Source organism: Furipterus horrens, unplaced genomic scaffold (genome assembly GCF_987537825.1).
Source record: "Furipterus horrens unplaced genomic scaffold, mFurHor1.1.pri manual_scaffold_5, whole genome shotgun sequence".
NCBI classification, from domain to species: Eukaryota; Metazoa; Chordata; class Mammalia; order Chiroptera; family Furipteridae; genus Furipterus; species Furipterus horrens.
This window is the reverse complement of record NW_028327175.1, coordinates 50,316,407-50,445,357: the sequence shown is the minus strand read 5'-3', so window position 1 is coordinate 50,445,357 and position 128,951 is coordinate 50,316,407. Positions and strand designations below refer to the sequence as shown.

Here is a 128,951-nt window from a genome sequence, read left to right as displayed (position 1 = left end):
TGACAGGCACTGTAATAACTGTTTGACATTTCAATTCCACAGTTAGGGACCTTTTCGGGGTGTTCTTTTGAAAGGCGGGGTGGGGAAAGGAAGGGAGGAGCTCAAATGACTGTACCTGTTGTGCTTCCACAGTCATCGGTCTGGTCACCCAGTGCCCCAGTTAAAAGGCAGAGAACTTGCTCATGTTGTTGGTACAAATTTCCCCTCTACCTTGTCTGCCTTGCCTCTTTAGAATATCTCTGCTGGGGCACTTCTTAATTATATATTTTATATTTGTTCTCCTTGAACTTCTCCCTTTAGCCTCCTTTGGTTCTTACAATGCTTGTTATCATTCAAATATAAGTCATATTTTGTTTGTAGGTGTCATATGTATGTTTTAATCCCAATATTTTAAACTGATGGGCTTCAGGTAACATAAGGAAAACAGTTTCATATGCAGAACTCAGTCTATAAAATTTAAGTTGCAAACTATTTATAAAGACCTTGGGAAGGTAATTCATCTCTTAAATTCCCTAGTGAAACAAGTTGTAAACCTGTTAAACTCATCCCCCAACACTAAATAGTTCAGCAGGACAGGGGTTTTGCTGTCAATACTGAGTGAGTTTGTGGTCAATTCTGGTTCCACAGAAGTTGAGTCCTCTCCAGGTTGATCAGGTAATTAGATCAGCCACAGGAGTAACTCATTGGATGGGTAATATGCCTCATTTTAAGTACAATCATACAGTATTTGTCTTTTTGTGTTTGGTTTATTTCACTTAGTATAGTGTTTTCAAGGTTTATCCGTATTGTGGTATATATAAGAATTTCATTCCTTTCAATGTTGAATAACATCCCATTGAATGAATGAATATACCACATTTGGTTTATCCATTCATCTGTCAACTGACACATGGGTCATTTTTAGCTTTTGGTTATTGTGAATAATTCTGCAATGAACATTGATGTGCAAGTGTTTGTTTGAGTCCCTGTTTTCATTTCCACCTAGCAGTGGGATTGCAGGATAATGTGGTAATTCAATGCTAACTTTCTGAGGAACTGAAAGGATTGGGCTTGAATTGAATTAATGGAAAAGATTCAGAGAGCAAGGTGCCGTCTCACTGGGAAATCACAGTCATGAGGTTCGTGTCTTATTAATAATACACCTGTAAGTAAGTGATCCATTGGCCTCTAAGCCTCACCTCTTACTCTTGTAACTAAAACATTTATTGAGCACCTGTTTCGTCCCAGAACCTATTTTGGAATAGAAACAAGAGAGAAGCTCACAATTTACTGCGGGCCACAGTTACTTTACAGTGCCAAGTGCTGTGATAAGAACAGCACTCATGAGGGCACCTGGGCAAGTGGAGAAAAGTCATTCCCAGAAGAGATGGTAGCTGACTGAGTCTTGATGGAGAAGTAGGAGCTAGCTAGTAGAAAAGGAAATGAAAGAGAATTGTTGAGCATAATGGAGAAGTAGGCAAAGGGTAGAACAGGAAGGACTGTGAGTCGTGTGAAAATTTTGGGGTTTATTCTGAAGGTAATTAAGAGATACTTAAGGATTTTTTTTGTAAAGAAATTATGTAACAAAAAATATGTTTTGTAAGTCTAGGTAGTTATGTAAATCCCAGTAATCCCTGTTGAGAAGCTGCACGGTGGCAGTGGCAATGGGAATAGAAGGTGGAATGGATTCAGAGGGTATTTAGGAGTTGGAATTTACAGGACTGATCGGTTAATGCAGGATGACTTCTAGAACTCTTGAGTTGAAGAGCCAGGTGAACAATCCCATTTACTGAGTGAATTTGAGAGGGGGAGGGACTTAGTTTTGGAGGAGGTGAAACAAAGCAAGATGAACAATGAGTTCTGCTTTGAGTTTAAGATGTCTGTAGAATACTCAAGTGGAGATACAAGTCTAAATGGAGCTTAGGAGAGAAATATGAGCTATCTGTTTGGGGTTTGTCAGCATAGGTAATGGTAATTGTGGGCATGAGAAATGGAGAGAATACAAGATGAAAATGTCCCTGTGGGCCAAGTGCAGGACAGGACAGGGCTTGTGAAAGAAACAGAGGAATGGCCAAGGGGTACATGCGGACAACCAAAGTGTTGGACTCATGGAAGCCTAGAGTAGAGTTTCAGAAAGCCAGATTTCACACAAAAATAAATAACTCATGCCTTGAGGCAATGATGTTCAAACTGTTCTGTTGAGATCCTTCATTAATGTTTGATTTTTAAATATATTTTAACTTAAAAAATTAACACCAACAAACTCAAATACACCATTTACAACATTTCAAAACATTGAAATCCAACAAACATCAATACTAGGTTAAGTGTGTTTGTGCGATGCCAGAGTAAGGCCATCTCTGGTAAATTGAAGAGCATTTTGGTATTTCAAGGTGAGCTATTAAAGTACTGCTGTTGCTTCGTGTGAGTCGGGGCTTTCTCAATACTGTGCAGCTGAAGCAAAATACAGAGATGGGATCTACATGATAGAACTGTTTTATAAACCCAGTTTCAAATGTTTGTTTACGAAAATGAGTTAATTTTTCTTACCAACATGTTGATTAATTGTTAACATTTTTTCTGTTAATATATTGGACTTACATGTAGTTGTCATTTCTAAAAAGTTGTTGGGGGGGGGGGGAGGCTACAGACAAAAATAAGTTGACGCTTTCCTGGTAGAACTTGGCTTATATTTCTGTGGCTCACCTGCCTCCTCTCCAAGTCAAGTTCCAGAGGCTAAAGTATATTACATGTGTCTTTCTAAATGTGTTGCTTTGGTTACTGAATTCACCACTAGGACCAGGAGATTTTGTGTTTGCATTGCCATAGAAAGTTGAGAGAGTTAACATTTCTGTTATCTTAGTCTTCTTTTTGTATTGATTCATAAACAGGTAACTGTATACAAATTATCTCTGGTAGAAATGAGCTCAAACAACAACAAAATACTCCTTGTATTTGGTTTCAGACTGCTGTATGGTATTTGATTTTTATTTCTAGTTTAAGTTAAAATTAGCTTGAATTCCTCGAGTAGACATGACTTGCACTACTTGGGCAAAATAGAGCATGTTAGACATTCCAGGAAGAAAAGGAGCTACTGTTTTCAAATTTGGCTCCAAATAATCCATAAAATTTACAGATCACTTGTGAATTGTCAAATAAACTAACTTTCAAACCACTTTTGTTCATATTTTTCTATTCAGTGATTAGTCCGGTGTCCTTTAGCAGAGCCTTTATTTAGAGTGCATTCTGTGCATTAAAACCCTGTGTTATATACAACAGTGTAAAACCTAGAACTTCACAGTCTGTGGTACATGGCCATCTCACAGCAGTTCACAACCGTGTCGTGACTTAACTGTATTTGTTATCCCCATTTCACCGATTTTAGAGAGTCTGACAGAAAGATTAAGTGGTTGGCCAAATAAGAGGCAGAACCAGGACTAGAACACAGGTCCTCTCCTGCCAATCTTGTGCCATTCCCATACCATCATGCCCCAGCTAGGAACTGCAGGCCTTTTATGAGAAAGCAGGTACAGGTCCAAAAGTTTACAAATGCACAATATTTAACAACCTATCAATGAGAAAAATCGTTTTCCATTTTATAATAATATTATGTCTTTGAATATTTACCTACCTACTTCTCTTTTAGGAAAAAAAAAAAAGTATGCAAGTGGTTCTTATGTGATTGCTTTTTGCAAATGTTTTCAACAGTACAGATAAAGCCAAAGTCACCCTTGACCTCTCAGCTTCATCCCTAGAAATTGCTACTATAATCTAGTTAATGTTTGTCCTTTCAGCATTTTTATATGCATTTATATACAATACATACTTGTTGATAGCTATATCTAGTTGTTTGGGAGGCAAGGAGTACATAAATTTTATATGGCATGTCTTGTTCTACAATTGCTATTTCTTAATTTTTTTGGACTGTAGTCCAAGTTGGTACATATAGACTTACCTCACCCTTTTAACTCTTAAAGAGTATAGCATTTTATGGATATGTCATGGGTTAAGCATTTGCATATTTTTAATATTTTTTATACCACCACCTTCTTCCTGACTTTGAGGCCACTTTGTTAAATATTAGAGGTATTCAGGATTGATTAGTACCCAGTTAACAAATGTCCCACACTACCCCATATATCCCAAGTCAGGATAAACTCTGGATGAATAAGTTTTCCTGAAAATTTCTAAAAATGTTTTAACTGATCTCTATGAAAATATTTCTAAATTATACTACAAGCAACACCTAGTACATGCTTTGGACAAAATAGTTGCTCAGTAAATGTGTTGAACAACTGAATATGCTTGCTGCCTTAGGAAAGAGGGATGCCCACTGCAAATTTGACCTTGCTTAGTGACTTGGTCCACCAGCTGCTGCACAGTGTCGCCATCAGGATGACATCAGGACAAACCCAAAGTGCCTTCAAGGTAGGAAAGAGGGGGATAGGGTTGAAAAGGAAAGGAGAACTGAGATTCTTGAATTATGGTATATCGAAGCAATGTCTCCCTCGTATGCCAGAAGCCTTACTCACCTTATTGTTGGCTTGGCTTCTAGGGGCATCCCCTGCCAGCTGGCTATTCATTCAAACATTTTGTGAGCACCTACAGTGTCACTAGGGACTAGGAAGGCAAAGATCTCAGACACAGTCCCTACTCCTAAGAAACTTGTAGTCTAGTGAAAAAATATGTATGTTAAACTTGTGCAATAAGACAGTGTTATTATAAAAGGAGTCATAGCTTCTGATGAATACACAGAGGAAGGAGTTAGTGGTCATTGAGAAGCTGACATCTGAGCTAAGATGAAGAAGATGAGCAGATGTCTACTTTGAAGAATCGGGTGATGGCCAGAAAGCCTGGAAAAAAGGATCCATCAGAAGAATAAACAGCCATACGTACATCAAATTTAGTCTGACTCCCTGATGGACGCATCAGTGGCTTAGCTTGGGCACCAGAGCAGATGAGGTGGACAGATCCCAGGCTGAGGCCTTGCTTTGTGCCCTTGGCAGTTCTGATTTCCTAAAGGCAGTTGAAAGTCACCGAAACCTTGAAGGAGGAAAGTAACATTATTGGATTTACATTTTAGAAAAAGCAAATCACTGGCCACAGTATCAAGGATCACTTCAATTAAATTTGCCCTGAGTAACCTGACCTGACAGTTGGATGAGACTCTCCTTTGAGTGATGTTTATAACAGAACTGGATGTGGCTTCGGTCCTCAGCCCCTGCCTGCTAAGTATTAGCTTGGGTCTCAACAAAGAGAAAAGGTTCAAACTCTCCTTTTGGCTAATGATTTGTTCCTTATACCAAGATACCTCAAACCTATAATTCTAGTTTTGATCATTTCGTTCTGTTTAAAAGAGCCATGGCTATAAGAGGGGAGAAAGCAAACGTTAACTGCATGTCATGTGGGGGACACTCCATGTTGCATCATTTGGCCCTTACAACAGCTAAGGGAGGTGAGGAATGGCTCTACATCACAGATAAGCACCCAGTGCCATTGTAAAAGTGAAGGGTAGAACCCAGTGTGAGCTCAGAAAGCTCCTATTTTTCTCTAAGAGGCATATTTTCCAAAGCTAACCTCAGCGATGACGAAGAGACAAAGATAATGAAGAGTGGAGCTGACGGCTGTAACAAGATGGGAGCGAGGTGGCGACTGTGGGCTGGAGCTTCCAGGGCGGGGCCCTTGAGAGGATTCCTGAATTGCTGACCAGGATTCATTCAGTCCTGTCTGTTGCCTGGATTATTATCTGCCCCCAGGACTGTGCTATAACTTTTGGGATGAAAAAACAGAGCTAGAAGTCTGTGCAGCGCTCACACCTCCTGTCTAATCCCTTGGTTCCTGTGATGACTACTTCATACAAAATGGGGTGTCTACGTGCAAAAAGTTCTGAACTATCTTCTAAACACAATGTCCCGCTTGTGGCCGGTTAGGCTAACTCACGTGGACTCAGAGGAACTTCAGGGACACATTTTGGAAGCTAAAAATGCTGACAGTAACGCTGGTAGCAGTTAGTACTCCTACTCCGGATACTCCATTCCCGCCTCCACATCTCTCTGGAAAGCTTCTGGGGTTGTTGGAGTCGAGCCCAAACGAAGACGGGGTCAGCAGTGATAAAGGCGATGACCCAGCCCCACCCCCCACCCGGAGAACCTGCTTAGCCTTCGTGGAACACATCCTCCAATTAGGAACTCCCTTCCACTTTGGCGTTCTTGGCGCTTGCCAGATTTCAAAATGAAGATTTTGGTCCCACCTTGTCTGAATACCGGGACAGTTTGTTGGTGCCAACTGGGACCTGGCAGTGTCTCCTCAGAGCCAGAAGATTATCGGTTCCTTAAGAGGGCAGCATGAAAAGCAGGTTCCAGCATTGAAACCACAGAAAGGCTTTTGAGATTCTTCTGAATCTTCAGGCTATAAAAGCAACTGCACTGGTGATGGGGGTTTTTGTTTTCTCTGTCGAGCCTGGGCTTCCTTTGAGAAAACTGAAAAATTTGTAAAAGTAATAAACAACACTTTCAGTAGCTACCATTTCTTTGTCTTTATTATTTGGTGAAAGAGTTTTTGAATTTTATTCCAATTCTTTTCACTCTGTGTCAAGAAAGTCATACAGAGAAACACTTGACCAAAATATTCTTTTCATATTACAAATTTTCTTCAAGGTTTTTTTTTTGTGTGTGTGTGTGTGTTTTTAGAAATGAAAGGATTTTTCTTCATTATTGGGTTATGGGTAAGTGCCTTCAAATGACACATTTTTTTTCCCCTTCAATATACATTTTCTGATCTACTTGATTGCAACATTTAACATGCCATCCCAGCTAAAGTAGGATGTGCTGTTATTGCTAAAGATGATTTTACAAATATCCCTCCAAGAATCATGCATTGTATTGACAATAAAGAACAAGCATTCATATAATTTTTTAATTAGAATTTTGTTAGGCTTATGTTTTGGATTAAGGAAGAGATGTGGTCAATGAGTTTATTCCATTTTGATTGCAAACAAGAATGAAAAGGGAAATATTTACACACAGGATTCCTCTTGAGTGAATTCAAGCCAAGTTCATTACTAGGTGTTGTGCATTTGTCACGGGGGAAAGTGTGCCCATAGAGGTGTTGCCCTGCGCTCTGAGTGAGCAGTGTTGGCCTCTGGAGAAGTGGTGGTCTCTGTACCTGTTTGGTAAGTCCTAGGGGCTTCTGGGTCTTTGTCAGAAGCTCATGCTAAAACTATCTTTTTCTCACCAGATTCTAGGTAGAGAAGATATGTCATCCAGTGTAAGTGATGGTTAGATCCTTTCTAACCATGACAGTCCACAGGTACAGCACGAGCTAGCCCCTGAGCTGTGCACCTCTTCTTGATGTCCTTCCACGAAGAACTCCACACTCCTGTGTGCCACACAGAACTCTTCAAACGTGTGGTGACATTGCCAACATCTTTTTTCAAGATTTTACTTATATTTTAGATTGAGGGTAAGGGAAGAGGAAAGAGAGAGAGAAACAGAGCTGTGTGAGAGAAACAGTGATCAGTTGCCTCTCACACACCCCCAACCGGTGACCTGGCCTGCAACCCAGGCATGTGCCCTGACCAGGAATCGAACTGGCAACCTTTTGGCTCACTGCCCAATACTTAATCCACTGAGCCACACCAGCCAGGGCCTGCTGACATCTTTTAAACGTGCCCTGCGACTCTTCTGTGGCAGGGCCTTTCATCTCCCCAGGCCCTAATATCCTCCTCTGCAAATAAGAGAAATGGCCTATAACTTGTTCCAATCTCTTCTTCCATCTCTAGAATGTTAATACATTAAGAGGACAGGCTGAAGAACTGTGCCTCTAAAGAAACTAATTTTTCTCATCTGAGGGCAAGGCTCTTCCTGGCAATCATTTATTGTTGCCTTGACATTTTGTGAACTCACTTTAAACATACGCCTACCATATGATCCAGACCTTCTACTCCTTTACTTGAAAAATAAAAACAGGTCCTCACAGTAGCCCCAAACTGCAAAAAACCCAAATGCCCATTAACAGATAAGTGGACAAAATGTAGTACCATCCGTACAATGGACTACTACTCAGCAATGAGAAGGAACAAACTGCCGATACATGCAACATGAATGGATTTCATTATGCTGAATGAAAGAAGCCAGACACACGTACATGCTGTATGATGCCATTTATGTAAAATTCTAGAGAATGCAAACTAATCCATTATAGTGACTGCAAGCAGATTGGCAGTTGCCTGTGGACTGCAAAAGGGTACAAGGGAGCTTTGGTGGTGACAAAATATCTATCTGGACTGTGATGGCACTTTCGCAGATGTGGGCAACTGTCAACATTCATCAGATTGTACACTTTATATGGCTACAACTTATATGTAAATTATTTCTCAGAGCTACCAGGGAAACATTTTTTGTAAGCTCTAGACTGTAAAATTCGAAGCTTGAAGAAAATACATAATGGGCAGCAGATAAATTGTGTGAGGCCATGATATCAAAAAAAGGGTTAGTGAACCAAAGAGAACAATCTTTTTAAATTTATTTTTATTTTTTTTTAATATCAAAGAGAATAATCTTAAACATTCTAGAAAGCCCTTTAGCTTCTGGGCAGCATATGTGAGTTAGTAGGAAAATAATTTATCTTCTGGTTTTGGCTAAACCTCCAAACAAAGAGCAGCCTTGGGGACTCAGTAGGGAACCAGGCTGGCTCTCTCCCTCCAGTGCTCTGTGGGGTCCTGGTTCAGCAGCAAAGGCAAGTGCATGGTGGCAGGCAGCTTCCTGCCTTTTGGGCATGTCGGGCTCCTTAAAAGAGATTTCTTCCTTCACTCTGCCAGAGGTGGCATGTGTCCACTCAGGGGGGTAGATTCTGTCCTTTTTGAATGTTCTGTTCAGAAACTAGAAAGCCATAGGACACATTTGTCCTTTATGAGCCACCTGGAGTGGCCTGTTTTAGTAGACACCACTTACAGAACCACAGGATGTGGAATTGGAAGGGACCTTATATTCTCCTGTCCAGCTTCTCAGAGGAAGAAACTGAGGTCCAGGGAAGGTAAGCGACTGGCTGAAGCTCACACAGCCAAAGCAGAGCTCAGAACCGCATCCCCCAGGAGGCTCTCCACTTCACTACACTCCTCACAATTTCTGGGAAAATGCAGCTTAAGATCTCTAGCTGCCTAAAGCTACATCCTAAATCCAAGCTCTTAGCCTGCTGCGCTTAAAAAAAAAAAAAAAAAAAAAAAAAAAAAGCAAAGCTGTAAAATGGTTGGATTCTAGCTGAGAGAAAGGCAACAAATTCTCAGTTCTGACTTACTGTGAGGAAATGCAAGGCCCAACCTCAGCAGGGGAATGAATGAGAGCCATTTATGATTATTGGAGAACTTGGCAGCAATGACAACAGCCTGCTCCATAGTGAAAATACTCCTGTTAAATTTCCATTCTTATTTGCATTTGCAAAAATGGAATAAAATTATTTCTTTTCGGGTAGGAATGTTCTGTATGACTAGGGAATGCTTATTGGTTGTTACTGATCCTTTCACTAATCATATGTAGTCCCTTAATGATTAATGAAATAGCAGATATTTTATACAGAGAGAACATTCATAACAGCAAATTCTTGACTGAAGTTGAATCAGACTCTCCCAGTGAAGCAACCACTGCCAGGGAGTAAATTAGGTCTTTCTGGAAGCTTCACTAACACTCAGACCAACATGGCTCCTAAATTTCCAAACGCGGCCTTGGGACACCCAGGTCTCTGCAGCGGGCCGACCCTCCTTCTCACACATCTGGGCCTGGAGAGCCTGGGTAGGAGCGGCCTCCCTGGGGTTTGTGATGTGCTCTCCTGCTGGTACCCGGACTGCACCGTGATGCTGGGGCTGGTGCCGATTCGGGGAGACAAAGGTGACAGCTGTGTCATTTAGTGGTTTTGGCTCTTTGGATCACCTGCTGTGCTGGTAACGTGCTTTGCTCTTCATGCAGATTCCCCGGAATATCGGTGCAGTTTGGCAGAATAATTAGGATGGTAACTTAAGGAAGATGACTTCTGGTTGTTAGAATCACCGAAGCTGAAACAGTTTCTCTACTTCGGTGATGGGACTCCTAGATTACCAAGGATGGCCCTTCCTGGAGGCGTGGACGGCGGCGAGGCCCCACCCTTCCCAATGGGATCGTTTCTGGGCCACTTGGACTCGTACTGATGGCCATGAAGTATTGCGGCTGCAGCAGAAACCTTTTTCTCAGACGCGGCGGGCACGGACGGTACACTGGTGTCCACGACTGAGCCCTGTGAATGCAGAGACCTGCTTTTCTTTGCAACCTATTTCCGTGACCTGGAATTGCAGACACCTGTGTATCCACAGGGGCACACCGTTGGTGTGTAGTAAATCCTATTAAATGTTTAAGTTACTTGTTGAGCGAGTGGATAATAGAAGTACTGACCTTAAATGTGGACTGATTGAATCAGTGTGCTAGTGACACAAAAAAGCAGTGAAAACACCACGGGAAATTTTTTTTCTAGAAAAAAGTGTAACGGTCACATTAATGGGCAGAATAGATCTATGGTCATTTTCATGTGTATTATTTACCCATGGAGAATTGATGTGGGTACTTGAAAAAATAATCATATACTCCTCACCCTCTCTAACTCTTTGAATTTAAATCATCCCCAACATTGAGGTCAAAGATATTTGGGATGAATGAATTGGATGATTAATTTTCTTCTCCATTTTCTTTTTATTCATTAATTATAAATGTAGTTTTTGTTTACCTAAGAAACAATAATACAATACTTTTACTTTGTATCTATTTTGTATCAGTACATCAGTAGACAAGCAGCTCTAGTGTCTCTTACCTTTAAAAACTATTCACCCTTAATCCTCAGAGCTATCAATTGATTTCTCTTCTTTTCACTGAAAATGTTTTGAAGGAATGGTGTACTCATGAACTCCCTCCACTTCCTGATTTTCCATTTGCTCTGCAGACTTCATTTTGGCTTCTACCCCTCACTGCTCCGCCAAAAGTGCCCTCTCCAAGGTACCCGGTACCTCCCCATGGCCCATTCCAGGGAGCATTTGTTGTTGTTGTTATTTTTTTCTGACTGAAATGTTCCTCTGAGGTCCTTCTGAGAATCACTCTATTGCGCATGAAAGAAAACCCAACTCAATTCATGGCAAAGAAAACAGTAAGTTCTTTGTATTGTTTACTAATTTTCTTCCCTCTCCTGGCATTAATCAGATATTGGATTAGCCAAATCAATCTTCTTTTCTATTGTTCACCTCCCTAGTGTTTTATTCAGCTTTAAGAGTTAAATTTGTACTGTTAGCCATGTTAGTTTTCACGTCTAAGTGTGATTCCTTGTTTTCAGAATATTCCTTTTTGTTGCAACATGTTCTTGTTCCCAAAATGAAACATTTCACCTTATTTTTCCTGACAAAAGTAATTTTTTTCTTCTAGTCTCTGAACTGTCTTGTTTTCTAAGTTTCTTTTAGTCTCATTAGTCCATTGGGGTGGAGACTTCTTGAAAATGTCTGTGATTCTAAGCAGCCTGTTCACGTTCCACAGTGCGACCATGGGAGCTCTGGGGGCAGAAGTGAGGAAGGCTGGTTGACTGGTGTCTTTGTGGGTGGGTCGATTGGGTGGGAGACCAGTTTTGTCATTTGATACATCTTCATCCCTCCCCACACACAAGTATCAACTCATGATGGTCTTTTCTCTGCGGCCATTTAGTTTCTCCAGAGGGATCTTCTAGATTCATCTGGGGACGTATAGATGCCTACTCGAGGTTCCTTGTGGTTCTAAAAGATTGCAACTTAAATCATCAGGTGTTCAGCAGTAACTCTGCCCTCCTCTTGTAGCTGCTATTTGAGTCCAGATCTTCACTGGCTCGTTTTATCCAGAGAATGGACCTCTAGTATATTGCAATGGGAAAGGAGGGCCTGGGAGATGTGGGGTTGGGGGTGGGGGCTATTGCTTCTGTCTGAGACTTTATACTTCTCTCCTTTTCACCCTTACACCTCATGCCCACCTTTCAAAGAACAGAGTGCCTCCAAAAGCTGTCCCCTCAGGCTTGGCTTGCTTCTCAGTATCTCACTGCAGACTCTCAGGTCAGCCCTCCCTCCACTCAGGCTATTGCCCTCCCATGCATCTTACTTCTTGTCCATCATTTTCTCCTCTTTCGTTTTTTATTTCTTTACTGCCATGCTAGGATTTAGGGAGGAGTATCAATGTTTTAAGACACCATATTTAACTGAAAGTTTATTGACATTTATATGTTGGATAATTTTTTGATTCTTTAGCATTGCGTTTCCACATAAAGTGAGTCAGCAATAGAAATCCTTCATGTTTCAGTTGTACCCAGTTCTTCCTACAAAGAGCAGGCGTGAAGGTAAGGTTTATTGTTAACTTAAAATGTTGCTTATTGCAGAATACTCATTTTGTGAATTGTGAATGAAATTGTGTTCTATTAAAAAAGGAAATATAGATGATTATGGCTACCTTTCCAGACTGTGCAGAAGCATCTGTTCTAGTCTCAGATGTTCTTGCTTCTAAATTACTCAAATCTGTGTGTGTGTGTGTGTGTGTGTGTGTGTGAAGAATTTTGATATTCTATCATCAGGAGAATAATAGTTAACATTTATTTATGCATTTAATCCATACAACAATCATAAGAAGTAGAAATCATTGTTTCCATATTACAGATGAACAAACTGAAGCACATAGAAATTTGTCCAAATCCACAGCTAGTAGGTGTCTCAAGAGCCATTGCTCTTAACCACTATGCCATGATATGTTGCAACATCTTTTTATTTCATGAAATTTTAAAAGATTTTCCCACCTAGTTCCCCACAAGAAACTCCCAATAGTAAAACACCTGAAGAGGTGTAGCACACACACACGCACACACAGAGCCAACGAACAGGAGCAGAGAACGTTGTAGAGCAGAAGTCTGAGATGAGCTGGTTTTTCCATTTTTCTCTTTTTGTAGAACAAGCATGAAAAGTATTTTGTGGAGAAAAAGTTTTTGGCAACTTGTATTTTAGAAGCAATTTATAGAATTATAATAAAACAATTCTGCATTAGGATTTAAGAAAACCCTTCTTATTGTGAAATTACTTATTCAGAAAAATACAGAAACATAAATGTAAAGCTTACTGAGTTACTGTCAAGTGAACCTCAACCTAACCACTATCCTGGCCAAGATGAAGGAGCCTGACAGCCCACAACAGCTCTCTGTTGCTCCTTTCCAGTCACAAAGCTCCCCTGCCCCCCAAAGGCGACCAAACCATTATGATGGTTTTTATGGTCATCCTCTCTTAGCTTTTAAAAGGCTTACTGCTTAAATAACATCCTAAACACTACAGTTTAGTTTTGCCTTTTTTAAAAACTTTACATGACTGGAATCGCGTATTACTCTTTTTGACTTCTTTTGCTCACCTTGGTCAGTGAGACTGATTCAAATTGTATAGCTATATTCATATTTATTGTTCCATAGCACTCCACTGTATAACTACACCACATTTTAGGAATATATTGTACCACAATTGTCTGTTCATCAGTGGATGGACATGGAGGTTATTTTCATTGTTGACTGTTATGGAGAATGCTGCTTATATTCCTGCAGATGTCTCCTTATTCGAGTAAATGTGTATTTCAGCTAGGTCACAGTGTGAGCATACATCCAATTTTTGTAGCTAATACCTTGCAGTTTTCCAAAATAGTTATACCATGTATACTACCACTAGTAGTGTATAAAAATGTTTTCTTCTAAGTCCTTGACAATTCTCAAAACTGTCAATGTTTTCAATTTTAACTATTCTTGAGAGTGTAATGGTATCTCATTTTGGTTTAATTATGTTCTCCTTGTCACTAATGAGGTAACTTTTTTTTTCTTTTATGAATTGCCTATTCATGATTTGGGATTTTAAGTGCAATGGAAAGCAACTGGAGGGTTTTGTGCAGGGGAGAGAGATATGATTTCACCGCTTTTACTGCAGGTGGAGAGTAAGTCGGAAGGAGATAAGAGAGGCAGCGAAAAGATCAGTTAAGTGGTTAGTGCATTAGTCTAGTTAAGGAGAAGAATGGTCTGGGCCACAGAGTAGAAAGAGGCAGAAAAAGCAGTGGATATATGCCAGATGCAACTGGAATCGGGCTTGACAGGACTTGCCGAAGATTGGATGTGGCGGGCAAGGGCGAGAAAGGCAGCAAGGATACCTCCCGGGCTCTAAATTGCAGAACTGGATGAATTGTGAAAGAATAGTAAAGCTGGGAAGGGTTGGATTGCGGGAACCATTTAAACATGTTCTATTTGAGATTGGTACGAGGCATCCGAATGAATAGATCACCAGGCAGCTGAATACATAACAGAGCTAGTGTTCTCAGAAGAGGTATAGGCCAGAAAAAAATTTAAAACAGAACTGGGAATTGTCATGACAGAGATGTCATTTAGACATGGGAGTGAGACTAGTTAGGATGAGAAGAGTTCTTAAGACAATCTGAAGTGGAAGCTGAGCACTAGTTGGACCTTACAGGGCTAAGAGTGAAGGTGAAGATGCTATGGGGGATAATGGAGAGGTTTTAAGCAACGATTTCTGTCACTTAGTTGTCACCATGGACAACTTAATATCTAACCCCTTTTCTTGTACCTCAAATGGTTAATAGTATTTGTAGAATTGTGAAGGTTAAGTCAAATTCTGTAATTCTTCCTTTCTTATTTCTCTTCTTTCAGTTCTCTAAGAACTTTGACACACAGGAAGGGCCACACACATTGCCCATCTGCTTTCCAAATCAGAACTCAATGTCCTGGACTCTGCTGAATGTACTGCAGAGCCTGGCCACTGGAAATAGTGACAGGGAAGAAGTTGAGATTAGATGCTCGGTGGCCTGGGTATAGTCAGTGGCAGCAACAGTGAAGAGCAAATGGTGAAGGCAGCTGAGAGAAGTAGGAGGCTGCTGACTGGAGGGTGGGCCTGCAAGAACCTGGGAGAATTAATAGGTCATCAGCTGATTATAGAGTTTAGGCAGTTGACAAATAGGTTTAGAGAAGGATGAGTGTACACAACTGGTGAGCAAGATTATTAGTGGAGAGCTGGAGAGAATGCTAACAGCGAAGAACAGTTTCTGGTGTGCAACTAAGTTGTGGGGCCCCTATGGAAAGGGTATCCCTTGGTAGAGGGACAGAGTGCTTGGGAAACATGGTTAAAAGTAGTTATCAGTGTCAGAATGTGATGGAATGTAGAAATTTTGCACCAAAAAGTTTTAAGACTCTCCTAGAGGGCTTCTTGTGGCAAAGAACTCATAAGGTTTTCAACTAGCCTGCAGAATTCAGCAGGGTCAGGGTCAGGGTCAACAACAGTCGTAAAGGAGTAAGGAGTTCTTATTCAGGCCTAGATTTTCAAGAGGTTTTCATGTGTCTTAGCCAAGATGGCTCATCCTACACAAGTCAGCCCAGTAAGCCCACCCCAAGCCAAGAGCACCATGATTTCCACAAGAGTGAATTAGGTACTTGCTAGCAGTCTTCTGATGTACTGTTGAGAGTGGTATTAATGTATCTAAATTTAATTCAAGAGGCAGGTGATATTCTATCCACTTGGCTAAAGCTCCTCTCTTAAGTCCATTTTCTAAACTCTCATGAAAAACCAACTAGTAATCAAAACCCTCCGGTTAGTTGCAGATATGTATGTGGAGGGAATACTTGGAGGTAAGGCCCTTCCTTGAAGAAATTTCTTATTTTCTAATACAGAATCCTAGAGCTGGAAACAAGTCCCAAAGTTCATCCTGTTCAGCCTATCATTTTAGAAATGAGGAGCTGGGGAAAAGGAGGGCATGGCAGCATCTGGGACATGTGCCTCTTGTGTGTGGCAGCTTCCTCAAGTCAGCATTGGGTAAGAGTGTCTGCTGGGATCCAGTTAAGCTAGTCCTATGTTTAAGCATAAAGCCATTACTCTCCCCCTATTAGGTGATCACAGAAGGACTGCCATAATGAAAGGCATTTAAGAACCTTCCAATTCTGGAAGTCAGTATTTCCAAACTTTGTGGGTAGTTTATACAGATGACATGAATAAGGCTGTTACTTGCACAAATAAAGCTGCCACTAAAGTATTTTATTATAGATAATGGTTAGGAAGAGCCAGAAGTACCAGGGTGAATAGTCTGAATCCTGTCCAACATAACAAGTGTACAACTTACTATGCTCCTTCTATTTGAAATTGAAGTGACAGTATCTACCACCAATGTTAAACAAACAAAAGGAGGTTAACTCAATAAATATCTTTTATTAAAGAAAAAATGGAATATTGTTAAGCACCAAAACTGTATGTTGTTACATTGCTTGTACAAGAGGAGAAAGATGATTGCAATACTTGGTGTACAAGTACTTAACTCTGAAGTCTTGAGTGTAAAAAACATGAATTACAAAGCAATACAATAATTACAATGCAGAAAAGTTGCACTAAAGAGCAAAAGACAACAGTCAAAACAATTATTGGAGATTTCAGAGTATTGCTATAAATGCTTGCTTAGTTTTTTCTTTGAACTTTTAATACTTTAGAATGTTAATTGAGCATATTTAAATATTGTCAATTTGCAAGAGTTGGCATTTACAATACACTCTGCACACTGCCCATGTAATGTAATAGTGTTAAAGCCATCCTTAAAAGCCAAGCACAATGTGCTAGTGTTTTGCTTCTACCATTGTAATATTGCACAAAGCTAGAGTTGGTCTGCCATTAAAATTTTCATTTGACCAGACAGGCTAAAAAACATATCAGTTTCATTAGCCCTAATGGGCTTTACTCATGCAAAAATGATGTGTGGCCTTCATTTTTTCATAAACTATATATTACATTTTCAACATTGGCAATACATACGGTATTAATGAGAAATTCAATGAGACAGTGGGGATTCTGTCCAAGTTGAAGTCACTGTATGGGTTGTATTGTCTACTCCTTTTGGTTCATAAATAAAGGGAAAATGCCATCTTGTGATTACATGGATACTTCTTAAAACCAGTATTAGTATAGAGAAAAGCTAGAGTAACCTGTTACACTCTGATAGTTAACCATAAAACATGCAAGTTAAAAAAAAAAAAAAGCCCAAAACTTCCCTTGTTAAAACTGAACTCTATAACCAACACCTATATCTTTTGTACATGTCTAAATATCACTTTCCATGGTCGTTCCTTAACTCTCCCAAAAGAGCCACTCTTCGTTATACCAGACTTAAAAAAAGAAGTACAAGAACTTTCCTCTAACCCTCAAAACAAGTGATTGCTTTGAGATTCGGTGTGAAATAACATTGATATTTCAGTATGTCAATCTCAGAGGTATTTTCTGTACATGCACCTTACATTGTCATAATAAATGTATGAAGAAGGGGAGAAACATTTATAAATTTGGAATTCAATTAAATTCCTCAAATAACAAGCTGTACATTTACTGTGGCCAAAAGAGAAAATTTCGGAATGAATGTATCTTTGAAATAACTCAATGAGCAAACATTTAACACACATATACACACATACACACACACACAGACAGAATCCAGACTCCCTCTCACCTTTAAAAAACCTGTTTACATACATGATAGTTTAGGCAGCAATATAAACTCATTTTTTAGGAAAAACTTTTAAATTAGACTATATTTATAGGATAAAAAATACCATTGCTTCATTTTACAAAGCAATTAAGCAGAGATTTTTTAATGTGCTTTAACTAAAGAGCACTTTGCAGCAGAGTTCAGATATAACTACTGAATTGTTCAGCAGTACTAAATAAATGCAACGTGCTCCAACAGTAAGGTGCTTCTACTTTCCTACCTCTCTTCCATCTGAAATAAATCTTGCCAGTCAATCCTCTAACCCGAAGCACAGTTCTTCTATGCTAAGCAATAAATGGGGAATAGTTACTTTAAAATGCACATTTACATTAATTAAATTCAGTGCAAGGATTAGGCAAAACTTGTTAAGGTTTCTGCTTTTGCTATCAAATGGTTGCATGTTAAGAATGAGTCTGCCACAGTTTTCAAATGTTTTACAGTTATTCAAAAAGACTTTTTACAAATAACCTGGCAAAGTACATGAAATTTCAACTCCCTGATAAGGCCTTTAAGGACCCATGAGTACTTTACAGGTTGGTATCTGATATTAAGTACATAATAATGAAATTATAAAGATTTAAAAAACTCTATTTTAGTGAACGAAAACTTTTCTTAGGCTAAAAGCATTGACTTAAATATATATACACACTCAGTAAGTGTAATTAAAAACTGGAGTCTTAGGGAATGTATAAAATTAAATTGTATTCACTGTATACTGGTCCCATTCCACACATAGATGATGCTCCCCATTCATTTTTGTTCCATTGATGCAAGAGTTTTAATTCTTAGTGTCTGCTGTGGCCAAAGTATGCTTTACGAAAGTGGCCAAGCTATATGTTACCAAATATTGCCACCAAATTTAGCTTTGTAGAAACAAGAACTTTTTCCCTTTCATTATACATGAAAGTGCTGAAAGTTTTCTATGGTTTCATGTAAGAAAAGCGCCACATTCCTATGGTGGAAATAGTATACCTGACCAATGGTCACAGGTGTGTCTAAGAGTCCATTTGAAAATGGGTTTGAAAAATGCATTTTACAGAAATGTTTCAATTCCACAATGAAAAGTTAAGGAATGATTGTTTCTATGCTGCTCACAAACTCAATAAGACTATAAAATATACATCAAGTAAGCAAGACAACGGCTCATCTTTCAAAAATCCTCTATTTAGGCAGGCATTTCCTCATACTGCTACACTACAGTACGGTTAGGATTTTAAACCATTAGGAATGCCTTTTCTATACATGCCTCATCAATTATATATATATATATTAATTTTAATTGCTTTAGTAGGAGAAATATTTAAAATTGACATTCAAGTGGGGAATAACATTAACCTCAAAACATCTCCCAATCATCATCTACTTGTTTTCCTATTTTTAAATATAGTGCAATTGAGGCTAGATTGGTAAATTAACTTCTAAATGGATTTAGTCTAAGCCAAGCAGCTGCTTGTGGATTCTTAATATGGAAATGATACATTATCATAACTGTCAAATATTTAAAACCATATGAATAGTATAGGCAAGTTTGGAATTGGTAACTTGGTCATCTCGAAGGACCATAATAACTAAATATATACAAATGTAATACTAAGGCTAAAGATGCTCATCTGGTCAGGGGCAAGAAGTAATGCATTAAACTCTGCCGACGTAATTCTTGTTGGGCTCTGAAATGGCTTTAAAATTAGAATGAAAATTCAACTGGTCATCCCATCTTGATGGACAAGCCAACCATAGTTATTTTAAATTTTAATATTATTTGTGAGAACTCTAAAATGTGGATGACCTGCAGTAACATGCAATTTTGTGGAAGTAGGAATCTGAATCTTGAAGGGAAGTGAGTGTGTTGGAGAAGGTTATTTACCAGAGAACGAGCACAGCTGGCTGTTTTAACCTACTCACCTTCAAGTGTGAAATAACCTTCACGAAGTGCTACCATGGGGTGTGCCAAGAGCTGTGGATGCACCCCTACAAGGACTCTAGGAGTCTATACACCTTACGTTATTTGCTGGAGACTTACTTTAACATGTGTAGGAAGATAGATCATAAGACATCTTTATAAGTGAGCCTGCCTGCCTTTTAAAGGAATCCCAGCTATAACACTAAATGAGTAGCAATTCCCTTTAGACACGTGGGAGTTCTAGTGCTTTTGCTGTTAATTTAATACTACCTAATCCAGTGTTTTTCTAAATGTCAATGAATGAAAAACAAAACAAGTTGTGAACAAGCATCCAAAGGCATAAAATTGATACATGATTTTTTTTAAGGTTTGCAAATTTACTAAAAATTTTTTCAACTCTATTTAAACAATCAAACCAACATTCTTTGGGTTAAAAAACATGCTTCAATGCTTTATGGATGATGGTAGACAGAAAAAAAATCTACCTCCACTCCTCATTGTGGGATGAAGATTAGTTTATATATAAGATCTGTATTTCTAAACTTCCCAGACAAGATGTGAGAACAGTGTTAGAATAAACCAATGTATTGTGAAAACGCCGTGCAAAAGCTCTTACTTAGTATTATCAATTAAAGTATTACCAACATTTAAGCAGAAAAATTTTGTTTTATATAATCTGTTGCCAGAAAATATTTTCCATAATTGTGTTCAAGAAAATAACTGTAAAGTGACAAAAACATGAGCATTTCTTTTTTCTCTGAAATAGACCAATTCATTGGAGGGCATTTACACTGGGACTGCTTTCTGAGTCTACGCCAGAGAACTGCCTCATAAGAAATAGAAGTTCTTTTTGGTATTTCAGTCCTTAACCCCCTTCACATAAAGGCAAAGATCTGTCTTATGAAGAAGTACACTCTACAGAGTACTGTAAATGGAGTCCAACATATATCTACTTTCATTCAAGCCCACAGCAGTCCAGCTGAGAATTCATAATGGCTCCGCTCATATAATTGCATCCTTCAGGACTCCATTACAGCAAAATCGGCACTTAGAGCTGCATACATGTTTAAAAATGTAGTGACAAAGGTTCTCTCCCAAATTCCACTCTAAGCATGTGAAGATAGTTAAAATGCCAGCTAAGGAGGCTTTTCCGCCTGTCTACTTTCTTCTGCATATTTGTACAGCACATATTTTTTTCACTGTGGAGTATAAAAATAAAAACTTAAATGGTGTGTGATAAAAAGACTTAAGTTCTGCATCCCTACTATAGAATCCTGATTTCTGATTCTCAATAGGAAAGTCATGATGAGTTACAGTATCAAACAATAGTTCAAACAAAAAGACTAAAAATAATTTGAAATATTTATTGCTTCTCATAAACAAAGCTGCACATAAAATTCAAACTATTATAAATTCACAATAATGAAGAGCTATTTAAAAGCACGGAAACTTTTACTTCAAAAACTTACAAAGTGTAAGTGTGTGTGGTCGTCTAAAAATATGCCATGTTAAATGTATCATGTTGTGGTAAACACATTAATAGATGTATCTCCATAGTTATATATCTTTTCAGATGTTGTTGAACATCTTTATGAAATTCCTTTGGAGATGAGTAATGTGGAAATTTTCTATCAGATATTTCTATCTGATATTTTTTTCAATTCCTGTCCTAGAGCTATAAAGATAAACTTCTTTTTCAGAGTGTCACACTATTTATATAAGCTGATATGGAAGAAGCTCTGTCATTTTCAAGCGGATGACTGACTATTCAGGGCAGTCCCAACACAGCTCACAGTAGACCTCTGTCAACCCAGTGTTCTTCCGACTCATAATGACCACTAGCTTTGCTGGCCACTACCAATATGTAAGAGGGCGGAAATGAGGGGAAGGTGGTTAAGGAAAAAAAAAAGAAATCAAGGATGTCCTTGAAAGGTCTTTTCTTCACTGCAGTCAGGAACACTGCACATCTAAAACTCCACCTCTACTGGAATGACGGGAAAAGTGAGAACTTGCCAATTGTGCTTCCTTTTTTTTCATACCACTGAGCCAGTACATTCGGGATCTAATGAAATCCAATTGTGGAACCAGTGCTTAAAATTTATTTTCCAAAAGAATATGAATCAATCTTCAGCTGCAGATATTTCTTCTTTCTGTTGAGTCATCTGTTTACAAACAAAAATAATAAAGTGTATTATAAAAGGATAACCTATTAAAGTTAATAGTGTGTATATATGCTTTCTCATACCTTTTGCAATATCCAGAATGAACACTGATTTTTTTTAAATAGCTGGTGTATGAGACACATTGAAAAAAATAAAAGGACATACTTGTATTCAAAATGCAATAAAAATGAAAAAATTTCCATACGGATACTGATCTCTGTTAAAAGGTTGTATGTTAGATTCATTTTCATTTTTATTCCATTTACCCTAACATTTTATGTCAAAGCAGAATACAAAAAAGAAAAATACAATATAAAAATAATTGCCTCATAAACTGCCAGTATATTAACTATTAAATGACATCTTTAAAATTCAGTAGGGAGCAATTTTGTTATATTGACATCTAGAGGACAGGATTAATATTGGTCTTCAAATGGATGTTTCATTACTGGAACTTTTTAAAAATTCAAAATAGTTTGGGATCTATGAGTTTACCTATGCAGAGAAACACTTATATAAAAGACCCACTTATCAGATGAAAGCTGACATGCACATGAATAAAGTATTAGGTTGGCCAAAAAGTCCGCTTAGTTTTTTTCTGTAAAATAAGACATATTTTTCATTTTCACCAATAACTTTATCGATTTGGGTATTTTGAGTATGTTGGCAATCTCCTGCATGGTATACTACTAATTATTCTCAATTAATGTCTCGATATGATAGCTATCAATTTCAACTTGTCTATCCAACCGATGGGGCATCGTCCAGCAAGAAATCTCCAGCACAAAACTTCACAAACCACTTTTGACACGTTTAATCATTCACAGCACCTTCTCCATGCATGGCGCAAATCTTATTTTGCGTTTCAGTTGTGTTTTTACCTTTCTTGAAATAATAAAGCATAATATGCTGAAAATGTTGCGTAGTTTCTTACATCTTCAATATTAAAGTGGCTACATAAAAATTCACGAATTTTGATGGTTTTTAAATAAATGCATACTGATATGACAGCTCTCATGATACAATCTAACAGAACTGTTTCAAATTAAGTTGAAGACAACTAAGCATTTACTAAAGCCATATTATGGGAAAAAACCAACGCAACTTTTTGGCCAACCCAATAACTAAGCTATTTTATAGTTCTGTATTATCTAATGTAGCTGCATGTGGCTACTGAGCACTTAAAAGGTGGTCAATGTGACTAGGACACTGAATTTTTAATTTCATTTAAATTAAAACCTGAAATAGTATAAATTATTTGTCCACTAAATAAAATTTTGTTTTGATAGTAATTTCACTTTAACCACTGAATACTTGGCATCCAAATTGAGATGTGCTACACTGTAATTTATATATTAAAAAATACACAGTAGATTTTGAAGACTCAGTACCAAAAAATGTAATTACATCATAAATTTTTATATTGAAAACATGTTGAAAGATATGATTTTGGATATATCACATAAAATAAAGTATCAGTAAAATTGATGTAACCTATTTTTCTTTACATTTTTAAAATACGACTGTTAGAACTTTTAAAGTCATATCTGTGGCTCACATTGTATTTCTATTGGACAGTGTCACTATAGTTACTTCAAAAGTTTAAGAAGGACCCCACAGGAAAGAAATGAGAAACTCAATAAAAAGTCTATATATTTGTGTATTTCCTTATGTTTAGAAATGCCCTTCAAGGACACTGTTACCTAAAGTTACCTCTGAAAAGAGTAGAACAGGGGATCTTCATGTTTTACTTCATGAAGTTTTGAGAAATTAACTCTCTAAAGAAGTATGTAATTACACTAATGGTTTAAAATCTCTAAGAATGATGCCAATTAAAAATAGGAAATACAGACTATAGCTTTTTAGCTCTCTGTAGAGAAGTATCTTAAAGTTCAGAACCCTTAAAAATGACTTTCCAGGACCACACAAAAGGCAACAAAATACAGCTCCTTTGTCAAAGCCTGTTCAGTGCATGGGGAGGGGAGCAGTCTACTGACTTGACTGTCTGGAAGTACTTCTTTGTTTCTCTTACCATTATACTACATACACCAGCCATAAAAAAGAACACCAGTCAAACCGAGAAAAGTCTTAGGCAATTGTCAAAGTAGGATTCATCATGAACATATTCTTAACTTCTGATATAAGGCTAAATTAGCAGCCAACAGCTATAAATAACAGCCCCACTTGAATATAGGAAATACTGCTGCCATCTATCTATTTTGGCAGGATCTGGTGGGATGGAAGAAGACATACAGGAATCAGCCGGTCAGAGCCACTGCTGGTAGGCCATATACCCTGTCTGGGCCACTGCAGGAACTGTAGTAAAAGGACTAAACAAATATATTTATGTGAAGGCCCAGCTGTGTCATTAACCAATCAGCACTAAGATGGTCATGTCAGGCACAGGCTAGCAGCTCACTGAGAAGCTACAAGCAGGAGACAAAGCAATAGGTAGCAAGCACTGTAACATGGTAGACAATCTACAAATACCCAGTGTGGAAAAGATTCCCAGTCAGAAACAACTGGGTCTCTAGAGAGAAACACACCAAGTAGACACACTGAGACATTTATATCCCTCTACAAAGCATAGTGTACATATGTACAAGCACAAATGGTTTCAAATTATCTGGGGACCCAAAAACAGTCAGTCATACAGAGGGACTTGTTAATTATGACTTCTATAAATAGACCCTTGGGAAAAAGGATACCAACAGCCCCAAGACCCATGGTAGGACCATGGTACTCTGGAATGTTGGCTCAAGCACATTAACGGTAATACACAACCACTTATCAAGGGGAATATGATTTTTCTCACCCATTTTCTTAAACTACTGATCTGTGTAGATGCTGCTAGGGAGAGGTAAGACTGGGAGTGTAAAAGAGGAACATTTTCTTGATGGACCCATGCCCAAAACAAACAGGTAAAATTGCTTTTAGTAATAGTTGATGTCCAAAATAGTATGTTTGACCACGTAATCAATATAAAAATTAATGATAGTTTTTTGTTTGTGTTAACTCTTCAAAATCCAAATGTATTCCTGCATATACATCAGATCTACATGGTCAGAATCCTGAGGAGAGAAGGCCAGGAATCTATACTTTTAATAAGCTTTCCAGGTAATCCCAAGCACATTTAAGAATAACTGAGCTAATGAGTAAGTTTATCACTCCTTTCTTTACTCTCTCTAGGACTATGAGTCTTCCAACTGTTGGTGAATGTTGTGAAGCTATATACTATTTAATTTATATAATTACCTTCTTAAAATGTATTGGGGTATAACTCCATATTACCTTAGGAGAATGCCAAATGTGTAACCAATACCCAACAGGGGTGCTCAATAAGATATGTATATATGTAATTTTTATATTTATTATGTTAACTGAAATTTTAACTAAACAAAGCAGTAACTATAATAAGCCTTAAAATGGTAAACCTCAGTTTTAAAGGCTTAGAAAGCTAAATAATCAGATACAACAATTATTTTTCTAGAGTGATCTTTGAAAATTCCTTTGTGGGCTGCTAATAAGACATCAAAATTCAACATGCATAACAGTTTGTAGTCAAAAATACTTTAGTCAGAAAAAGCGTTTTCTGTTTTTTTAAAGCTAGAATAAGAATGTCCTGTTATTCAAGTAAAACTATCCTGTACTTGGGATAAAGCTATACTGCAGAATTTTTAGTGAGCTAGATGTAAAAAAATAGTATTTACATAGCAATATCTTTGAAAAGTGCTTTCCCATTAACTTTCTAGGAACTACAGAAATAAAATCTGAAGTTTACAAATTTATGACCTAACTACAATTAAACTGTATAATAAATAATAAACCTCAGACTGAATAAAATATAACAGACCTCATTATCCAATATAAAAGCTGTGTTACCATATGCTACTGAAGAAAGTAAGGCCATTTACTTGTTAGTTTTCCCATTCTGTGCAAGGCAAAGTCTCCTCTTCATCCTCTGACTCAGGGGATGCTTCTTTGATTCTTCTGAGAGCTTCATGGATGCTCCGTGTTAGAGGGTCAGTGTCAGGCAGAAGTGTGAAGGATTCTCTCAAAACTTCCTTCTGCACCTTCTTCAATTTTACCCCCTTCCTTATTTGTGCCAAGATATTATTACTATCATCTTCATCAGGAAAAGGAGGCAGAGCCCGCTGTTCAACCTTTTTCAGATGAAAACTACCACGTTTCAAGGAAGCTAGCACCTCATCCATAGGTGAGCTCACTGTAGAAAATTAAAGAGAGTAATTAGAGTTAGGATCACACTTAAACTCCAGTGTAACCTCTAGACTTTAGGACATTGGAAAACCATCTACAATATGGACCAGGAAATGTGAACAGAAAAGACTGCCAAAGCACAGGGGATCCTAATTATGCTTATTAAAAAGAAATCCCAAGACTCAAATTCCATGTTAGGTATTATTGGTATTCCCATCACTTCCCACGGGAGAGAAGGGAACAGACTGGGAGCTAGAAGGTGGTCTTTAGAAATATCGCGGGTGAGGCTTCCAAAAATTTCTGTAATGTGCCAGCCCAATCTAAATTCAGACAGTGACTGGGTTACACAGTCAATTAAAAAAAAAATTAAATTTTGGTTCAGTATAGTGACTGTTTTTCATTTAGTTGTTTTACACATGAAATTCTACTTGGATTATGGTAAAAAATATTTTATAGCATAGTCTCTCAGATTAAAATGCAATATGCAAAATGTTTTATATAATGCTTTCCTTATGCAAGCTAAAGCTCCTTAAGGGCCAGGATTATTCTCTGTTCTTTTCAAAAATAGCTTTAAGGCATATTTGACATGCAAGAACTTGTACATATTACTCTGTTCTTCTTTGCTTCTACAAAAAGTATACCAAGGTCCTCAATAAACATGTGACCAACTGTTACACTGTCCTGCCAATGTCATCCTACATAATAGTTCTGACCAGATGGCTTAAACTTTCTGATGTGAATACCATGCTTATTTCCCAGGTTTAAAATTAGACTTCCTTACACAAAAGGAACCACATACTATGTATTACCAAACAGATCAAGAATCACTTCAGAAGATATATTTTTTAAAACATGCATAACAGCTAAAGGTACACGTTTATGTGTGTGTGTACACATTTGCTGACATGGATAAGAATTCTGCCATGCGCTGACCCTGAAAACCTATTTGCTATCAAATAATGTCCAAAAAACATGGACAACGGGGAGGGATATGATTGCGGGAGAGGGGGTGGGTTGGGTGGGGGAGAGAAATTAGGGGAAAAGGGGACAACTGTAATTGAAAAACCAAAATAAAAATAAATAAATAAATAAACTGAGTCCATATTCTGTAAGAAAAAATAAAAAAATAAAAAAAAATAAAGCTCATTTCAAATCTCCAAAAAAAAAAAAAAAAATAATGTCCAAAAAAATAATATTTTAAGCTTTTAAAGATCCTATGAAATAAAAAGTTCTTTGATTATGCTTCACTTTATTCAACAGATGAACATGAAAATATCTTTTTAACTTACCTCTCCTTCTCTGCAAACCTTCAGCTGTCTTTTTGAGCTTCTTCCTGGCACTGACCAGCTGGCTGCTATCAAAGAGGTGTGCTGAAGGGGCACTGGCAGACTTAGGGATCCTCTTCTCAGTCCCCTCTGTTCCAGTCAGACCTTTCTCCAGTGTTTCTGGGATACTGTCCTTAGCAACAGGCAGAGGTGGTGGCGGTGGGGGAGGGGGAGGAGGAGGTGGTGGGGGAGGTGGTGTTGGAGGAAGAGGTGGTGGGAGTGGATCTGTGGTAACACAACCTGGTTCAAGGTCAATATTATTCAAAAGTGAAAGAGAACCAGTGGGAGGCAGTTCCGAGGTAACGCCTCTGAGAGGTAATGAAGTGTCTTCAAGTTGTACTAATGAAGTATCTTCAAACTGGATGAGGCTTTGGGCTTCTGTTTTCTGTGATGACCCAAGCTTGCCTCTTCCTTCCTCCACCTCTTCACTTTTCTCTTCTACCTGCAGCACTCCTGGTACAGAGTCACACTGGTCCTCGCAGGGCACAGGACTGGTGGTACTCCTCCTTCTTGCATGAGCCAGTCGCAATCTGGTTGATTTAAGTATAACTTGACCAGGGTACCTCTAAAGAATCAGAAGTTATCATAACTGGTTAAATTATATTAAAACAATTTATGAACAAATGGCTCTATTTTCTCCCTCAAATGAAAGATGTTATCTGGAGATTTTATAATTTTCAGGGAAAATTCTTTAGTATATACAGAAAACCAGAATACTTTTCAAACAGTTATCACCAAACTATTATTTGCTTATCAAATTCTTTATCAAGGTCTGGTATCCTCTTATCGACTTAAAAACTATTCAAAATTACCACATGATTAAAAAAGGTAACTACTGAATAAAATTATAAATTTAGATAAAAAAATAGCAATGTAAATTATACAACATAAATGACGTCAAACATTTATATACAGAAAGCTAAGAAACTACTATTATTAGTTTCTTACGTGTATTTTCAATTGCTTACAGATAAAAATTTTTTGAGTACTAAGTGACATACAGAACTCTCATACTATATTTTTACCATAGTGAAATGCATTGAGTTAATACATTTACTTAATTCAAGACTTACCCTTATATTAAGAACCCAGTCCATCTGTGCCCCCCTTTCCCTATTACTATAACACTAAGAGGACTTCATCAAAAGCTTCCTTCACCTGTAAGATGATCCCTCACCACAGACAGTGGGAGTAGAGCTCCTGAGCACTTTACCAACTAAAATCATTCAGCTTACACACAGCTCATAGGAAATATTTAAGCTGCTATGATACAGTGTCCAGAGTCATGGATTAACCTGGTAAGAAGAGTGCTGAAGCATCTCTCAGGTGTGCAGATCCACCCTCTGATTCTGTCACTAATTATTTCCCTAGGTCAATGCTTGAAATGGAGTCAGTTGTAACTAATTAATTTTATAAAACTCAAGAGGAATCCAGGCTTCCTGGAGGCCTTAACCATTCCTCTTATACACACATAAGTGGTAGGCCAAGGGTCACAAGAATATTAATTCTGGAAAACCAGAGGAAAGGTAAGTAGGCAATCAAAATATTAATTTAAAAACATAAAAGGACTGATATAATTACTTTCTAAATAACAAAGGGAAAACCAAGTTTTTTTCATACAAATCTTACAATAGGAGTGTGTATGTAGCAATGAAAAACAATAGAATGATCATATATTACCTGTTTAAAAGTTCGAAGTCTATCCAGTGTTCTTTGTCTTTCTTGGCTAACCCAGGCACTTTTTCTTTCTTCTTCATCATGTAATTTTTCTCTCTTCTGGTAAGAAAATTAATAGTAATTCTATTAGGATGTTTTCTATTTCTTTTTATTGCTAACAGGAATAAATAAGAGAGCTCTCCCAGTATGTAATCTGGGTAACTCCAAAGAATGGCACATGATTTGGTGTAAAGTCCTATCATTTTTAACAGATACTATCATTTAAAATTCACAGTGACAAAAATAATACTGTTTTTATTTTTTGTGCTTACTCCCAATTAAAGATTTTTATTCTGTAAAATAGAATAAAATCTCTAAACTAAAAAATGTTTCATCTCTGGGCTTCTGGTTTAAACAATTTTAGTATAAAATACTTGTAGCTGCTGTATGTTGCTAATTCAAATAGTGGACCTTAAAAAAAAGTACTTCCAGCATTATACATGAATTATTCGGTTTACTATCACAACTTAAGAGTTGACATTTGTCTGCACAAAAATTAAAAATGTTTCCTCTGTTGCTGAATCACCTATAAATTGCTTAACCTGTCTTTCTTCCATTTGTCTGCTGTCTTTTTCAAATTCAATTATCTATTATTCTCTTATTCTAGTATCTCTTCTCTTCCACCAACTTTTTCCTGGACAATATAAATTCTAATGACAGTTACTGCTATGTTTGCCTTGATTATATCAAAATAAGGATGAAATGAATTTTCAGGAAACCCTCACACACACTGATCAACTGGTAAAATTACTAGAATTCTCTAGTACATAAAGATTCTTTATGGATATCCAGGCAGAAATATCAAGTCTCCTCAGGGGGTGTGGTTTGGGAGAGGTTACCTCAGGCCTCTCTACTGCAACATTCAATACTACACAACAGTGTGGCAACAGTGTGGCAGTGTCTCCAAAATTTTGATGGAGAGAGAATATGATAGTATCATCCAGCCAAACTGTACTTTTTGTATAAAGGAAACAAATAAGCATTCCCATAATATGTCAGACTCAAAAAATACAGCAACCATGAAACTTTCCTGAAATAATATCTTAATGAAATCTAACCATTTCCAAGATGAACCAAACTAAACTCAGGAAAAGAAAATTTGTGGCGGAAGTATTTACTGAATGGCACCAGAAGGTAACCCAAAATGGGTGCCTGTTAACATTCTGTTTATCAATCTGAATGCTGGCTATATAGGCATGTTTATCTTGTGAAAATTCTTCACGTTACATACTTATGAGTTTTAAACATTTCTGTACGTATATCATCCTTCAAAAAGGTTTTTATAACAAAGTATTTTTTAAGAAGATAAGAACAGACAATTAGGGCACATATGAGAGGACAGAGGAAGTAGGTAGTGTTAAAAGCCATCATGAGCAAAATAATTTAAAAAGTTGTGATCAATTTCCATAAACTATACAGCTTAAAAGCATGTATTCCATGTGTACTTCCTTTTTTATTCCTTTTTGTCCTTTTAAAAAAATCCTCAACCGAGAATATAAACATTTATTGATTTTAGAGATATGGCGGGGGGTGGGGAGGGACATTGATCGGTTGCCTCTAGTATGTGCTCCGACCTGGGATCGAACCCACAACCCTTTTGGTTGTACAGGATGATGCTTCAACCAACTGAGCAATCTGGCAAGGGCCCATGTGTACTTTCTTGAAGTGAAACTCATGAATTACGAGTGTGATTACAAAGAACAAGAATGCGTTTTTTTTTTTAATGGGAAGAATTGACTTGTTTCCTGACCACCATTTCCTTTCCTTACCCAAATTGTTTGAGTTCAAAAAACAGTAATCAAGAAATTTAAATTTTTGAACTATTGTTTTAGAGCTTACTATCAAATATTAAACTTCTGTTGTCTATTTGCAAACATTTCTAGAAGAAAATTTTGAAACAATAAGGCTAATATCTAGGGATCTACATTTTAAACAATCTACCACCCAACAGATATGATAAAGGTGGTTTAAAGCTAGCTTTGAAAAACAATAATTTATCCTGATCTAAGCCAAGTTTCATTTCCTCTATCTATGCATGTTAAAGATGACTACATAATTAAAGAATTCATTCTCCTACAATGAGGTATTCCACCCAAAGCTGGTATTAGGCAAATGATATCACACATATGACATTTATCTTTGAGATTCTCTCAAATATTAATTTTCTCATTTTTACTCCTCTATGCCCCATAAAATGCTTTGAGAAAGAATTTAATATTCATTCTAAAAGTGTTTAGTATTAACCTTTTATCAGAAGCCATGTAATAAGGAACAAATTCTAAGGAATCCCAATAGCAACCTAACAGTGCAGGTACTGATGGTGATAGTAGGGGACATGCTCACACACCTGTTCTGCTGACCCACTGTCTAACCTTCCTTGTAAACCAGTTTCTGACCCATGAAAATAGTAATAAAAAATAGAATTGCAATAATTAATTTACCTATTTCTAGCTGTTAAGAAAAAGAAGAATCATATAGTTAATAGGTATGTATGGCTACTTTTATGTGCTTAAAATCAAGAGTGAGGGGCTTCAGCTTTAGCTAATGTGTGCCAAAATAAGCTTCAGTGATAATATAGACAAATTTGGCCTTGCGTGTAACACTGAAGAAAAATATTTTAAAATATTTTAATTATTCATTTTTAGAGAAGGGGAGAGAGGGAAAGAGAGGGAGAACCACAAGCCAGTGCTCAATCCACTGAGTCACACCAGCGAGGGCAAGATAAATTTTAACTAAGCATATATAGTGATATGGTCATGTCATCATTTCCATTGTTTAATGAAATATAAATCAATGATGTTGACTAACCTAAGACATTTCTGAAAAGAGTACTATTAGAACAATACACTGCAGGCATGATAAGGTACAAGAATACCAGGGGTGGAAAGTTTTGAAAAAAGTGACCTAATGATTTCAGCACACTACCAATAGAGGGAAACTTCCTCAACTTGATAAAATAACATTAACGAAAACCCTACAGCTAACACCATACTTATTGCTTAGAAACTAGAAGCTTTCTTATTAATATCAGGAAAAGACAAAGGTGTCCCCTCTGACCACTCCTTTTCAACACTGTATAAGAAATCCTAGCTAATACAACAAGATGAGAAAAGCAAATAAAAGGTACACAGACTGGGAGAGAAGAAATAAAACTGTCTTTATTTGCAGGTGACATCATTGTCTAGATGGAAAATCTGAAAGAAGAGAGAGAGAGAGAGAGGGGAGGAGGGGGAGGGGGAGGAGGAAGAAGGAAAGGAGGAGGAGGAAGAAGGAAAGGAGAAGGAAAGAAGAAAGAAGAAAGAAGAAAGAAGAGGAAGAGGAATTAGAAGAAGAAGAAGAGGAAGAGGAAGAGGAAGAGGAAGAGGAAGAAGAAGAAGAAGAAGAAGAAGAAGAAGAGGGAAGGAGGGAGGGAGGGAGGGAGGGAGGAAGTAAGAAAGGGAAAGGAAAAAAAGAGAGAAAAAGAAGAAAACTCCTGGAACTGACAAGCGATTATAGCAAAGTTGCAAGATACAAGGGTGACATATAAAAGTCAACCATTTTCCAATGTACCAGCAGAGAACAACTGGAGTTTGAAATTAAAACTATTAACATGGTATACCATCAAAAAAAAAAAAAAAAGAAAGAAAGAAAGAAAAAAAAGAAAAGAAATGAGAAAAGGAAAAGAAAAAGAGGAAATTTAGGTACAAATTTTAAAAACATGTACAAGATTTATATGAAACAAACTACAAAACTCATAAAAATCAAGGAACTAAATAAATGGAGATACATTCCTTGTTCATGGATAGAAAGATTCAATGTTGTTAAAGTTGTCTGTTATTCCCAATTTGATCTATGGATTCAATGCAATCTTAAACCACAGCTGCTTATTTTACGGTTACTGACAAGCTGATTCTAAAGTTTCTTTACATCAATGGAACAGTCTAGAGTACTCAAAAATAGACCCATATAAGTATAATGAACTGATCTCCAACAAAGGAGCAAAGGCAATTCAGTGGAGAGTATATGGGTTTTTCAACAAATGGTGCTAGAACAACTAGAAATCCACATTAAAAAAAAAAAAAATTAGCCACAGACCTTACACCCCCCAAACTAACTCAAATCTTAACTCAAAATGGACCACAGACCTAAATGTAAAACCATAAAGCTCCTAGAGTATAAGATAGGAAAGAAATACAGAATGACCCTGGGTTTAATGATGACTTTTTAGATACAACATCAAAGGTACAACCCGTGAAAGAAAGATTGGTTAAGTTGGACTTCATTAAAATTAAAAACTTCTGCCCTGTGAAAGATACTCAAGAGAAAGAAAGGACATGGCACAGATTTGGAGAAGATATTTGCAAGAGATATCTGATAAAAAGACTGTTATAAAGCATAAAAATTCTTTAAACAATAAGAAAACAACCCAGTTAAAAAATGGGAAGACACTTCATCAAAGCAGATATACAGATGGCAAATAAGTATTATACAAAAATGCTCAACATCATATGGCACTAGGAAATTGTAAACTGAAACAACCATGAGATACACTACACACCTATTAGAATGGCTAAAATCCAAAACACTGACAACACCAAACGCTGGTGAGGATGCAGAGCAACAGGAACTCCCATTCATTGCAAAATGGTACAGCTGCTTTGAAAGACAATTTGGCACTTTCCTACCAAATTAAACATACTCTTGCCATATAATCCAGCAATCATGCTCCTTGGTATTATCCAAGAGTTTAAAACTTATGTACATGCAAAAATCTGTATGGTATTTACAACAGCTTTATTCATAATTACCAAAAAAACTTGGAAGCAACCTACAGTAGGTGAATGTATAAACTGTGGTACGTCCAGGCAATAGAATATTATTAAGTGCTAAAAACAAATGAGCTATCAAGCCATGAACACATCAACAAACCTTAAATGCATTAAACTAAGCTAAATAAGCTAGTATGAAAAGGTACCTACTGTATGTTTCCAATTAAACATTTTGGAGAGAGTAAAAAGATCACTGATTGCTAGCAGTATGGGGACAAAGAGGGATGCACAGAGAATTTTTAAGGCAGTGAAAATACTCTATGATATTATTAATAGTAAATTCATGTCATTATACATATGTCAAAACCAAAAGAATGTGAAAACTAAGAGTGAGTTTGGATGATAATAATGTGTCAATGTTGGTTCACTAGTTGTAACATATGTACCACTCTTGTATATGGGATTTGGCTAGCAGAAAAGCTGTACATGTGTGTACTTTTTGCCTAAAACTGCTCTAAATTATATATATATATATATATATATATATATATATATATATACACACACACACACACACACACACACACACATATACATATACACACACACATATATATATATATATAGTGAACTAATGCTAACATCTATAGTTATAACATTTTAAAATTCTCTATAAATTCTATTCACTTGATACATGTAAAAATCAAAGTTTTGTTTTAAGTCTCCAAGAATCCAAACTTACTAGTTGTACTGTGTGATGGGTTCTATATTCCTCTTCACTCCGAAGGCGCTGTTGGAATTTTTCATTGTGTTTTGCAATACAAATTTCCTATAAATAAACAAAATGTGTTTTAATATAAGTGAAACTTAAAAGATTCTAAGTACCATACCAGAGTTTACTTGATGAGTTAAATTTTAATCTTAACATATACCTACATGGCAAAATACTAAGTAAATCACCTTTGGTTTCTCATTTGGAATTCTGAAGCAGCATAAGCCAAACACTCAGGATCTTAAAAAAGGCTCTTCAATCAACTATTAAAACATCTCTAGCACTCCTGATTTCTCTTTATTTGGAGGGTAGAGTGGAAGGGAGTGTCCTTATATAATCTCAAAGGTCTCTTTCAGCTCTGAAGTCTATGGCCAGAAGATTCTAAGTCTTACTATTCTCTTTAAACTGTCTGGGCAAAAAGGATATACGACCCTTGATTTAAAAAGTCTTGTATTCTTAAGCTCTCTTTGATGAGTTAAAGAACATGATTTTGCCGAGAATAGTTTAAACTGTATCATGAAATCTGACAACTTCTGGGCAGACTTCAGAACTAAAAGAGACCTTAAAGACTAGAAAGTCAGAATTATAAAATATATATATAGGTGTGCTTTTTCTAATGATATAAAAATAAAAATGTAATAAAATAGGATCTATGTGCTTTTCTACAAAATAATGCACTATCATCTGGCAACTTTTTAGTGGCACTATGCCAAGTCTTCATTTTCCCTGGGTCCTTCTGGAAAAATCCTCCAGATAAAAGGGTTTGTATTAGTTTCCAACACTACCAGAGCTATACCAAAAGGTTACACTTTTAACCAGAGAAAGGCATTTAAGGAATAACCTTTTAAGCCAGTAAATTATTTTTTAAAGCGCAACTGTTTATATTATATTCTTCACCTACACTGCGTTAAATCTATTGATCGTGAAATGAACCTGTCCAGAGCAGTCTCCAGGGGAAAACAAAGGTAGTATTATACAGTGACATGATAAGCTGATATAGACTCAGGCTTCTAAGTCACACAGACCTAAGAATCCTACCTTGCCTATACTAAACACTTAAAAAAAAAATTATTTATTTGTTTATTTATTTTTAGAGAGAGGGGAAAGGAGAAAGAGAGGGAGAGAAACATCACTGTGTGGTTACCTCTCACTCGCGCCCCCAACTGGGGACCTGACGTGCAACCTAGTCATGTGCTCTGACTGGGAATCGAACCAGCAACACTTGGCTCGCAGGCCGATGCTCAATCCACTGAGCCACAGCAGCCAGGGCCTAAACACTTTTTGCTGAATTATTTATTTAACTGCTAGAAGTGTTGGTTCCCTTGGTTATAAAATGAGAATACAGGTCCATAATCCCTTATCCAGAACAGAGGTCAGATGGGTTTTGAAATTAAAATTTTTCCCCAGATTTTAAAAAGGTGATAGGTTACATATAACATATATTACTAAATAACTCCAGCAGCAGCTGAAGCAGCATGCCATAATAATTTACTTTATTTAAAAAGATATGCAAGTATTAGTGACAAACTAGGTTAGAATTATTATCTATGGATCGAGGATTAGATAACAAATAAAAGCAAGATTTAAATTAAAGGTTATATATTCAATAAATACATAGCCTATTATACCTTTTTATTTCTGAGGTAGGCTTTCTTGGCTGAAACCCGTCCACGTCTTGCTTCCAGCTGGCGTGCTTTCTGCTGAAGTTTCTGTAGCTCTTCCCTCTGTAAATGCACCGACGCTGCCATCTCTTCCTTCTCCAGCATGGCCTCCATGCTTTCGTAAGTGTCATAGTACACCACTTCATCTCTCTTTTCTGTTACAGAACAGCAACAAAGGGTAATGGTTAAGAGCATGGGCTGCAGAAGACAAAACAGGGTTTTAATCCACTTACTGGCTCTGTCACCTCAGGCAAAGCCATCATCTCTTGTAAAGTATTCAATCTTTGGTGGCCTTATGTGGTTCAATGTACATCATACCCGATATGAGTCTTTTGATGCTTTCCAGTTGTGCTGTCAATAGTAACTCTTCACACTTCAAGATTTCAAACTGTACTTCATACAACTGAAGTTGCAGATCATAATAATCAGCTTCTAACTGATCCAATCGGGCTATGGCTTCTGTACCACCCTGCAAACTCTGCATCTGCATTGAAGATAACATAAGGGCATTTCTAGTTGGTGGGACAAGAATAAAAAATTACGTTTTAAGCTGTAATTAGAAATGAAAACCAATCAGACAGGATATATCCATAAAGCAACTGGTTATAAGGAAGAAACTTGTAGGCAAGAACGAAGATTTTTAAAAAAGATATAAAATAGTAATAATTAATATGGCTTTAAAAATAATTAGGCAGACATGGTAAAAATAAGGATTTTAAAGCCTGTTTATATTACAGCTCATCTAAAATTTAGGATAATATTTGAATTGTCCTGACATAAAGATTAATGGTGTCCCTTTCATCTCAAAAGTGGCTGCTAGTGATGCAGTTACCCTTTCCATACATAATATATGAGTAAGATTAGGCCATACTTGGATAGTTATAACAGAGGGGTAAAAGTTTGGTCAGCCCCATACACCCAGGGCTTTGTTCTGCTCCAAGGTCACAGCCTGGCTAGCTTCTAGGATCTGTTGACTGGAGAACAAGGTGAGTGGATATGAGTTGGAGCAGTGGAGCAACTGCCTTCCATGGAAATCCTTGCAAGCTACATGATGATCACTATTAGTATCTAAGTCAATGCACTCAGTCCTATGTTGAACCTAAAGTGGGATTCAGAAATTTCTGTGAATGTCTCTTGAAGTGGTGGGTGGTCTTGCATGAGATTTGTTCAGTGGATTGATTGGTTTTTAGTCTTGAAGTGAGAAGGAAAAGATATTTTGCCAGGCATCAGAAGAAAATCACTATGGGGGAAAGTATAAATCAGGTAATGATTCCTAACATCACTATTTCAATATATTCCTATTTGGCTATAAAATACATGTAAGAAGAAGCTTTTCATGAGCCTGTAAGATGGGAAGGACATGCTCAGTTTTCTGGTGTGAGAGAATAAGCATTCTTCCAAGAACATTTCTTATAAGAACATGGCACCACCACTTTAGCAGTGTAAAGGTGCATGCTTAGAAGTCCAGGAGACTCTTGGCACAGGTTATCACTTTGCTGAGCACTAGCAGTACTGGTGACGAGTGGCATGCCGGAGAGTGACTACCAAAAGAAATGGGGGAAATATAGAGGAAAATGAGAAAAAAATCTTTATGAGCTCAAGTGAGACATCACCTGGGGTTTCTAGAACACCAGGAACATAATGACTAGAAGGCCCGGAACAGCCATGACAGCAAAGACAGTGAGTTCTTATTGCTATAAAATAATCCCTTCTGGCTGGTGTGGTTGGTGAAACATGTTAGCACATAAAAAGAGTATTTTTAAACATGATTCTAGCCTTCCTTTACATTCTAGATATCCATATAGTGCTATCCAATCATTTTAATGTTTTTGTCTTAGTATATAATCTCAAATTCCTTTAATAAAAATTCTGAACTGCAAAGCAACATGTAGGCTGTGGTCTAAATATGCAACAGTATACGTTTCATAATAACCAGATGATTAAGTATAGTGCTATTTGATACAAGTTATAAAGATTTCATAAATAAATATTTAATAAGTTACATAAGTTGTAAGTCACTGATCCTACAACATTAGGAAGTATGTTATGAATGACAAACAATAAATATAGAACAAATTCTAAATGGGTTTAATTATAGTGGCTCATGGAAGAAAATTCTGACAAATGAAATCCTGATGCTTTTGTCCTAAATCATAAAAGAGGAATCTAGGAGTGAGTTCTTCCCTGAGACTCCTCATCTCACTTCATTTTATTTTTTCACCCTCACCCGAGGACACACTTACTTATTTTAGAGAGAGGAGAAGGAAGGGAGAAAGAGAGAATGAGAAACATCGATCAATTCCCTTTATATGCACCCCAGCCAACTGCAACCTAGACATGTGCCCTGAGAATTGAACCCATGGCCTTTTGGTTTGTGGGATGACTCCCAACCAACTGAGCCACACCGGCTAGGGCTAGTCTCACTTTAAATTTAAACATCCCTTTATATACTATTTTGGGGCTCTCATCCGTTTCTGGAGACCACGGCCCCAAGATGCATCTTCCTCTTTTAGCTGCACCCCCACTCTCTGTGAGCACAGCATCCTAATAGGTAAAACATGTAATGTTAGAAGGCTCTTCTCTCTAAGTGGGGAATTATAATCAATAAAACCTTAGTGTGAACCAGTCTAAAAGCCTTCATCTATGATCAGTTCTCCAGTGATACTGCTGAGGTCCCACCCAGGCTTGTTAGTTCCACCTTGATTCCTTTCAGTTCTTGCCAGCTAGAAGTGACCATTCTCTGCCATGTTCTGACCTGCGCTAAGGCTTCCCCTACCACTCTCCTGTCCAATCCTTCGACTAGGGAAGGAAGTTCAAAGTCCCCTGTTGACATACCTTTACACTGTCAAATACCTCAACTGCAAGAAGAGGAACACTTTGATCTCTGCCCAGGGCCCATGTACCTTAAAAACACTTGAGATGCATAGTGATACCACAATACAGCAAATATGAAATTCAAACTGAGAAAAGGAAGGGGGTATTCTCTTATATGGTGACCTCGCCCTCAATTTTCTGGTTTAGTGAGTTCTATTCAGAGCAAGAGTCCAGAGGTGTATGTATTTGCTATGGCAGGGTTTAAAGGAGGACAAAACCTCATCAGAGACAGAAGGGCAGACAAGGAATCTGTTAAATGGCAACCTCTGAGAGAACAAAGGATAGGGCGGTGGTGGGCCTCCGGGAAGGTTAAGGGGTTGTGGAGAGGACTTGCATGGGATAAGCTAAGGAGAAGGGCATTAAAGACAAGTCAGGGAAGTCTGGGAGGGCAAAACAGTGCTCTGAGGTTAATCTAAACTTGAACATGGAGGTGAAATCCTCAGTGAAAGGCATAAGAGGTACACGGAGGCTACAATGCTCCAAATCTCTTCCCTACAACATCTGCAATTTCCAGACTGCTTTTTTCCAGTGCCTAACTCAGCTGACAGCCACAGAACTAAGGGAACAGGAACCCAGTGGGGAAGGAGCACTAATTCGGGACAACGGAGCCCTGCAGAGAGGGCAGGTACCAAAGAAGAGACAGCTTTGTTATACCTGGGGGCAGTGCTCCAACGGACAAGAAGGAAGCCTAAAGAGTAGGTTAAGTGCTTTAAAAAAAAAAAAAAAAATTAGTGCCAGTGAAAGCTCTACTACCTTGAAATTCTACACAGCTCTATTTTTACCCTTCTAAACTTTTGATACCAGGATATCAAGACCCCAGACCAAACTGTGACTTTCCAATGTAACCCTAGTAGTACCACCAACATTGAAACTATACCCAATTCTCCCAATTCCTACAAGGATGCTCTTTCCACTAGACAAAAGTAGAGAGCAAAATTCTAATAAATATAAAAAAGGAAACAAAGAAAAATGTTTTTGCAGTAAATCTAGCATGGAAATGAAGTACATGAAGTACTAGTTGACGTCCTATATCCCCATAAGTACATCATAAACTGTTGACCCCACAGGTGATCATTCCCCCCATGCACAATAAAGATTCAGGAGTTTTTAGGTGTACCTATTTTACTGACTGCACTATACCATAAAAACAAACATAAAGCAATTTATACAAACTAATGATAACCCTGTCTTGTCTTCCACCCCACTGTGCTAGATAGAAAACCCCTTAGCATCAGAGCTTTCAGGTTATCTATATGGGTTGAGTCAATACAGTAGCCAACAAATACTCACTGAGCCCCACCACTGTGTGAGTTACAGAGAATAAGGCAGTAAACAAGAAATGAAGCAAGGGTTCAGAGGAGTTATTAAAACCATGCACAGTGTAAGAGAAATAACATTAAAGGCAAGCTCAGCAAACAATCAAGACTAGCCTTAAAAAAAAAAAAAAAAAAAGACTAGCCTTTTTATATGGAGAAGATGAGAAGAACACGAGACTTAGAACCAGATAAACCTGGGGTTCCACCAGTAACAGCTGCACAAATATTGACAATACATACAAGCTGACAGAATTACCTAAAATTCCACATTTCAGAAATATTTAAAAATGGCAAATACCCATAATTTATTTGATGTCAAAACCTAACCTCACAATCTACTGGTAGGAAAAGATTATCCGAATTGATGTGAGCCCCCATTTATTCTACTTAATGTAAATATCTATATGTTTCATTACTGGAATACTAACACTTGTCTGGTAGTTAAATGCCCTAAATTGGCTTTCTGAAATCTGAAAAACTAAGAATTCTGAAACACATCTGATCTTGGAAGTTTTAGGTAATGGCTTATGGGCTTATAGCATAAAGGGTTATGTTTGAAAATTAAATGAGATAATGTACACAAAGCACTAAGGACAGGGCCTGAAACACTGAAAACTTATGTTTACTTTGTTAGTAACCACTATCAAAATGTAACTTAGATGGCTAAAACAGAATTTCATAATTAAGTAATATTATAGTTTTTAGAGTGGAACCTAGCTTTTTGTACTTGGAAGCTTTAAAACTTCTAATGCGTAGATATGAAACAAACTCTATCTATCTGCTTATTGATAAATAAATTAAAAACACAAAGCCAGACAGCACTCCAGGGGCCCAACCTACATTCCTTCTGGAAAGGCCCATATGAAATGCAAATGCACTTTTTAAGCATGGGAATTACATTTTCCCACTTTTGTATTCCATTCCATGATACTTGATACATAGATCAGAATAATATCTAATATTTATTTTTGAGTTTTTACTCTATGCCAGGCACTTTGCTAGATGATTTATACACATTAACTCATAACTCTCTTAGAAGGTATATATTTATATTTTATAGAGGGGTTAAATAATTCACTTAAGAGGAAATCTATAACTCTGCAATATAGCAGCTACGAGCCACATATGCCTACTTAAATTAAATAAAATGAAAAATTCTGTTCCTACGTCACCTAAGTCACATTTCAGGAGCTCAATACACAGGTAGCTTAGTAGCTAACCTTATTGGAAAGTACAAATCTAGAACATTTCCATCACTGAAGGAAGTTCTGCTGAACAGCTCTGTCTACATCATGAGCTCATGCCCACTATAGTATACTGTAAATGTTCAATAAATACTTGATGACTTAAATAAACTACTATAACCTTTATTAATAATAATTTAGCCACATACTTTTAGGAGAAAGACCAAATAATGAAATAGAAGGAACTAGCCTCAAGATTGGTATATACGTATGTATGTGTGTGTGTGTATATATAGTTAGCTCAATATTCCAGAAGTTTATATATGTTCACAGAGTTGACTTCAGAATCACAGTTTTTAAAAAATGAATGGGAATGTTTAAAATCCTCTGCTGAGACAAGACAGCACATTGGTATGTTTTTACAACTTTCAACCACAAGCACTGGAATCCAAAGGGTTTTCTGATTAATTCCCTATTAACTATAGAATTTGGTTAACAGAGGATAACAGTCCACTATTTTCTATGACTTCTTTCATAATGGCACCTTAATTTTAGTATCTCTTATTTTAATTAATAACTATAAAGAGAACCCCTTATTACATACTCCTAACCCTGTGTGATTATATGGAATTTAATCTTGTCCAGTGATTTAAAATATATCTTTCGTGATCTATAAATAAGAAATCTGAAAGTAAAGATATATTTGGATACTTAGATTTTGCTATTGTTTTTAAATCTGGATTGATGGGGAGTAAAGAATGGAATAAGGTAATCACAACTAATTAAACCCACCCTTCCAAAAGTATCAGGCCAAAAAGGCATTGATATTTTCAAGAATTTTTGATGAGAAAATCTGAACACCAGTGGACAATCTGGTCAGAGACTCAGGTGCAGATAGATGATCTGGGAATCTACTAAGTTTGTGCAAAGCTGTGTATATGTATATTCCTCTGAGTACAGGGTTCCCAGCTTTCAAATTATTAAAGGGGCAAGTAGTCTGTGACCTAAAAAGGTAAGAATGGCTACAATCAAGACTCAGAAACAGTTAAAAAGGCATTGTACTTATTCCTAAGTACTAGTTAGTTTAAAGAAAATTTTAAAAGTCAAACAGAATTTTGCTTTCCCAGGTGATATTTAATATTTCAGTATTGTTTTAGAAATTTTGTTTCAAGTTTAGCATTATACTCATGGTAAATATTACTAAATATCTTCAATTTAATTTCTGTTTTTAATTTTTAAAGTTTTGTCACATCAGGAAGAAGTTTTATTGTCTTTAAAATAACCTACGGAAACACAATATAATGACATTTTTTGAAAGAACAAAAGTCTCCCCATTAACCTAAATCACAGGGTAGTACTGTATTATAAAACCTTCCTGGGCAAATTTGCTTGGGATGGGCATAACAACTGACATTTGTTCTCTTTCTCATGAGTAATGTGGTCACCTTAAATAAATGCTAATAAAACTGGCAGATACATATAAAAAGCACAATGCATATATTATATACACACAACAAGCATAAACCTGGCAAGAATGACTAACTGACAGTTTCACCAAAACCTTTGAAGAATTCAAACACAGTACAGAATATTAAAAAACCAGACCATTAAAAGTAACAGGATGGCCCCAGGGAAAATGACCCCACAGATAATCACCACCCCAGAGTCTCAGGGCCCATTTCAGCCTCACCCTTCCTCTACTACCTTAACCAATCCCAGCCAGAACACCGTTCCTGCAACAGCAAGTGCTCAGAGCTCTGACCCTCAGCAGCTCTTCTCGGCACTCTATGGTGTCAGTACAACTCATTATCAGCCGGGGGAGAAAAATAAAGCTACCTCACAGGGAATGAAGTGCTAGGATTTTAAGTTTTAGAAGTTCCGGAATTTAAGAAAATTCCAGACTGCTAATAACATAAAGAGAAAACTAACTGGAAAAGGAGGCTGCAACAGAGGTGCCTAAGAGGAACATGCAGCGAGGCTGAAACCTTTGCAAAGAGGTTCTGCGTATGAGATGTGAGAAAGTTCCAGGACAAGGCAAGTTCCAATTCTGCCTTTAACAATGGTGCCAAATAAGAAAATGTAGAGGAAATATAAAACTACAATTTAAAATTCATTAACAAAAAAATTTCTTTCTAGATCACAGCCATGATACATTATAGGTTACCTCATATGCTGGTTTTTAAACAAGAGATAAGCATACACACTTTTAAAAATATCATGAGGAGTATCTTGGTATACGTCCTAAGCCCAAAAGTTTCATAGAGTTGTATTAATAAAAGCAGAGACAATATTTTGTTGTTCTCTACAGACAAAAATGTACTACTTTCACAAATATACAATCAATGTTTTAAAAACCAACATAATCAATCCACAGAATGGCAGCAAATATTTACAAATTATATATGTATTTGATAAGACTTGTATCTAGAATATACAAAAAGCTCTTTCAAATTGGTAATAGAAAAAAAACAATTTGAAAATGGGCAAAAGATTTGAATGTCTCTCCAAAGATATTTAAGTGGCCAATAAGCACACGAAAAGGTACTCAACATCAATACCATTAGGGAATGCATGTCAAAACCACAAGACACCACTTCACAACCCACAAAGATGGCTATAAAAAAAGACATTATATGAAATATTAGTGATAACATAAAGAAAGATGTGCAGAAATTTTAACCCTCTTACACTGCTGGTGGGAATATAAATGGTACAACTGCTTTGGAAAACAGTCTGGCAATTCCTCAAAAGGTTAAATAGTTTCACACCAAGGTATGTACCAAGATAACTAAAAACTTGCACATGAATGTTCACAGTAGAATTGTTCACAATTGCTCCAAAAGAAGAAAGAGACCAAATGTTCATCAATTGATGAATGCATAAAATGTGGTATAATCATGTGATAAAGTGTCACAAAAAAGAAGAGGAAGAAGAGGGGGGAAAAAGAAGGAGGAGGAGGGAGAAGGAGAAGAGGAGGAAGACCAGGCAGAAGAAAGGTAGAAGAAGAAAGAAAATAAGCACTGATGCATGTGCTACAACATGGATGGACCTTGAAAACATTATGCTAAGTCGCTAAGTCAAAAAAACATGTTATTTTATTATTCCATTTCCAGTAAAATGTCCAGAATAGCAAATTTATAGATATGGAAAGTAGATTAGCTGTTGCCTAGGGTTGGGGGAAGTTTGAAGGGAGGATGAGAAATGACTACTAATGGACACAAGGTGATGAAAATGTTCTAGAGTTGACTGTGTTAACAGTTGTACAATTCTTTAAATATACTAAAAACCACTGAATTGTACTAAATTTTTTTTAATCCTCACCTGAGGATATGTTTATTGGTTTTAAAGAGAGGCGGGGGAGGGAGTGAGACAGAGAAAAGGGAAACAGCGATTGGTTGCCTCCAATAAGCACCCTGATGTGGGTATCAAACCCACAATCTAGGTATGTGCCCTGACTGGGAATCAAACCCGCAACCCCCCCACTTTGTGTGTGTGTGTGTGTGTGTACAGGATGACATGCCAATCAATCGAGCCACCTGGCAAGAGCTGAACTGTACACTTTAAAAGGAAAGATTGTAAGGTATGCAACTTACATCTCAAAAAATGGTTTAAAAATCATTTTGGGCTACAAAGTACTACAAACCTAATTAACCAAATAACTTAATTCTTATCTAATCCTTCTGAAGTATAACTGCTCCTTAAAATAACTAATATAAGTTTAGTCACCTCACTCAGCTCATTCTCCTCTACCCAACAAAAATCAACTTATTGTCTCCTTTACGAGCCTATCCAAGATGACTGCAGAGCTACCTGAACAAAGGCACGGCTCATGTACATTCAGGAGCGCAGGCATGTGTAATTTGGAACTTGATTCAGTTTTCAACTACCTAGAAATACCCTGCAATCCTGAGTAGCTTTAAAAGTAGCAATTTCAGGTTGCCAGAACACAATGTAAGTTTAACCTTTCCCAATTCCCTATTGCCTTTAACTCAAACCTCTTTCATTACAGAATTAAGGGTCCAAACTACAGGTATTTATTTATATTCATTTACAAGGCATGCTTTGCTTTCAACGATCAGCAGTGAAACAAAATTTGAAGTTTCCCGTGTGAAGGAAATGGGCTAAGGACTTAAGAATGGTCTTCCAATCAATTCTCTATAAACTGACTAGAGTGGTATTTCATAAAAATAAATCTGATTATGTTATTCCTTGATTAAAATCTTACATTGGCTCCACAAGTGTTTTTAGGGGAAAATTCAAATTCCTTGGCAGGCACAGAAGGCCAATCCTAAACTTTGCTTACTTTTTCAACTTCCTCTCTCACTACTCCTCCAGATAACTAGGCTGGTTCTTCCTGCTTCTACTGGGCCTCTTAGAACATGGAGTTCTCTTCACCCATGACCTTTGGGTCAAAGCTGAGTATTCCTCCAATGGCCCACTTTGATACCTGCTATTTCACACTGCCAATGTCTTGCCCCACGATACTGTAAGAACTCAAATCACCATGATTGTACCTTTTCATGCTTTTAAAATATATGTGTATGTGGAGGAGAGGGATATTAATCATTTCTTTATCCCTAGCACCCATAATAACTCCTAGCAAAAACATTAAAAACAGTTAATAAATATTTGTTGAATGAATAAACTGACCAGAGACTTCTGAGTTGGGTAGAATTCTAAAAGGCGAAAAAAGAAGGCAAAGGAAAGAGTACCTTGGAGTACCTTGGAGACCCTGAGGTTTTGGGCCTGGAGTACCTTGAAGAACCATGGCCCTTAACAGAAAGGGGAGATTAGAGAAAGACCTGCTAAGGGAATATAAATACTTCATGTATGGCATATTGGCCCAAAAAAGTGATTTCATTTTTTCCAAAAATGACTGAATAATGTATGATACAGTAAATTGTTAATTACCTCAATACGGTAGAAAATGAATAAATAAATGGGATAACAGTGCAAAATTTATTTAATAATCTGACTGCTTTTCATCTTTGAAATATTTTGAGTTTTAACTCTGGGTACAAAAGTCATAAACTCAATAGTTGTGCCTAAACCATCAAATCTTACTACCTGCCATTTAGAACATCCTCTTATTTATTCCTAACACTAGTTTTATTTTTCATTCAACTATATATTTTCCTTATTTTCAAAAATATTGTACTCCTACTAATACTTAGAAAAACTATCAGCAAATACCAATGTAAATATTTAAGTATCCTTTTATAAAAAGCAATCTGTTCTGGACAAGTTTAATAACAAAACCTAAAATATATAATAGTATTTAAAAACTAAAGATCTAGAAGGTATACATTTAATATACATTTAATGGTTGCAATATTTTCAAGCAAGACTTGGCCATCAATGGTATACTCAGTGCTAAAGACACTAATGAACAGGATGACAATGAAACAAGCGGTTAATTTTTAAAAGTTCATTTTACATATGATATATATATATATTCCCTATACATGTATATATATGATAGCAACCCTTTTCAAGGATTTCAATGACTTGTTTTTTTTTTTTTGATCCATGAAGAGGTCCTAATGAAACACAGTCAAGAAAACTGGATCTCCTTAACCTTGTTTGTTCCAGAAGGAATAAAATGGACATTCCAAAGATAGTGGTTTGAGCATAGTATAATCAAGTCTAACAAAACGTTACTGCATTAGGATTTTTGCTGCATTTTTCTGGGCAATGAAACACTCTTAATAATTGTCAGAAAGCTTAGAATGTTACAGTATAAAAATTTTAAAGACAGCAAAGAAACTCTGACATCGACCTCCTTTTTGCTTTAACAGTGCATTGCTGCCTACATTCATGCTGTGGGGCAGTGAAAACACCATGTGTGTCTAACTCTTCTATTAGTGGCAACACAAATCATAGGCCTCATCACGAGTGAGATCATCTCACGGATCAGTGCAAAATTAACAGTTTCCTGTAGAGTCAGAAAAATGTCAGTCTTATACAAATATAAAAATCAAACTTAATTTCTATAAAGTTCAATATTTTTCCGAGTTTTGTCTTACCTCTTCTTTTAGTGCATGTTTCCTCTGTTCCAAACAGATCTCTTTGGCTCTCATCATCTGCAGTGTCTCTTTAGAAACCGCATACTGGAGTTTTTCCATACGTTCAGCAGCTGCTGCCCAAGATGCTTTACCAAATTTCTTCTGATCTGCTCGCATTCGATCATACACAGCTATTAATTTTAAAAAGATATTAAGACATAAAACAACTTAATACTAAAGAATTTAAAAGGATTAGCTTTCACTGACCACATACTCAAAGATAAACACACAAATCCTACCATGATAAATTACCTATAATGGCTCTAAAATATAATTCAACAATATCTTACATTTTAATGTCTTCAATAAAAAATATATATAATCATCCTCAGGAATAACTTTATGAAAATGAAACTGAGTTGTCAGATTACTTGTAAAACTTTAAAAAATACTCTTTGACATGGCCAGTGTCATTAAATTTCAAATTTTCAAAAAACTTTATTCTCTGAAGGTTTTATACCTTTTCCTGAGAATGCTAGTTAAAATATTCAAGATTATTTCAAATTACTTAAATTCATGTACTAAACTTTATCATTTTGACTTCTTCAACAATATTGTAATGATCTTATGTAAAAAGAAATAAATCCTAGATATTAACATGGAGGTTATTATGAGAAGGTTTGAGCTGAAGTGGTACAAGTACCAAGGGAGACACCCAACTTTGCACCCAGCCCCTGTACACACACACACACACACACACACACACACGGAAGAACCTTTTAGTTTGCCACAGCAAAGGTCTGGGTCAAGAGATATTTCCTGAAAAACAGCTAATATCTTCCTGTTAAAGAAGTTTATCACTGATAATATAATATGGTAGTGGTACATCCGGGGCTGTTATACAACTAGCTCAACCATCCTTATGCCCAACCACAATCTGATTAGTACCGAATGTCACCTTTAGTCAACAGACGTTCAATAGTAGTTTCTTTTATATGTTTAGAGGTAGGTGATAATTTTGTACTACTATGTCCTAACCACCTTTTACAAAGTATCTTATTAAGCTTTGTTCCTAATTTTATGAAATCTTAACTTTTAAAAAAATAATACATGTACATATTTAAAAATTAAAACTGTAGACAACCTTATAATGAAAACAGCAATTTCTCATGATAGGCTCTCCCCCCACCCATAATCCTGATGCCCAAATGCAACCAACTTTTAACTGCTTCTGGTGGTTACCTCCATACAGAAATATTGCTATTTCTTGATGCACGCTTTTAAAAAATTATTTGTTGAGTTCCTATGACAGATGAGAAATTTGCTTACTTGGACTATCTTCTCAATATAGTTATCAGTTCTTTTAATTTCTTAGTTTTTCTGTGGCTTTTAGTGGGTTGGCCAAAAAGTCCATTTAGTTTTTTTCATAAAATAAGACACATTTTTCATTTTTACCAATAACTCTAAATTTGGATATTTTGAGTATATAATTTATCTCCCACATGGTATAATGTTAATTGTTCTCAATTAATGTCTCAACTTGATTGCTATCAAATTCAATTTGTCTACCCAAAGGTAGAGCATCGTCCAATGAGAAATCTCCAGCATGACACTTCACAAACCATTCTTGACATGTTTGATCAGTCACAGCACCTTCTCCATACACTGCACAAATGCTTTTTTTACATTTCAGTTGCGTTTTTACCTTTCTTGAAATAATAAGTCATGATATGTCGAAAATGTTGCGAATTTTCTTCCATGTTAAAGTGGACACATAAAAACTGACCAATTTTGATGTTTTTTAAAAAATGTACACTGATGTGACAGCTGTCACAATATGCTCTAACAAAATTGTTTCAAGACAACTAAGTACTAGTAGAGCCATCTTACAGAAAAACATCAAAGAAACTCTTTGGCCAACTCAATAAATGCTAACATGTAAGAGGTAATGTTTAATTCATAATCTTACTCTGAACCTCAGTTTTAGGGTTTTTAGTCATGTTGGTTAAATGTCAAGTGATTCTGCCATTTTAAATTTGTCCATTTTTTAAAATTGTATTATTATATTTATGCAACTATAAGATCAATATAGGCGTGCATTGCAGAAAAAAATAACAAAATGGTAGGAGGTTTGGAATCAGACAGTTTTGAGTTATAAGTCCCAATTCTACCCATAATTGACATGTAACTTTTGGCAAGAAATTAAACTGCTCTTAGGCTCTATCCTCTTGAGTGAAAAAAGTAAGGACATAGAGGACCTAGTCAGAAGGCTTTTATAGGAATTAAATGAGAATAATAGGTATTCAAATGTCTCTCCCACTTCACAAGGCAACATTAATTGAATATATGGTCTGTTCTGCTTCTTTTCTTTTCTCTCTTGCAAAACCGCCACAATCATTCACACGTATATGAAATTATATTATTTTCAAAGTACTTTTTCCATATATTATCTCTATCTGCCCAACAATCCTATAGAATAGGTAAGGTATGCGTTAACATCTTCTCTCTATATATATAAATAACCAAGGAGTTTTGGTAACAGTAAAGTGAAAACAGGTACCCCAGTTGCTTAAGCCCCTAGTCTACCATCTCTACCATTTTCACCTGAAGTTGTAATCACTGCACATAATCAAACATTCTGCATACTTACAAAGAGTCAGGAGCCTTTTCTCTTAACTCATCACTTTAGGACTAGTCTGGGGAGCAGCTCCCTGTCTTAATTAAGTCTCAGGTTGTTACCTACCACAAGACCTAGACAATACTTTGTCTTCCAGCATCTTTAGATGAAACACATTCTTATGTCTAATTGCTGTTCACTTCACCTATAATTATTTCCCAATGGGTCAGGAATATAAAAGGTAATAAGAAAAATTATTTGTGAATAACTGGAATACCCCTAAGAGCAGTACTGGAATACCTTTAAAGCAGATTCTTCTCTCCCTCTGCTGGCAAAAATAAAGATTCTTGCTAAGATGTCCATTTACATTATCAGGATAACAACCCTGTAATAATAGTCTATGATGATCATTATATGTAAAAAATCTCTGAAGGTGACACAGTCCTGGTGTTTACAAGGTAACACGTTAAATATATTTTTTTAAAAACTTAATTCTAACACATGTATACTTGTCAGAAACAAGCTCATTTACAATGTTTTTAAAAGCTAAGCAGTAATACATCAAAATTGGTCATACCTGGCTTTGTATAAGAAAGGAAATAAAAGGTAATTTTACTTTTTTCCTTATAAAAGGTTACCTCCTGATTGCAAACATAAAGGAGAGCTATTACTCTCAACAGCATAAAGCCACACAGAAATCTTCATTCTGTTTCTCTTACATGGGAAGAGAAAAACATGCCCAGAAAAGAAAATCAGAATATCAAGCAAACTTAGTATCTCTCCTTGTTTAGGCTCAAATCTTCCTGCTAGAATAAAATCATCAGAACTGAGATATAAAAAGTCTACAATGATTTTGATGAAGCAATTGGAACAGTAGAATGATGCTCATCACATACAAAAATGTTTTGCCTAAATTGGAGAGACAAATGATAAAATAAGAGCAACAATCAAAATTGCATACAACCAGAACCAATGACCTATGAACTAAACACAGAATCACTGCAATTATGTAATAAGCCAAAAAAAATTAACAGACACCAAGTGGCCACATAAGGCTGGTAGGATTATAGATATGGAGTTACTTTTCCCTCTAATATTCTAAATTTTCTGTAATGGAGATATATATATACATTAATCACAATGCAAAGACTTTTTAAAAAATAGTTTACAGTAAGGAGAGACATCTTTAAAGATTCAAATAAATTATTAATATATTGTATTTTCTGTTAATTTTTATTTTAAAAATTATCATACTGTTCTGGGGCAAATACTAAGAAGTGAGATTTGCTGGGTCACATGATAAGTGTATCTTTTATTTCAAAAGACACTGCAAAATAATTTTCTAGAGAGACTGTACTATTTTGCATTCCTACCAGCAATGCAAGAAGGGTTCCCATTATTCTGTATCCTGTCTGAATTTGGTATTGTTAGTATTCTTTTTAAAATTTTCTTTTTAAATTTATTGATTTTATTTCCCTTTTTTTTGTTATTTATTTTTAAGTATATTTTATTATGCTATTACAGTTATTCAAATTTTCCTACCTTTCCCCCCTCAGCCTGATAACCCCCTTCCCTCCAGAAATCCCGCCCTTAGTTCATGTCCATGGATCATGCGTGTTAAGTTCTTCAAGGTTTCCATTTCCTGTACCATTCCTACCCATTAAGCTTCTTAATCCCTGCACCTTTCCCCCTATCCTCCTTCTTCCTGCTCTCCACTGATAACGCCCCAAATTATCTCCCTATCTATGATTCTGTTCCTGTTCTGGTTCTTTGCTTAGTTTTGTTTGTTTTATAGATTCAATTGTTGCTAATTGTGAATTTGTTGCTTTTTAAGTAATCTTCTTTTTCTTAACTATGTCCCTTTATCAGTTCATGAAATAATGGCTTGGTGATGATGAACTCCTTCAGCTTACCTTGTCTAAGAAGCACTTTATCTGCCCTTCCATTCTAAATGATAATTCTGCTGGATAGAGCATAATCTAGGTTGTAGGTCCTTGCTTTTCATCACATTGAATACTTGCCAGCCCCTTCTTGCCTCAAAGTTTCTTTTGAGAAATCAGCTGATAGTCTTATAGGAACTCCTTTGTAGATAATTCTCTGCTTTTCTCTTGCTGCTTTTAAGATTCTTTCTTTATCTTTAACCTTTAGCATTTTAATTATGATGTGTCTTGGTGTGGTCCTCTTTGGGTCCACCTTGTTTGGGACTCTCTGTGCTTCCTGGATTTGTATGTTGATTTTTTTCACCAAATCAGGAAAGTTTTCTTTCATTATTTTTTCAAATAACTTCTCAGTTTCTTGCTCTTTTTCTTCTCCTGGCACCCCTATGATCCAGATGTTGGTATGTTTAAAGTTTTCCCCAAGGTTCCTAATCCTCTCCTTGTTTTTCTGAATTCTTGTTTTCTCTTTCTGTTCTGGTTGAATGTTTATTTCTTATGTTCCAGATCATTGATTTGAATCCTGCTTCCTTCCCTTCACTGTTGGTGTCTCGTGGATTTTTCTTTATTTCACTTAGTGTAACCTTCATTTCTTCTTTTATGTTGTTGCTGTACTGAATGAGTTCTCTGAGCATTCTAATCACCAGTGTTTTGAACTCTGTATCTGATAGGTTGGCTATCTCTGTTTCATTTAGTTCTTTTTCTGGAGTTTTGTTCTGTTTTTTCACTTGGGTCATACTTCTTTGACTCCTCAATTTGACAGCTTCCCTGTGTTTGTTTCTATGTATCAGGCAGAGCTCCTCTCATTCCCTGTCTTAGCATACCTGTTAAGTTGTATGGGGCAGAGCCTTAGGAACTTGCCTGGGCTGGGTGACCCACTTCACCACTTTGTGGCTGAAGAATTTACTGGCATTTGCCCTGTTTCCAGTCACTTCACCCACTTCCTGTATGTGACTGGCACCCTTCCAGCATGTGCCCTGGTGGTTAAACCCAGAGTGGATGGTGGTGCATATGTTCTGAATCTGTGTAAGCCATTTACATGAGAAAAATTCAGCAGTTTCTTCCACTACCCCAATACGCACGGGTTTTATAGCCTGAGGTAATGGGTATTTATCTTTCTGGTGCTGGAACCCTGGGTTCTGCATCTGGCCTGGGGCTGGGATTGCTTGCTCCCAAGGAATCCCTCAGATTTTTATCCACCATACGAGAATATGAGACCATCCATTCTGCCATAGCTGCCTCTCTGCCCCTCTTATCCATCTAGATGAATGCAGCTTTAAATTCTTGGTTTTTGGACTTCCAAACAGCTTGATTTTCTACCCATTTAATTAGGTCTGAAATTTCTTTCATCAGCATTTTGTAACTGTTAGCATACAAACCCTGTATATTTTGTTAGATTTATACCTAAATATTTTGTTTTGGGAAGAACTATTTAAATGTTATTATTTAAAAATTTTTGATTTCCAATTGTTCATTTCTTGTATAAATATAATTCACTTCTGTGTGTTGACCTTATTTCCTACAACCTTAAGAAAGTAACCTGTTAGTTCCAAGAGTTTTAAAAAAATAGATTCCATACAATGTTATCAACTGTAAATGGGGACTATTTTTATTTCTTCCTTTTCAAACCATACGCCTTTTTTTTCTTTCTTTTCTTTTCTTTTTTTTTTGCCTTATTACAGCAAGCTAAGATTTACTATATTAGGTTGAATAACAGTGGTCAGTGTGAACATTCATGACTTTTTACCTATTTTAGGGGGAAGCATTCACAATTAATGGAGAAACTGGCTTTAGGGTTTTTATAGATGCCCTTTATTAAGTTAAGAAAATTCCTTTCAAGTCTTAGCTTGCTGAGTGTTTTTACCACATATAATATTATATTTCGCAGAGTGCTTTTTAAATATATATTGATATACTGATCATGTTTTTACTAGGATTTTTCAATATCAGTTCTGATGTTATAAGCCAGAAAATTCTTTGCCATTAGGGTAGGCTGTCCTGTGCAACATAGGATGTTTAACATAATCTTGCATCTACCTGCTAGACACTAGTAATAACCTCTGTAGTTGTGACAACCAAAAATGTCTTCAGACACTGTTACATGTCCTTTTGTGTGGCACAATTATTGCCTATTAGAAATCACTGCTTTAGACATTTAATATGGTAGATTATATTGACCAATATTCACATACTGAATAAGGAATGATAAACCCAATCTCATCATGATTGCTAATTTTTGAAAGTATTTTTTTAATATTTAAAAAATTGCCAATACTTTGTTGAGGATTTTGCATCTATATATGCAGAATGCTGGTCTATAGTTTTCTTCCCTTTTTGGGAGAACTGTTTTTGTGTAGTTTTGGATTTAGGGTATTGCTGGTCTCATTTAATATAAATTAGAAGTGTTCCTTCCTCTTCTATTTTCTGGAAGAGATTGTGTACAGTTGAATTACTATGCAAATATGTGGTAAAATGTGCCAGTGAAAACATCTGGGCCTAGAGAATTTTTTTTTTTTTTTGGAAGATTTTAAACTAAAAATCCAATATCTCTCATATTTATTAAAATATTCAGGTTATTATCATCTTGTATGAACTGTGGTAGTTTGTGTTTTTCAGGAAATTGTTCCATGTTACCTTTGTTAAATTTGTACGCCAAGTTATTTGTAGTATTTCTATTTCCCTCATTATCCTTCTGATGCCTGCCCTCATTATTCTTCTGATGCCTGCAAGTTTTATAGAAAAATCTCATCTTAATATAATGTATTTTTAAATTCAAAGTATTTTCATGTGTATTTGAAATGTACATGGAACAACAGAAGATGAAGAGTGTTGGCAAAATAATAGAAGTATATGTGATTTTCAAAACTATACTCACATTATACTATTTTTTCAAAAAAGAATGAGAATGGGGAGACAAATAATATTATTTACTCAAACTTTTACCACTTGCTTAGGCAAATATCCATATTTCAGGAACAGGAAAGACAGGACACAATAACCTTGGTGACTGAAAACCATCAGTTTAAAAAGCAGCAATAAGCAACAACGTCAGACACCTTTGCCAGCATCTATGCACAAAATCACTCATATCAACATTAAAACAAAAATGTATCACTGACTAAAATATTCCTTAAAACAATGAAAGAAAGCACTTTATATTCAAACACCAAATGTTAACTATAATTCTATCTATCTAAAACATTTTGTTAAATCTAAGAAGCAAGCCACATTTACTTTTCAATAAATAGAAGTTACATAGAATTGAGTTTTTATCATAGATATCGTCGGCAGCCGTCCGTCTCGAGAGACGATGGTGTAGCTTCTTAAGAGTCTATCTGCACCGCCGAGAATGGCTGTGCAGTCCGACTCAGGAGTGACACGGTATCTGTCTCCTCCCGTGTTAAATTGACATCTTGCGATGACGCTGGAGTGTCCTCTCCAGTGGAGCTGAAGCTACAGAGCCTGGGCAGGGTGATATGGAGGGTCTGCTGTTGCCCATGCAGCAGACACCCCCTCTCTTCGCAGCTGAAGGGTCCAAGGGAAAGACGGAGTCAATACAGCTTGGCTTCAGGTGCGCCGCAGGAGTTGCCGGTGTTGACTACAACGTCAAACCGCCTTAGGGACTCTGGCTCCGGATTTTCTGTCGGGGTTTACTCCCTTAGCCTTTCCCCTGAAGAGGTATGCCGCAAGGCAGCGGAGGTTTTTTGGAATCAGAGTTTTCCTTCTCTGTATCATAGATATAAAGTTTCACTTTATATAGAAGTGAAACATCTGAGTAAGCACCTCAACACATTCTATACCATATTAATTATGAAAGATTTAAAATTAAAAAATTTGAAGATTAAAAAATAAAGCTCAAAACCTATTAAAACATCCAGAAGTGAACTAAACAAAAAATGTGCAGAACCCAGATAAAAAGCCGAAAACCAAAAACCCTACAAAACTTTCCTAAGGAAAGAGAGACTTGAATAAATGGTAAGGTATACCAACTACACAAATAATCTTTCAAATTATCCTATAACATTTGTTTATTTAATAAACAAAGCATTTACTCTTCCCAATGAACATTAAAAATCCTCTTTAAAATTCTAGAACATTGGAGCTTTGATTAGAATTACATTAGTCTGAAAAGAAATAACTTCATTTTTTAAAAGAAGAATTATAATACTATTTTAGTGAAGAATAATTGAGTATAACCAAGATATTTTAAAAATAATAATGAAGGGTTAAATGATAAAGTTCATTAGAAAGTTACAATTAAAGCATAAGAACAGACAAGGTATATCAATGGAAAAGAGTCTAGAAAGAAATCCAAGTATACAAAAGGATTTTTACTAGGCTTCAACCATTTGGAGGAACACAGAAACTTACTTTAGAAAATACAACAAATTAAGTAACATGATTTAAAGATGTAAAAAGAAATCATTCTTATAAGTTTATAGTGTTTACAAATAAACGTTGTGTAACAAAAAATAAAATACAATTTAAGACTAGGTATTTGAAAGAGATGTCAAAAAGTTAATATACAACTCTAATTTTATATTTAGCCCTTGCTGGTATGGCTCAGTGGATTAAGCGCCAGCCTGCAAACCAAAGGGTCACCATTTCGATTCCCAGTCAGGGCACCAGTTGGGGGTGCTTGAGAGGCAACCATACACTGATATTTCTCTCCCTCTCTTTCTCCCTCCCTTTCCCTCTCTAAAAATAAGTAAAATCTTAAAAACAGAATTAAAAAAAAAAATCAATGAATACAAGGAGCTCTTACAGATCATACAAAAAATACTGTAAAAAATAGGCAAAAAATAAAAATATACAAATACCAATTACTGATGAAAGCAAAAAAGATCTACACTCAATAATAAAAAAATGCAAACTTTAAAAATATAATCCTATTTTTCACCTATCAAATTGTTGATTTCGTTTTTTAAATGACAATGCCAAATGATGCTGAGGAATCAAGCAAAGTATTCTCATTAAGCTCTGGCATTATGAAGGAATCGGTTGCTTTTATTTATATATTTATTTTTAGAGAGAGGGGGAGGGAGGAAGAAAGAGAGGGAGAGAAACATCAATGTATGCTTATCTCTCAAGCACCCCCAACTGGGGACCTGGCCTGCAACTCAGGCATGTGCCCTGACTGGGAATCTAACTGGCAACCCTTTGGTTTGCAGACCAGCGCTCAATCCTCTGAGCCACATGAGCCAGGGCAGGAATAAATTGCTTTGAATGAAATTTTTAAGAAAATTTGGACTTGCCAAAAGAATATCCTGGTTGTTAACCTATATTAATGCCAGGTAAAGAGAGAGACAGATTATGAAAATAATGAACAGCAGGGATTTTGAACTGCATATTAAGGAGCCATTAAATGATTTCTATGGACACCTATGGATGGAAGTTGAAAGAAATGAACCTTCGCAGACCTTGCCCTATGTGTCTCTTCATCTGGCTTATCCTGATTTGTATCTTTTATAAACTCCAGCTGCTTTTCCGAGTTCTGTGAGTCATTGTAGTGAATTACTGAACCTAAAAGGGCTATAGGAACTGCCAACTTTGTAGCCAGTTGGTTAGAGGTGCAGATGATCTAAAGACCACTCCCAAATTAGTAAGTAGTGTCTGAGGTGAGGATAGTCTTGTTGGAGGCTGTGACTCTAAACTAGGGTTTGTAACTGTAAATAATTAGTATCAGAATTAAATTATACTATACCAATATCCCATTACTATTATTTTTTTACAGTTTGTATATATAAAAACATATCCCTAGAAAAGATTGAAAAGTTATAACTTTGTTAATAGTGATCTTTCTTAAACACCAGGAATTATGAGTGGTCTACATACTTTTCAATATAGTTATTGTGAACACAAAATATTTAAATCACTCATTTTAAAAAATAAACAATAATTTTACTGGGAAACTCACCTTTTTGAGCTTTAGCTGTTATTTCAAAATATTTGACAGTAAGATCTTGAATAGATAGCACAGCCATGTGAGCTTTCCGCTGCCAATCAGCATCTTCTTTTTGTAGACTTTCAATTCTTCGTGGACCCAGATAATCATTCTCCATGGAAATCTGTAGAGAAAAAAAATTATAAGTTCATTTCTTTCTTTCTTTTGTTCATTTCTTAAACATTTACTGAATGTTTATACAGTAGTCCCTCTCTCTATATCGTAGTCTCACTGTATTGTGGGATTAAAAAATATATATTTAATTATTTATTGTGGATTTTTTGCTTATCGCGAGATTTTGCGGTACTGTATACATATGTTGTTAAAGTTATGTAGGTTTAAGAGTGTAGAATATGTTTAAGAACATAAGTTGTGTTTATAAAAGCGTGGAAAAGGTTAATAAGGGAGTGGGAAAGGTTAATAAGGGACTGGGAATGGTTTATAAATGTGTGGAAAGGGTTTATAAAGCCTTAAAATATATATAAATACTAAAATAAATGTAAGGTTCCTACTTCGCGGATTTTCACCTATCGCGGGGGGTCAGGGTGGGGGTGTCTAGAATATAATACCCGCAATGAGTGAGGGAATGCTATATATCAGGCATTGTGCTTGGTGCTAAAAACAAAGAATACTTGCTCTTCTCTGGTCCTGAGTACAACCTATGAATTCATAAAATAAGTAAATTAATAATAATGAAGATACTGACATAAAAACTTGTTTCCCCTTCATCCTTCTCTATCTTCTTTTTCATCCTTTCTTCCTCCATATATAAATAAAAGATGTATAGCAAAACATTATAACTAATTATTTTGGGGTGCTGAGATGAAAAATTTATTTCCTCCTTTGTCATAACTACATTTTTAGGTTAAGAATGATTGGTGCCAATAAAATACTTATTTAATAACTGAAAAATAACACAAAAACTCAGAATTTAAGACTGATAATATATAAAAATCAACTCATCTAACTATTGAGAGACTCTGGAAAAAAATAACAGAAAATTTAGCTTTGTATTCTTTGTAAGAATCTAAAACAAAAGCACAAAGGAAAGTTGAAAATCAAATGATGGACGGGGATATACCAGGTGAATGCTAAAATAAAATTCACTGAGGTGACAATATTAATATAAAAGTATATAAAGTCACTATATAGTACGTTTAACATGGAAGAAAGGTGCAATCCAGTAAAAATAACAATGAACTCTTTATACACTCCATCCTGTTTTATCATATGTTGAGAAAAAACTGTTAACAATAAAATGAGAAGTTAATAATACCATAGTAGTAAAGTGAAAAAAACATATAGAAAAATGTTAATACATTCCTGATGCACTTTTTAAAAAGTTACCAAGTGTTATGAGCCACTAAAAACTTTGTAATGAGTTTCAAAGGAAAAGTTGTACAGGCCATATTCTCTAAATGGTACAACAAATAGAAATTAAAAGTCTAAAACCAAAATAAAATTTTAATGACCTGAAAATTTAACACGCAGAGAAAGGTAACATTTTGTTAGCAACAATATATTTGCTCCTTAATAAAATGATGAGTATTCCAGATATAGGAAATATATATATAAGTGAACTTAGTATAGTGCCCAGCACACAATGAAGAATTTATTATCAGTGTTAAGGGGAACAATGCTAAGGGACGGAAAGGGGTCAAGAATAAAGCCAAGGTTGTTGGGAGTATGTGGATTTGTCATTTCCTGAAAAAGTAAATAGTGGAGAAATAGCTTGTTTTAAAAGGGAGAATACTGAGGGTTTCTTCTTTAAAAATTTTATTGTTTATGCTATTACAGTTGTCCCACTATTTCTGCCTTCGCCCCACTCCAACTATCCCATCCCCTCAATTCCATAAGCACTCCCTTTACTGTTGTCCGTGTCCATAAGTCCTTCTAATGTTTTTTGGCTAATCCCTTCACATTCCTTCAGTCAGTTCCCACGTCTCCCCTCCCCTCTACAGCTGTCAGCCAGTTCCATGATTCTATGTCTCTGGTTCAATTTCTTGCTCTTTCTCTTCTCCTTTAGGCATCCCTATGATTCAGATGTTGGTATGTTTAAAGTTGTCCCAGAGGTTCCTAATCCTCTCATTTTTTTGAATTCTTGTTTCATCTTCCTGTTCTGGTTGAATGTTTATTTCTTCCTTAAGTTCCAAATCGTCTATTTGAATCTTGCTTCCTTCCCTTCACTGTTGGTTCCCTGTGGATTTTTCTTTATTTCACATAGTGTAACCTTCATTTTTTATTTTGTGTTGTTGCCATACTCAATGAGTTCTCTGAGCATCCTGATCACTAGTGTTTTGAACTCTGTATAATAGGTTGGCTATCTCCATTTTGTTTTTTTCTTTTTCTGGGGATCCCTCCTTTTCTTTTGTTTGGAGGTTGTTTCTTTGTTTCCCCATTTTAGCTATCTCTTTTTATTTGTTTCTATGTATTAGATAGATTTGCTTTGACTCCCTGTATTTTGGGGTGGGGTTATGTGGTAGGAGTTCTGTAGGACCCAGTGGTGCAGTGTCCTTTATCTCCTTTTCTTGATGATCTAGGAATGCACTTTAAGTGGGTTACGTGGGCTCTCCTGTTGTATCTGGGTCCCAAAGGCTGTTGACTTGTTCGTTGGTGGGGTCTGCCCTCTGGCTGGCTGACTGAGAGGCTCAACTCCTGCTGTGTCTTGTACACTGTTGTACAAATACTGGCAGAACAAAGCAGAACAACACAAAAAAGAAAACCTAGACAAGCAAAACTCCAGCACCACCACTAAGAGCGATTTCAATGACAAAAGGTAAGGGAACAATAGGAGTGGAAAGAGAAATGGAATATTAGGGAAAGGGGAAAATAAAAGAAGAAGAGAAGGCCAAAGGACAGCAGTGATTATGGGAGGAGAAAAGGGAGAGAACAAATATGAATAATGAATTGAAAGAGAAAAATAGGAAAAAGAATAACAAATAAGAATAGGAAAGAAGGGAACAATGAAGTAATCAATGGTGAGAGTAAAATAAGATGCAAAAGAAGAAAAAATTGAGCAATAAAAAGAAAAATAGTAGAAAAATAAAAAGCTCTGAAAAAGAAAAAATAATGATGATAATTAAAAAGAAAAAATGAACTCCGTCTCAGCAGAGTAGTGATTGCTTACTGGGTTTTCCCTTTCGATACAGCTCTGACTTAGTCTGAGGCTGGTGCTATCCACATCTAGCCTCGGAATCCTGTTTGAAGCTACAGGTGATCCACAGTTTGCAACCAATTCCTCCATGCTTGGCTGTGTGCAGAATGGACCCAGATGCTTTGCAAGGCTGGGTTTTATCAGCACTGGGCCCAGAGGTATGTCAGCAAATGTCTCAAGTCACCACAGGACCTGCCTCTGCCTGTCTGCCTGCCAACCTATTGTCAGTCTTAGTAGTCACAGACCCGACTGTTTCTGAAAGGACTTTTGGTGTACTCGGGGGTGGTGGTATAGGTGTAGCTACTAGTGGGTTCTCCCTTTGGATATGGCTCTTAAGTTGTCTGAGGCTGGTATATGCCAATGCCAGGTGTTAATCACCTCTAGCTCTCAGCAGCCTGTTGAAACTACAAGTGATCCATAGTTTATAGTTGATTCCTCCAGCCTTGGCTGTGCCAGCATTTGGTCAAGGTATTCCACCAAGCTGGGTTTATCAGCTCTGGGTCCAGGGATGTGTCAGCATGCGACCCAAGTCACCGCAGGATCCATCTCCGCCTGTTGGTCTGCTGTCAATTTTAGACTAGTTGCAGGACTCAACTGTTTCTGAGAGGGCTTCTGGTGGAATTGGCGGGAGTGTGTGTGACAGGGGCAGGGGGCATTGTAACTCCTGGATCTCCCATGACAGGTGTCTTCCAGACTTCAGGGAAGATGGTAAATGTGTTCCCCTGCCCCCAAGCCACTGGTCTGAGTCTGCCTGAGATATTTTCCCCTGTAGTCGGCGGGGCAGGGTCCCTAGTAGGCTAATGGGCTGAGTCTCCAGAGCCCAGATTTTGGGTCTCTTGGAAACAGGGAGGGTGTTTCTATGGATCTCCTGTGAGGGGGAAGCACCAGTCTATTTCCTGGGAAAGTGTATGGTATGGCTGCTCCCTATAGCCCATCTCTGATACCCCCTGAATCTGCATATGTTGCTTTCTCCTCAGCAGGGTTGAAGATGCAGGATGGAAGAACAAAGAAGAAAAGAAAAACAGATAAAACATAGAACAAAAAAAAGAAAGAAAGAAAAAAGATGCAGGGTCGGGGCAAGCAAGATTCCAGAGCAGGATTCCAGATTCCAGTTAAATGCTTTTCCGCTGGGAGGGACTTGGTCTTCTCAAGAAAGATGGCTGCTGTGGAATCCAGGTATAATACCAGCACATAGAACCCAACAGCTGCTCCCCCATGTTTTTCCCGTGTCTCGTGCTCCAGAGTCTCCTCGTGTGACTCCAGTACATGCTTGCCTCCCTTCACTTGGGCCCAAGGTGAGTGGTTACAAACACAAAACCTGTGCTTTGTCCCTTTAAGAATTAAGAAAGAAGAGGGAAAAAAAATAGTGGATTTGTCTCCAGCAGATCTCCTCTCCCCAGCAGAAACAAATCCCGTGGCCTTTTACTGCTGGATGCTCCATGGCTGGCTGATCCCAGCACTCGCACTCTGTGCTTGGGAGCCTGGTTTGTGACCCCAGCTTCTGGTCTTTCAAGGGGAAGCTCCCAACAGCCACGCTATTGCATTGGCCCACCTCCCTTGTGAATGTGCCCGCCCCTTTAATGACTGCTTGCTTCCTATCACTCGTGGTGTTTTTTTCCCCCAATCTTGGTTAAAAGTCTCTTTTTCAGATAGTCTTTATTTCGGGTATCTAGTCCACTCTTTAGTTTTATTTCCAATTCGGTTATGGGAGGAGGTGCACGATATATCCTCCTGCTCCTCGCCATTTTGCGCCAAGGGTTTCTTTTTGCATATGTTAAGTTTGACTTAGCAAAGGTCATGGCCAGAGATATAAATCTGGGTCACCAGGACCCACAAAAGACATTTAAAGCTATCAGAGTAAATGAGGTCATCTAAGGAAGTCATGAGAAAAAGGCTCATTACTAAGCGCTAGGTAATTTCAGCACTCAGGCTGGGTGAAAAAGAGTCCAGAGAAACCAAGCTAGGGGTAGGGGGTACACCAGGAAGAGTGTGAATCACAAAAGGAACACGATTCAGAGGTGGAGAAATCCACCCAGTCAAACACTATTTAGGGGTCAAGTAGGATGACAACTACTATCCGTGGATCTAACAGCATAAAAATCCCTGAACTTACAACAGTTGTGGGAAATAAGCAAACTCCTTTCGCCCATGAATCAATCACATCACAACATCAGATCTCAGTTGAATTACTAGTTCACTTCCATACACGTTTTTAAGAGAAAAGAAATATAGACATGTGCAAAAATAAATACTCTTTAAGGAGACATGTATGAGTGAATTGAGAAAAAATGGTGGAGCCAGAAAAGGATAAGACTTAAGGGTAAGCCCTTTGCTTTTTGTTTTATTTTAATGGCAGATCATGCAGCAGGTTGAACAGTGAAAAGAGCTACCCAGTACAGGGACAATCTAAAGGCATAGGAATGAGGTGGGGCTAACAAGATGAGGAGGGACAGGATCAGAGGATTGGTGTAGGGATTTGCTCTTAGAAAATGAAGAGACAATTCCTCCACAGCACAAAGAAAGGCAGGTTTTGGGTTTGGTAAAGGAAGGATGAGGGAAACTCCTGTTTGATGATCTCTGTTTCCCCCTGTGAAAAAAGAGCCCAGACAAAAATAGCTGGTGCAGGGGAGAGGGGAGAGGGGAGAAGGGAGGGGGAAGAAGAGAGGGGGAGAGGAAGGGAGAGGAGTAGAGGAGAGGGGAGGGGAGGGGAGACACAAAAGAGCTGTTTTTAGATAGTAAGGTGACAAACTTCTTAGAAAGAGTCATTAAATAAATCTAAAAAATGAGACTAACTAGGTTAGTGTGCTAATGGTGAAAAGACACATACTCACATACTGCTAGTGGAACTATAAATTGATTAAAACATTTTCTAGGAAATATTTTATGATACCATACTTTTTGAAGGTATTTAAGATAATACCTTCATAAAATAATAACCAAATATGTTCACTGCAATGTTGCTTGAAATAAAAGAATGGATCTCAGATATCTAATAATAAGAGAAATTTATGTATGGTACAACCTTAAAATAAATTCTATGCAATAATAAATGTTTATGAAGTTAATAACATATGAAAATGATTATGCTATAGTATTAAGTGAATACAGGTCAAAATCATAGATATAATTTCAATTATTTAAATAAATGTCAAAAAACACAAAATGTAGTGTATTATTATAATATCTTTGGTAGTGAATTATGGGTAATATTTTTCTTCCTGTTTAAAATCTGTAGTTTTCAAATCTTTATTATATATATCTCTTATAAGCTTGAAGAAGAAAAAATGCTTTTATCTCTTCTTGGGTTCACAAACCATACCAACTAGACAGGCTAAAGACACATTATCCCAGAGGTTTCCTGTTTCTAGTCAAGCAAACAATGAGCTCATGTTTTCATATATGAGGTCCAGAAAGAGGCAAAATTATGACTTATCTCTTTTTTCCAGTGTGTGGGGAAGAGACAAGTGGAGATATGATCAGAACTTATGTGTCTTCTTTATTAAGTGGGAAACAGAATTGTGTAAACTCCATTTCTAGGACTACAGTGTCAAGCAAAGACAATTAAACCAGTAGCAGCAGCCTGGATTCTTGATATCCAATTCCCTACTCATCTGGACTGGAATGTTTTTTTTAATTCTCAGAAGACAATTATTATATCTCCAGTTTCATACTGTAGGAGTCAAATTTAAATGATGCTACTGGTTGATTTGTTTTTTCCTTTTAGATTTTACCATGGCTAATATTTGAGAATCATCTCAATTATATAATTTGAATATAAAGACTACTGTACTATATGCTTCAGAGGAAATATATGAGTAAGATGCACAACCTCCTCCTCAAAATTTAGTCTAACTGGGGGTTGGGAGTAGAGCAGAGGCATCTGTGATGAAGAAATCTTTCTTGAAATCAGGAGACCTAGCTCTACTGAGACCTTTGACAAACCACTTAACATTCAATTATTCATTCAAAAAGAGCATGTACAATATCTACTCAATGCCTGTATTGTACTAGGCACCAGAGACAGCCAGATATTCAGCCTGGTGGAGAAAACAGACACCCCAATAAAGAATAAGAGCGGAGTATGAAAAATGTTATGAAACAGTATACCTAAGTTACCACAGGGAACACCAGCTGCGGAGTTTGTGGTGCAAAGTGTGGGGAGGCTTTCTAAAGGAAATGATGAGTAACTGGAATTTTTGCCAGGTATTACAAAATGATGATGAATGTCTCTGTGTAAAAAGGAAGAAAGGTATTTTAAGACCTCTAAGAAAAAGTTTGGTGACAGAAAACTTAGCTGTTTAGGACAGATTTATTGAGGTTCACAACTGCAGAAGCTTTGGACGGAGGGATAGGATTTTGACAGGCACATATTGTGTATAAGGGGAAAGAGAACCACCTTCAAAAGGCATGCTGGAGGCAAGAATTAACCAGAGCTAAAGCCTAGAGGCAGGTAAGTTCAGTGCCTGATAAGGAATAGAGAGCAGTCCAGCCTGGCTGGAGCCTAGGTAAAACAGATTAAATGTAATGGGAAACAAGACTAGAAAAGGAGGTTGTAATCACTATGAGGAGGCCTTTAAATGTCAAGCTAAGGAGTTTGCACTTAATTTGACAGGCAACAGGAAACCACTGTGGGATTCTTAGCAGTAAGTTGCATATTTAGACTACAGCTTAGATTTAAGGGTTCCAGAAGCCTTGTTTGCTACAACAAACCATCATGGTTTGTGCTTGTTGTGATTACTTCTGATTTTAAAACACTCAAGTTAAAAAGCATAAGATGAGAATTTACAAGTATGGAATAGAAATTTAATAAATTGAACATGGCAGTCAAAATTTTAAATTCTTACTCCACATATTATGAACAAAAGTCCTTTTCAATGACATAATTAAACTTCGTACCCCTTAAAGAACTTGTATGTCTATTCTACAACTAAGACCATTAGCTAGGTTACTAGGTTTATTTCCCCTAACTTTGAAAACCTGATATGTATGTACATTCTCGTCTATCAGCTCCAAGTTCAACTTTCTGCCTCGTGATACTAGGGTTCAAGCTCTGAAGACCAAATTTAGGCTTCACTGATAGGAGGGGTTGGAGATTTCAGAGTTGGAGGAGATAAAAAGAGATTTGCTAATTCTTCCCATCTGCATCACTTGACTTTACTGTTTGCTGTTCCTGTGAGCATCATCCCAGACTTGCTTCTTCAATCCATCATCTTCCTGAAGCTGTTAAGAGAATCCAGTGCTCCGTTTTTCTACCTTTGCAAAACCAGCTTCACTGTGTGCCACCCCACCCACCCATCCCCCAAAGACAAACCAGCATGAGGTCAGCAGCACCCTATCCCCAGAGATCAGGGTCTCTCCACAAGTACAGCTCAAACACATCAGCACAAGATGAGCAATGCCCTCTTCCTCAGACTGGTTTCACCAGGGCCGGGCCCAGCCTCTTCGCTAAAGATTTAATAATTACCACCTCTTTTCTTTATACCCCCAATCCTAGGAGTGCTGGCAGTTTTGGCAATTGTTAACTCTGATATAGTTAAGTTCTTGCCTTCTTAACTATCTGGTTAAGAACTTTATACCTAGTTAACAATGCTTTATATTAAAGTCCATCTCTTGAAGTAACTGGTCTGATTTTCTAGTCAGACTTCAACAGACACAACTATGGAATAGAAATTTAATAAACAGTGTTCAAAATTAAAAAATCTTAACTCAGATCATTAAGATAAATTCTTTTCACTTGCACAATTAAACACTATACACAGAGGTGAGAAAACTTGTGTTACGGCTTTCTGAAGAGAAAAAGTAAAAAAAAATCTAGTGGTAATTATTTGAAGATAACTTGTACTTTGTTTCTGGACTATCTTTACCTTCACTGTACTTGCATATTCAAATATACAGAGCACACACTTTGCTTTTTTAATGCTGTTTTTTAAGTGACTTCTGAAACTTAGTAGCTAATGTTGCAGCCAACTGTTAAAAAAAATGTGATTATAGTTTATTGCACCTAAGACGGTAAGATAGGATAGGATACTAAGTTCTCTTCCTAACTTGGCAAATTTGAAGATGTACAGCACTGGTCAGCTGGATCATGTGCTAAAAACAATGACACCTCTGTTTTCAATTTCAGAGCTAGAAAGAAAACAGTGCCTGTTTTTAACATGGAAAAAAGTATGTGTCAGTTTAGGTAGCTAGGACAGTGAGTGTAGTTTATAAATACAAGTTTCTTGGAATGGAATTACTTATTATAGAGTACATCAACTTGCTTAGATACTGGGTTTTATATATAAGAGAAACTTAAGTGTTATTCCTGTCTATTGCTGGGAGAGTGAGAAAGAAATAAAAATAAAAACAAAAAAAAAAGAACCCAAAACTCATTCTTAGGTGAAACAAATGCCAAGATAAATTTGTGAATATACTGATGCTAACAGTACCCATAAATGAAAATTTTCCATGCCCAAAAGGTCACCTGAAGGTGACTATTAACAGAATGACATGATAATTTTGGCAGCATCTATTCATAAATTTTTATATTCAAAGCAAATATTAGATGTAACAGTTTCAGGAAAGGGTGTGAAATAATGCATTTTTAAAAAGTGAGAGAAATCTAAAGGCAAGGAAACCAAAGGAAAAAATAGTTTGGGTAAGAGATAAGGACTTTAAAGTATAGTGGTGGCACTATATAGTTAATGGTGTACGTACTATAGAAGGCAATGGTCCAATGGTACAAAAATTACAGCCTGTACAAAAGCACCCAACGAAGAGGGCAGAGCAGAGACTGAAATCCAGCCTGTGCTTCACCAAGCCATGTGTGTACTGTTGCATCTGCCTAGAGTGTGTGTTTGGGGGGGTGAGGGGGCTTTTTCTATTTCACAAAGACACCTATGATTTGCTTGGTCCTGGGGGAGGAAAGAGTTGAAGGAAGAAGGGTACATTAAAAACTCAACTAGGAGATATGTTGCAAAATGCAGTGACTGGCTATACAGGGGAGGGAAGAGCTGAGGATGCTTTCTAGTTTCTAGTTTATTTACTTTCAGCAAGAATTAAAAATAAGTTAGGAGAGTATGTTTGAAGTTCTTATAGTTGATCCAGGAAGACAATCAGTAGGCCAACTCACTAACCCAGACTCATTAAGACAGCGGGTTTAAAAATCTAGAGAAGATCATCTAGTTTAAATCTCATTTTATAAAAGAGAAAACTGACACCCAGAGAGATTGCAACTTTTGAGTTAAATGCACTCCATCCCTTAGCTGTTTAAAGTTTTATCAGACTTGCGTTTCTCAAACTTGAGCATATATCATAATCACCTGAAAGGCTTGTTGAAACAAAGATTGCTGACCTCCTTTCCTAGCGTTTTAGTAGAGGAGATCTGGGGTGAGGCCCAAAATTCTTTATTTCTAACAAGGTCCCAGGTGATACTGATGCTACTAGTCTGGGCAGGGGGAACATTTTTGAGAACAGATATATTAGACATAAGAATCTGAGAGCTCCCTAAAGGTGTGTATATCTCAGAAAGATTCCCAGACCTATGGAAATGCTGGTATGGAGGACCGAGCTTTTTAATGCTTACATATGACACAGAGAATTAGTGAAAAATCAATTAATTTCCATTTATATAAATGTACTATTTAAGACTACTTTAAAATATATTTAATATGAAATATATAGTAAGTCTATTACACATTAATGTAAACACCATAAATATTAAATATAAAAATAAATAAATACATTTTACATTTGAGATGCCAAGTTAACTTCTTTCCTATCATAATTTAATATTTAGGGGAATGACAGCACTGGAAATTAAGTTCTTTTTAAAGAGATTAAAGAATAAAGGTCAAACTCCACAGCATTCTAACTAACCCCTGAGCACCTTTCCTTTCACTTCCCACAACATATTTTAGAGCCGAGGCATTCCAAACAAGTCACACTCTGTGGCTCTGTGGTGTAACTACAACAGCAGGCTTTGCAAGTCAAACAGACATGTGTTTCGATCCTAGCCATGCCACTTACTGGCATCCACCCATGGTGCTAAATTGGTATGATGACTCAGTAATTTGTTTCAATAATTTATTGTGACTAAAAGCACAAGTACTATGCCTGTTTACTATATAACATTCTTGTTTTCACGTATCTCTATCTGGAATGCTCTCAATCCCAATCTCCAATACAGAGATAGGAAAGCACTTCCTACTGAATTGCTCTTCATAATCCCCTTCTGCCATATATCTTTAGGCAGTGCTTATCACTTCATTTGTGTGCCTCTACATAAACTTGTACATACTGCTCATTTATTTTTCTTTTAAAATATCATCTCTGTATTGTTATAATTTACATGCAACAAAATGGACCCATTTTAAGTATAAATTTTGATAATCATACACACAAGTAACAGCCTCTATAATCAAAATTTAGAGCATACAATCACTCCAAAAGATTCTGTTATACCTGTTCCCTCTCAGTCTGCCCTGCCCCACACCAGGCAACAATTGTTTACATTTCTATCAGTACAGATCAAAATGATCATTTCTAGAATTCATGGAAATGGAATCACACAGTTTATACTCTGTGTCTGGCATCTTTTGCTCAGCATAATTTTTAGTAATCTATTTTATTGATTTAATTTACATGCAATCAAGTGAACCCATTGAAAGTGCTCAATTTGATGAGCTTTCATAGCTGTATACACCTAAGAAACAACCACTAGAATCAAGATACAGAAAATTTCTATCACCTCCAAAAGATTCCTCATGCCCCTTTGCCAGCCATCCCTTTACACTATATATAATCTTTAGTATGTCTTTTATGACTTTGGGATCTATCCATGTGGTGTGTATCAACAGTTAATTTCTTTGAATTGCAGAATGTTCATGTGGAACTACCACATTTTGTTTATCCATTCACCTGTTGATGGTCATTTGGGGTGTTCCAATTTGGGGTTACTGTATAGCTGAGTTGTCAAGGTATGTATTGGGTTGGCCAAAAAGTCCATATGGTTTTTTCCACAAAACAAAAGATACATTTTTTGTTCATGTTCACCAATAACTTTTTTGATTTGGGTATTTTGAATATGTCAGCTATCTCCCATGTGGTATAATGTGGGCTGTTCCCAATTAATGTCTCAATTTGACCGTTATCAACTTCAAATGGTCTACTAGACCGTGGAGCATTGTTCAGCAATAGATTTCCAGCATGCAACCTCGCAAACCACTTTTGGCATGTTCAATCAGTCACAGCACCTTCTCCAAATAACACACAAACCTTTTATTTGTTACAGTTGCATTTTTGCCTTTCTTGAAATAATAAAGCATAATATGCTGAAAATGTTACATATTTTCTCTCATCTTCAGATGGCTACACAAAAATTCACCAATTTTGGTATTTTTAAAAAGGCACACTGATATGACAGCCCTCACAATACAATCTAACAAAATGGTTTCAAATGAGGTTAAAAGACAACTAAGCACTAGTAGAGGCATCTTAGTGAAAAAAAACAAAAGAACTTTCTGGCCAACTCAATAGATGAGGTCTGTTCAGAAAGTATCCAGCCACATGCTATGAAAAAGTTGTATTTATTGATGAAGATACAAGAAGCATTGTACACAGGACAATGACGCCTCAGTCCCCTTCAAAGTAGGCACCTTGGGACCTCACACAGTTCTCCCAATCGCTATCAGCTGCCCTGCTCTATCTTTCTGAAACCTCTTCCCTTTCAAAGATGATTTTAGTTTTGGGAAAAGCCAGAAGTCACAGGGTGCCAAATCTGGGCTGTAGGGGAGCTGATTTACCTGTGTGATTTGATATTTTGCCAAAAAACTCTGCAGGAGACCTGATGTATGAGTAGGCACGCTGTGGTGATGAAGCTGCCAATCACCAGATGCCCATAGCTGCAGCCTTCTGAATCATCTGAATAGTTCCCGCAGAAGAATGTTGAAGCTTCATGCAAAATTTGATGCAGATTTGTTCCTCTACTTGCTCAGTCATTTTTGAATGCAATGGCCACACAGTACACATGCTCACTCAATGTCATCTACTAAACCCACTAACTAGTACAGTGAAGTTGTCATTGTTCACACATGCACCTTCCAGTCCACTCTCCTTGGTTGACAGGTTACAGTGACGTCACACAAACTGTTGTTATATTAATAATAGTTGGACTTTTTCTGGAAAAAAACTGCCAAATTTTTTTCCAAAGTGGTTGTACCACTTTCAAGTCTGCTAGTAATGGATGACAATTCCAGTTATTCCATATCCTCACAAGCCTTTGGGAATGCCAGATTTTTAAATTATATTCATTCTAATGGGTGTGAAATAGTTATCTCATTATGGCTCTAATTTGAATATCCCTGATGACCATGTAAAGCATCTTTGCAAATGCTTACTAGCCATTCAAGTGTCTTTTAAACTACTTAGCCTATTTTCAAAAGTTTTGGCTTTTGTCTTATAAAGCTATACCCTTTCTTTCTCAGGAATTAAGTTATTTTCTCTCAGTCTGTGGCCTGTCTTCTTATTTTCTCAGCAATCTTTCAAAATGTTTAATTTTGGTGAGGGTCATAATTTTCTTTTTTTAGTTTATGGCTCAAACTTTCTACATCCTATATAAAAAAACTTTCCTTTCCTAAGATGCTATACATTTTCGCCTATGTTTTCTAAGTTTTATAGTATGAGCTGTTCAGGTGTACGACAGATTTCAAACTAATTTTTGTGCATGACATAAGGACTGAGGTTCATTTATTCTGTGTGGGTATCCAGTTGTTCTAGCACCATTTGTTGAAAAAACTTCTTTTCCCAATTGAACTGCCTTATTAACTTTGTGAACACTGCGTATATAACCATGGGTCTATTTCTGAATTCTGTTCTGTTTCTTTGATGTCTATTCTGTGGCAATACCACACTGTCTGGATTCCCTATCTTTTTAGTAAGTTTTGGAATCAGGTAGTAAGTCTTCCAACTTTATTTTTTTCAAAAATGTTAAGACTGTTCTAGGTTCTTTGCCTTTCCAAATAAATTTTGTAATCAGCTTATCAGTTTTTATTTTAAAAAATACCACACTGGGATTTTAATTAGAATTCACAGATCAACTGAGAGCTGATATCTAAACATTATTGAGTCTTCCAGTCCATTAACATGGTCTCTTTCTTCATTTATTTAGATGTTTTCATTTCTCTCAGCAAGGTTTTGTAATTTTCAGTACACAGGACTTTTATATATTCTGTAAAATTTATCCTTAAAACATTTCATGCTCAGAGAAGCTAATGTAAGTGGTATTTGTAAAAATTTTTTGATGTTTAGTTTCATTTCTGAAGAAAATGCAACTGAATTTTTAATATTGACCCTATAATTAAAATTACACACATTTCCAGTAGGTTTTAGATTCCTTAAGATTTTTTTACATGCATGATCATGTGATGTATAAATAAATGGAGCTTTACTTTGTCTTTTCCAATTTATATGCCTTGTTTTATCTTTCCTTATTGAACTGGTAAGAGTAGATGATCTTGCCTTGTTTCTAGTCTTAAGGAAAAAGAAGTCATGTACGTTAGATAAGACTTTTCATATACACCCCTAATCAGGTTGAAGAAGCTGCCCTCTCCTCCTAGCTTGTTAGGTTTTTATAATGAACACATATTGAAATTTGTAAAATGATTTTCTGCAGCTATAGAAATAATATAGTTTTTTTCCCTTTATTCTGATGATATGGTGAGTTACACTGATTTATTTTTAATCTTAAGCCACCTTTATACTATTTCTGGGATAAATCCTCATCACAGAATATCTTCCCTTTTATAGATTACTGGATCCTATTTTTAATATTATGTTAATGAATACTACATCTACATTTGTAAGGGGTGTTACATGTCATCTTTTTTCTGTAAATGTCACTTGATTTTGGTATAAGGATAATACTGGCCTTGAAAAATAAGTTGGAAAGTATTCCCGACTTGGTTTATGGAAAGAGTTTGTATAGAATTGGTATTATTTCTTCCTTAACTCTTTGATAAATCCTCTAATGATGTCATCTGGAATTGGAGTTTTCTTTGAGGGAAAGTTTTAAGTTATGAGTTCAACTTTGTTAATATAGGGCTATCAAAATTGTTCTTTCTCCTTGAATCCATACTGATAGTTTGTATTTTTCAAAGAAAGTTTTCCATTTCATCTAAGTTGCAGAATTTATTTGGCAGAAATCTGTTCATATTCTCGTTAGCCATTTAAAAATCTATATAATCTGCATTAACAGCTATACTTTCAATACTAATATAGCCATGTGGCTCTCTTTTTAAAAAAAAATCAATTTAGCTAGGTTTATAAAATGTATTGGGATTCACCCCCCCACCCCCCAAATAATCAAGTTTTGGTTTCACTGATTTCTATCTATTTACTTGACTCCTTTTTCATTGATTCCTACTCTTAATTTAAAGTTTTTACTTTTATTTAATTTTGGATTTAACTTGATCCCTTTTATACTAGCTTCTTAGATATGGAAGCTTGCATAACTGACTTTAGGCTTTTCTTCTTCTCTAATAAACACCTGAAGCTATAAATTTCTCTATAAGCACAGCTTTCGCATCATCTCTTATCTTATCTAGGACCAAAAAAAAAAAAAAAAAAAAAGAAAAGAAAAGCCTCAGAAAGAAATAAGTCCTTCCAGAAATACCAATTAGCCCTGCCAGACTATATTAGGCTCCACATAGGGCAACTGTAGAGCAACTATTTCTGAGACATGGGAGCAATGAAATTTTGGAATAATAAAAATCACTATAGGCTAGTACTTAGAAAAAGCATTTATAGTAAATTTAACACACACTCTTTCTTCTGGAACTTAAGAAAATAATATTCTACTAGATAGAGTAAGTCTGAATATTAATAATACTAGAGTTGATATAAATACACATTTAATTGCTTTCCCTACTTTACATCTCATTTACAAAAAGAAAAATTAGCTCAGGGCACAAAACATACACCACACCAATGGCACTACTGTCAGAATGAAATTTCCCTCTATTTTAGTCACCAGTTCTGTACCTTGGTACATAAAGCTTATTAAACAGATCATACTAAATTAAGATTCAAAGATTAACTTGCAAGTTTGTTTCAGAAAGATATTTTTATTAACAGAGCTAGCCTAATTTAGTAATACAAATGCATTTTAAAACACTTTAAAAACAAATGCTCCAATTATAAGTCAGCTGGCTATATGTTATCTTCATAAGAACTAAGTATTTCTATGGCAAACACCCACAGAGTAATAACGTACAACATAAGTAATAGTTTTTAGTAATACTTATAACAAATATTATACCAAATCAATTATAATTGCCTTTTTACTATAAATTTTCTAATTTAAAAGTAAACTAGTAACCAGTAATGCAATGAAAACAAATTCTTTGGGATAAGAGAGACTTAAATTTGAGCACTGTACCAGCTCTGCCACTTACTAACTAGCTATGAACACGTTACATGAATCACCCTAATCCAATATTAGTTTTCTTATCTAGGAAGTAGGGACAATAAGAACACTTAAGTTATAGGGTTAATGTAAGGATTCAATGAGATATTTTATGTAACAGCACTATTTAACACACTTGTCTGACACACTGTTAGGAGCTCACAAACTAAATGTAATATGTGTATTTCTATTTAAAATTTCACAAGAAGGGTAAAGAACAAAAAAGTAGTCATAGGTGAGCGGGCATTTAGGAGCAGTATCAGGGAAATAGAAATACAGTAAAATAACATATTTACCTTTAAAAAAGTTACAAATTTAAAAACTTTGTTGTCTATTGCTCCTCTATATTCTGCTTCTCAGGAAAAAAGGAGCAGTAAGTAATGCTAGTGGACAAGTAGGTTCAATCAATTTTGTTAATGTTAATACTTAAAACAAATCTTGACATAATTAATATGAAAGTAAAAATGCACATACATTCTGATAGTCAATGCTGAGCTGACAGATTATGTTTGCCTAGTCTCGAAGTGGGTGGGGCCTCCATGTAATTCAGTTAATTCCTGGCCTTCCATTCAAGTTCACAATGGACAAACATCCACAGTTCAATGAAAAATTTGGAGGATATTCTAGTGTGTAAAAATTGTACCTAATTTACAAGTTACCATTTTAACCAAAATGCCAAGTTTATGATAAACTGACTGACAACCCAATAGTTTTCAAAAGTATTAATAAAAAAGGAGTGTGTTGTCAACTGAGTGACTAAGCCTGTGCCGCTCTATATTCTGATTCATTAATAAAGAGAAAAAATACACAGATACGCTTTATTTACCTTATTGAGTATACTACTCATCCTTGCTCCTCATCATAAAATTCTCAGAATAATTGCTCATTTCTCTTTAAAAAATTGTTTTTACATTTGATTTTAGAGACAGAAGAAGAGAGGAAGAGAGGAAGGGAGGGGAAGAGAGAGTGCCAACATCGATTTGTTTTTCCACTTATTTATGCTTTCATGGGTTGCTTCTTTTACGTGCCAACTGGGAATTGAACCTGAAACCTTGGCAAATTGCAAGGACGCTCTAACAAATTGAGTCACTCAGCCAGGGCCTAAGTAAAGATACACACACCTAAGAAGGAAGAAAGGTGTGGGCGTGCTTCAGAGAGGGCCCGCTGCTAATTTCTCAAATACACATTTCTTATATAATTTGTTCCAACTTAACCCATTATGCAAAAACACAATTTTCATGTCCTAGTTAGCAAAATTTCCATGTGAATTAAACGGATTAATAGTTATTTGAGGTCAGCGATAAAAACAAAGCCTTAAACACTTGCCTCAAAATAATGTAATACATACTTTACACATGGAAATTACTGTAAATGTCACGAATTTTAAAGCCCTACCATTAAACCCTTATAACTTTCAAAATAAGGTCTTCCCAAAACAAACGTTCCAAAACTTCTGGGAAAGAAGTCTAGGACTGCATGGTACCCAAAATAGTAAAAGGGAGACAGGAGTAGAGAGAGAACTACAGGAAAGGGGGGAGGGGAATCTCTCACAATATTTACAATTGTTCTTCTAGGCTGTCCTCCCTGGCTATTCAGCAGAATGTCTTTTGAGATGCTTTAAGATGATATGTTCAGATTGTATATAACTCAAATCTACCAAACTAGAATCTTTGGGGAGAAAGAACCAGATATGTACATTATTCAAAAGCTCCTCTATAGTTTTAAAATGTATGGTCAGCGAGATTGAGAACTAGGCAACAGGCAGGCTACTATTGAGGTTTAAAAAATACCTTGATCTGCTGTCTTCGTAGCATGGCAAGTTCTCTCATGTCTCGGAATGGCTGTAGTAAATACTGATAGAGTTCAGTTGTGGCTTCTGCAAGGCTGCTGTAGGCTTCATCCTCCATCTGATACAAGTCCAGAAGCTCCACCATGCTCTCTGTATTCTTGTGCTTATCCAAGAGCTGTGGAACAAGAAAGTTTCACTACAAAGAAATCCAATTATAACAGCCTATAAATACTTGCTTTTTGTTTCATATCACAAGGACCTGGGAACCCTGAAACACAGAAGAGGGAACAAAAACTACTGCTTCCTTTTTTATCACTCATCTCTATGCCTCAGGTGTCTTATTATTCGAGATCACTGCCTAAATTCTCCTTTTCAAACTTTCACCATATTATTCCTGTTCTCTGCATTTTCTAGGACTCCATACTATTGATTTGCCTAGTTAACTCTTTTAAAATATTTTTCTATGGTCTAGTACCTTACTCAATATTTATTAGAAAAATCTATCACTAATCTACAAAGTAGTTACTAAACTCTTGCCAATATTATTTTACTAATTTCCCCAAATCTTTTTTTTAATGATTTTATTTGTTTGTTTATTTATTTGTAGAGAGATGGGAAAGGAGAAAGAGAGGGAGAGAAACATCACTGTGTGGTTGCCTCTCACTTGCACCCCCAACTGGGGACCTGACGTGCAACCTAGTCATGTGCCCTGACTGGGAATCGAACCAGTGACACTTGGCTCGCAGGCCGATGGTCAATCCACTGAGCCACAGCAGCCTGGCAAATCTTCTTGCTACTCCTTTCCTCCTCCCAGTTTGGAACCCAATAACTTTCTTCAAACTCATGCCTATTGCTTCCTTCAAAATCTTCATTAAAAATCAAAACAAAACCATCAACTCTACTGAAGAGTTTAAGATTGACTATAATAGATGTGTGTAACTCTTACTATGTATTCCTTGTACTCATGTATGTATCTATCTATGCATGCATGTGTATTTATATACATTCATTCATTCCTCAACAAATATGGACTGAGCATCTTAACAGTGCCTAATATGTTAGGCACTGAGCTAGGAGCTGGGTGTAAAAAACATGATCACTTTTCTCATGGAGTTTACAGTGTAGCTCTATTTAAAAACATTACAAACAGTAATACATGTTATGAAGATTATTTTATGTTTTAAAAGTAACACAATGAAATGATGGGGCCCATAAGAAAGAAGAGGTGTGGAGGTGGTATTACATAAACTACGGCCTATAATATTTTAGAGCAGGCAGAAGGCTGTCCAAGAAAACTTAAGCAGAAATTTAAAGGACCTCTAAAAGAACCGTGTAGCAAAAAAATATTTTATACACTTATTCTTAGTGTCCACTGACTTGCTGACAGTGTCATATGCCAAGAGACACAAAATTCTGCTTTTCTTTCTCATACCTAAAATTTCCACTACTATCTTCCTTCCCCAACTTCTTTATATATCACATTTTGTTATACACATTTTTATGCTGAATTTATACTTTGGATTCACTTCCTGCCTAGGTTATGGGATCAAAGTGCAGCAGCACCTGGGCATTTAGTTCTATCTACTCCATCATTAAACATCATGGTAAATCAGATACTATACACTAAAATGCTTTTATAACAAAAATACCCTATAAACATTAGTTATCTTTCTACTGTTTCAAGGCATTGTAATTCCAATTTTCATGGCTAATATAGAGAATTTCCACTTCTAGTATCTGCTGAGTAGTTCTTATTAGACCAACTCTCCTTCTGAAAATAACTATAAAACCTGGACAAAATATATAAAACAACTACTGGAAGGCAATGTAGAGTGGCCAAAAGTACATTAAAATTGGAGAAGGCATCAATAACTGGAAGAGGGGAAAGCCCTGAGTTTTAATTTATGGCTTTTAGTTTGGGAGCAGGTCCCAGTGGCTGTCAAAGGAGTAAAGGAGTGTGGTTAAAACACAGAAAGAAACCCACAGTCTTCGTGGCATGAAGAATCGGAGAACAGGGTTGGGAACAATCACAGCAGCTACAAAGTAGTCAAGGAGAAAATTCCAAATACGTATATATATAAACTAAAATCTTAGGTTGATTACTGAAATTATGATACACAGGACAGGCTCTAAGCACTGAAGCATAAAATCTTAATATTTTAGCTGCTACCCCTCTGGCAAGGTAGGCAAATTTTGAAGTTTTGAACTAATTAAATAAACTGCGAAAACAAAACTATATAAATCAACACTCTCCGGAGGAATATAATACAATCCAGGGGGTATGCAAAGTATCATTTATAATGTATAGAATACTATTCTAATTAGCAAATCTATAAAGAAATAGGAAACAAAAAAACCAATACTCGAAAGGCGATCAATGGAGACCAAGTACAAAATGAAACAGATCTAGATTTGGCAAAGATTTTAAAGCAGTTAATATAATGATGCTAATGGGCATAAAGGTAATGTGCTCATAAAGGATAAACATATAGAAAAATTTCAAAGAAGATACTTTTAAAAAAAAGGATATTCAGAACTAATAAATATCTGAAGTAAAAAAAAAAAATTGCTTGATGGATGTAGAATATAGTAGTAAAGACAAGAAGAGTCAGTGAACTTGAAGACAGACCAAGAGAAAGTATCCAGTCTGAAAAAGAGCAAAAAATGACTTCCGGACAAGGTGGAGGTTTAGACAGACATGCTGCATCTCCCTCCACAACTAAGAAGGAATACAACTACCTCAAAACTAGAGACAACCATAAGTTTCAGAAAACTGAGCTGCATGGAAGTCCAACAAAGATATAAAGAAGAAATACTCATCCAGACAGGTGTGACAGCTCTACCTAAGACACAGAGGCAAACAAACACAGGAACCTGTGAAGATGACGAGACAGAGAGATATGGCCCAAAAAAGGGAACAGATCAAGGTTCCAGGGGGGGAACTAAGTGACGAGGAGATAGCCAACCTAACAGGTGAGGAGACAGCCAACCTAACGGATGAGGAGACAGCCAACCTAACAGATGAGGAGACAGCCAACCTAACAGATGCAGAATTCAAAACACTAGTGGTAAAGATGCTCACACGCTTGACAGATATGCTCAACGAAGGCAAATGCATAAGGGAAGAAATGAAAGCTATGCTAAATGAAATGAAGGAAAATCCACACAAAACCAATGGTGAAGGGAAGGAAACCGAGGTCCAAATCAATGATTTGGAACTTAAGGAAGAAAAAAAACAGTCAACCAGTATAGAATGAGGAAACAAGAATTGAAAAAAATGAGGAGAGGCTTAGGAACCTCTGGAACAACTTCAAACATACCAACATCCAAATCATAGGGATGCCAGATGGAGAAGAGGAAGACCAAGGAAACTGAAAGCTTAAATAAAACAATAATGAAGGAAAACTTCCCAAATTTGGTCAAGAAAATGGACATACAAGTCCAGGAAGCAAAGAGAGTCCCAAACAAGCTAGACTCAAGGAGGACCACAAGACACATTATAATTAAAATGCCAAATGTTAAAGATAAAGAAAGAATCTTAAAAGCAGCAAGAGAGAAGCAGAAAGTTACCTACAAAGGGGTGCCTATAAGACTATCAGCTGATTTCTCAAAAGAAATTTTGCAGGAAAGAAGGGACTGAGAGGAAGTATTCAATGTGATGAAAAGCAAGGAGCTACAACCAAGATTATTCTATCCAGCAAAGCTATCATTTAGAATGGAAGGGCAGATAAAGTGCTTCCCAGACAAGGTAAAGCTAAAGAAGTTCTTAACATCAAGCCATTATTATATGAAATGTCAAAGGGACTTATTTAAGAAAAAGAAGGTCAAAATTATGAACATCAAAATGACAACAAACACAACTATCAACAACTGAATCCAAAAAATAAAAACAAAATCCAACTAAATAAACCAGAACAGGAGCAGAATCATAGGTATGGTGATGATTTGGAGGGTAATCGGCTGGGATGGGAAAGAGGGAAAAATGGGGAAATGGTGCAGGGATTAAGAAGCATAATCAGTTGGTACAAAATAGGGGGAAATTAAGAATAATATAGGAAAGGGGGAAGCCAAAGAACTTATATGCACACCCCATATAAGGGGGTGGGATTGCTGGAGAGAAGAAGGGTACTGGGTCAAGGGGAGCAAAGAAAAAAAAATAGGACTACTGTAACAACAGAATCAATAAAATATACTTTTTTAAAAAAGCCAAAATTGGGAAATGCCTCAGAGATCAATGGGACAATACTAAAAGGTCTAAGATACATTTAGTTGGATTTACAGAAGAGAAAATGGGACCCCCAAAAAAATTTCATGAAGCAATGGCCAACAAAAACCCAAGTCTCGTGAAAGGTATCTATTTACATATTCAAGAAGATCTGAGAATCCCAAGCAGTAACCCAAAAGTAGGCTCAAACTACTGAAAATCAAAAATGAAAGAGAAAAATCTTAAAAACAGCTGGAGAAAAACAACACATAAAAAGGAACAAGCATACATATACATACTAACTTTGAATTAGAAATAATGGAGAAAGAACAGCAATGGTGTGACATCTTTAGTTGAGAGGAAGAAAAACAAACCAGTCAATCCAGAATTCCATTTCCAAAACAATACCCTTCAAGAAGAAACACAAAATAGACATATTTCCATATAAATAAAAAGTAAGAGAACTCCTCATCAGTAGACTGACACTTTAAGATTTTTTTCAGTTGTTCAGGTTAAGGGGACATGTTACAGATATAAAATTGGATTTTCAAAAATAGAATAAATAATATTAGAAGCAGTAAATAAATGAGGAAACAAAAGACTTTTTCTCCTCTTCATTACTATAAAATGCATGACATTTTAATACTATAATGTGGAGTTAATAATGTGACTATAATACATATGGAACCCATAGCTTACAGAATGGGGCAGAGATGGACCTATATGGATACACATAGGTTCTTATGTTTAACATAATGAGGTGTAATATTAACTTTAATAACTATGGTATAATCTCTATGGCAACCACTAAGATAATAATAATGCAAGGAAGTATAGATATGAACTCAATGTAGAAAATAGTAAATGAACCTAAAAGAAGGCATGAAAGAAGAAATAAAAACCAGAAGATACAAACAGAAAAGTCCTAAATATAACCTTGTCAAAAATTACATTAAATGTAAATTGACTAAAACACTAATTTAAAGCTAGAGAGTGTCAGAATAAATAAAAAAGCAAGATCCACAAGAAATTAAAAGTAGAAAGCAAACAGTATTTAATAGAAAAATATCCAATTCCCTAAAAGGCACCTGGAACAGTTCTTTGCTCAAAAAGATAAAATGTTTTGGGAAGATGGAATCATGAAGTTGCCTGAAAGATGGCAGAAGGTAGTGGAACAAAGTGGTGAATACACTGTTCAATAAAGTTATTGGTGAAAATCAAAAATGCATCTTTTACTCTAAAATCAAATGAACTTTTTGGCCAACCAAACACATATGAAGTGCTACAGTATTATTTGAAAAAAAAAAAAAATGCTTGGATTAGTTGCAAATATATATTGCAAACTCAAGGGCAACCACTAAAAATATAATTGATATGTTAAATGAGAAAAAATAATATAAAATGCTCAATTAAAACCAAAGGCAGAAAAAGGGTGGAAGACAAAGACAAAAAAAATTAGGCAATGACTAGAAAATAAGTATGGTAGATATTAATCCAACTGTATCAATAATCACTTTAAAAATCAATGGCCTAAATATACCAGTTATGACAGAGACTGTCAGAGTGGATATAAAAACAAGATCCAAATACAGGCTATCTAGAAAAAACTCACTTTAAATATGAAGACACATACATATTAAAAAAGTAGATATGAAGAAAGATACACCATGCTAACACTAATCAGAAGTTAGTTGAAGTAGCTATAATAATTTCATGCAAAGCCAGCTTTGGAGCAGAAAAGAATTATCAGGACAGAGAGGAACACTATGTAATAATAAAATGGTTAATTCTCCAAGAAGACATAATAATCCTTAATGTGTATGTGCCTAATAAAGCATCAAAATACCTTAGGTGAAAACTGACATAAATGCAAGGAGAAAAGGATAAATCCACTATTAAAGTTGGAGACTTTGAGACCCCTCTATCAATAATGGGCAAATCCAAGAGGCAGAAAATCACTAAGGACACAGTTGAGCTGACGAGCAACAGCAATCAACTGGATATAACTGACATCTATTAATTACTTCATCTAACAATAACAGAATACACATTCTTCTCAAGTTCACATGAACATCCACGAAAATAGACCACATTATGGGCTATAACATATTTTAAACAATTTAAAAGAACAAAAATCATACAAAATGTACTCACAAGACTACAATGGTATAATTATACTAGAAATCATTAACAAAGATTCCTGGAAAGTCCCCCAAATGCTTGGAGAATAAACAACACACTTTTAAATTATATATTGGTCCAAAAAAGTAAAGAGACATTTAAAAATATTGTCAACCAAATGAAATGAAAACATAACTTCAAGAAAAATCGGGATGTGGTAAAAATGGTGCACTGAATGAATATATTAGGAAAAAAGAAAAATTAAAAATCAACAATCTAATCATTCAACTTACAAAACTAGAAAAAGCAGACTAAATTAAAAGAAAATGAAAGAAAGAAAAATTAGAGCATAAATCAATGAATCTGAAAAAAAGAAATCAATAGGAAAAAAATATCAATAAAGCCAAAAACTCTTGTTCTTTGAAAAGATCAATAAAATTGATAAATCTCTAGCATGGTTATTAGCAAAGAAAAAGAGAGAAGACACAGATTACTAATATATGACATGAAAAGGGGGACATCAATACTGATCCCATGGACATTAAAAGGATAATAAAGGAATATTATGAACAACTCTATGCCCTCAAAGTTGACAGCTTACATGAAATGGACCAATTTCCTAAAAGATAAAATCTAACAAAACTCAAACAAGAATAGATAATCTCAACAGGCCTAAATCTATTCAAGAAACTGAATCAATAATTAATAACCTTTCAAAATAAAAAGCATTAAGGCCCAGGTGGTTCACTGGTGAATTCCATCAAATGTTTAAGGAAGAAATTATGCCAATTTTCAACAATCTTTCAAGAAAATAGAGAGGGAATACTTTCTAATTCATTCTATTAGGCCAGCATTGAACTAATACTAAAACCAAAGATATTAAAAGAAAGGAAAACTACAAATCAACATCTTTCATGAACAGAGATGCAAAAATGCTCAACAAAATATTAGTAAATTATATCCAATAGTATATGAAAAACAAGTATATATAACAACCAAATGTGATTTATCCTGAGTATGCAAGATTGGTTCAACATTCAAAATCAATTAATGTAATCCATCATAACAATAAGCTGTAGAAAAATCACATGATCATGTCAACAGATGCAAGGAAAATCATTTGACAAACTTCAACAGCCATTCATAATAAAAACTCAGCAAAGTAGGAATTCAGGGGAATTCCCTCAACTTGATAAAAACATCAACAAAAACCCGAGTCTCATCATCACATTTACCTGTGAGAAACTAGATCCTTTCCCACTAAATGAGGAGGCCGTCCCTTCTCACCACTCCTATTAAACACCAAATTGGATGTCCTTAGCTAATACAATAAGACAAAAGGGGGGGGGGGGGGAAGAGTATACAGATTGGGAAGGGAAAAATAAAACTGCTTTTACTCACAGATGACACTGTTGTCTATGTGTACCAAAAAACCCTCTAAACATCATTTATATTAGCAGGGGGAAAAAAAGAAATATTTAGTTATAAATCTAATCTATGTACAAGGTCTAGATGAAGAAATTTACACAACTTTGATGAAAGAAATTAAAGGTCTAACTATATGAAGAGATATCCTATATATGGATTGGAAGAGTCAATATAATCAAGAAGTCAGTTCTTTCTAAATTGATCTACAGACTCAATATAATGCCAATCAAAATTTCAGTAAGTTCTTTGTGAATATCAACAAACTAACTCTCAAGTTTATATGGAAAGGCAAAAGACCCAGAGTAGCCAATGGGATACTGAAGAACACAATCCAAAGACTGACACTAACCAACTTTATTAGCTACTATAAAGCTATAGTAATCAAGACAGTGTGGTACTGGTAAAAAAAAAAAAAAAAAAAAAAAAAAAAAATCTATATATATTATATATAGATGTGTATATATCTATATATCTATTAAAATTAAAATGATGATATGTCACTACAACCTGACAACACAAAATGCTAACAACTATGCAAGGAACTCCCATTCATTGCTGGTGGGAGGGAACATATTCTGGTGCTCTGTTGTTAGACATATACACATTAAGGATTATTGGCTCTTCTTAGAGAATTCAACATTTTATTATTATGTAATGTCCTCTATCCCTCATAAATTTCCTTATTCCAAAGTCTGCTTAGATTGAAAATATAGCTAGTCCTGCTTTCTTTTCATTAGAGTTGGCATGGTGTCATCTTTCTTATAAAACTAAACATACTCTTACCATATGATCCAGCAATCATGCTCCCTCATATTTACTTAAATGAGTTGAAATCCTATGTCCAAACAAAAACCTCCACACAAATGTTAACAGAGCTGTAGTCATAACTGCCGAAACTTGGAAGCAACCAAGATGTCTTTTGATAAATGAATAATACTGCAGTACATCCATACAATGAAATATCCAGTAATGAAGAAATGAGCTATTAAGACAAAAAGAGGAGAAAATTTAGATGCACACTGCTAAGTGAAACGAAGCCAATTTGAAAAGACTACATACTGTATGGTTCTAACTATATGACATTTTGGAAAAAGCAAAATATGACACAGTAAAAAACAAAATTACTGGTTGCCAGGGACTGGAGAGAGGTGGGGCATGCCAACGAATACATGCAACAAAGGATTTTTAGAGCAGTGAAACTATTGTGTATGATAGTAAAATGGTTGGATACACAGCATTTGATTTGTTAACACCCAGAGAATTGTGCAACATAAAGAATGAGCTCTATTGTAAACTATGAACTTTAGTCATAATGTATCAGTATGAGTTTATCAACTGTACCCAATGTACCACAACAATACAAAATGTTAATAATAGAGAGGAGCAAAGCAGTAAATGCAAGCTCTGTATTTTTGGATCAATTTTTCTGTAAACCTAAGTCTGATGTAAATCAAAGTCTAGTGATTTTTGAATCATGATATAAATCTATATAAAGCCATAATTTTATATGTCACTGTGTGTGCTTAACTTTTAAACTATAACAAAGAAGTTTATGCCCTGGCCAGGTGGCTCAGTTGGTTGGAGGGTCGTCCCGTACACCAAAAGTTTGCGGGTATGATCCCCAGTCAGGGCACATACCTAGGTTGTGAGTCCAATCCCTGGTTAGGGCATGAAGGGGAAGCAGCTCATCGATGTTTCTCTCATATCAATGTTTTGCTCTCTTTCTCTCCCCCCAACTCCATCCTCTCTAAAATCAATGGATATATCCTCAGGTGAGGATTAAAAAATAAGGTAAAACAGAGTTTAAAAAATAAATACATAATATCTAATTGACATTGATTTGTTTTTATAAGATGATCAGACCAATGTCTTCCTGGCCATTATTTTTGTTTTGTTTTTAACAGATGTTAACTAGAGCAAAAAGAATCAATTCAAACACAGGTGATTTTAACAACTGATAATACATAAATAATTTACAGATGTGGACAGAGGCCAGGCCAAGTAAGATTTTGCTTTATGTTGAAAGCAAAGAGATGTCAGCAAAATTGTTTTGTTTTGTTTTGTTTTTCTTTGAAATACGTCTCTGGTTCCAGGAAAACATCAGGGAAAACTTTCCCAAGTAAAACAACAGGATTTGGTGAAAGAGTGGATTTAGAGTAGAGGCAATTAAGGATGACTACTAGGTTTCTGGCATTCATTGAGACAAAGAATACAGCAATAGACACAGGTTTTTAGAGGCAATGATTATAGATTCAGAGACACTGTCCAAATTGCTCTTAGCTATCTAAGAGGAGAGGTCATGTAGGGGAGGCAAAATGTCTAATATCGATCTTATCTTTAAGAAGTCTACAATCAGTAACTAGAGAAACAAACCAACAGACATAAAAGAAATGATTGTAAAAAACAGTAAAGGCTTAGAGAAAAATAGGTCAAAGTAAGCTAAAGCAGTTGAAAAGGTGTTCTAAAGCTAGGATTTGAGTTGGGTCTTGAAGGATGGGAAGTACTAAATAGGTGAAGAAGAGCAGCCCAGACTTGAGAAATCGCATGAATAAAAACATGAGAAATCTGGTGGGAGGAAGAGTGTTGTCATGCCCCTTGAAATAAGAGGGTACACACTAGGGAGACAGGGTATAACACTGAGTCTATAACTGCAGTGCATTCTAATAGGCAGTGAGACTATCTATGAAGTAGAAAATAAAAGACTGATGGATGTGGTCAATCTATCCCATTTAATTTTTAGCTCACAGAGTTTAATTTACTAAATAACCACATTGAAATGATATTTATTTAGTACCTGGTTACTTGAAGTATGGTCTGGGACCGGCAACACCAGTATCATCTCGGAACTTGTTAGAAATATATAACCTCAGGGTTGACTCCAGACCCACAGAATCAGAATCTGAATTTTAATAATATCACCATGAAGTATGCGTGTCAAAGTTTGAGAAGTGCTCCTTCAGTGCTTAAATACTTAATATACCTATATTAACTATAATATGATAAAAGTCTCTATAAAGATATAAATTAGCCCTGGCTGCTGTGGCTTAGTGGATTGAGCATTGGCCTGCGAGCCAAGTGTCGCTGGTTCGATTCCCAGTCAGGGCACATGACTAGGCTGCACATCAGGTCCCCAGTTGGGAGCACGAGTGAGAGGCAACCACACAGTGATGTTTCTCTCCCTCTCTTCCTCCTTTCCCCACTCTCTAAAAATAAATAAATAAATAAACAAAACAAAATAAATAAATAAAATTTTTTTAAAAAGATATAAATTATGTGTTCAACTTTCAAATACTGGTGCAATTATGGTATGGAAATTTCTCATGGATCTAAATAATTTTCCCACTTAGTTTCTCTCACTATATTTACTACTATTTTATATTAATCAGCACGAATTAAACTAAAATTAAACCAAAACTCTATTTCTCATGGTTTACTGAAGCATTTTTACCCATTCTTAAACAAAAAACAAAAATTTACTACTAAAGCCAGTCACAGAATGACTTTCATCTTTAGAAGGGAGGTACAGCCTGGTCTTATATCTCCAGCACTGGCCAGGATCTTGTCTCCAGGACTAGGGCCATTCAATAAAGGCAATGGCCATTAAAATCACCATATTAACTCTATAATGACATGTTTACTTCTTTGTTTTTTCTTTTAAAATTAATTTGGCCTTTTATGCCTACAAAAATAAATAAATAAAATGATCACGAAGATATTCTGGTTCTTTTGAGAAAATCTGCATATTAATTTAAAAACTGGCAATTAAAAATCTAACAGAATAAACAGAAAAACTGCAATAGAAATAGAACTCAATAAGCTGTTGTAATTTCTATGCAAAAAACCAACAGCCCTTTTATAGTAAATAGAAACAACAATCAGACTTCTGGCCTTGGTTCACAGCTTGGCCTCACTTGGGCACCTCCAAGCCCAGCACATATAGCAACCAAATGTAGATCGTTTTGTAGCTAATGCCGAGTGGCCCTGGACAGAACACAGGCAGTGTGTCTGACCTTGGCCTGCACCTCTCGGGAAGCCACAGAGACTGGCACCTAGTGGGCAGCTACAGACCACACTGAAGCACCACCACCCAACCACCCCTACAAGTGACACACTTAAGAGGTGGACTCAGTAGGCACCAGAGCCCTGCTGAAGCAAGTCCTGCGCAGATGATCCTCCATGGTGGTCAGTGGTCACAGCCAGTCCTTGCAGATGATTGGCCTGAGTAAATCCCTCCCATTGACCTGCCAACATCAATCAAGTCTCAAATGCAAGAGAAGGGCATACACAGCCCACACAGTAGGCACACCTCAAGTGACCAGCTTGGGTGATAAGGGAGACTGTGCCACTAGACCCTATAGAACACCTACTACATTAGGTCACACTACCAAGCCAGGGAGTCGTAGCAGCTCTACCTAGTACATAGAAACAAACACAGGGAGGCTGCCAAAATGAGAAGACAAAGAAACATGGCCCAAATGAAAGAACACATCAAAACTCCAGAAACAGAACTAAACAAAATGGAGATAAGCAAGCTATTAGATGCAGAGTTTAAAACGATGGTTATAAAAAGTGCTCAATGAAGCCAGGAGAAGAGTAGATGAATCAGAGAGAACGTCAGCATAAAAAGGACATGGAAACCATAAAAAAGAATCAGTCAGAAAGGAAGGATACATTAACTGAAATGAAGAACAATTTAAAGGGAATCAACAGTAGAGTGCAGTATGAAGCCAAGAATCAAATCAGCAATCTGGAATATAAGGAAGCAAAAAACACCCAATCAGAACAGGAAGAAGAAAAAAATTTTTAAAATATGAGGATAGTGTAAGGAGCATCTGAGATAACTTCAAGCATACCAATATTCACATCATGGGGAGTGCCAGAAGGAGAGGAGAGTAAGCAGTAAGTTGAAAACCTATTTCAAAAAATGACAAAAAACTTCCCTAACTTGGTGAAGGAAATAAACATACAAGTCCAGGAAGCACAAGGAATCCCAAACAAGAAGGATCCAAAGAGGCCCACACCAAATGTGGTGTCAATACATGGCCCTTCCCTCTCCCATGACTGAGGGCTAGTCAGAGGATCTCTGGCCAGAAGGAATGTGTATTGTTTTGGGAATGGATTGTAACTCCTTCCTTATCTCATTCTGGGAGTGGCTCCTTGTCCTGTGACTGCTTCTTGATCTTTACCATCTGCACGTACACACTGATGTAATGTAGCTCCAGGCCACATGTAGGTTTGTGCAACCTGGACCCATGCTGCCTTTGTCTGGGGCCCCTTATAATGAGCCTCAGACTGGAGGAGGTGCCGTCTCTCTCAAATTGACCCACCACCATTGGCACACTCCCCTGTAATGCGAGTAATAAGTAGCATGTCCACATCTCCAGGTGATTTTTTCAAAATATCACAAACACTTAAGTAGCTTCCCAGTTTGTGTTTGGAGCTCCTGTGCTAGATCAAAACACATCATAATAAAAACACCACAGGTTATAGACAAAGAGAATCTTAAAAGCAGCAAGAGAAAAACAGTAAGGTACCACATGGGAGGTCCCATAAGACTGTCAGCTGATTTCTCAAAAGAAACTTTGCAGTCCAGAGGGATTGGCAAGAACTATTCAAAGTGTTCAAGATTACCCCACACAGCAAAGCTATCATTTAGAATTGAAGGACAGGTAAAGAGCTTCCCAGAAAAAAAAAAAAAAAAAAAATTAAGGAGTTCATTACTAACAAGCAAGTATTACATGAATGTTAAAAGGGTCTTCTTTAAGATAAAAAGTATAAACAATAAAATGGCAATAAATATCAATAATTGAATCTAGAAAACAAAATAAACACACAAGCAGAACAGAAACAGAATCATAGATACAGAGAATATTTTGATGGTTGCCAGATGGGAGGGGAGTCGGGGAGATGTGCAAAAAAGGTGAAGGGATTAAAAAGTATAAATTGGTTGTTCCAAAATAGTAATAGCAATGTAAAGTACAGGAGAGGGAATATTGTAGCCAAAGAAGATATATGCATGACTCATGGACATAGACAATCGTGTGGGGATTATCTGAGGGAGTTGGAGGCTGGTCTTGGTGGAGGGAGGCAAAGGGTGAAAATTGGGAAAACTGTAATAGCATAAATAATAAAATATAATTTAAATTTAAAAGCAACAACAACAACCAATGAGGATTCTATTTAAAACAGCAATGAAAAGAAAATACCTAGGAATGAACTTAAATCTATTAAGAACCATGGAAATAAAATTAAAAGGGACCAAAAGACCATGTAAATAAATGATAGACTAATAATAAAAATAGCAATTATTATTCTAAATAATCTATACATTTCACACAGCAGTATAACATCTTGACATTTTTTATGTTATTATAAAAGGCCAATTTAAAGTTCACATAAAAAAATAAAGGGGCCAAAATAAAATTATTTTTAAAAGAGAAAAAAATTTTAAACAGTATTGGTAAAGAACGGTAATGGCATTACCAGGTATTATAAATAGTGTATTTCCTATAAGCATCAGGCACAATAATGGAGTAAAACGTTCATATATATGAAAATTTACTGCACGATAAATCTGAATCATTCAAGATATCATATTTGTAATAACTGCCATTTCATCAGGAAAAATAAGTTGGATCCCTACGTTATTCCTTACACCAAATTAAATTTCAGTTTGCTCAACAATTTAAGTGCAAATAACAACAATCATAAAAGTAGGAGAAAAAATAAGGGGTGTCTTTGCTTTTTGCTTTAAATAATCTCATCATGGGGGACTTTTATTAAAGCATGGCTCAAAATCCAGAAAACTATTAAAAAATACTAATAAACTTCCTGTAAAGTTTTTAAACTGGGTACACAGATATAAACCAAAAAATCAAGAAACAAGTGACACAGGGAAAATACTTGTAAGACAGACAATTTCCGTAGTCAAACAACAGAATAAAAAATAAAAAAAAAATGTAAAGAATGGCATGGGTTCACAGAAATGACTCCTGAACAAATGAAGATTCACTCATAAGAAAACTACAAAATAAATTTAAAACTGTCTTTGGAAAAATATCAAAAAGTTTTAAAAATACAGTTTTGTGTTGAAAAGGAGATAAGAACAGAAAGCAATTTAAACAAAATGCACGTTCTCTTTGACCCAGCAATTCCTTTTATAAAAAATTTATCCTATAGCTATACTTTCACATGTGAGAAAAGATATGCTAGGAAAGAACTTATGTATCAAAACAAATCCATTCAATAAATTACTATCTAGCTCTTAAGAGAAATACAGCCTATTTAAAGGGAGGGGAAAAAAAAAGCCCAGGCTATATCTCAGAGTGTATATATAGCATGCTACCATTGGAGTTGTTTAAAAAGCAGGGAATACCTATGTCCTATATATCTTTGTATATGAGACTGAACCTGAAAACACACAAGAAACTCTTATCGTGGTTACCTCTAAGAAGGGGAACCACAGACAAGGGAATGAGGATGGGGGTAAAGAAGATTTACATTGCAATTATACCTTTTCCAATCATGATCTATCAGGTAAATACATTTTTTAAAGGAAGGTTTTTTTATTTTTTAATTGAGGTAACAATGGTTAATACCCTTATGTAAGTTTCAGGTGTACAATATTTTAATTTGATATCTGTATATATCACCAAAAGTCCAGTTTACCTATTTTGCTCTCCCCACACCCTTTCCCTTCCCTCAGGCAACCACAAGTCTACTGTTATCTATAAGTTTGTTTTCATTTTGTTTTGTTTTGTTGTTCCTTTTTGTTTTATATCCCACAGGAATGAAATAATAAGTTTTTGTCCTTTTCACTATAATTTATTTCACTTGGCATAATACCCTCAAGATCCATCCATGTTGTTGAAAAGGGCAATATTTCATCTTTTTATAGCACAGACTCTCATTCACTTGAAATTCTGTGTATAACTTAAGTAGGCCCCCTGAATACGCAGACTCCCAAGTTCAGATGAAAATAATGTTTTCTATGTGGCTATTTGAATCCACAAATTTGAAACCCAGGGATGTGGAGGACCAACTGTACATTTATTAAGAAAAGTCCTCCTATAAGTGGACCCGTGCAGCTCAAACCTGAGTTATTCAAGAGTTAACTGTATATACCACATCTTTAACTTGAACCATTTTGTCCATTCTTTATCTATTCTATCAATGTGACACTTAGATTGTTTCCATAGCTTAGCTATTATACATAATTCTGCAGTGAATAAAGAAGTACATGTATCGTTTTGAATTAGTGTTTTCACATTCTTCAGATATATATCCAGAAGAGGAATTGATGAATAATATGGCAGTTCTATTCTTAATACTTTGAGGGATCTCTATAATGCAGCAATTTACAATCTGACCAACCAGAGTACTAGGGTTCCCTTTTACCCACCTCCTCTCCAACACACGTTATTTCTTATCTTTTTGACAATAGCCATTCTAGCAGGTAAAGGTAATGTCTCATTGTGGTTTTGACTTGCATTTCCCTAATAATTAGTAATGCTGAATGTCTTTCATGTCTTTGGCCATATGTACATCTTAAGGAAGGTTTTATACTCGATTCCTTCTCACTTTCCTGAACCAAAGGTTTTCTGGCTTACACATCAAAAAAAGGAAATTTAAGTTATCCCCTTTGCCACAATATCCAAAACTACACTTACAACTTCTTCAAAAGATAAGGTATGAGAAATAAGACAATAATATATGCTTCTCTTCTTTGCCCACCTACCTATTATTTATAAGTAGATAAATCTTGTGTTGAATCAGTTATGTTAAGCTACAGTTGAAAAGCAGGATTATGAGAGGTGTCACAGCTGTGTGAATGATCAATTTATAATGACAGTACTTTTCTCAAGTCCCAGAAATTAACTCTAACTGGTGGCAAAGGTACTCACTTCAACCACAGCTTTACCACCTCAAGACTGCGGCATTATCAGAAACATAATAACCAGATTAAGGAAGGATAGATCAAGAAAACTTAAAAAAAAGAAGAGCTACAACGATAGTCCTTACAATGGATTATAAACCATTCTTTTATAGTTTTGAAGGCAATAATTCTCTCCTTACAAGAAAATGTACATTCACAGAAACTCTTCAGCTTTTATTCCACTTGAAAATGAAGCTCTTTGAGATGATTTTCACCTAAGTTTTACAAATAGCAGAACTGTTAAAATAGGAAAAAAACCAAAGCAGTAGCAACATTTGTCAGTAATAAAGTTCCACAGCGTCATTTACAAGTGATCAAATGCCATGATTCAACAGTAAGACAATCCTCAGACACTGGGTTTCTTTGAGCTCTTCTTACAGACACTGAAGTAAATGTTAACACACTGAACAGTTTAGATACTACGTTATGCCAACACAAAAACATCAAGTCACTATACGTTTAAGTCACAATTTCACTCAACACAATTATGTGCAATTAACAAGAAAGAAAATCAGTTATTCTAAACACATTTATAAATTATTTCCCACGTCTTTTATCCTTAAACAGAACAGTACTTTACAAAGCTATTATGCAGCAACTAAACTTAATACTCTTGCAGAGAAGCCCAAGGCATCTCAACTAACACTGCTAATTTATTAATTTGTCTTCTTTGCTATAAAGTTTCATGTTTTTCCAACATTAGATTTCCTTAAAACCAATTATAGCTTCCAATGGCAATCTATTTTAATCTAAGTATCTGCAAATAATCTTAAAGTCAAGGAAATGCATTTTAAAACTTCAAAAAATGCAGTTAACTAAGCATTAGACTTTTTAGTCTACAACATTTCCTATAATCCACGGTAAGAGAATTCAACTGGTAAAAGAACATAAACACTAACCTGTTATAATAAAATTTAATTTTCTAGTTTGCTAACCCAAACTGACAAAATCCAGGGAATAAATTTAAGCTGCTGACATCTGTAAGTCATATAAACTGCAAAATGTACAAGATGCTATAAATAATGCACACACAAAAAAGAGCAGAAAGAAATTGGAGAGAGTTGGATTATTAAGGATTAAGGATGTTTGAGGTATATAGGGAAATCGTGAATTTAAAATGTGGAAAATGCAGGTTTGCTAAATTTCAGAAGACTCACTGATGGACACAAACTGAGTCAGAATGTAGATGGATCTGAATGAAGACACAACATGCCTGCAAAGGATGACTTCCCAAGGGCTCAAGTACAACCAACACAATGCAAAGATGCACAATACAGAGATGCAGAGGAATGAAGGGACAGGCTGTGGACAGGGGCCTAAGCAAAGAGTGGACTTATTCCTGCTTCAAACAGTGATGCATCTTGCCCTGGCTGGTGTGGCTCAGTGGACTGAGTGCCGGCCTGTGAACCAAAAGGTCGCGAGTGTGATTACCAGTCAGGGCACATGCCTGGGTTGCAGGCCAGGTCCTCAGTTGGGTGTGAGAGCAGCAACCAATCAATGTATCTCTTGCACACTGAAGTTTCTCTCCCTCCCTTCCCCTCTCTCTAAAAGTAAATAAATAAAATCTTTTAAAAAAATGGACACATCTCTCATGCAATTTTAGGAAGTTATTTTGCTTTCTGGATACTTCTGGGGGTTGGGGTTCCCTGATTTAATCCCGATAAGACTAGGCTCTTAACCTATGAGCTCTCAATTATTGATTCTTAAAACAAAGCTCTACTTATTGCAAAATTTCTCTAGGTCAAGGACCCCAACTTTTATCAGGCTGTTAAAGGAGTCAGTGATAACAGTTAAAATCATTTTTTCATGACCCTATTATAATCACTGCAACACAGAAAACTGCAAAACCACCCTGTGCCACTTACTCCTTTCTCCAATGCTAGTCATCTTGGTTTTTTTCTAACCCAGTTACCAATTACAAATATAAGAGGAGAGGAAGACACCTACTGTGCTTAATTATGGAATGCTCATCCTGTACCTTGCCAATCAGAGCTAGTTAAATGGTCATCTCTCTGACTTTAGGATTATAGGACTATCCTTGAAGATCTTGGAATAATTTTTGAAGTCCTGGATATAACATTTAGAAGCTAAATACTTATGGATAGCTTCATAAACTTCTCCCCATCTCTAATGTGTCAAAACCCAAGACTGAATACCTCCTTATTTTGGAAACAACATATTCCACAAATAATATCTTCACCATTACATTACTGCTAAAACATGAAAATAATTATGGAAAGGGGTGACTCAGGACTAGCACTGGGATGGCTCAAAAGGGAGAGGCCTATCCTAGCAATGAAACTGGATCGGTGGTCCTGGGAATTCCCCATCCCTTAGATCTACCAGGTCTGTTTCCTCAACTGACTAAAATAAGGACCAATGCCACACAAATTTTCCACATTTACAAAGCACACTGCTGAACTCTGTTGTTCTGTAAACCTGTTAAATCAGCTTTCCAAGCCAATAGCTTTCTCCCAAATATGGTGAATGTTCCTGAAGCCTGCAGACTTTCTGTAAGAAGTGTGGCAAGCATCAACCCTATAAAGTAACACAGTACAAGAAGGGCAAGGATTCTCTATGCACAGGGAAAGCAGCATTAAGACAGGAAGCAGAGTGGCTACAGTGGGCAGACTAAGCTGATTTTCCATGAAAAATCTACAACTTCATGGTGGCCAGACTAAGCCAATTTTCCACAAAAAAACTATAACTACAAAGAAATTGTGCTGAGGCTTGAATGCATTGCACCTAATGGCAGATGTAAGAGAATATTGGCTATTAAGAGATGCAAGCATTTTGAACTGGGAGGAGATAAGAAGAGAAAATGTGACAATAAAATCTTGAGGACATGTTAAAAAAAACTGTTAAATCACTTCATGTTATTTTTATGTTAATCATCGATTATTTGTTAAAAACTACTAATGCTGAAATCCAATTCTAGAAAGTATAAGGGCTACTGACAGTAATGGCTCATTCCGATACTTTAAAAATTGATTTTCAGATTCTGTACTTCATAGATAAGCGGTGAATTTGACTTCATTTTACTCCTGGGGAAAAAGATGCTTTGAATTAAAATATTAGCTACATACAAACATGTCATGTACAGAAACCAACTTTAAAACAAACTGAAGAATATCTTCTGAGTACCTACTGTGTAAAGAAGCTCTGGGGAATTTGAGGCATTAGAAACCAACAACAGCAAAACTCATTTTTGTCTCTTAGGGACTTACAATGTATTTTAAAGGGCAGGCGGGGTCCATAAAGAAAAAAACCACAGGGCAGCAGTTAAGGATGATATAAGCCGTATGTAACATAAGACCTCTCTGATTTCTGAATTTCTGACAGTGGTCAGAAATGACCTTCTACAGGAGAAGAATCTGATGTAGCTCTGGAAAGAAAGGTGGAATTTAGACAAGCAAAAAAATCAAGACATGGAGGTACGGTGCTATACAATGGAGCATGGTATATGGTGAGTTCAATGAACAATGGTTAAAAGAGCTTGGCTAGGATAATGAAAGGTTCCCACAGAGAAGAGATAAGGCTGGGAGGCTAATCAAAATGACCCTGAATGCTAGGAATCTGGACTCTGCCTGCAGGCATGGAAGAGTTCACTGGGTGTGCATGTGTGTTGGGAGCCAAGTATAGAAAGTCTACATTGCAAGGAAGACACTGGAAGAAAGCTAAAACCAGTTTAGGGATGAAATAGTGAGAGATTAAGCTAAAATGGCTGCAGGAGCAACATAGGAAAGCAGTAACTAGTCCATAAATGTGATTCCACATTTCTTTAGTTCTAAAAGGTGCATTTAACATTTCTGAATTGGTATACATCTACAAATCAATGTGTACATAAAAAAGTGTTGCTCTGTCCACATTGAAAAACTGTTGTAAAATTCATCATGTGGCATTATCAATCAGAACCAGCAAACACCAGATTTGGAAGTACTAAATAGTTCTGAGAATTGATGGGTGTGAAGCATTTCCAGGGAAATTGCAAAGACTCAGATAAAAAACGGCTGCACCAGACAGAACTAGAGACCAAGTCAGGGATGGCAGGTGGAGGATGTGCTCTGGATAAACGAAATGCAGAACATCAGGACATCAGGGAGCAAAAGGAAGTTGGAAATGCAGGACTAGAGCTTTGGGATGAGGGATGACCACAGGGCAGAAAGAGAGCACAACTTAATATCCTAAGATGCCAGGGAAACACTCTCAAACATATACAGAATTAAACTCCAGTTTTAAAAATCTATTCATATAATACATAGGAAATGAATAAAAATCAACAATGTATAAAAACTCCAAAAACCACGACCTGTGGCACAACAGTAATGTGCCAACTATCTACCAACTATTTCATTGTACTTTCCAAGATGGCTACTTCACCCTAAAAGCAATTCAGTATATCCAGCCCTGCTACACTTTTCATGTCATTAAGCTAGAAAAGGGGTTTAGGACTATCTCCAGAAAAAAACCACTTGCAATTATAGTGCTGTTCTTTGGTAAAGACTGGGGTAAGCGTGGCACATATTTTATACAAATGGCTTCACGTTTCAAAAAGTGAACACTGTAGGACTGGTTCGGTTAGCCAGCTTACTTATATTTATGTATGTAATTCAGAGGAGAGATAAAGCAAAATCTATATTAACCATCTAGATCCTGTACCCCACAATGCTTGACCATCCCTGTAATAAGAACACTTATAATATCCAGTATTATATCCATAGAATAAAATTACATTATTTATAAAAAAAGAGACCACCAACGGTATATGCCCAATTGTCTTAAACCAGATTAATTTTTCACTCCTTCCGAATCAAACATGAATGGGAAATCTCAAATAAATTCACTGGTAAAAAAAAAAAAAATAAGCATATGCAAATACATAATTTCTCTTCATAAGAAACAGAATGCTGAATCCTTTAAAAAACATACTAAATAAAAATGGAAAGTTGGATATTAAACATATTATACCCTAAAGGCACATTTGTTTTTGTTTTGCCCCATAAAGACAATATTTTAAGTGGTGGTTAGACTTCTTAACAATGCACCCACAAAACTGGCCACCCAAAATAGAGGTAATTGTATACAAGTGCAATGAAAAATATTAGAATACATTTTGGAAGAGCAAACAAAAACAAAATAAAATACTGGTCAGAAATGCCGACACTTAAAAAAAAAAGGCAAGTTCACTTAAAAAGAATAAATAAAATAGCCTTATTTCAAATTTTAGGTCTCACAAGGTTCAATGTATATAGAGTCAAACTTGCTCAAGAGCCAACGCCCTCCAGGGAGCCAGAGACTTTATAACACCTTATTTACAAGTATCTAGATAGGCTTCACTGTGAACCCCCATGTTATCTCCTTTTACTAAAATAATAAATGCTATTAATTCTCATGAATTTTTTAAGTTTAAATATTCCAACTCTGAAGTTAATTCTAGCCCCCTTTCTCTCTTACTCCTTTTCTTTAATCTTACTTGTCATAACCTTTTCATTTTCATTTAGCAAATCCAATACCAAAATTCACACGACCTAATATAAAAGGGAAAAAAAATGAGGCAGGATTTCCAAATAAAAATATAACAAGGGAAGTTAACATCCTTAACTGTCATCCTCTCCCACCTAGCCAGAAAAATTTAGCCAGTAAGTAAGGCAATAATTTAGTAATGTTATGAGAGAAAGGGGAGAATAATATTAATTATTTGATGTTAGGGACTAATAAAAATGGGAATAAACAGTGAGAGGGAAGAGGCAGATTTTAGGTTTTAGCTGAGAATTACCAAATTCCCTAGTTCTATTAAGGGGGGGGGGGGTATTTTGAATTGTTTGGGGAGAAAATAAATTTTCTTTAAAGTTAGATATATTGGGTTGGCCAAAGTCCATTTAGTTTTTTCTATAAAATAAAAGACATTTTTCATTTTTACCAATAACTTTATTGACCTGGATATTTTGAGTATGTTGGCTGTCTCCTGTTATTGGCTTCTAGTGGGTCCTTTCCCCACTAGAAGCCAATAGTAAATTTAGTGCTGCTAAATACCTTCCAATGCATAAGACAGCCCCACAGCAAAGAATTATTTTGCCAAAATGTCAATAGTACCTAGAAACTTCACAAACCACTTTTGACACGTTCCATCAGTCACAGCACCTTCTTCTTACACTGCACAAATCTTATTATTATTATTTTGCGTTTCAGCTGCGTTTTACCTTTCTTAAAATAATAAAGCATAATACACCAGAAATGTTGTGTATCTTCTTCCATCTTCAGTATTAAAATGGCTGCACAAAAATTCACCAATTTTTATAAGATTTTTTAATACACCCTGATATGACAGCTGTTACAATACAATTTAACGAAATTGTTTTGAATGAAGTTAAAGACAACTAAGCACTACTAGAGCCATCATTATGTGTGGGAAAAAAATTAATGAACTTTAATAATTTTAAGAAAAATTATCACATAATTCAAACCAACTCACCCTTAATATAAAACAGAATGTAATGCAGACACAAATTTAAATTAGCCTCCTTTGGGATTACAAGGTTCTCTAATTACAGACAATATTGTTGATTACTGTATATGTACATAATAGAAGTTTATCAAAAACAGTCATCAGCTAGCCACTGTAGATGTTTTGTCCAGTGATGAGACATTAATCATATACTTTAAGTTGATAATGATTAAGTCTGTCAGCCTCATTTCCTTTTTATAGGGATGAAGATGGTCCAATGGTTAAGAAAGGAGACAGGAATCTTGCAGGCTTGGATTTGAATCAGGTTCTATATACTAGATATGTTATTTTAGGCAAATTTATCTAATTTCTTTGAACCTATTTCCGCTATTACAAAATCCATACCTCTTAGGTTGATATGAAGATTAATGTAAATAAGAGTTAACATTTACCGAGTATTTAATATTCTAAGTATTTTACATAAAATCTATTTTTAAATCACTCTGAGGCAGCAGTATTATTCTCCTCACTTTACAGATGAGGAGGCTAAGGTACTGAGAAAATGAGGCAGGCCCAAATTCACAAAACTATTAAGTAGAGAAGCCAGGACTCAAACTCACTTCAATCCTCTTAACTTCTATCTACATGCTGACTGAGATAATATATTTAAAGACGTTCCCACAGTGCCTGACCCAGGGGAAGCATTCAATAAAGGTTAGTTGTGATTATTGAAAACAAGAGCCTTCATACTTCTCTATGTACAGGTCACTCCAGTTATGACCTTTTTAGTGTCCATAGAGGATAGACTCAGCTAGATAGGAGGATGAAGAGGAAGAAAGGCTTAGAGAAATAATTTTAGTAATTAAACATTCATTTTATTAGTGTAACTTCAACAAGTTATCAAAAACTGACAGGAAAAGCAGTTTTAATATTGAAACCATAGGAAAAAGCACACAAAATAACTTCAAGTACAGCTAAGGAACAAAGTGTGAGGACAAAACAAACACAAAAACAGGATGAAACACTAATCCTGTCCTCTTCTAAAGCCCTCTGCATTCAAAACCTAAAAACTCTGGCAACATTAGAAGTGCTAGGACTTACTCACATTAATGCAGCCAGACCTAAACTTGGACACAAGCACATAAGTGGTTCAAGTCCCAACCCTTGCCACACTGTGCCTATAAACTGCCCTAAAATCCTTAAAAAGAAACTATGACTTCACGTTACAGAAAGGAACTAAGGCCAGAAGATGGTAAGTGACAACCAAGCAACTAATATCAGAATTAGAACAAAAACACAGATTTTCCTGAGTGATGCCCAAAAAATTTTCTTTCCACTAAGCATTAATTAAAGGCAGTGTAGTGAGATGCTTCTTAAAAAGCACCCTGCTTCGACTAATCCTATCATGAGGATGATGTGGTACCCAATTTTATTGTCACAAAGAAAATGACCATTCTTGTTCATCACTCTCTTCTCCCGATGCCTATGTTATATGAAGGTACTAGTTGTTGAATAAACTAAGCCCCTAGCCATTACCCTCAAACCTTAAAGTTACAGATAAAATCAAATCATTAAAAGTCCTTCATACATTTATTCTTAAGATTATTCTCCTCTATAAAATGTCTAGCCCATCAGGCTTCTTTTCATTTCATAGCCTAGTCCACATAACCCTCATTACAGTCTGAAAAGTCTATTATGGAATTGTGACCATATAAAATTAAAAATTCAAGGGCAAGTATAAAAAAGGCAATTTCAACGTTTAAGAAAACTCACAAAATTTTCCAGCTTTTTTCTGAATGAAGCTTTCTCTGATTAGAATAACTTAGATATTATGTTAAGGCTATTTGGTATTTATAGTCCCCTAAAAGAAGTTTAAAAAGCCAAATGAACTTTACCACCTCTACACCACCCTGCCTCACCCCACTCTGCAAAAATAAGCACCAAGAGTTATTATTTAGTCTTCACTGCTTATGTCTCTTTCCCTTGCAACTTAATTTTTCTCCAATCAGCAACTGAGGGGATAGGTCAGATTCAGAGAGAGGTGATTCTGGCCTATTAAAGAGTAAAAGAAGCCATGGGAAACTTCTCATTGCAAAAAGAAAAGAAAAGAAAAAAAAAATGAATAAGCAGACATACATTTAATCACCTATGAATGCCACACTGTGCTTTAGAGTTCTACTTCCAATAATATTCTACAGTCAATGAAAGGTCAAATAAAGCAGCAATGGAGAACAATGAGAGATTGATTAATTAAAGTTACAGGAACATTTGGGGAGTGAAGATTGCTAATTCAAATGCAGCTGTTATGTTCGACAAACCAAACCTTTCATTCATCTTCTCCCTTAAAAATACACAGACACACGCACACGACACCCCATGTATTCACATTACTAAAGTATCCAAGTTGACCTTGTTTTAGCAAGGAGGAAACACGCCCGATTTCATGTCTGTGAAGTATCTGGTGGACTGGGCATCATGTGATGTTAAACGGCCAGCAGAGAAACCACCACATAAATTAGTTATCAGGAAAACTGCCACCTTGTCACCAGCCTCCATGTTTCTGCTTTACAGAAGCGCTAACCTAGAGGCATATACGTATTCATCTTCTTTTCTATACTTATCATCCTTTTGGTGATACGAAAAATGGCCAAAAGTTTATTTTGGCACAGGACTGAAGAAAATAATTAGTATCTAAGTCATTATTTTAACAGCTTCCAGCTTTCAAGTCTTCCATCATACTCATAACTCTCAGGAATCCCACAAAATTCTCTTAGCTTCATTATTCCTTAACTGTGTTTTACAGCAAGATAGCAGTTTGTACTATTTTTTATGGGAATATACTGGCAGAACAGCTCTCCACTGCAACTACATTATCTCCTTCCTGGGCCTGATTACACTATTTATACCTACCTAAGCATGGGTCATGATTCACTGCCCCAATAAAAGACCAGCATCCCAGGCCTCCTAAAAGACTGTCATTTCTCTAATGTATGTAGTTGGGGTTTCAGCAAGGCTTCAGAGTTTTATAACTAATCTTAGTTTTCCAGAATATTTAGAAAAGTCATAACTGGGAGGAGAGGTGCTAAGCAAAGTCTTCTTGGAGGCCCTTGCCTCTTCTCTTAAATAATCTCAGAATTCAGGAGTTGTTTATAGTTGAGTCATTTTAAGCCACAAAGAAAAAAGTGATTGGGCACTCTTGTCTTACCATAATCCATCCTCGCAACCCCAGGCAAACTCTTCCTTCTAAAATACAACATGCAGACTCTTCCCCACACCATGCCTATCATAATTAATTTGAAATAAAACAAATGACTTATCTTAATTTAAAAGTCATTACTGAACTTATTATAATTTTTAAATATTGGCACTCTTCTACTGTCATAAATGGAGACTGACATCCCTTCTAATGTCTTCAGGGAAACTAGGCATGGCAGAAAAGGTACACATCGGGATTAAGACAAATCTAGGTTGAAATCTGAGTTTGGTCACTCCTTAGCTGTTTAACACTGACCAAATCTGTGTAACATCTTTAAGTTTCAACTCCTGCTTCAGTAAAACAGGTAAAACAACAACAACAACAACAACAACAAAAAAAAACAACACTTAGCTCCAAAGATAGTGGGAAGAAGTAAAGAGATAGGTAATGTGACACGCCCAATACCTAAGTAGCCAATAAATTAGTTACTGAGTTGGCTGAAGTGACTGTTTGGTTTTTTTCCATTAAATAAAAGACACATTTTTCATTTTCACCAATAACTTATTGATTTATATATCTTGAGCATGTCGGCTGTCTCCTACTATTGGTTTCTAGTGGGTAGAGGCCGGGGTGCTACTAAACACCTTCCAGTGCATAACACAGCCCCACAGCAAAGAATTATTTGGCCAAAATGACAACAGTATCTAGAAACTTGGCAAACCATTTTGACATATTCAGTCACAGCACCTTCTCCATACACTGCACAATCTTTTTTCTTTTTTTTGCATTTCAGTTGTGTTTTTACCTTTCTTAAAACAATAAAGTATAATAGGCCAAAAATGTTGCATATCTACTTCCACCTTCAATATTAAAATGCCTGCACAAAAATTCACCAATTTTGCTAAGTTTTTTTATGCAGGTTGATATGAAAGCTATCACAATACAATCTAACAAAATTGTTTCAAATGAAGTTAAAGACAATTAAGTGCTACTAGAGCCAACGTACGGGGGAATCAAAAAAAAAAGGACTTTTTGGCCAACCCAGTACATTCCCTGAAAGATGTATTGAGTTGAAAACTCTGGAGAATCCTTATTACATGAAAGAAGAGATCATTAACACTTCTTGGAAGTCTCCTTTATAAGTGCCAAACACTTTGTTAGGCCCTTTTTCATATTGTTTTAATTAAATCTTAAGACATTCTTCAAGCACTTTCCCCATTTCCCTGTTTTTTGAAGAGTTTAAATAACTAAGCAGGTCACAGAAATGATTAAGTCTGTACTCTGACTCCAAACTCTAGGTAGGCTCTGGTTACTGTGTGCTTTATGTAAATGGTACTTTTGAAAACACGCTATTCTCAAACAGTGGTTTCAACTGGAAGAAGTTAGAATTGAGGACAGTTTTACAAACATAATAAATTCTAAAGTGAACACTGATTTATAGATCTCAATCAAGCCTACAACCGAAGTTATTAAGGTTTATTATTTAAAGGACCACACATAATAATTTCAAAATAGTTGTCCTTATACAGAAACAATTATTTACAAAACCTAAGTCCTAAAAGGTAAGCTACAGTATGGACCACCCATGCACACACACTAAACTATAATCCTCAGCTCTGACCAACAACCAGGGCTATTGCTGAAACCATTCCAAGAGGCCTTGGTGGCACCTGATTCATTCAAGGATTGAGTGCCTGCTATATAAATAGCACTACTTACAGTAAACCTTTGTAAAAATCCAAGACAAACCTATGCTGTCATAAATTTCACATTTCATTATATTCAGATTGAGGTAATCAAAAATAATTTCTCAGTATTGTATAAATTGTAGCTCCTCACAAACTATTGTTTACAGTCAGATGACCAAATCTGTGAATTACTAACAAAACTTTTAGCAGAAAACTTAAGGTTTAATTCTTCAATATTTCATAAGAGAAGGATATAGGAATACTTCTTATAACCCATATTTCATCATAAGTGTACTCTAAAAATTAAACTCCAAGAGTTTGCAAAACACACCAGCCATGGGTGCTAATTTACCAAGCACATAATTTACAATTGTGGTTGTAAAACTCTTTTTGGAAAACACCTTTAAGTTTGATAAAAGCCCTTCTCTCCAAAAATGCAAATATGCCTATGAATGTAAAACTTTACATGCCCATTAAAGTCCATACCTCCCCTCAGTTTATAGAGAATTCACCAACCCCAGATAAAAACCCCTTACTTAGGAAGTCATTTAAAGTTTTAAGAGATTTTTCCCTAGTTTTTCAACAGCAGTAATTTACACTTGTCATTTTATAAAAACTTATTTAACCACAACTTTACATTAAAAGGACACTTCTTTTAAACCCTTTAAATTCTTACAATACTAGAAACAAACTGGTGTCCTTTTCCAGTAATATTAAGAGTGTTCACAAGATGTGTGGCCCTGAACTACGGGGTGGCAAAGAAGAGAATTTTAAGATATTGTCAAGACCAGTGACCTTGAGAAGTTCACATTCTAGTTGCACAGTCTGTTCTATTTAAAAAAAAAAAAAAACCCTCTTCTCAACAATTTTCCAACCATTTTGAACAAAGCCAGGTGTGGTCTTTAAGCTGAACCTTTTACACGGATAGGAAAAGAAACCATAGAAAAAGGGACCAGAAAATAGATTCACAAAAATTAAAGGAAAAACATGACCAAACTACTTCATTTTCTAAGCATCATATATTTAAGAAATGGTTCGATTTACCAATTACACCTAGCTTGAAAAACTATAGCCAATTTCATGAGTTAAGTCAACTTGAGAAGTGGGAATACAAAATCATTGAGTTGGATGTAATTATTAAACTCAATAGCATCGATAACAGAAAAATCACAACAGTTCTATAAAGATTTTATCTAAAAAAATGTTACTGCACACTATTAAGATATCAAAGAATTTAAGCAGCTGGGGAACAAAAAAAATACATGCCTGGTATGATATACACTTCCATTATCATGTCCATGACTAGACATCACTAATTAATCACATCACCCTTTCCCCTTACTGAGCCTCATAATTTCAATAGAACTTTCCGGTAGAAATCAAGGTGGGCATTACAACTGAACCTGTTTATTGCCTTGACAGCTATTTTTTTAACTACTGCTCAAGTCAACTAGATGAAACACCAAAAGTTTTTGTATTTAATGTTTAATGAATTTACAATAAATTTCATTTATTTTGAGGTGTTTCTCAAAACATGAAATCCTCTTTTAAAATTTAAATTTTTCTCTGTTAAAGACAATGAAGTATTATGGTCACTTTAACCTTAATTAATTAGCAAATGATACTTTTTTTAAACTGTAACCACCCCCATGAAAGAGTTCTAGAAAACTGTAATTAACTATACTTTTGGCAGCCCTAATTTTTAACCCAATTTGAATTTTAAATAAAAGATAAAATAATTTTTTCTAAGTATCAATAAAATTAAAACCAGTCATGTCTACATGATTTAGGGATTAAAAAATACAGAGTTATAAAAAAAAAGTATACTATGTATCTGTAAATGGAGTAAGAGAAAGAAGCACTAAGTTTGTCCTTTCAATTTCAATGAAATACAAATCAATAATAGCAAAACTCTGAAGCAAATATATGTGGCCATTTAAGAGTTCTGTCACTTCCTTCCAAAAACAATCTAAGGTAGAACACAGACTCCAAAAGGAGATGATACAAAAGGAAATAAAAACATCCTGAAACTCTAGGATCATATATATACAGGTGGGTGATGCTTAGCATAAAATAAACTAATAGGAAGGAGTGAAAACCTGGATTCAAGGAGTTTTAAGTGGGCACTGTAGAATACATGAGAAAGAGTTCATTTCCTAAATCCTCAAGTCTAGCAAAGAAAAACAATATATCTAAGAAACCAGGAGGCTCCAGCTTCTCAGCCTTAACAGTCGGATTCAAGTATTATATAAACACAGGCAAGGTTAACAGGTGACTACACGTCAGGAATATCAGTACCATAAAAAAGGGCATTTCCCCACTCCAAGTCCAACCTCAAATGGTACTAATACTAAAAATACTAAAAATAATAAATTCCTCTGAGAAAGTATGTTTTGTGTCCATTAGAGGAAAATGTGTATATCTGTAAATACTTCTTTAGTAAAGTTCTTTCAGAGCTGTTAAACAGGGTGACCTCCAATCTTACATGTCTTACACATGTAGAGCTCTCTCCGTACACCCATTCCAACCTTTCCCCCATACTGCACTACACTGCACTACTTTTACTCCTAGGTATAAAGTATACCAAACATTCCTGCCCAAAGCATTTTTTTCTCCCTAAAACAGGAGTGAAACATGAACCATCTGTAAGGTCTTGAGATATTCCTAAAGTGTGTTCAACGCCTTTCAAAATACACTTGCATCCAACTGACACTTGGCACTTTTTCATTTGGACAGGCGACTTATTTGGAGGACAAAGAATTTAAAATTTGTCTAAGCTGCCAAACTATATATGGAGGTAAAAACAGACCAACTTTGCTCCATAAGACAAACTGCTTTGAGTAAATGAACATGACACCCAAGTTAATACCTGGGCAGTTATTGCTAGAAAGGGCTTCAGGGGCAAAGAGAAACGCTCATTTAGCTTACTTTTATGGGCCATCTTTTTTTCAAAGTGGCTTTAATCTTAGTGACAGTATGTGAAGAGGGCACTTATTATACAGAACCTATTTAATTAATGAAGAAGGAAATCTAAAGACTTATCAAAGGTGCTTCAGAGGGCCAATTCAGGAAAGCCAGTTTTCCTACCACTGACTGAGAGGAATGAAGGGGGAGCTAGGTCACAGGAACCCATCGTCTACCCGTTCCCTTCTTTAGAAAAACAAGTGTCCCAAGTGCGCACAGCCTGGACCGAGGCTCCAGCCTTTGGTAATGAGTAACGAAAAGCTGTGACTGACTGAAGCCCAAACGTACCTCCTGGATGCGCTTCCTAGCTCGCTGAAGCACTTCTTCGTAGCCCTTCTGCCGCAGCTCACTAAGGCTTTCGTAATACTCCTCGGGGTCGTCGGTCTCAGTGAAAAGTACCTGGGAGAGGATCTTCCAACCACAGGTGTCCAGGCCGTGGCCCAGGTAGACCTGGAGCTGGTAACACAGAGTGTCGATCTCCTGTTCGGTCATCTCCGGGGCGCCCCCAAACAGCACGGTCCACATGCCCGAGGGCTCCTCAGGGAAGACGGGCAGGCACGGCTCCAGCTGCGAGTTCACCGAGCACAGCTGCTGGTGCACAGCGCGCAGATCCTGGAAGGAGAAGAGCCCGGCCCAGCTGCACTCGTCGGCCGCGGACTCCAGTTCAGCTGCGGGCGACTGTTGCTCTGCGTCCGAGAGCGCCTGGGACACGGACCCCGGAGCCGCCTCGTCCTCCCTCACCATTTCCAGCACCTCGATCTCCTCGGAGACAGCCCCACAGGCACTCACTACGCGCACAGAGGACACTGGGGCCTCCTTGGGCGCCGGCGGAGTTGACGCAGCGGCGGTCCCCGCCACATCCCTGCCTTCAGATCCCTTCCGGACCGGGCTGGACTTGGCCCGCACCGGGCTCCTGAGAGGGCTCTCCGCCCCTTTGCCGCCTGAACCCCGCAGCAGCGAGTCCCCCCGAACATTGCGCGCACTCCGTGGAGAGCCGCCCTCCGCCCAGGCCTGGCTCCTCCGAGGCCCTGGGCTCCTTCCCAGAGTCACAGAACCAGTGGCCTCCGGCCGCCCCTTGCCTGCCGGGCTGCCTGGCCCCCGGGTCCCGTCAGACGCGGGTGCGCCGGACTCGGCACCCCCTCGTGTCCCTGCTTGCTCTCGGGAGCCGCTCCTCTGCCTCTGGGCCGTCCGGTTGTGGCAGGTTATGGCAAACTTGCCTTCAATCTCATTCCAGGCCACAATAAACACGAACTTGTGCTTCTCGCGCTCGTCGAACACATGGGGCCGCACGGCCACCCAGTCCGATTCAAGCGTCTCCTCCAGCGCAAACGACATGGTGGCTCCCGCGCCAGGCCGCCGGGGAGGCGACACTGGCCCTGCTTGCCTGAGGATTCACCGGCTGGCTGCGCCGCGCCCCCCGCTCACCCTCGCCAGGCGCCTTCAGCCATTTTAATGTCCCAGCCGGCTCTCCTCGCTTGCTCGCTCGTCCCTCTGCACTTGGATCCACCGCACTCCTTTGTCGAGTGGCTCGCGGGAAAGACAGACAATACGTGTCCCTGGAGCAGGTAGTTCACATGGTCACGTGCGGCCAGATCTGTTTACAAGCCCGGCGCTGCAACAGCGCCCCGTGCCCGCCCCGGCCGCCCCCAGTGCGAGGCCGCGGTGCTGCGTCTATGGCGCTCTGGAGGTAAGGCGTGGGTCCCGCGGGGCCGAGCAGGCCGGTGGGCAGTTGGGGACGGCAGTGTATGAGTCTCCACTGTTCGCCGGTCCGATCTCCCGTCCCTCCTCCTTTTCCCACCGGCAGGAGCCGCCTGACTGATGGACGCCTCTCCTAAACTCCAAACCTCAGTGTCGCCGCAATGTTACCATTCAGTTGCTGACGTCGGCGGCTCCAAGAGGGACGTAAACACCGGCACGTGCCGCACGCTGGTGACGCTACAGCGGCGGCGCGCACACCCCGCCCGCGCGCGCGCGCGCCAGCACCGCCCCTCAGCGTCTTCCTGCTCCTCCCGAGAGCTGGATCACTGAGTCTCTTCCCTTCCCTCGGCGCAGCCTCTGTCTCCCACAGGCTGGACCCTCGCACACTGCCAGGTCTTAGGGGCCGAGAGTGACAGGTGTGCCTTGCGGGACAGGTGGCCTCTGAACTCTGAGAAAAAAAGGACCAAAGGCTGAGAAACTAAGACGTTGAACTCCAGTCATACACAGGGGCCTTCAAATGTATGTTGGTCTCCATTCTCCCGGGGGGGAGTCGGGATGGAGAAGTCCTATCTTTGGAAAGAAATACGGTACTCGTAACGTTAGCGAATCATGTGTTAAACTTTTTGGGTTCCCCCACACTGTTGGATTCTATCCTAACACTCTTGAGACACAGTTTAATATATGAGAGGATAATGTCTGGAGACAACCCAGTAAAACTCCAATAAGACAAAGTAAAGTTAAAAGAAGTTTCAGTCATGTCCTAATAGTATGAATGTTTTACATTTAAGTTCATCGGTGTTTTATTGCTTCAGGTTTCATCATTGTGTAGTTATGTGAACCTCACTTTGAAATCACTGGCCTGAGCCCTTTTGAAGTTGTATTCACTTATCAGTTCCCAAAATACACATGCAAAAAAAAATCATGTAAATTTTAAGAATTTTGTTATTCATACTATAATGAAACACATTCTTAAAATTGCCTAGTGGATGTTATAATCCAGCGTATGTTATTGGCATTCTTTTTCCTATTTGTGTTCAATTCATATTGCAGGTATTCTGCATTTACAGTAAAGTACAATGAAAATTCATTCTTTTACTTTTACATGTTTCTAAAATATATGCAAAACCATTTGAATTAACCATGTATTGTCAGCTACACTTACTTTCACTTCAGTGTTGTCCTGATAGCTGAATAAACAGCCAAAAGTTTTAGCCCTGTCACACCACAAGATATTTTAGACCTATAAATCTGCTTTGACCAAAAAAAAAAAAAAAAAAAACATGTTTGGCAGGATGACCAAAGAGGGAACAGGACTGGTTTTTATACCTTTTTGCAGTTCTTTCTAGGGAACTACACATTTTCAAAGCTTGTAACTGAACCTGTGTCAACTCTCAAATGCAAATCAGAGATACACCTTTCAAAAGGTAGGAAGAAAGAGAACCCATCACAAATCTCTATCACCATCTAAGCAAACAATAGCACACTATAGAAAAATTTTCCATCTGTTCTGCTGAAAGTTATTCCTAAAAGCTTTTTTTGTTTTGTTTTTGATAAAAAGTGATGACATGATCCCTTCTCAGCCTTTTGGCTAAGATCAAGAGTAGAGATCTGTTCTTATCAGTTTAACATCTGATACATCCTCTATCTGAGAACAGCATATTAAATGGATTTTTAGAGCAGGGAGATGGACTAGGAGCTCTCTCTAACCACGCTGTACATCAACCAGTATTGCACTACTTCCAGGCACCGTGCAGCTCCTCGGGAACAAAAAAAAAAAAAAAAAGTGATAACATTAGGGAGGAGGAGGTGGCTGCTGGGGCAAGAGAGCTCATGACAGGATCACTAGGTATCTTCTTATAATCGTCGGCAGCCGTCCGTCTCGAGAGACGATGGTGTAGCTTCTTAAGAGTCTATCTGCACCGCCGAGAATGGTTGTGCAGTCCGACTCGGGAGTGACACGGTATCTGTCTCCTCCCGTGTTGAATCGACATCTTGCAATGACGCTGGAGTGTCCTCTCCAGTGGAGCTGAAGCTACAGAGCCTGGGCAGGGTGATATGGAGGGTCTGCTGTTGCCCATGCAGCAGACCCCCCGTCTCTTCGCAGCTGAAGGGTCCAAGGGAAAGATGGAGTCGATACAGCTTGGCTTCAGGTGCGCCGCAGGAGTTGCCGGTGTTGACTACAACGTCAAACCGCCTTAGGGACTCCGGCTCCGGATTTTCTGTCGGGATTTACTCCCTTAGCCTTTCCCCTGAAGAGGTATGCCGCAAGGCAGCGGAGGTTTTTTGGAATCAGAGTTTTCCTTCTCTGATGTGCCCTGACTGGAAGATCGAACCAGCGACACTTAGCTCGCAGGTCGACGCTCAATCCACTGAGCCAAACCAGCCAGGGTATCTTCTTATAATACATTACAGATAAGTATGAATAAGAATGGACAATAAAAGAATATGTTTATAGGAAATATTTTTTATTTACATGTGTTGCAGTATTTATTCACAGACATAAAATTATGTCTTATCACAGTAGTGCTAAAGAAATTGGTTGGTGGAGACATTGGTGTTAAATATTTCCCTCCAATACTCCCATCACTGTGTTTTGTCAAAAGGGTTGTTTCAAATGTTCTTGTTACTCTAGAAATGAAAAGAAACAAACCAAATTCCCATGACAGGCTACTGTAGTACTCTCCAGTCCTTTATAGGTCTGTATCTGATTGTCAAGCAAGATGTCTGAGTGTATAAATTACTCTCTGGGAATAAGTAAAGCTACAGAAAAGCCACATAACCATACTAGCTTTGAAAGGGCTTGAAAACGATTATCTGTTTGAATCCTTAAAAACTATCATGAATTGTTAGGTAATCTGGGAAATGCTTTAAATCTTTAGGACTTTTAATAAAAGCTATAATAGTTTACATAGTGATTTTCAAATTACATAGCATTTTCCTGCACATGTTAATTCTATCTTTATAATAATCATATAAAGTAGTATGAAATAACTAAGTCTTCAATTTTATATATGAGAAAATAGTTCTGATTAATTAGGTCAGACATCCCAGGATTGGGAGCAGGGAACAACTTGAGTTCAGGGCCCTGTTAGACAGCTGTTCTAGTTAGATTCTCTCAGTAGCAGAGACTGAAAAGAAGTCAGGAATGCCAACATTTATTGCAAGGGGGTGGGGGTGGTGTAACACTTGTGAAAGAAAAAGTGCTGAAGCAGGATTGGAGATGCAGAGCAAAAATTGTTCCTTTTTTTTAAATTTTATTTTTCAATTACAGTTTACATTCAATATTACTTTGTATTAGTTTCAGGTGTACAGATAGTGCTTAGACAGTCATATAATTTACAAAGTGTTCCCCCAGATATTTCCAGTATCCACCTGACACCATACATAGTTATTACAATATTATTGCCTATATTCTCTATGCTGTGCTTTACATCCCCATGACTATTTTTATAACTGCCTATTTGTTCTTTCTAATCCCTTCACCTTTTTTACCCAGTTCCCACTCCCACCTCCCCTCTGGCAACCATCAGTCTATTCTCTGTATCTATGAATCTATTATTATTTTGTTTATTTTAGATTCCATTTATAAATGAAATTATATGGTATTTGTCTTTTTTTAACTGACTTGTTTCACTTAGCATAATACCCTCTACGTTCGTTCATGCTATTGCAAATGGTAAGGTTTCATTCTTTTTATGGCTAAGTAATATTCCCTGGTATATATATGTAATGCTACTTCTTTATCCACTAGTCTGCTTTTTCTTAATATATTGATTTTAGAGAATGAGAGGAAGGGGAAGAGAGAGAGAAATACTGACTTGTTGTTCTACTTACTTATGCATTCATTGATTCTTGTATGTGCCCTGGCCAGTGATTGAACCTACAACCTCTGAGTATTGGAATAATACTCTAACCAACTGAGCTATCCAGCCAGGGCTGCACTTGTCTATTGATGGGTACTTGGCGATTTTAAATAACACTACAATGAACACAGGGGTGCATATGTTCTTTTAAATTAGTGTTTTGGGTACCTTTGAATATATACCCAGAAGTGGAATCACTGGGTTATAAAGCAGTTCAATTTTTAATTTTTTGAGGAACCTCCATACTGTTTTGTATAGTGGTTGCACCAGTATGCATTCCCACCAACAGTACATGAGAGTTCCCATTTTTCCCCATCTTAGCCAACACTTTTTTGTTGACTTACTGATGATAGCCATTCTGGCAGGTGTGAGGTGGTATCTCATTGTGATTTTAATTTGCATTTCTCTGACACAATGATTGTCTCTTAAAGAAGTGCCTCAATTTAATGGAAATGGTTAGTTGTTACTCAGTTACTGACTGGGTGAGAAAAGCATAGGATGAAAATCTGAAGCTGACTCTGAAGTCACAAATAGCTGGGAACTGTCAGCTAACCCCACCCCTTGCAGCTGAAGAATGAGTCCTTTCTTGAAGGAGGATCTAATTTGACACATCTCCATATCTGCTGCAGTTTACTTTATGTGCCATGTGGATTCACTTCATAACATATTTGGGGAGCAGTTCCTTCAGAGCTCTGGTGGACCTCTCTTCCTGAAGAGAAACTTATAAAAGGAAGGTTAGAAGGATGATCTGTAGCCTCCGTGGCTATAGCTGGTTCCATGGCCACAACTGATACACATTGTCTCCCCTCTTCATCATCTGTCCTAATGTCCCTCATTCTCTTCTGGCCTCAGTGGCTTCTGGGTGTTTCCCAAACCATCACTTTTGAAGGGTCTGAACTCTGGATAACCTTACCTGTGTATAGCCTCTGTTACTATATCACAACATTTGCCACACAATTAGGTAGGAGCTACCCAGAGGTGCCCAGTGGGTCACCTGGGTTCCATACACATTCCTCCCTGTTCCTGTCATGTAACAGCATCCCAGTCACCTCCTGCTGATCAGAATTAATTACCCTGACAAAATGGTGATTCCTCTTTTTGCCTTCTTGTTCCTAGCCACACAGATAGATCCCAAAGTGTCCAGGTGGTAGCTGTAGCTTGTGGTTCCATGGGATCTTTGCTATCCCCTGGCAAGAATACACCCATATTGGGGACTAGGACCTTTAATCTTATAGAAGCCATAGCCCTGGGGACCTCCAGTGTGTCACTGAAAGTGGTGGTAAGTGAAGCCACTCTTGCTTTCACCCCTTGGTGCTAGACCTATGCGTTCTTTTCTCTTGGAGAAAGTGCCATATAAAGGGCTGTAATTCAATATTTATACATGTCCTGGAGGGTGGTACCCCCATCCTCTCAGGGTGTTGCCTCTGAGCTGGTGCTTTAGCTGTTCATTCAGCACACCATGCCAACACTTTATTTAGGCAGCAGCTACTTGATGATATAGTATATGACATGACCAGTGGATCTGTAAAGTGGGTTCCCTGGTTGGATACTAAGCTGTTTCATGTCTTTAGATCAGGCACTCTGTAAGTGGCCTAGTAGTGGTGCTGGCTGAGGCCCTGTAGGCAGGAAATGCAAACCCATACACAGATTAAGTATCTGTGTATTCCTGTGACAAAAATCATTGCTTCTTCCTGGACAATTCTTAATGTAGACCATTTGCTACCCAGTAACTGGTTTGTCTTTTTAAGGAACAGTGCCACACTTGGAGTTCAGTGTTGCTGTCTTTTGCTGGCAGGTTGAACATTCAAAGCAGAAAATTATTAGATTGGCCTTTGTATGTTGGGAGTCCATATTTTTTGACCCATGCAAAACCTCCATCTCTGCCATTGTGGCTGTGTCATCTCTTGACCAGTGAATGTCAACTGGTCAAGTTATTTTATCCACTTGGGTATTTGGTGCCCATACCACGTCAGTGCTTTCATTGGGCATTAATATATGATAAAAAAAACCTTTGCACCTTATGCCCACTCTCTATGTCCATCTATATATCTCTTCCCTAGACCTCCTTGTCTCTGATGTTTTAATTTTTCTGCTTCCAGGTCCCTGATCATTCACCATTGCCCATGAGTCTGTGTACATTTTGACTTTGGGCCACTTCTCCTTTCACACAAAGTAGATGACCAGATGCACCTCCTGAAGTTCTGCCCATTGGGAAGATTTGTCTTTCACACAATGTCTCATTACTGTCTTTCACAGCCACCTCTGAATAAGACTATAGTGGAAACAGTAACCACTTTTGGTTTTGCACCCATATACTGAATCAGCCTATCCATAAACCAAGCTAGGAGTTTTTCCTCCTTTTTTGGTTGGTTGGGTGGGAGGCCCATATGGTCATTTGTGTGAGCTGAGGAAGAACACTGCTACATAGTGGATGCCATGATGGGAAACAGTGGATGCCATGGGGTTCTGGACCTGCTGCTCATGTCCCTAGCTGTGTCATGACTTCATGCTTACAATCAGTTTCAGCTGTACCATTTCCGTTTTATGATGGATTGCTACTGGGCCCATTTAATAACTTGTTCCCAACTTATGATAGGCACTTGGTATCCGAAGGTCAAGCATTCCCAACTCTTATCAGGGCCCCACAGCATGCTAGGAGCTGTTTTACAAAAGGTACATAACACTCTGCTTCAGATAGTGTGACCTTCTTCCATAACCCTAGGTTTCTGGGTTATGATTGTTCCACTTGGACCTGCCATAAACTTCATACCATATCATCTATTACTGATATCTCAAATATAGAGTGTGCTGGGATTTTTGTTCCAAGAAAGTTTGCTACTTGCTCTGTTTCAGGACCTGCTGCAGAGCCATTCTGTACTCTGAGTCCTACTGACACCTTGGCACCTTCCATATGGGCAGGGCCAGTTTTCCTAGGTGTGGAATGTGTTGCCTCCAAAGCCTAAGGAGGCTTACCAGTCATTGTGCTTCCTTCATTATAGTAGTAGATGCATGACGCCGCAATCCATCTTTACTTTGAAGGGAATGCCCTGGCTTGTACCTGACTGTGGGCTGTACAGAAACTTTACTGAGTTGGCAAGTACTTCAGTTTTTATAGAGTTTATCTCCCTCCCTGTGGAGTGCATGTGTCTTAACAAAGTCTCCAGCCTGCTAGCAGCCTCTTACTCATGCTACCAGATCAGCATGATGTCACCAGTGTAATGAATCAATGTGATCTTTTGCAATGTGTCCAGGTGGCCCAGATGTCTTCAGACTAAATTATGACAGATGGTGGAAGAGTTAACATGGCCCTGGAGCAAACTGTTTCTAATATTTCCTGATTGGGACAGAAAAGTACACATTTGCCAAATCGATGCTGCATACTGTGGACCAGAGACCATTATCTGCTCTAGCGAAGGAACTACATCTGGCTGAGCAGCTGTGATCAGGGCTATTTCTTGATTGAGCTAGCAATAGTCTCCGAGATCTATCTGGTTCTGCAAGAACTGGACCAGCAAATTAAATAAATATTTCAGGGACCACCATGCCTGCATCTTTGAGAGTGCATTAATCTTTGCCATTTCTCTAGGTTTATGATGTTTTTTATTTACTAAATAGGTGGGAGGGGTGCAGTTTCACAGGCTTCCACTTGACCTCCCCAACTACGATAGTTCTCACCAACAGGCCCAATGTGTGGGGTTACTCCAACTACCATGTATGCCAATCTCAATTATATATTTAGGGACCAGGGAAATGAGTATGAGGTAAGCTTACAGATTTAGTGGCCCTTGACTTTGGCCAAGACTCTATTTATTACTGGGCCCCTGTATGTAAAGTATTAAGCAGTACCTTTTGGCTGCTCAGCTCTTTGACCTTTAGGGATGCTGTGTTCTATGAATCATCCCCTAACTGTAGACATTCTTACCCTCTGGCTTCTATCGTGAAATGCTACCATTGGCCTCTGTTGCTCCAGGGCCTTCTCATCCCCATTGCTTTCAGTGAGCCCCATTCTGTGGCTGCTTCTCCTGCTGTTAACCCTGGCCTGTAGAGGAGAACCCCTCTCACCAGCACATTTCTAACACCCTTGGTCAGTGGTGTATTCTTTTGGCCTTCCTGGGAAACATAGTACTTCTGGCTTCATGTAACATATCCATTCCAGCATTTCCACTTCCCTGAGTCTTTTACTCTCTTCCTCTTCTGTATACCATGGTATTTCAATTCAGGCTTTGTGAAAGCCATTGCTTTTTCCAGGTTTCTAGGAGTCACTCTAGCTACAAGTTACAATATCTCCTAGGGTCTTAGCTTAAATATTAAATTCTCTTGTCCTGAGACAGTGACCTAAGTATCAAAAAACAATGTTAGTTACCCACAGCTTTTCATTATCCGTCTGTAGGGTACAATGAAACTTCATAACAACCCTCCAATCTCCAATTCCTTTATGCTTATATTTATCATTCACCTTACATTTTAAATGGCTAAATCATAGGCAGTAATTTTTCCCCATTGGTATAGTGTCCTAACTCACCACCACTGAAAATTTAGGAAGAGAACTTCCACCTTTCTCTACCCATTACTAAGAATGGGGTGCTTATTGCTCGTCAGTTGGGGCAAGATTTAGTCTCCAAACCCATCTTCCTACTTCCTCTGACTACATCTATTACAACTGTGCCAGCTGGGTTCTCTGGGAAGCAGACACTGAGGGAAAGAGGAATGTAAAAGGTTTATGGACAGGAACACCTGTGAAAGAAAAAGGGGGGAGGCAGGATGGGTAGAAGGGCATCAGCCTGGAATCCCTGCCAGCCCTATGGGGAACCTGGATTGTTAGTAGAAGTGCAAGCTAGATGGAAATGGCTAGACCTTGGTACTACATACAGCCTTGTGCAGTCATTGGGTAAGAGCCAAAAACAAGATTATCTCAGCTACCATTGTCACAATTCATCATAGGCTAGGGACCACCTTGAGAAGAGTCTGACCTAGGTTAAAAAGCTAAGGTGAATCCTGAAGGTGCTAATCAGCTGGGAGCTGTCAACTAAGTCCACTTTTTGCAACTGGAAAGTAAGGACTTTCTTGAAAGGGGATCTGTATAGTGCATGTTCATGACTTCTCTTTTTTAGTATTTTACATTACATCTATTATGGCCAAGCATTTTTATTTTACAACTCCCAACTGGTGAGAGTGAGAAAGAGAAAAAAATGAGGCAAGAAAAATGTGAAGCCCTGCAAAGTGATGCCTGGCTGCTCCAGCACCACTTTATAAGACACAGTAGGTCACTTGGAACATGTTCTTCCTCAGCAAGAGGGGCTTCTCCAGAAAGGATGCAAGAAAACACCATGCTCAGGGAAATCACAGGAATGGAGGAAGAAGGGAAAATGTATCAGCTTGGCTCCTTCTCATCTGTCATTTCCAAAAAATGAAGTTTCACTGCATGGGGAGCTCACAATTCCAGATTGCATCATTCAGCCTTTCAGGAAACCAGAATTTTGGTCCTGCATTGTGATTTTAACCAAGCCTGGAAATAGAGGGTGGCTTAGCACCAATAGGTTCAACAACCACCCACAGATAGGAGCAAGCCACTCAGCTCTGCAAAGGCGATAGCAGTGGGTGGTCTGGAATACAGGCAGTGCCTTCAGAAAGAAAGACAGTTGAATAGGGCTGAGAAGGTGAATTAAGTTTATGTCTGATAAAAATCTAGTTTTCATGTTGGACCGTACCAAAGAAGAGTAGCATGCTTAATTAAGGACATGCTTAAAAAAACTTTCTTAAGTGTTACTATAAAAGTTAGTTGTGTTCATTGCAGACATATTTGAAACTGCAGATAAACTGAAACAAGAAATTTTAAATGGTACCAAGATGCCACTTTTAAAACCTTGTGTATCTTTTCATACCTTTTTCTATGCTTATTTACAAAAAGAGGGTCCCATTATCAATACTGTTTTGTAAACTATATTTTTTACTTAATAATGTGTCTTGAAGATGTTAATAAACATGCATCTTTAATATCATTTTAAAAGAATCTTTATATCCTAAATTTGAACTGTTTTTCTTTTCATTCTTAATGTCTTATCTAGGGAATTCTGTGAGACTCATACACTTAAGCACTGTGTTACTTAAGGTTCTCTAAGAAGCAGATACCAAGATGAGATTAGATGTGCAGAAGCTTTTTTTGGAAAAACACCTGTGAGGGAATATGGGGAGAAAGTCAGAGGAAAGTGGAGCACTAATACATTGTAAAGGAGAGGAGGAGGGTGCATTCAGTGGAACACATCTTAGAATGCAATGCAGTGTAAGTTTTTGATAAGCCAATGGAGAGTCCTCAAGCCAAAGTCACCTGTCAGAGGAGTTTTGTGTCTTGCAGCAATAAGCCTGCCTAAGTCTCCCTGCCACAACTCAGTTATTGGTTAGGAGCGACCTGTGAGAAGTGTGGTGGATTCATAATGCAGCAGTGAGGGTGTCAGTATTATGCTCAGAGATCTGAGAAGCAGCCTCATGGCTGCCACAAACACCATCTGTGCTTAAAAAAACAAAACTTGGTACTATTCATTCATTGATTCATGACACATTGAGGGCAAAATGTGAATACGATGTGCTGCTCACATTCTAGTAATTGGCTTCAGTTTGACTGAATTATCATGAATAATGTTTCAGAAATTAGAAACAAAAATAGAGTTCCAAAGTCTCCTGAGGCAGATCTTCAGAGTGTGGCTTCATTACTTTGTTTAAAATGATTTTTTAGATTCTAAGGTTAAGTTCCAAGGATGGGGTTTGGGTTCCTCCTCTTTCAATAATACTCATTCCTGTATTCATTTTACCTAACACAGAAAATCTGGATGAGTTAAACAAAATAAAATCCCTAGAATGTGAAACAATAACTGCACTTTGAAAATATATTTTTGAGGGTGAGAACAATGTACACATCCCCAGGTACACACTTCTTACTTTCCTATCCATGTAGGGTTGTGCATTAGTTTTCTGTGGCTGATGTAACAAATTACCACAAACTTCCTGACATAAAACAACACACAGGTATAAAGAATAAAATGGCAATAAATTAGTACCTCTCAATAATAACATTAAATGTTAAATTAAGTAAATGTTCCAATCAAAAGATTTAGGGTAGCCGAATAGATAAGAAAACATGACCCACTCATATACTGTCTATAAGAGACCCAACTTAGAACATAAGATATACTCAGACTAAAGTAAAGGATGGTATATGACTGAGGGAGAAGGAGTGGGCTGGGTGGGGGGAAACAATGGGGAAAAATGGGACAACTGTAATTAAAAAACAAAAAAATTAATTTTTTGTCAAAAAAAATATTAAAAAAATGCTTGGTCACATAGGAGGTAGTCAAAACTATGAAAAGTAAATGAATGGTTATTACATTTGCCTAAAAATCAGTGATGGTTTTTTGTCAAAATAATTAAATTGTTGTATCCCTGTAAAGAATAAAAAAATAAAAATAAATAAAGTGAAGGATGGTAAAATATGCAAATGAAAAGGAAAAACTAAAAAGCTGGCATAGCAATACTTATATCTGACTAAATAAACTTCAAAACAAAGGCCATATCAAGACAAAGAAGGTCACTACATAATACTAAAGGGATCAATCCAACAAGAGGATATAACTCTCATAAACATATATGCACCCAACATAGTCACCTAAATATATTTTTAAAATCTTAGTGGAATTTAAGGGAGAGATTGACAGCAATACATCATAGTAAGGGATTTTAACACCCCACTGTCATCAATGGGTAGATATTCCAGACAAAAAATCAACATGGCAACAGAAACCTTAAATAACACACTAGATTGGATGGATTTAATTGATATTTATAAAACATTTCATCCAAAAGCAGTAAAATATACATTTTTCTCAGTGCACATGGAACATTCTCAAAGACCACATGTTAGGATACAAAATAAGTTTTAACAAAATCAAGAATATTGAAATCATATCAAGCATCATTTCTGACCACAATGGGATGAAACTAAAAATCAACCTCAAGAAAAAAACAAAAATATTGAAACTCATGGAGGCTAAAGAGCATGTTATTAAACAATGCATCGGTTAACACTGAAATCAAGGAAGAAATAAAATATTACCTGGAAACAAATGAAAATGAACATGACAACTCAAAATCTATGGGGCACAGAGAACGCAGTCTTGAGAGGGAAGGTCATAGCATTACAGGTCTACATAAAGAAGCAAGAAAAATCACAAACAACCTAACCCTACACTAAAGAACTAGAAAAAGAACAACAAACAAAGCCCAGAGTAAGTAGAAGGAAGGAAATAATAGCAATCAGAGTAGAAATAAGTGACATAGAGACAAAAAAAAAAAAAAATCAGTGAAACCACAAGAGCTTGTTCTTTGAAAAGATAAGCAAGATTGACTAAACTTTAACCCGACTCATCAAGAAAAAAAGAGAACCCAAATAAGTAAAATCAGAAATGAAAGAGCGATAACAACCGACACCAGAAAACTACAAAGGATTATAAGAAAATACTACGAACAACTATATGCCAAAAATTTGGACAACCTAGACAAAATGGATAAATTCCTAGAAACATACAGTCTTCCAAAGTTGAGTCAGGAAGAAGCAGAAATGTGAATAGACTGATTACAACTAATAAAATTAAAGCAGTAGTCAGAAAACACCCAGCAAACAAAAGTCCTAGACTAGATGGCTTTACAGGCAAATTTAACCAAATATTCAAAGAAGAACTAACACCTACATTTCTCAAACTGTTGCAAAAAAACTCAAGAGTAGGGAAAACTTCCAAGCTCTTTTTATGAGGCCAGTATTATTCTAATTCCCAACCAGATAACGACACTACAAAGAAAGAAAATTATAGGCCAATATCCCTGATGAACATAGATGCTATAAAATCCACAACAAAATATTAAACCAGATCCAGCAATATATTGAAAAGATATACAGAGTAATCAGGCGGGATTTATTCTGGGGATGCAAGGTTGGTACAATATTAGCAAATCAATAAACGTGATACATCACACAGACAAATGAAGGATAAAAAATCATCATATCAATAGATGCATAAAACATTCTATTAAATCTGGCACCCATTTATTATAAAAACTCTCAGCAAAGTAGTTTAACACAATAAAAAACCATATACAAAAAAACTACAGCCAAAATCATACTTAATGGGCAAAAATTAATTGTTTCCTCTAAGATCCAGAACAAGACAGGGATGTCTGCTCTCCCCACTCTTATTCACATAGTACTGGAAGTCCCAGCCACAGCAATCAGACAACAAGAAGAAATAAAAAGCATCCAAATTAGAAAGGAGCAAGTAAAACTGTCATTATTCACAGATGACATGATATTGTACATAGAAAACCATATTGGCTCCATCAAAACACTACTAGATCTAATAAATTAACTTGGCACACTAGCAGGATACAAAATTAATATTCAGAAATCAGTGGCATTTTTATACACCGATAATGAACAATCAGAAAGAGAAACTAAGAAAACAACCCCATTTACTACTGCAAAAAATAATAATAAGGAACCTAGGAATAATTTAACCAAGGAGGTAAAAGACCTGTACTTGGAAAATATAGGACACTGAAGAAATTGAGGAAGACACAAATAAGTGGAAGCATATACCATATTCATGGATTGGAAGAATTAACATCATTAAAATGTCCATACTACCCAAAGCAATCTATAGATTCTACACAATTCTTATTAAAATACCAATGGCATATTTTACCAATCTAGAACAAATATTCCCAAAATTTATATCGTGCCAAAATAACCTCAAGTAGCCTTGGCAATCTTGAGAAAGAACAAAGTAGGAGGAATCACAATACCTAATATCAAACTATATTACAAGGCCATTGTAATCAAAACATCCTGATGTTGGTATAAGAACAGGCATTTAGGTCAATGGAACAGAACAGAGAGCCCAGAATTAAACTCACGCCTTTATGCAATTAGTATTTGACAGTAGAGGCAAGAGCATACAATGGAGTAAACACAGTCTCTTCAAAAAATAGTGTTGGGCAACAAGGACACCAGCCTGTTAAACCAAGCACGCCGTTGACCGGAGACAGCCAACTGACCTGGAGTCTGCACGATCCTTCCCCATGTGGGAAGGCCACCCTCCCCTCCACACCGCCACTCTTATTAGGGTTTTCTGGACCCAAGGGTAGGTAGGACGACGACCATGTCCAGCTTGAAGCAGCTAGAGGAGCTTGAGACCTTCGCCCATTGTCCTTTACAAGATTACAAAGGGTCCTAATATTTGAGAGGGGGGGGATAGTTAATTTTTATGAACCAGGGGTATGGACTTGGGGGGGATTGCTGGGGGAGGGGGGTGCTAGGTGGAGGGGAACAAGGGGGAGAAAATTGGAACTGTTGTAACAATATAATCAATAAAAAATATTTTAAAAAAATAAAATAAAAAGATGGAATCTGCTAGGAAAAAAAAAATAGTGTTGGGAAAATTGGACAAGTTCATGCACACACACACACACACACACACACACACAAAACAAAGGTCACTAATTTATACCATACATAAGAATAAACTCAAAATGAATAAAAGACCTAAATGTAAGTTGTGAAACCATAGGAAGTAAAATCTCAGGTGTCTCTCATAGCAATATTTTTGCTGATATATCTGCTGGGGCAAGGGAAACAAAGGAAAGAATAAATAAATTGGACTACATCAAACTGAAAAGATTTTGCACAGCAAAAGAAACCATCAACAAAACAAAAAGGGAACCAACCTATGGTTAATTTCCAAAATATTTGAAGAACTTATACAACTCAATACCAGGGAAGCGAATGATTTAATTAAAAAATAGGCAAAGGGCCTGAATAGACACTTCTTCAAAGAGGACATACAGATGGCCAAAAGACATATGAAAAAATGTTTAACATTACTAATCATCAGAGAGATGCAAATTAAAACCATAATGAGTTATCACTTCACACCTGTCAGAATGGCCATCATTAATAAGTCGACAAATAACAAGTGCTGGTGAGGATGTGGAGAAAAAGGAACCCTCGTGCACTGTTGGTGTAAATGCAGATTGGTACAGCCACTGTGGAGTTTCATCAAAATATTAAAAATGGAACTGCCTTTTGACACAGCAATCCCACTTGTAGGAATATATCCCAAGAATCCCAAAATGCTAATTTGAAAAAATATATGCACCTATATATTCATTACAATAGCCAAGTTTTGGAAGCAGCTGAACTGCTCATCAGTAGATGAACGTATAAAAAAGCTGTGGTACAATTGCATAATGGAATACTATGCAGCTGTAAAAAAGAAGGAGTCTTACCTTTTGCCACAACATGATAGATCTGGAGATTATTATGCTAAGTGAAGTAAGCCCGTTAGAGAAAGACAAATACCATATGATCTCACTTATATGTGGAATCTAATAAAGAAAATAAACTAACCAACCAAATAGAAACAGAGGTATGGATACATGGAATAGACTGATAGCTGTCAGTAGGGAGGGGAAAGGGAGTACTGGATAAAAGAAGGTGAAGGCATTAGCCAAAAAACAAATATATATAACATAGACACAGACAACAGTGTGTTGATAGCCAGATGGAAAGGGGAATGGGGGCTAGGTGGAGGTGGGAAGAAGGGTGGAAAATGGGAACACAAAGATTTGCTTGGGGTGATGGGCACATGATGCAATGCACAGATGATGTTTTATTGAGTTGTACACTTGAAACCTGTATGGTTTTGCAAATCAGTGTCATCCCAATAAATTCAATTTAAATAAATAAATAAATAAATAAATACATTAAAAAAATCTAAAGCATGGGAAAAAGTTAGACATGGATTTTGACCTTCTAGGGGTCAACACACCTAACCCCCATGTTGTTCAAATATCAGCTGTAGAGTTTTTATAATAGTAAAAACTGGAAACAACCTAATCTCAATCATACAGTAATCAATAAATATATGTAGTATAATCATACGATGAAAAAAATATACAGCAATGAAAATAAATGGACTAACACTACATCTGACAAGAACTAGAGTTACCACCATCTGTCACCATGGTTAAATTTCAGAAACATGATGTTAAGCGAAAAAATCATATCAATAAAAACATGTATATTATTTTTATAAAATTTAAGAACATTCAAAAACAACTGTATATTGTTTATGTATCACAAATAAGTAAGAAAAGTATTAAAATAGTCATGGGAATTATAATCACTAAATCCATATGTCTAGGAAGGGAGAGTAAGCACTAAGAGGTTCATGGAGCTACAAATATATCCAGAGGAAATCCAAGATGGCAGAGGAGTAATGAGAAGCTACACTAACCTCCTCCCAGGACCAATCTGGAATTATGACTTAATCGTGGAGAAATCATGCAGAAAAACAAACTGAACACTAGCTGGAGAGAAGCCTTATAACCACAGGCAGACAGAAGAGGCTGCTTCATCAAAACATGACTGGTAGGAAGTGCAGAAACTTGAGAGGGCTGGCTGAGCTCCCATGGACAGCAGCTGAAGGGACAGAGAAACATCTCAGCAGCTGGGGGTTCCACCTGAGAAGGGTGGGGTCTAAGCCTGGAGCTGGGCTTCCCAGCCTATAGTAATAGAGCTGAGAGTAAAACAGCAGCCGGTGGGAAAAGCAAAAAGTCACGGGGTTTTTGCCTGTCTGAGATGACTGGAGACGCAGAGATTCTTAAAGGGACCATGAACGAAAATACATTGGCACCCACTTACCGTGGGCAGAGTGGACTAGAGATGTTTAAGGAGAGAACTGAGGGAGCAGCTGATGAGGTCCTAGTGGCTGACTCATCTTCCATACTGCAGGCAGACCACTACCCTCCAAGTGGCTCAGTCTGAGGGGAAGCAATAGCCCCACCTGCAGGAATTAATCTGCCCCAACCAGTAGTGCTCAAGCCTGTAGGCTGATCACAGATTGAATAGATTAACAACAGATGGAGATAATGACAGTGGATCTCTGGTAGTCTCAAACTGGCTGTCTGGGCCCAGACTAGGACAAGATCTGATGTCACCAGGGGCGGATCCAAAAGTAAAGAAAGTGCACCTCTATAACACTATACATGACATGGAGGGTAGAGTGACTCTCAGTCAGCTAGCCAGAGGGAAAGACCCACCAAAGAGCAACACAACAACAACAAAAAAAAGTACAACCAGACGGCCTAAATAAATAACATAAAGGGCATCCCAAGAGCATCAAGCTCAGGAGATCAAGAAGACTGCACCACTGAATCCCCAAGGTCTTCTACCACAGAAGGTCACACCACAAAGACAGGAAGTCAAAGCAGATCAATCAAAGAAGCAGAAACAAGAAGAGTCACCTAAAATGAGGAGACAAAGAAACAACTCCCCTTGAAAGGAAAGGAAGAATCCCCAGAAAGAGTGCTGAATGGCATAGAGGCAAGCAAACTATCAGACATGGAATTCAAAATAATGATTACAAGCAAGCTCGATGAGCTCAGAGAGCTCAAAGAGAACTACAAAGAACTCTGGGGGAACTATGAGAACTCTAGGGAAGCTACAAGGAACTTACTGAGAATTACACCAGCATGAAAAAGGACAATAAGAGCCAGTAGGAAATGAAGAATACAATTTCTGAATTGAAGAACATGGCAGAAGGAATCAAAATCAGGCTTGATGAAGCCAAAGATCAGATCAGCGAGCTGGAGGACAATGTAGAAAAAAATTCCCAGTCAGTGCAACAAAACGAAAAAAGACTGTAAAAGTTTTAAGAGAGCTGCAGGACAACATGAAACGTAGTAATATCCATATCATAGGGATATGCAAAGGAGAAGAAGAGCAAGGGATAGAAAACCTGTTTGAAAAAATAATGACAGAAAACTTCCCTAACTTGATGAGAGAAAAAGTCATGCAAGTCCAGGAGCACAGAGGGTCCTAATGAAGATGAACTCAAACAGACCTATTCCAAGATATATCATAATTAAAATGGCAACATTCAAAGACAAAGAATCCTAACAGCAGCAAGAGAGAAACAGCTAATAACATACAAGGGAGCTCCGATAAGGATATCAGCTGATTTCTCAACAGACACACTACAAGCCAGAAAGGAATGGCAAAAAATATTCCAAGCAATGAAAAACAAAGGCCTACAATGAAGACTACTCTACCCAGCAAGGCTCTCATTCAAAATGGAAGGTGAAATAAGGAGTTTCCCAAACAAAAGAAGGCTAAAAACATACATCTTCACCACACCAGCATTGTAAGAGATTCTCAAGGGTCTGCTTTAAAAAGATGAAGAAACAGAGAGAGACAGAGAGGAACACAGGTACAAAGGGGGGAAATGACAATGAATAAGTACCTATCAATAATAATATGAAATATAAATGGATTAAATGCACCATTCAAAAGATATAAGGTAGCTGAATAGATAAGAAAACGTGACCCACATATATGCTGTCTACAAGAGACCCACCTCAGAACAGATCTACACAGGTTGAAAGTGAAGGGATGGAAAAAAGTATTTCAAGCAAATGGACATGAAAAAAAAGCTGGGGTAGCAAGAGTTTTATCAGACAAAATAGATTTCACAGCAAAGGTCATAAAAAGAGACAAAGAATGACATTTCATAATATTTAAGGGAACAAGCCATCACAAAGCTATAACCCTTATAAACATATGTGCACCCAACATAGACGCACACAAATATATAAGGAAGACCTTGGAGGACTTCAAGAAGTATATCGACAGTAACAAAGTTATTGTAGGAGACTTTAACACCCCATTGTCAACAATGGACAGATCTTCCAAGCAAAGAAACACCAAGGAAATTGTGGCATTGAACAATGCTCTAGATCAAATGGACTTAATTGATATATATAGAACTTTACACCCCAAAGAAGAAAAAGGTACATTCTTTTCAAATGCACATGGAATAAAGCACATGGAACATTTTCAAATATAGACCACATGGCAGGACACGAAACAAGCCTCAACAAATTCAAGAAAATTGAAATTATATCAAGCATTTTCTCAAATCATAATGGCTTGAAATTAGAAAATAGCCTCAAGAAAAACCCCAAAATCATTCAAATTCATGGAGACTGAATAACATGCTATTTAATAATGAATGAGTTAGCAATGAGATCAAGGAAGAAATCAAAAAGTTTCTGGAAACAATGAAAATGAGCACACAACACCCCAAAACCTATGTGCCACAGTGAAGGCAGTATTGAGAGGGATGATCATAGCAATACAGGCCTACCTAAAAAGGATAGAAAAGTCTCAAATAAACAACCTAACCCTGCATCTACAAGAACTAGAGGAACAACAACAAACAAAGCCCAGAGCAAGTAGGGAGGAAATAATCAAGATCAGGGCAGAATTAAATGACATAGAGACTAAAAGAACAATTCAAAGGATCAATAAATCCAGGTGCTGGTTCTTTGAAAAGATAAACAGAATTGTCAAGCCTTTAACTCATCAAGAAAAAAGAGAGAGGACCTAAATAAATACAATTAGAAATGAAAGAGGAGAAATCACAACTGATACCACAGAAATATAAAGGATTGTAAGAAATTGCTATGAACAACTTATATGACAAGAAATTTGACAACCTGGGTGAAATGGACAAATTTCTGGAAATGTAAACTCTTCCAAAATTGAATCAAGAAGAAGCAGAAAACCTGAATAAACTGATAACAACTAGTGAAATTGAAGCAGTAATAAAAAAAACTCCTGGCACACAAAAGCCCCAGACCAGATGGCTTCACAGGCAAGTTTTACCAAACATTTAAGGAAGGACTAATTTCTATCCTTCTCAAACTATTCCAGAAAATCCAAAATGAGGGAAGGTTCCCAAACTCTTTCTATGAGGCAAGTATTATCCTAATTCCAAAACCAGATCAAGACACAACAAAGAAAGAAAACTACAAGCCAGTATCCTTGATGAACACAGATGCTAAAATCCTCAACAAAATATTGGCAAACCAGATCCAACAATACATATAAAAGATCATACACAATGATCAAGTGGGATTCATTTCAGAGATGCAAGGATAGTATAATATTCTCAAATCAGTAAATATGATACATCACATAAACAAAATGAAAGAAA

At 36.9% G+C, this 128,951-nt stretch overlaps 1 protein-coding gene and 1 non-coding gene across 2 annotated transcripts; one reads left to right on the top strand and one right to left on the bottom strand.

Moving 5' to 3' along the window:
* Positions 1-20,798: 20,798 nt before the first annotated feature.
* On the bottom strand, positions 20,799-109,221 carry JMY (junction mediating and regulatory protein, p53 cofactor). Its single transcript, XM_090276415.1, has 11 exons — positions 107,579-109,221; positions 76,311-76,484; positions 57,899-58,049; positions 47,452-47,621; positions 36,370-36,535; positions 36,019-36,206; positions 34,361-34,447; positions 28,835-28,930; positions 27,119-27,719; positions 25,526-25,836; positions 20,799-21,611 (listed from the first exon to the last, which is right to left on the bottom strand). The coding sequence occupies exons 1-10, from the start codon at positions 108,623-108,625 to the stop codon at positions 25,529-25,531; spliced, it is 2,988 nt and encodes a 995-aa protein (XP_090132541.1). The 5' UTR covers positions 108,626-109,221; the 3' UTR covers positions 20,799-21,611; positions 25,526-25,528.
* A 1,335-nt stretch (positions 109,222-110,556) lies between these two features.
* LOC150008588 (U2 spliceosomal RNA) lies at positions 110,557-110,747 on the top strand. Its single transcript, XR_016511518.1, has one exon. It is a non-coding gene; the product is annotated as a U2 spliceosomal RNA (small nuclear RNA).
* The last annotated feature ends 18,204 nt before the right edge of the window (positions 110,748-128,951 follow it).

What these genes read in the sequence shown, in the direction of transcription:
- JMY (XM_090276415.1), bottom strand. Translation starts at nt 108,625, where the DNA reads ATGTCGTTTGCGCTGGAGGAGACGCTTGAATCGGACTGGGTGGCCGTG. An exon ending in CTAGGAAGCGCATCCAGGAG is followed by an intron (nt 76,485 to 107,578) that starts GTACGTTTGGGC and finishes CTTGTTCCACAG; the next exon opens with CTCTTGGATAAGCACAAGAA. An exon ending in TACGAAGACAGCAGATCAAG is followed by an intron (nt 58,050 to 76,310) that starts GTATTTTTTAAA and finishes TTTTCTCTACAG; the next exon opens with ATTTCCATGGAGAATGATTA.